Source organism: Sorex araneus, chromosome 8 (assembly GCF_027595985.1).
Source record: "Sorex araneus isolate mSorAra2 chromosome 8, mSorAra2.pri, whole genome shotgun sequence".
In the NCBI taxonomy this organism is placed as follows: domain Eukaryota; kingdom Metazoa; phylum Chordata; class Mammalia; order Eulipotyphla; family Soricidae; genus Sorex; species Sorex araneus.
In genome coordinates this window covers 53847338-53984842 of record NC_073309.1, presented here as the reverse complement: position 1 = coordinate 53984842, position 137505 = coordinate 53847338, and the positions used below count along the sequence as shown (strand labels likewise).

The following is a 137505-nucleotide window of genomic DNA, read 5'->3' as shown; positions in this document are numbered from 1 at the left end:
GTAGGGCATTTGCCTTGCATGCGGCCAACCCGGGTTCCATTCCCAGAATCCCATATGGTCCCCCAAGCACTGCCAGGAGTAATTCCTGAGTGCATGAGTATCACCAGGTGTGACCCAAAAAGCAAAAAAAGAAAAAAGAAAGCAAGCTGGTAGGTCTCGTGCGAGGCAGACGCCCTCTCGCTGCACTACAGCTCTGGCCCTTCCTTTCTCTTCCTATAAAAACGTATGTCCATGGAATCAATCTTCCTTCCACCGTTAGCCCTCACTAAAGGAACCAGATCCCAGAAAGACGATGTTATAGAGAAGTCGGGCCCAGAGGGAGACTCGGATTCCAGGCCCGGTTTCTCATGTTCCCTCGCGCACCTCAGAAACAGCCCCTGAGCACTGCTGGGTGTGGGCCCCAAAGGAATAGTCCAATAAACTCTTCTGACGTCCAAAGCAGCCTACGAATGAGCAACCTTGAGCAGCAGTCTGGCTCTCGGAGGAAGCACTTACTCTGCCAAGCCGGCTCGTTCTTCTGGGGTGACGCCTTCAACCCCAAGGAGCCTGCCAGGATGCGGCTTGGCACGACAGGACAGGCCTTGCCTGTGGCCCCGCACGTGAAGCCAGAGCCAAACCACACTCGCCCTGCCCCGACTGGCCTGTCCCTGGCCGCTGCTCCAGGACCAGGCTCTCCGCCTGCTGTGGATAGCCCCGTGTGGGACAGACTGTGGACACACTCGAGGACCCACACATTCTCCCCTGCCCCCCAAGTCATTCCTCCATTGTCGCCAAAGATGTCACTTTTCCACCGGCAAAGCGCTGACCAGGGGACTGGAGAGAGAGTACAGTGGGTAGAGCATTTGTCTTACACGCAGCCAGCCCAAGTTTGATCCCATAGGGTTCCCCGAGCACTGCCAGCAGTGATTCCTGGGTGCAGAGCCAGGAGTAAACCCCGAGCATTGACAGTGGGACCCCAAAACAAACAAAAAATGATGATGTGGGGCTGGAGCAATAGCACAGCGGGTAGGGCGTTTGCCTTGCACTCGGCCGGCCCGGGTTCGAATCCCAGCATCCCATATGGTCCCCCCAGCACCACTAGGAGTAATTCCTGAGTGCAGAGCCAGGAGTAACCCCTGTGCATCGCCGGGTGTGACCCAAAAAAACAAAAAAAAATGATGATGTGAGAGGGAAAAGACATAAATTATAGTGTTGAAATACTGCATCCCAGTAGTTTAATCCCGAAGAAGATACATTGAATTGACATTTTACTCTCTATGATTCAACAAAAGTCGTTACAAGGCACTTTGGCTGCGGAAATGTGCTGCGGTGAAGTCAAGGACGTGCCCTGTGAGAGTGGAGCCTCAATTTGAAACCTCCAAGATGAAGGGAGTACCAGGAATGGGGCTTAATCTCCAATCAAAGTAGAATAAAAGTACATGCAAGTAGGAAAAAGAATGGGGGGGGGGGGCAGGAGCAATGGTACAGCGGGAGGGCATGCCCTAACTCGGTACGATCCCCAGCACCCCTTGTGGTCCCCTGAGTAATTCCAGGAGTGAGCCCTGAGCACAGAGCCAGGAGTGATCCCTGAGCACAGAACCAGGAGTGAGCCCTGAGCACAGAGCCAGGAGTGAGGCCTGAGCACAGAGCTGGGAGTGATCCCTGAGCACTGCTGAGTGTTCCTGACCCACTAAACTAATCAAGAAAAAAAGGCAAATTGAGGCATCAGGGAAGTGCAGCTGTATCCTACACAACAGAGGTGCTCTGTGAGATTCTTCACAGGGTGGGGGACCCATATGATGGACCCCCTCTACAGGAAGCAACTCATCATTTCTGAGAGACAGACCTCCCCTTCCTCCCCCCGACACACACAGTTCTTTCCCACGGAAGTGTCTCAGCAGCCCTGGACATGCAACTGCTGGGCACAGTGGATCCTCCTCAGCTGAAGCAGCAGAGTGCTCCCCACCTTGCCTCCCCCAGACCCAGGAGTGCAGGCCCAGATTCCTCCCTCAGACCCAGAAGTCTAGACTTCCTCTTCCCTCAGACCCAGGGGTCCAGGCCCCATCCTCCTCCCTCAGACCCAGGGTTCCAGGGCCCAGCCTCTTCCCTGAGACCCAGAGGTTCAGGTCCCAGCCTCCTCCCTCAGACCCAGAGATCCAGCCCCAGCCTCCTCCCTGAGACCCAGGGGTCCAGACCCCAGACTCCTCCCTCAGACCCAGGATTCCAGGGCCCAGCCTCTTCCCTCAGACCCAGAGGTTTAGGTCCCAGCCTCCTCCTTCAGACCCAGGGGTCCAGCCCCAGCCTCTTTCCTCATACCCAGAGGTTCAGGTCCCAGCCTCCTCCCTCAGACCCAGGAGTCTGGGCCCTCGACCTCCTCCCTCAGACCCAGGGGTCCAGCCCCAGCCTCCTCCCTCAGACCCAGGGGTTCAGGTCTCAGCCTCCTCCCTCAGACCCAGGGGTCCAAGCCCTAGCCTTTTCCCTCAGACCCAGGGGTTCAGGTCCCTGCCTCCTCCCTCAGGCCCAGGATCCAGAACCCCAGTCAGGAATCCAGAGCTGCAGCCTCCTCCCTCAGACCCAATTTGGGAACCCCACCCTGGTCTCATGGTCCCAGAGTCCCATGGTGGCCTCCTCTGGTTCCCCTTGGACCCTCCAGCCACAGAAGTCCCTGCTGTATCCTGGCAAGGGCCAGAGATACGAATCAGGGAAAGTCACTGGCCCCCAGCCCCGAGGGGGCCGGGTCAGCGGCTGTGCTGCCTACGGCTTAAGGCAGGAGGCCCAGGCCCCCTCCCTGCTGAGCAGCGGGGGAGCCCCGGATGCTTCCCAGACAGGCGGGCAGAGCAGGCCCCTCCCTCTCCCGCCCAGTTCCCGAAAGCCCCGGGACTTTCACCGAGCCCGGCCCTCCTGGGGGTGCTCCTCCCGCTCCCCCCCACCCCCGCTCCAGGCCCCATCCCCAGCTCTCTGCAGAGCTTTTATTCCCTGGACATACGAAAGCACATTTTGTTGCTTTTTTTTTCTGTTAACAAGACTGTGAATCAAAAAGACAAAATTTTTTTTTATTATCGTGCTGTAGGATTGAGCTGCCAGCCACAGTAATTGGACTAAGTCACTTTTCCCGGAAAAGGGGAATCCTCACCCCTGTAAAGTCGCCATGAATGCCTGCCCGCCTCAGACACTCCCACGTCCCCGTCCCTGCCCTCGTCACGGGGCCTCTCCTCACCATCAACCAAAGCGCTCACAATACACGGCCTACGTGTACGGGGCTTTACAAAGCTGAATAAAAAAGGAACTTGTGCAAAAAAAAAAATTTAAATCTAAAAACAATGTCAAGATGTGGGGCTGGAGCGATAGCACAGCAGATAGGGCATTTGCCTTGCACGCGGCAGACCCGGGTTTGATTCCCAGCATCCCATATGGTCCCCTCAAGCACCACCAGGAGTAATTCCTGAGTGCAGAGCCAGGAGGAACCCCTATGCATTGCCAGATGTGACCCAAAAAGAAAAAAAAATGTCAAGATGTTATATAAGAGATTAGTGTAATCGCAAAATGTTCTATATATTATCAAACATAAGGCTTTCTATATTGAATGAACATTATACAGATTATTCATATATGTACACTAAAATTTTTTTAATAAAGGGAATCAATTGCTTTGTTCATGAAAAAAAAAGTATCACCCCTTATGCCCAGCTCTTTGCTGATGTCTCTTTGGGGAGGGGGGTCATGCTGCTGGCAGGGCTGGGCAGATCCTATGCACTGCCAAGGATCAAACTGGCATCAGCTGCATGCAAAACAAGCACCCCACCCCCTGTACCATCTCTCTGGCCCTATCATCTCTTGCTTCAGATGTCCTTGATCTGCCTCACAGTCCCCAGCCCCACCACCCTCATCACCCTGGAAACTCCTCATCAGTCAGGATATCACCTCCTCCAAGAAGCCTTCCCTGACTGTCTCTGGGTCCTCTGTTTACACAGCTGTGTCTCCTGCACCAGACTGGCATCTTCTGTAGGGCTGGGCCCAGGTCTGAGTCACCTCTGTGTGCTAGGCTTTGCCCTGCCAAGTGTGCTCAGTCCGTGTGCCCCTGCTGTTCCCCGCCCCCATCCTTTCTCCACAGCCCCCTTAGAATCAGGGCTTGTGACCAGGAACCAAGCCTCAGGCAGGTCACTGTGGGCTCTTTTCAGGGGCAGAAACAGGCACCAATGGCGGGGGGCGGAGGTGTGGGGGGCCAGGGGGTGGGGCAAGGATGTCGGCAAGGGGCCCTGTGGGGGGGGTGTCGAGAATGTTGGCAAGGGGCCCTGAGGGGTCCTGCCCAAGATCTGCCTCCTCTGAGATGATGCACATCTCTCCTGTCTTTCCTGCCTGGGCCCCCCAAGCTCCCTGCAGGGGATCCTGGGCCTCCGGGCATAAGGGAGGAGGCTGAGAGCCCAGAGTCCTGGGTCTGAGGGAGGAGGTTGAGGGCTCAGACTCCTGGGTCTAAGGGAGGAGGCCGAGGGCCCGGACTCCTGGGTCCGAGGGAGGAGGCCGAGGGCCCGGACTCCTGGGTCCAAGGGAGGAGGCCGAGGGCCCGGACTCCTGGGTCCGAGGGAGGAGGCCGAGGGGCCGAACCCCTGGGTCTGAGGGAGGAGGCCGAGGGCCCAGACTCCTGGGTCTGAGGGAGGAGGCTGAGGGACTGGACCCCTGGATCTGAGGGAGGAGGCCGAGGGCCCAGGAGGCTGAGGGGCTGGACCCCTGGGTCTGAGGGAGGAGGGGACGAGGGCTGGAGTGGCAAGCTTGTAGCCCTGCTCCTTCTCCCTCAACCACATTCCTCTTTTAGAAACATCTGACTTTATACAGCTGCTCCACCCGGGGAGGGCGGGGCGGGCAGCCAAGTGCCCGGCTGCTGGGCTTCTGAGCGGAGCCTGGGCAGCAGCCGGCCCTGCCCTCGCAGGCACAGCAGCCTGATACAGCCTGACACCAGGCCAGGCCCAGGCTCCCACTGCGTCAGAGCTACGCACCCCACTGGGGCCGGCCAGCTCGCCCAGCCCCCTAACATGGCCCCTTCCACCCCATCCCGCCTGCTTCAGGGAGCCTGGGAGGGGACTTGGCCTGAGTATGTCTGGGGGAGCTTAGGAGAGCTGGCGGGAGGCGCTGCTGAGAGAAGCAAACTTAGAGACCAAAACACAAAGCAATAACCAGAAGGAGGTGCCGGGAAGGCCCCGCAGGAGCCTGGGGAGAGGCAGGAGGCTGAGTCCTGGGGGCTCGCACTGGACCCTGCTCCGGGCCTGAGAACGGCCACACCCACTTTAGACACTGGGTTTGGGGCCTGGGAACTCCCGGGCGGACACGAAGTTTACGCCAGGTCTGGGAGATGGCAGGAATGGGGTCCCAGGAGCTGGGGACAGGCACTTGGCCGTGACACAGCAAAGACACGCACATGTGGGCCCCCGGCCCAGAGACAGGGGATGGGTTTTGGGGGGAGGAACAGAGCCTTGGGGAGAGGACAGCTGGGGAGACAGGCCGGGAGGGAGGAATAAAGATGGGGAGGGGGAAAGGAATGGAGGGAGGGGGTGGACAAAGGGGTGAGAGAGAGAGGAAGAGAAATGGGGGACAGAAGGGCTCAATGGGGGAACCCGTGGGGACAGAGACAAAGGGGCGGGGGGTGGCGGGAAGTGGGTGGAGCTGCAGGCTCCCGGCTGTGACCTCATAGCCCCTGGCCCAGCTCAGCCTGACGTCACCCGCCCCCTCCTGCCCGGCCCTACAAAGGTCCTCAGCGGTCAGCCACAGAGAGACCCTGAGGCTGGTGACCGGGACAGGACAGACGAGCAGCCATGCAACAGGTGCGTGCGCAGGGTCCAGCTCTGGGGGTGTGGGGGAGCCGTGGGGATGCTGCCGGCAAGCTGCCACGAAAGGACACGAAAGGACAGGAGGAGACTCAGGGACAGAGTGGGCTCAGAGAGAGACAGGGACAGAGACAGAGACAGGGCCAGGGCCAGAAACAGAGAGAGAGGGATGGGGCCAGAGACAGAGACTGGGCCAGAGAAAGAGAGAGAAAGCAGGATGGAGCCAGAGACAGAGACAGAGCCAGAGAGAGAGATGGGGACAGAGACAGTGAGAGGGAGACGGGGCCAGAGACATAGAGACAGAGAGGGAGACAGAGAAATAAGGGGATAGGGACAGAGAGAAGAGAGAAAGAGAGAGGAGAGAGAGAGAGAGAGAGAGAGAGAGAGAGAGAGAGAGAGAGAGAGAGAGAGAGAGATGGGACCAGAGACAGAGACAGAAACGGAGCCAGAGACAGAGAGAGAGGCAGAGAAGGGGACAGGGATAGGGCCAGGCAAGGCACAGATCCGTATTTCTATGACTCAGTCTGGAACTACTTTGCCTCAGAAGTATCTGAGGCTGAATAGACCAAGACCTGAATGTGCCTGCGGGCGGGAGGGCCTGGAGTGAGTCCTGCGGCCACACGGACCCCAGAGTATCGCTGGAGGACCCTGAACAGAGAGCAGCACTCCCAACTCTGCTGGTGTGCCCCCATGCGTGTCTGTGTCTCTATGTGACTGTATGTATGCATGTGTGTGTGTGTATGAATGCGTGTGTGTGTTATATGTGTGTGCTTATGTGTTTCTGTATGTGTGTGTTTCTGAGTATGTCTGGATGGGTGGATGAATGTGTGTGTCTAAGTGTACGTACATATATATATGTTTGTGTCTGTGTGTGTTATATATATGTTTGTGCTGTGTATCTGTATGTCTCTGTGATTTTGTCTGTGTGTGTCTATGTCTGTGTGTGTCTGTGTCTGTATGTGTCTTTGTGTGTCTCCGTGTATCTGTGTGTCTCTGTGTATCTCTGTGTGTCTCTGTATGTGTGTCTGTGTGTGACTTTGTATGTGTGTCTCTGTGTCTCTGTGTGTGTGTTTCTGTGTGTGTCTGTGTGTGTATGTGTGTGTGACGCTGAACCAAATGCAGAGTCTGCTCACTCCTGGCTTGATAAACCGAGCCAGAGAGACAGGTTGCGGGAGCACTGGCCCTGGACACAGCCGACCTGGGTTCTATCCTCAGCACTACAAATGGTCCCCTGAGCTCCACGGGGAGTGACCCCCCCAAAAAATACCTTGGAGGGCAGCTAAGTGCCGAGGTGCCTGCTGGCCACGAGCATCTCTCACTAGTTCTGTGCCAGGTGTGTGTCTCGCAGGTGTGATGAAATCCGGGTCAGCCACGTGAAGGGCCAGCGCCTTCGCCGGGGGCCATCTCCAGGGTCCCAACAAAAGGAGTTTTATACAGCCTGGGGCGTGGGGAGGGGGGCCGGGCGGGGGGGGGGCTCAGGGAGAGACCTCGGGGCTGCCTTTCCCGGATGGACTCTCAGGATCGTCTCTCTCCCTGTTGCCCTTGCAGGACTCACGCAAGCCCCGCCCCGGCCCCCGGAGGTGCTCAGGCCTGGCCCGGCGATTGCTGACCGTGGCCTTCGCGTTGCTCATCCTGGGGCTCATCAGCTGGGCCTACGCAGCCGGCGTGCCGCTGGCCTCGGACCGCCACGGCCTGCTGGCCTTCGGCCTGTACGGCGCCTTCCTGGCGCTGCACCTGGTGGCGCAGAGCACCTTCGCCTACCTGGAGCACCGGCGCGTGGCGCGGCGGGCGGCGGCGCGGGCTCCGCTGGACGCGGGCTCGGCGCGCAGCGTGGCGCTGACCATCTCGGCCTTCCAGGAGGACCCGCACTATCTGCGCCAGTGCCTGACGGCCGCGCGGGCGCTGCAGTACCCGCGCGCGCGCCTGCGGGTGCTCATGGTGGTGGACGGCAACAGCGCCGACGACCTCTACATGCTGGACATGTTCCGTGAGGTCTTCGCCGACGAGGACCCGGCCACCTACGTGTGGGACGGCAACTACCACCAGCCCTGGGAGCCCGCGGCGGCCGGCGCCGGCGCCTACCGCGAGGTGGAGGCGCAGGACCCGGGGCGCCTGGCCGTCGAGGCGCTGGTGCGCTCGCACCGCTGCGTGTGTGTGGCGCAACGCTGGGGCGGCAAGCGCGAGGTCATGTACACGGCCTTCCGCGCGCTGGGCGACGCCGTGGACTACGTGCAGGTGGGTGCCGGACAGTCTGCCTGCCTTGTCTCCTTCTTCCTTTCTTCCTGCCTGCCTTCTTTCCTTCCTTCCCTCCCTTCACTCCTCCTCTCCCTCCCTTCCTCCTTCTCTCCTTTCCTCCTTCCTTCCTTTCCTTCCCTCACTTCCCTCCCTCCCTCTTCCTTCCTTTTCTCACTTCCCTCCCTTTTTCCTTTCTTCCTTCATTTCTTCCTTCCTTCCTTCTTCTTCCCTTTCTCCCACCCTTATTTCCTCCCTCCCTCCTCCTTCCTTCCTTCCCTTTCCCCTTTCCCTTCCCCTCTCTTCCCTCCTTCCACCTTACCCGCAGCTCCGAGTTCAGGGGTGGCTCCCAGGGGATTGAACTCACCTCCTGCATGCCAACCCCAATCCCAGCCATGCCCTCAGCCTTTGAGCTCCCTCCCACCCCTGTTAAGAAACACATTCTTCCTCCAGATAGTTATCATCCAGCCGCTGGAGTCCATCACCCTCTCTGTCCATTCATCTGTCTGTGTATCTGTTCATCTGGCAGGAAATGGCTCCCCCATCGGCCCATTCCTGGAAATCTATCCAGTAGATTTCCTTCCCCTTCTTCATTCATTCATCCATTGGACATTCTCTCCTTCCCTCCTCCGCTCATTTGATCATCTGTCCACCCACTCACTATGGTATGAAGATTCAGTGTCCCCTCTCCTGCCCTTTTACTGTAGCTTTTCCTCATTCATTCATCTACTCACCCACATTCAGCTCATTTATTCCCATTTATTCATTTCTCTGGTGTGGAGACACCTTCCTTTTGTCCACTGTAGAAATTCTTCTTTTCACACGTGTGTGTCCATCTACCCAACATGAACATCTTTCATGGGTCCATTCATGTCTCCACTTGATGTACAAATTTGTTTATTTTCTCCTTCCATCAAGAGTTGAGAGTCTTGCTCACGTACTCATTCATTCCTTTGTTCCTTCTAGAGAGATTCATTTTTTCACTTCAATATCCAGAGCCCTTGTTTGGTGCATTAACCTGCACTATAAATTGCATTATAAATTATATGCACAATTGCATAACGAATGATCACAAATTGGTTTATCACAAGTTTATTTAGAATAGGCTATGAACTGCATAAGAAACAATCACAAATTGGGCAACTTGAAGCAAAACACATCTATTAGCTCATGGTTTCCACTGGGCGGGGAGCCTGGGCAAAGTTCCTCTCTGCTTTGAATGCTCGCAAAGCATCTCTGGGCTGCAATCTGAGTCAGATGGAGTCGGATGTTATCTAAGCCTCATGGATCTCTTTCGAAACGATGTGTTTAGTGACAGAATGCATTTGCTTGCAATTATAAAAATTACGGTAACTTGCCTTTTTAAGACCAGCTCAAGCAGCTCTCAGTAGAGCTGGCCCACCCACCCTTACAGGAGTATGCCTCATGAGGTCACTCCACCCCAACTGGAAAGCTCAACAGATTAGGGACTTAGGTCCAGAGCAAAAACATCTTTGCCATTTCCTAAGGTACTGTAAGAATGACAAGAGTTCATGTGAGTTTTTATGCCATACTCTCTAGGTGAGCAGTCACTTCTTGGTCTTCCCCACAAACTGGAGGAAAGTACTACCCAAGATCCAGTGTCATGGGAGGGGAGACTCTTAGACTGTGGCTAAACTGGGAGCAGAACTAGAGCAGAGCAGGGAGGGTGTTTGTCTTGCACAAGCGTTTGCAGTCGGGGGTTCAACCCCCGGCATCCCATAAGGTTCCCTGTAGTACAGAGTCAGGAGTAATCCCTGAGCTCAGCTAGGCATGAGCCCCAAACAAAAACAAAAAAAACGCAAAACTAGTTGTCGGAAATGACTAAAGATGTTCAAATTCTTGTTTAAGAATTCAAAGTTATGTCCAGATGGTCTGTGACCTGCCCCAGCCCTTGGGGCTGACTCACCTGTGCCTTCTCCCCGACAGGTGTGTGACTCAGACACGAGGCTGGACCCCATGGCACTGCTGGAGCTGGTGCGGGTGCTGGATGAGGAGCCCTGGGTTGGGGCTGTTGGGGGGGACGTGCGGATCCTGAACCCCTTGGACTCCTGGGTCAGCTTCCTTAGCAGCTTGCGCTACTGGGTGGCCTTCAATGTCGAGCGTGCCTGTCAGAGCTACTTCAACTGTGTGTCCTGCATCAGCGGTCCTCTGGGTGAGCAGGGGTGGGAGTGGTGAGGGTGAAGGGGTGTCGGAGGGGGGCTGAGAGTAAGATTGAGGCAGGGGGGATGTGAGTCAGAGGTATGGTCTTCTGGGGTTTCTAGGATGGGTAGGGGTTTCACACCCAGCAGTGCTCAGGACTTACTCCTGGCTCCAAGCACAAGGATCATTTCTGGCAATGCTCAAGGAACCCTGTGGGATGCTGGGACTGAACCCGGGTCAGCCATGTGCAAGGCAAGTTGTGCTATCACTTCGGCCAGAGAGGCAGAGCCATTACTTTGCATGTGTTAGATCCCAGCACAACAAAACAAACAAAAGAAAAGGTGGGGACTGGGGACAGGAACTGGGGGGGGGGGGTTCAAGGTATGATCAAAAGTTGGAGGTAGAATGAGGGGAGACCTTGGGGCATGAAGTCGGAGAAAGGGATGAAGTTGGGGCTTGAGATGGGGCTGGCGCTAAAGACATGGATGGGGCCAGATTTGGGGTGTGGAAATGGATTTTCAGGGTGGAGATGGGCAGGCAGGGCCCAGTGTGGGAAGTGGCTGTGGAGTGAGGAGAATGTAGCGGAGGTTGGGGCAGGCAAGGCACGGTCACTGGCATGGAGGGAGAGGTGAGAGCAGATGAGTTGGACTGGGGTGCAGTTGGCGGCGGTCAAGGCTTATGCTCCCCAATTCTCCCCAGGCCTGTACAGAAACAACCTCCTTCAGCAGTTCCTGGAGGCCTGGTACAACCAGAAGTTCCTGGGCACACACTGCACCTTTGGGGACGATCGGCACCTCACCAACCGGATGCTCAGCATGGGCTATGCCACCAAGTAAGCTGGGGGTCCCGGCGAGGTGGGAATGGCAGCCAGTGGGGCCCCAATCCAGACTTACCCATAGGATAATGGGTTCTGATAAATGAGGGATGCGATGGTACAGCAGGGAGGGCATTTGCCTTGCACATGGCTGACACAATTTCAATCCCTGGCATCCCAGAGCATCCCCTGAGCACAGCCAGGTGTAATTCCTGCATGCAGAGTTGGGAGTAACTCCCGAGCATTGCTGTGTAACCCAACAAAGACGAAAAAAGAAACCACCAAGTGAGTCATTAGGGGAGTGGAGAACCCCCACATTTGCACTAATTCCCCATCAATGGGTTCTACCCAGTGGGGCCTGGTTAGGGTGGGAATTTTTCACCTACGGGGCATGTGGCTGCTGGGAGAGATGGCAGATGGCTGGGCCCAGGACAGCAGGATTGGCAGGGAGATGCCGAGAGAATGAGCTCAAGTTAGAGCCTCACTAGTGATGGATGGGGGTATCGGTGAGAAGTGGGGGGGCACCCAGATTCTAGGGCATGCTTCAGGAAGATGAGATGTAACTGATGAGACTCGAGCATGGTGTGGATCGGGGAAGATCGGGGTAGAGCGAGTTTGACAAAGTGAGACCCACAGAGCCCAGGGCGCCCACACACTCACTCAGCACCTGCAGCTCTGGGAGGGCAGCAGTAAATGCAAGACAGCAGAGCACAGAGAGGAGAACAGTGGATCAGACAGCGTGTGAGATAATGGGAGGGAAATAAAGCCAGAAGGCAGGGGGGAAAGCTCCAGGGTAGAGAATGGAACAGGAAACAGGTAGTGGGGGCTGCCAGGGCAGAAGCCATGCAGCAGAGCACTCATGCGAAGGGTGGATGAGTGGAGGTCAGAGACCACAGGTCCACTTAGCAAAGGCTTGCAGGCAGGGGAAGAACACAGTGTCCAGGGCTGGAGTGATAGCACAGCAGGAAAGGTGCTTGCCTTGCTTGCTATCAACTTGGGTTCGATTCCCTGCATCCCATGTGGTCTCCTGTGCACCACCAGGAGTAATCCTAAGTGCAAAGCCAGGAGTAAGTCCTGACCATCGCTGGGTATGCCCCCCCAAAAAAAATACTACAGCAGGTAAGGCATCTTGGATGCAGATGACCTGGGTTGGGTCCCCAATACTCCACAGGATCGCCTGAGTCTGCCAGGAGTGATCCCTGAGCACAGTCAGTGTGGCTCAAAATACAAAAACAAAACAAATGTTGAGATGCAGGGAGCCTGGGACAGTTCAGAGAAGAGGGGCAGCATGTGGGAGGGGGCTGGCACTGGGGTCCAGAAGCAGGGGCCAGGGAAGCAAGAAGACCACAGAGGGTGTCACCAGCACAGAACAGGGGGCTCAACACAGTTGAGATCATGGTCATCTGTCATGGGGACAGAATCATCTGACCCCATGAAGGTATGTGTGGCCACTGGGCTGGTGACATCACTGTGACTGGCTGGATGACTGCCAGAGACAGGAGCCAGGCTTGGTGTCTGCTGATGACAAAGAGAAAGTGCTAGAGTATTTGTCAAGAATGAGTGATTGTCTGAGCAACCAATGATGCAGCAAGGCAGTATTAGTCAAGGCATTTGTGACGTGATTCTGAGTAAGACAATAGGAATACTATAGTAGCAGTGAGTGTTAGGACGGTAGCAGTAATAGCATAGTAACAGTGAGTGAAAGCATAGTAACAGTGAGAAGTAATATAGTGGCAGCAGGTGGTAGTATAGTAACAGCGAGTATAATAGTATGATTTTATAATCGTATAATTGTATAATAGTGTAGTAGCTGCAACTAGTAATATAATGTCAGCGTGTAGTAGTATAGTAGCTGTGAATAGTATTGTAGCAGTAACAGTGAGTATAGTAACAGCAAGTATTAATATAGTAGCAGTGGGTAGTAGTATAATAGCAGCATTTATTGAACACATTTATTGTGTGTAATGACCTGGAGCATTGACATTTAATCCTCATTGGAATCTCCCCGTTAGGCTCAGTAGGAATGATCTTTGTTGTTGTTACTATTAATATTGTGATTTGCAGTGCTCAGGGCTTCCTCCTGATGGGGCTAGGGGGGTTTTATATGTTGTGCCAGGGATCATAAACGGGGTTGACCGTGTCAGGCAAGCGCCCTTCCTGCTGTCATGCCTATTATTATTATTATTATATATTACATTATTATTATCATCACTTACTATTTTTACACCACATCAGTCGGTGCTGGAGGCCGCTCAGGAGTGTCCCCAGTAGATTTTGTGGGACCACTGGTGCCGTGACCAAGCCTGAGCACCCCCCACCCCATGCACTCCAGCCCGTCCTACCATCTCCCTGGTCCCCAGGAACCATCACTGACTCCAACTTCTTTATTGAAGATTGTTGTGACCCACCTCTCCCATGGTGTCATGATGGCACATGTTTGCTGTGAGATCTTATGCGTGTGCTCCTGGTACCTCTCTGCCAGTTGATGGGGATGGATCCAGCCTCATACCTCCCATCCTGTTTATTTGGAGGTGGGGTGCACACACCCAGCTGTGCTCTGGGAACAGACCCTAGGTGGGCAGTGTACAAGGCAAGTGCCTTCCCTGCTGTCTCCCCTCCCCCATCCAGGATGCTGGGGTTAAGGCACTGGCCTTGCACTTGCCCCAGTGCAAGTTCCCGGCACCTCACAGGGTGCCCCGAGCCCCACTGCCTGAACACTGCGGGGTGTGGCCCCGAAGCCAAGAGCAAAGACAAACCCAGCTCCCATGGCCCTCTTGGTGCCCGCAGGTACACCCCGCGCTCCCGCTGCTACTCCGAGACGCCCTCGGCCTTCCTGCGCTGGCTGAGCCAGCAGACGCGCTGGTCCAAGTCCTACTTCCGCGAGTGGCTGTACAACGCGCTCTGGTGGCACCGCCACCACGCGTGGATGACCTACGAGGCGGTGGTGTCGGGGCTCTTCCCCTTCTTCGTGGCTGCCACGGTGCTGCGCCTCTTCTACGCCGGCCGGCCGTGGGCTCTGCTGTGGGTGCTGCTGTGCGTGCAGGGCGTGGCGCTGGCCAAGGCCACCTTCGCCGCGTGGCTGCGGGGCAACGCCCGCATGGTGCTGCTGTCGCTCTACGCGCCACTCTACATGGGCGGCCTGCTGCCCGCCAAGTTCCTGGCGCTCGCCACCATGAACCAGAGCGGCTGGGGCACGTCGGGCCGCCGCCGCCTGGCCGCCAACTACGTGCCGCTGCTGCCGCTCGTGCTCTGGGCGCTGCTGCTGCTCGGGGGCCTGGCGCGCAGCGTGGCGCGCGCGGCGGCGGCCGACTGGAGCGGTCCCGAGCGGGCGGCCGAGGCCGTGCACCTGGCGGCGGGCGCGGGCGCCTACGCGGGCTACTGGCTGCTCATGCTCGCGATCTACTGGGGCCACGTGCGCAGGCTCTGCCGGAGGCGCGCGGGGGGCTACCGCGTGCACGTGTGAGTCTGGGCGCGCGTGGGGGCCCCCGCGTGCACGTGAGTCTGGGCACGCATGCGTGTGTGAGCTCGGGCGCACGGAGGCTCCCTGGTGCACGCGTAAGTTGAGGTGCGCGTGGGGGTTACCGCGTGCATGAATCCGGGTACGCGCAGGCTGTCAGCGGCGTGCAGGCTGTCAGCGGCGCGCACGCGCGCGGGACCACTGCGTGCACGTAAGCTCAGGTACGCGCAGCCGACCTGCAGGGCGCGGGCTGCGGACTTGCAAGCCGTATTTACGGACTTGCGAGCGGACTGCAAGGCACCCACTGCTGAAGCGAGTGGGGGTGGGGAGCGCCACCCCGAGTCTGCAGCCTGGACTTCTGGGTGCCTTAAGGGGAGGGGGTATTTATTGATCAGGTGTGTGGGGTTTTAGGGGGCAGGGAGGAGGGGGACTTACCCCCATCACTCGCCGCTCTCTCTGTCCATTTTCACTGTGTGATAAGGATGTAATAAAGAATTTTATTTATTTTCTTTGCAGCCCTCCCTGCCTCTTTTATGGTGGTAGTTAAAAATCTAAGGGGGGGACGGCGTGGGTTGGGAATTGGGGAGTCGAAGCTCAAAGTGTTGAGCTGGCAGCTCCTTCTTTGAAGTCTCCCCATTCCTCCTCAGAAAATGGGGGTAAACAGGGACCCCGCAGATCAGAGAGCAGGGAAGGCCCGAACCTTGCACATGACTGACCCAGATTCAATCCAAGGCCAGCCAGAAGTAATCCCTGAGCACTACCAAGGCGAGGCCCAAAAACCGGGAAAAAAAAAAAAGTCATATCTCTGGCCTCTGATTTGCTGGGTTTTTTGTTTTTTATGTTTTTGGAGCTTTTTTGTTTTGTTTTTGTTTTTTGCTTTTTGGGTCACACCCGGCGATGCACAGGGGTTACTCCTGGCTCTGCACTCAGGAATTATTCCTGGTGGTGCTCAGGTCAGCCACCGTGTGCAAGGCCAACGCCCTATGGCTGTTCCAGTTTGTTCCAGTCCCTTGCTTTGTTTTTATGGAGGTTGTCTGAGGGGCGAGGGGAGAGGTGTCAGGAGAACTCTGAAGGGGAGAGAACTGGAAGCACCCCAGCAAGCAAAAGGATATCAAGTTGAGGTGTGGGCGATCCCTAGCCCCGCCCACAGCCCCTGGGCTGCAGCCTGCTCCTATAGGTTTGCTCCCGCAGCTCACATCAGTAGAACCAAATGAGACCTGCCCTGTCACCAACTTCTCCCAGCATGTTTGCGGGGTTCATCCTGTGGCTGCAGGTGTCACGGTCCTTCCTAGCTCAAACCCACTGCAGGAAATATCTATGTTTCTGGTACCAGGACTACAGACCATTTCTGATGAAAGGACCTCTGGTGTGCTCCCACTTTGGAGTGCTCATGAAAAGTACTGTGAGCACTCTGGCATGAATATTTGTGTGGACCCCGGGGTGTAGTGGAACTCCGTAGAGGCTGCCAGACCCTGTTCCCCCACACGTGCCTGTGTCCACTCTGCATGTCTCCCGCACTCCAAAAGGCAACCCAGAGAGAGCAGCCCTCAGGCGCCAGCTCAGAGTCATACATCTGACGGTCTGGCTGGCTTAACCTGAGGCTTGCTGGAGAATGACTTGCTTAACCAGTGATGGAGAACGGAAGGGCAAAGGCCCAGATAGGGAACAGAGTTCTGCCCCTTCAAGGGGCCAAGAAAAGTGCGAGTGGGGAGCCAGAGAGGGTCAGGATGGAAAGGAGTGGAGGAGAGGTAGTGGACAAGTTAGGACTAAGCTGCATGGGGGTAGGGGGGAGAACTGGAAGCTGGGGGGGGGGGGAACTGTGGGGATGAAATGGACTCATCTGTGCTTCAAGTGTTCAGAGGAAGCCATGATCGAGCAGACCAGAGGGAAGAAAATATGACTAGAAGGAGGAAGTGGCATGTACTGAGGCGTCACCCTGAATGCAAAAGAGACAGACCATAGGGTGAGAAGACGTAGGAGGATGGGGTGGGGGAAGGGTTAGACACTGCGAGTGTGGTCAGTAAGGACCACAGGAAGCTGGAGGCCCCTGGGAGACCCAGACAAGAGAATGAACTTCAGTTCCAGAGGCTGTGGCCGCAGAGAAACCTTGTATGGTATCACTGGAACTATTATTCCAGGGCCAGAGAGCAGAAAAGTGAAGCGTTTGCTTAGCTGCTTCTGAATCTGGATGTGGCTCCCGGGGCCTGAACAGGCATGGACCTGGGGAGCCAGGGAAGCTAGAGGGGAGGCTGCCTGGTGCTGGAGGCGAGCAGCAGGAGGAAAGAGGTGGGCAGGAACTCCGAGGCAGGACTTGGAGACAGACAGGCACACGCAGAGGAGGGGAAGAAGGAACATGGGTGGCCCAGAGCAATAGCACAGCGGGGGAAGCTTATGCCTTGCTAGCTGCCCACCTGGGCTTGATCCCTGTCCCCCCATATGGTCCCCAATCCCCGCCCTGGGACTGGTCCCTGAGCAACTCCAGCTGTGACCCCAGAAGTGACTCAGGTTTCTGATGGAACAGCTGGATGGGTGACCTGCATGATCACAGGGAGAGGAGCAGGCTTTCGGGGCCCATCAGACCTCCAGGGGCTCTGGGGGGCATCTGAGCATGTGCCTGAAGTGGTGCCCGGGACCACTATGGCCCTCACTGTGATCATTCAAGGGGTGGGGGAGGCCCTTTGGGCTGAAAGTTGACAGATCACCTGCTCAAGGACAAAAGCATCTGTGAAGCTGAAACAGATTCTTTATTTTTAGGGACGGAAATAACATAAGGAAGATCATTATACCTGTGTTAGTCACCGCTTCGGTACCACTGACAGGACATCCTGGGGAAACAAGGGGAGTGTGCGGGCCCACGTGTACATGCCCAGACCTGTGTGTGCATGCCTGTGTGCAGCAGAGGGCAGGGCCTGAACTCTTGAACCTGAAGAGCTGGGGGCTCAGATATCTAAGTCTAGGGGAGAAAGTGGGGGACCAGATTCCTGGGTGCTGGGAGCGGAGAGGCAGGACTCCTGGGATCAGAAAGTTAGATGGACTCCTCGGTCAGAGGGTGGAGGAACAGAGCCGGGACTCCTAAGTCTGGGGGAGAAGGGGCTGGACAATAGGTCTTGGGCCCTGGAGAGCGGGAAGCTGCGCCCTAGGAACTCACCATACCAGTACGGTCACAGTCGCTGCAGCTAAGGCGGCCACGGCACCCAGCAGGCGCTGGTTGCCAGGCGTCAGTGCCCCGGGCATGGCCAGCAGCTCGCCCAGGCTTGGCCTCCAGGCTTCCAGCATCTCTGCATCCCGCGATGCCCAGAGCTGTATTTCTCGAAAAACAGCCTGGAGCTCGGTCTCCCCCCGCGGGGGCGGGCCCGTCACTGCGGGGCGCGCACGTCAGCCGAAGAGCACCGCCCCTCCTCACCCTGGCCCCGCCCACGACACCCTGGCCACGCCCATCACTCAGGGACTGGATTCCCCCGCCCCCGGCCCGCCCGCACCGTTAAGAAAAAAGTAGAGTCGTGCCAGGAGGTTCTGGTCGTGCGCGATCACGCAAGAGAAAGTCCCGCGGTGCTCGGGCTGCACCGGCCGGATCCGAGCGACGAATCCCCGGCCTCCGGGAATGTCATGGAAGTACGTCATGTCCTGAGTCCGAAGCTGCGGGGCGCCGCGCGCTGAAGCGGCGGGGCCGCGCCCCAAGGGAGGCCACGCCCCCTCCAGGGCCCACTCCTGTGCCGATTGGCCGGCGCGGTCTCCCTGGCCTGCCCCCAAGCCTGACCCCGCCCCCTGATGCCAGCTCCTGCTTCCCCGGCTCTCACCCACTGCACCGCCAGCCCCTCCATCAGCCAGTCCATGGAACCGTGCCAGGACCCTCCCCGAGGCCCTCCCCCGTCCTCCGGTGCAGCAGAGCCAACCCCCCTCCCCGCCAGCACCACTGCGTTGCTCCCGCCCGATTCACACCTGTCCGGCGAACTTCCAGGAATAGGTTATCTCTTCGCCGGGCAGCGGGAAGCCCACGGCGCAGGTGAACAGAGCCTGCTGGCCCCGAGCCACCGCCTGGTCCTGAACTGCAGACGGGCCGCGTCACAGCTGCCCGCCCTGCCTGCCGCTCCCGCCGCTCCCGGGCACTTACTTGGACAGTCCAGGGGCAAGTCGCAGAGGGCGGAGTAGCAGCCGCGGCAGCGGAACCGCCGGGCCACCTCCTGCAGTCCTAGGGACGGGCCGCGCCGCGGGCATGGGCTCACCTGTCCCGCAGCCAGGAACCCCCACAAGTCCCGGCCTCACACGCCTGCCCTCAAGGCAGTCTTGGCACTCTAACTGGGTTCACCAGATCTCTTGGGTCCACTTTAGTTCTGGTTTTGGGTCGCACCCGTCTGCAGTGCTCAGGAATCTCTTCAGGCAGGGCGGGGGGTGGAGGGAGGGCTCTGTGCATGTGCGTGTGCATGTGCGTGTGTGTGGCATTTGCTTCGTTTCCCACCCCTTCCGGAAATCTCCTTAGCTTCCCGGGGATCTGAGGCACCTGTCAGCTCCCAGCCACCTCTGCCCGACCCCCCAATCCCGAGCTTACCGCAGGGAGGGATGCAGGCCTGGACTGTGGAGAGAAAGGCAGCATTACTGCCCTGGAAATCGTGTGCACCCCAATGTGGGCATCTTGGATTTACCAGGAGGGCCCCAGATCTCAGGGGGCGGCGCCAGCGAGGGGCGGGGCTCGCCCTAGGAGGCGCTTTGCCGTTTCCAGCTAAGAGAAGGGTTTGACCAGCCAGGCCGTTAACGGGGGCTGTGGCAAAGGAAACCTTTCCTAGAGAATTTAGGGCCACACTTGAGACGCAGGGAGGGGAAAGGTGGGACTCAGAAGGGTCCACTAAGGCAACAGGATGCGCAGGGAAGTGACTTAGAGACGGAGCGTGGGGATGGGGCAGCTGCGGCTGTCCCCGCGTGAAGTGTCCAGTCTGCCTGGGGAAGGGGCAAGAAGCACACGAAAGTCCTGGTACCTTCCTTCAGCTGTCCAATGACCATCAGCATTTTTTCCGCTGCATTTCTGAAGGCGATTTCCAAGGACTCTGGGGGAAGGAAGGGTGGGGGGATCGTGGTTCACCACGGACCAAGCTCCAGGCCATGCTGTGGGGGTCTGTGCCTCACCCCCAACTCTCTACCACATTCTCTATGCTCACCTCCTCCCACCTAATCTACCGGAAGCCTGGCAAGTCTCCACGTCTTCTTTCCTCTGGCCCTATCTCCAAGGGCATCCCTCCTTCCTCCACATCATATGAGCTTGTGGGGCAGGGGAGGATAAAGATCAAATCCTCCCCAAGGCCTTCTGCTGAGCCACACGGGCTGGCCTGCTTTCCTCTCCCCATTCCATTCTGGAGAACCTTCACCCCGGGGTTCTGCAGGAGTCCGGTCCCTTCCGGCAGCCTTCCCCCGCACTGGTCTCCTGCACCCTGGAGTCAGGGTCCGCGTCTTCCCCCCAACCCACCCCAACCTCTGAGTGCAACGTTCACGACTTGGACTTGTGCCCATTTACAATTAATTACACACTCGTCCATCCAGGAAGGCATGTCTATCTCTCTTGTGGGGAGAGGGGCACCCTTCTTTAGAGCTGTAACCTCAGAAGTCCAGGGACAGCATCAGTCTTAGAAAAACTTTCCATTTGTGTAGACTACAGCCCAGAATCTCACTGGGACAGAGACTGCAACTGGCAGGTGTTGGCAAACCCATTCCTTAAACGTCTTGGATTTGATCTGGAAATTTGGGGTCTTATTGTTGTTGTTGTCGTCTTGTTTTTGTAACAGACTAATTACCACCATATAAAATTTGCATGGGTCACATAAAATGACATTTCTTTGCAAAAAAGTTTCCTAGAGCTCAATGACAGTTGTATGTTCATTCAGCAACAATCATCCAAGCCACAGCTGCAGAACCAACCCCCCCCTCCACTGCCTGCCACTTTGCCCTGGTCCCAACCTCTCTATTCATGTCTCCTGTCTCTGCCCCTTCTGGGTTTGTCAAGGAAAAACTGTAAGGTTGAGTGTTTTCTCCCCATGGACCTTTGCTGAGAACGTGGATGGTGAGAGGGACTTAGGGGAGCAAATGCTGGGGAAATCAGAAAATGTGATGGGGGCTGGAGAGATAGTACAGCAAGGTGGGCATGTGCCTTGCACATGGCCGACCAGGGTTCAATTCCCTGGCATCCCATATGGTCCCCCCCGAGCATCACCAGAAGTGATCTCTGAGCACAGAGACAGGAGTAATCCTTGAGCACGCCGGGTAGGGCCCGCCACAAAGAATGTGTCTGGGTATTGTGAGCTGAATTGTGTCCCCCATCAACATCTAACCCCTGATTCATATGCTCAAATCCTAATCCCAGCATCTTGGAATGTACTTGGTGACAATTGTCATGGCTCCGGAGGCATTTCTGTCACTTGATCCACTGTAAGAGTGAATCTGGACAGACACACAGAAGCAGGGGGCATGTAAGACCCAGCAGAGGGAGGTGGTCACCTACAAGTCCAGGAGAGGCCTTAAAAGGGACTGTCCCTCTTTACAGCACATTGTGACCTTGGATTTGTAGCTACCACAACGATGAAACTAAATGCTTGTGAATTAGGAAAAAGTCTGGTCAGTCTATGCTGCTTTGTTACTGCAATGCCAGTAAAGAAATAATCAGGGGCTACTTTTTCTCCAACAAGGGTGCGCTGGATTTCAGGTGGAAAAGTTTGCCCTATGCCAGCTTTCAAAAACTACACCTCCCAACATGGGTGGAGGAGGCCGGGAGGGAAGCTGTGGAATAGCTGACCCTGGTGATGGCACAGAGTATGCCTACAGCTGAGCTGTGAGGAACTTGGCAAATCAGTGTCTTAATAAAAATAAATTTAAATTTAAAAATAAAAGCAGTGGTCCCCCCGTCCCCCCCGTCCCTCCGTCCCTCCACGAATAAGTAAACAAACCAATCCATCAATAAAACAAAAATCAAATTAAAAAAAATAATAAATTTTAAAAAATAAAAGCAGCTCTGGGTCCGAGCTGGTTCAGTATAGTAGGTTGGCTGTATGGTGGGTTGAGGTTTGCTTTGCATGCAGCTGACCGGGGTTCAATCCCCGGCATCTCATATGGTCCCCTAAGCACTGCCAGGAGTAATTCCTCAGTCAGAGCCAGGAATAACGCCTTAGCATCGGCAGGTGTGACCCAAAAAGCAAAATAAATAAATAAAGCTGGGGGCTAGAGTCATAGCACAGCGGGTAGGGTGTTTGCCTTGCACGCGGCCGGCCTGGGTTCGATTCCCAGCATCCCATATGGTCCCCTGAGCACTGCCAGGAATAATTCCCAAGTGCAGAGCCAGGAGTAACGGCTGAGCATCGCCGGATGTGACCCAAAATGCGAAAATAAAGCAACTAAAATGAAAACACACACTACATCTCCCAGGTAGCTCTGCGGCAAGCATGCGCCATTTGTTATCACGTGACCAAGTTCTGCCCATCGGTACATAACTGATTGTGTCTCATTCACAGGAAGCAGTTTTTCGGAGCCTAGCAAGGGACAGGTGTTAGGCGCCGTCCTGTGGCCTCAGCCTGGGAGGCCCCAAAGCACTGCTATGGCAGCACCAAATCCTTGGACCCAGAAATTGAACCCATGGGCCAGTCAGGTGGCTGAGTATCGCTGAGAGCAGGCTCTTGCTCCCTGGAGCACGGCTTGGGAGTCCCCCCCTCTGCGTCATCTGATTGATCCCTGCCCCTTTCCACGCTGTAGTCTAAAACTTGGATTTGATGGCTAGCGCTGCAGCTGCCCTTTAGAAATACAAGGCCCAGGGCGGAAACAGAAAGCCAGGAGGAGGAGGCAAGCTGATGGCTTCTTGGAGCCATGGCGGGAAGCCTCTGAGACTCAAAAGCAAACAAAATAGACCTCAGAATTGAGGGGGAGGGCACTGATCAAGGGCTGGTCACTGGCGGGGAATGGGGGATACAGACCACCATCTCCTTGGCCACGGAGTAGGTGTGTGGTCAGGGGGATGGCAGGGCACAGTGCTCTGGCGAGGGATGTCCCAGAATACCCTAGGGCCACAGGGAAGGCTGAGTGTGGGGTTCGTGGGGGAATGGGTGGACGGATGGACCACATGTCCTCGGAAATCAAAAGGAAGGGGTTCTTGGAGCTGGAGCGATAGCACAGCGGGTAGGGCGTTTGCCTTGCACGCGGCCGACCAGGGTTCGATTCCCAGTATCCCATATGGTCCCCTGAGCACCGCCAGGAGTAATTCCTGAGCACAGAGCCAGGGGTAACCCCTGTGCATCGCTGGGTGTGACCCAAAAAGGAAAAAGAAACAGAAAAAGGAAAGAAAGGGGCTCTAGCAAGTGGCGTCGGGGCTCACAGGGAGGCCGTGAGGTCCCAGAACGGGCCGTGCCGCCTGACAGAGCACACACCTCTTGTACATGAGGCCCTGAGCCTGGGGCCCCCAAACCGCACAGGCCCCCATGCACCACCAGGGGGCCCCGGGACCCCCACAGCACCCGGCTGTAAGGCACCACACCACAGCACCCGGCTGAGCAGCAGAGTGTTGCCAGGAGTGACCCCTGAGCCCCCAGCACCATTGGGCGAACGCTCCCCGTAGCAGGAAGCAGTGTAGGTTAAGTCTGGGTCCCTCTGGTCCACATTCCAGCTCTTCCCAAGCCGACCCAGTTCAGAGCAGCCACCAATGGCACCTCAGTCACCTCAAGAGCCTCCTGGACCCTCAGTTTCCCCTTTGGAAGTCGGGGGGTGGTGGTGCAGGGGGAGGCTAATGCCACAGAGGGCAAAAGCAATCCTGTCCCGACCACAGGCCAGGCCCCATGCACGAGGGCATCAGGTGAAGTCTGGGGGGTGGAGCCATAGTGCAGGGGGGAGGCTTTGGATGCGGCTGAGCGGATTCGATTCCCGGCACCCCATAGGGTCCCCCAAGCACGACCAGGAGTGGTCATGACAAGGGTCTAGCCAGGTGTGCCCCACCAAGAAGATAAGGTGTGCTTTAAAGATGACGTGTGGGGGCTAGAGCAATAGCACAACGGGTAGGGCCTTTGCCTTGCACGCGGCCGATCCAGGTTCGATTCCCAGCATCCCATATGGTCCCCCAGCACCATCAGGAGCAATTCCTGAGTGCAGAGCCAGGAGTAACCCCTGAGCATCGCCGGGTGTGACCCAAAAAAAAAATGATGACGTGTGGTTTGGGCACAATCCCCCAGGGACACGCCCCTCTCCCCGCAGACATCGGGATTAGAGATTCCAGGGTTCTGCTCCCTGGATATCCTGGATCTGGAAAGGGAGAAATTTTCAGAGGCCCTCCGAGGAGACACAGTCGCAGAACAGAACCAGAACAGACCCCGCGGGCACGCACTGCCTCTCTGCGGCCCGGGCGGGCTCCATCTTCCTCCTTACGCCCCAGCCAGTCCCGCTCACACCTCATCTGAGCCCTCCAGGACCTTGCGACTGATGCCTGCCACCAACCAGGCCACCATCACTGCCATCAACTCCTCCTGGGTCCTCATGCCACCTGGCCAGCCTCCATCCCTTCTCAAATTGCTAATATCCGGGAGGAAACCCACAGGCAAGACAAGGGTCTAGCCCAGGACTAAGGAAAGGGGGACTACTGACTTCCAGGCTCTACCTCAGGTCAGGAGGGGGAGGCGGGGCCCTGATTCGTTTTCAAAAGTGCCTGTCATCCACTGGGGCGTGAGGACTATGGGCCTCTAAGCCCTCTGGGCTGTGGCTAGGCCACCTGTGATTCTATCTCCAACCACTTCTCCCTCAGCTACTCTGCTCCAGCCCCACTGACCCCAGGGCCTTTGCACTGGCTCCTTTCAGCTACCTGTGCTGCTTCCACACTGACCTCTCCCATCACCTCCTCTGGGTGCTGGCTCCATTGAACTTGGTCGCTCTTCCCTCCTGTGACCATGCTATTTAAAACCTTTATTCATCAAGAGTTCGAATATGCCTGGCCAAGGATGGAAGAGACTCATAAGCGGTCCAGGTCTGTGCTTTACCCCTGGGACACATCCTTGGCCCCGCCCCACTTAAAATTAACCCCTCAGGGCAGGAGCCCTGGTACAGTTCAGGACCCAGCAAGCACCCCATAGGGTTCCCCGAGCTCCAGTGGGAGTGATCCCTGAACACAGAGCCAGGAGTCAGCCCTGAGCTCCAGCAGGCGTGGCCTCCCCCGCTCCCCCACTCCACCAAGCACTACCACCACGACTACGACTACTAACGAGGCAGCCCTGCACCGCGCTTCCCCTTCCTGCCTGGCCCTCACAGCTCGGGTCAGCAGCTGAGCCACGACTGTGACTTTCTGGACGAGGTGTAGAGCCCCCACCCCTGATGTGGGGAAAGCGTCCCTAGGGCAGCTCGGTCCTCTCGACGTCCCAACGCAGTTCCTGGAGCCCGTGGAAGCGATAGTCTTGCACCAGCTTCTCCCACAACCCGCCTCTGATACCCAGACACCCACCGCCCCTCGCCTGGCCGCCACCTGCTACCCGTCTGGCCTGCTCAGGATGACCCCTGACCCCCACCCCAGACGGAGCTGTGCGCAAAGGCCTGGGAGATGAGAACCAGACAGTGGCCAGAGCAGAATTAGGCCCCAGGGTCCCTGAGGGACGGCCAGTTCCTGCCCTCCTGCTCCCCACACACCCGGGGCCAACCCTGTCACAGCAGCCCCTCGGCCACCCCAGCCCTGGACAGCCCTGGACAGTCCCCTCTCCGCCTTCCTGTCTGACCGCCTCTCCTGTGAAAGATTAGGAATCATGTTTTTATCCTTTTGCTTTGGGGGATCCCTGAGGGTCAAGGTCAGGGCCTCGCGCACACCAAGTTTCAGCTTCACTGCTACACTCCAGCCTCCGTTTTCCCAGAGGTGGTCGGGAAGACTCCTGGCTCTGTGCTCAGAGGCCACTCCCGGCAGTGCTCCAAGAGCCCTACGCGAGGCCGGGATGAAGCCCCATCGGTGTGTTTCTCTGCCCCCACCTGGTCCAGCCCCTCCCGAGGTGCTGCACGGTAGGGCCAGATCACCGCGTGCCCCCAACTTTCTCCAGGACAAAGGACCGGGGTCCCCTCACCTCCGAGCTCTCCCCAGACCAGCCACTCTGAGGGGGTCTCCCCGCTGCGCCCCACTCACCACCGGCCGCAGCCTCCTCCTGCAGGGTGTGCGTCATCTGGGTGAAGGCATCGTGGAGGTGACTCCGCTCATCGTAGTCTGGGGGGACGGTGCTGGCTGGGGTGAGGCGCCCCCCCCCGCCCCCTAACAAGTGCTCTCTCCTCGAGTCTGAGTCTCTGACCCCTCTGTCTGCGGGGCTCAACCCTCCCTCCCCGTCTAAGCCCCCTCATCTCTCCCTTGTGAGTGCATGGTTTGGGGATGACCTCAGCTCTGCGCCAGGGGTGGGGGTTCCCCTCGGCATCCTCCATGCTCAGCCCGCTGAACTCTCTGGCCCCCCGCCACCCCTATCTCGGTACACCTCCAGCCCGGGGCCCCTGGAAGAGGGGGGTCTCCTCACTGATCTCGATGTCCAGGAGACCCTCAAAGGCAGAGAGGAATGCCTCCTCACACTTGTCCAGCTCGGGCCCCTCCGTGCCCAGGAAGAACTGGCAGACACGCCGGCGCTCAGTGTAGGCTGTGAAGCAGAGGAGGCAGGCCCAGGCCGGGGCCCCGAGGCCGGGCAGCGCCAGCAGGGGCAGGGGCACAGCCGGGCCCGAGGCTGGCAGGGCCATAGCTCAGTCCCTGGCTCGGTGACATTTGTGAGGTCACCTGGGTGGGGGAGGGGCAGGCACCCTGGGTCAGAGGTCAGGCCTGCTCCCCCCCCCAGGCTGTGGTCGGGCCGGACTCCGGGCTCCCAAGACCCTCACCTGTGAACCTGCACGTCCTCACAGGTTAAAGGGTCTCAGGGACCCAGAGGCCAGCAGTGGGGCGGGGTGGAGAGGGCAGAGGGCGCCGCAAGACTGAACCACGGGTCTGGAGTCAGATGGGCGAGAGGTGGGGTGCCAAGACCCGGAGAGGCTCAGTGACGGCAGAGCCGGGAAGCCACGGTGTGTGCACATGCACACCCATGCATGTATACACACATGCACACGCGTGCAGACACATGCACATGCCCACACGTGTGTGCACACACATAAACACACGTGTGCACACACATGCACCCGAGCGACATGCTCACCCACACATGTGCATGCACACACAGACACGCAGAGTCCTGGAGATGGGCGGTGGGCAGACGGCCACAGACAGACAGCAGAGAGGGCGCAGCGGCGGGAAGCAGGGGGTCCCCGGGGTCCCCGCGCAGGGCGCAGCCTGGGGCAAGCTAGGAGGCCGTATAGTGATCTCCGTGGGTGTCCTCCTCAACTATACAACCTCCTACCTCAGCCCGGGGGGCGCGGACGGACGGATGGACACACGGATGGACACAGGGGGCCGGGAGGCCCAGCGCGGCGGTGAGCCCCGACACGGACCCACAGACACGAGCTTGTGTGTGGCGAAGGCCCCGCAAGGTCGGTTCTACGGGTGGGTGCCAGGCCCCAGGATGCGGGCCCCCGGAGCCCGCCCGACAGTCTCTGCCCTCAGACTCCCAAGACCGCGCGCACACCCCACCCATCCACGGAGACCCCCAGGCCAGACGGGTCCCTTCGGCCCGGCAGCGCGGCACCCAGGGTCCAGAACTTCCAAGCCCCCTCCGTCCTTTGCGTGACCAGCCTGCGCCCCAGCCCAGGGCCCCAAGCGCGAGGCGGGACTGGGTGACACCCACGCCCTGGTTCAGGCCGCCTCTGTCCCTGTCTGCCCATCCAGGAGTCAGGCCCCTTCTTTCCCGCTGCCCCTGCCACAAGGGGCTCTGAGGGGTCATTCCTGGGGCCTGGCTCTCCCTGGTCTCCTCCGCCCTGACCCCTCTCTCTCCACTGCCTTCTCCCTCCCTCCTTCTCTTTGTCTCTGTCTCTCCCTCCACTCTGCCCTCCCTGGCCCAAGCCTGGCGCCCCATCCTGCCTCCTGCCCCATCTCTGACTTTCTCCCCCCTCTCTCTGCCTCCTTCCCCCTCTCACCCCCTCCTCTCCCTCTCTCCCTCTCTGTCTCTCCCTTTCTCTCCCTCCCTTTCTCTCCTCTCACCTCTCCTTCTCTCGTGTCTCCCTGTCTCTCTCCCCCTCTCCGTCTCTCTCCCTTTCTCTATCCCTCCTCTCTCTCCCCCTTCTCTCCCTCTCCTCTTTCTCTCACCACTCCCTCTCTCTCCCTCTCTCTCTCCCTGTCTCTCTCCCTCTTTCTCTCCCTCTCTCCCAGTCTCTCTCCCTGTCTCTCTCTCCCTCGGTCCCTCTCCGCCCCCTCCCTGCTCCCTCCAGGCCGGGCCCGGGGTTGGGTGGGGTGGCTGGAGCGGCTGCGGCAGCGGGCGGGGAGACCAGGGGCAGCGGGCCCGGCCCACCCCCTCCAGCGCCCCGACCCGCGGGCCCAGGTGGGGAGGAAGGCGGCGCTCCCCGCCCCCCGCGACCTGGCCCTGAGCCCGGCCCGGTTCCCGGCATGCCCCGGGCGGGAGGGGGAGGGGCGCGCAGTCTCGGGGTTCGCGGGACCCCGCGGCTCCCCGGGGGGGAAACTGAGGCGAGGGACGCGCTCAAGGTCACAGGGCGCGGGGTCGGGGCGGCGGCGGCGGGCAGGGGTGGGCGCGGGGGTCCCCGGGCGGGCGGCCCCTCCCCCTGCGGACCCTGGGGAGCCCCCGGGGGTCAGAGCGCGGACCCAAACAGTCTGGCACCATGGCAACGGCGCCCCGCCCCTTAACCCCTGCAGCGCCGGGCCGGGTGGACGCCGGGGTGCGGGGGAGGGGCGGCGGGGGCGGGGCCGGGGGCGCGGGCGCCGGCCCGGGGGCGCGGGCAGGGGGAGCGGGGCGCGGGCCGGGCCTGGGGGGGGGCGCGGGCCCGAGGAGGGGGGCGGGGGTCTGGGGGAGGGGCGCGGCCTTCGCTCCGAGCCCGGCCTCCCCCGCAGACGCCCCCTGCCCCCGCCGTTGACCCCGGCCCGTCTGGGGCCCAGACTGTCCCCGCGGCCCCCCGCCCAGCTCACCCTTGACCCCGAGCCCGCGGCCCCACCCGCCCCCCGACACTTAACCCCGGCGCTGCCGGCGGCGCCTGCGACCTCGGGCCCCCGGTCCCCCGCCCTGCGCGCCCGCGCTCGGGGGGCGCCGGCCCTCCCCCCGCCGAGCCCGGCCCGGGGCGCCCCCCGAGCGCCCGGAATCCCGCGCGGGCGCGGCCCCTCCCTCCCCGCACACTCACGGCTCCGCCGCCGCTCGGGGGTCCCGGCCCCGCCGCCGCCGCCGCCGCTCCCCGGCCCGCGCCCCGACTCCGCCGGCTGCGCCGCCCCCGGGACCCCCGCGCCGCCCCCGGCCCCGCGCTGGCCCCGGGCCAGGGCAAAAAATTCCATCCCCGGCCGGGGAGGAGGCGCGGAGCGGCCGGGCCCAGCGTGACGCAGGAGGAGGGAAGGGACAAAAGACGGGGGGCGGGGGGCGGGGGCGGGGGCGGGGGCCGGGGTGCTCCCACCGCCTCCTCCCGGCCGCCACGCGCCGCCTCCCTCCGCCCGGCCCGGCGCCTCCCGGCCCGCTCGCTCCCGCCCTCCCGCTCCCTCCTCCTCCCCTCTCCCCCTCTCCCTCCCCCTCTCCCTCTCTCCGAGTCTCTCTCCCCCTCTCCCTCTCTCTCTCCCTCTCTCCCAGTGTCTCTCCCTCTCCCCCTCTCCCTCCCCCACTCCCTCTCTCCCTGAGTCTCTCCCTCTCCCTCTCTCCCTCCCCTCTCCCTCTTTCCCTCCTATCTCCCTCTCTCCCTCTCTTTCTCCTCTCCCTCTCTCCTCTCTCCCTCTCTTCCTCTTTCCCTTTTTCTCCCCCTCTCTCCTCACACACTCCTTTCCCCCCCCTCTCATTTCCCACACCCCACATCAGGGACTGCTCCCCTCCCCCCCAAGTTTCCGGCTCTCAAGGTAGATCAAGTCCAGAGGCAGACCACCCTCGGGCAAGGGGTGGCTGAGGGACCCCTGTAGAGGCGAGAGCAAGAGAAATTGGGTTCTGTGACCTGGGGTCAAGGGCACAGCTGAGTTCCAGAGGCAGGAGAAGGGGCTCTGATTGCAAGGAAGCCCCCTCTGGGCTGGGGGGTTGCCTAGGGGGCCAGTGGGGGAGATGAGGGGAAAGGAGAGATCCCAGAGCTGTGGGGAGGGGCTCGGAGACCCAGCTTAGGGGGAGAAGCTGGCCTGGCCCAGAACCCAGGAGGGTACAAGCGAATTTGGCAACTTGGGGTGCACCCGAGAGGTGGGGGAGTCTGGGCTCTACAAAGGAGTCTTTCTCCACCCTGGTCCCAGCACTGGGGCCCTGCAGGAAAGTTTCTCCTTGCTTCCTTGCCCCGGGTCACGGGAGGTAGGAGGTGTTCCCCCCCGGGGCTTCACTAGCCTCTCTCTGTCTGCTGGGCTGAAGTGCAAGCTTGCAGGCAGGAGACCTGGATTCCAATCCCAGCATGGAACTGTACCCCCAACCCCAAGGTCTGTGGCTCTAGAATGTTCCCCCATTAATTCCACTTATTCAATCATAGGATTACTTTTATATGAGGAAGTGGATATGCAATTTGCTCCATTGCAGAAAGAATATGCAAATTCCTAGGCCTTTTATTTTTTTCTAAACTATTTTCTTCCCAGGCTCTCAAGGCCTCTAAAACCAGATCTCCGATAAATACATGTCTTTTAAAACATGTCATTAAGGTGCTGGAGAGAGAGGGCTGAACTCAGACGTACCTTGCACGCAGCCCAGCCCAGTTCAACCCCTGAGCCTCCCCAGAAGGGTCCCTGACCACAGTCAGGTGTGGCCCCCAAATAAAGTAATAAAACAAATGCCGTTAATTACTAATGCTAGGAATAATAATGATGACTCAGACCCTTTATTAACCGTCTAATTAGGGACAGGCCTGGGCTGGGCGTTATCCGTGATAATCATCCGGCGCGTGCCAGCGATTGTCTTAGCCGCTGCCATCACCAGGGAAGGATGACGGAGCAGGCTGTGAAGGGGCAGAGGCAGGACTGGAACCTGCAGCTCCCGGCCCAGGCCCCAGGCTCTAACCTGGAAAGGGGAGGTGTCTCAGCACGCAGTGACAAAGAGCACCTTCGCTACACCTGCACCCTTGAGAGCAGAGTGACTGTCCCTCCCTACGACTGTCCTGGGCTTGGGACAGTCACCACACCCCCTGCAGCCTGGTCTAGGCCCCATCAGTTTGTGTGTGACACTCAATGTCAGGGTCTGTCTCTGGGAAGCTACCGAGGGCACAGTCTACTTCCGAGTCACCTCTGTCCTCACCTGTGCCAGTGCAGGATGTGGCTCAGAGGGGCTCAGAAAGTGTCCACTAGGGGCTGGAGCAATAGCATAACGGGTAGGGCGTTTGCCTTGCATGCGGCCAACCCAGTTTCGAATCCCAGTATCCCCTATGGTCCCCCGAGCACCACCAGGAGTAATTCCTGAGTGCAGAGCCAGGAGTAACCCCTGAGCATCGGCGGGTGTGACCCAAAAAGAAAAAGAAAAAAACATCCAGGTCTTTAAACTAAGCTGAGACTCAGGAGCCACTCTTCCCATGAGTCCTTGAGTAGCTATTCCCAGGACACCCTGTGACCCAGGAGCCACTCTTCCCATCAGCCTGTGTTTTTATCCTGCCCAGACATTGGCCCGCAAGTACTGTTGTTTTTTGTTTTTAATTTTATTTTTATTAGGTTGTTCATAATTTATTATATTCAATATTCCAACAGCAATGCCACCACCATTACACCTTACCCACCACCATTATTTTGAATTTTACCAAGCATGCCCCAATAGCAGGCCCTAAATAATTTATTTTGTATTGTTTGTTATAGATAATTTTCTAGAAATGATCAAAAGAAGGTTCCCTTAGAAGAAATTGTGTGAAGATTGTTGTATCTCACCCTGGAGCCATTGAGCCCTTGTATAAGAGATTAATAATATGTTGTTACAGGTTGAGCCTTGTGTGCTAATATTATTTTAAATTGAGATTGGTTGCCTTCTACTTTACAACCTATCCAATGTGTGCTACTGCTGGTACATCAGTGGTATAGAGTATGAGATATCACTCTGTGCACGCTCCAAGAATTCTAAAATTTTAAATAAGGTGATACAGCTGGAGTTAAAACTTATACACTTATACAAGCTTATACACTTGGGAATTACTCCTGGCAGTGCTCGGGGGACCATATGGGATGCTGGGAATTGAACCCAGGTCAGCCGCGTGTAAGGCAAATGCCCTCCCCGCTATGTTATCACTCCAGCCCCAACTGCAATTTTTTTCTCTCTTCTGAGATTTATTTGTGAGTCTCTGGATCGTGGCTGGTTAATAGCTTATAGGGCACCAGAGGCAATTCTTGGGCATGACTGCCAGGCTCCCGGAAGAACAGAGGGGTGGGGGGAGGTCGCCCATCCCCGACTCAGTGAGAGCCTGGAGATTTCAGTCACAAAACTTTCAGACCTGAGTTTTTCAACAGATTCAGTCATGGATGAGGCTCATCGAAGCTTGTGGTGATCCGCGGTGAGCATTTGGCAGCCAGGGCCCTGTTAGGGCGGGTGGTGGGATTTACCCAGGTGCTCCTACCGAGGTGCCCCAGATATGAGGATCAGCCTGGTGCGGAGGTCTGGAGGCATCTCTAGTACTATTACTTTGTCATTCTTCCATAGCCACGTAATAATTTCCATATCCCTAAAATCCAAGGGATCTTTCCACCCTTGAGATTGCTAGGAACTACATCATCCTTAGTGGCCCACCCCTGCAAGTGCCAGGATGGAGAGGAGTTCGCAGGGAACGACATGACACTGGATTTTGTCCCCAGGTAGACTTGGGGCCAGAGCTCTTTGAAGGACCCTATAGACAAGAAGGTACTGGATCCTCCATGAAGAATGCCAAAGCAGCTAAGAATCAGGGCCCAGAGTGATAGTACAGTGGGGTGGTCACTTGCTTTGTGTAGATGGCTGACCCCGGTTCGATCCCTGACATCCCAGAAGTGATCCTGAGTGCAGAGCCAGAAGTGAGCCCTGAGCACTGGTAGCTGTGGGCATCATCCCACTTCCGGATTTTTTAATTTAAAAAACAGCTGAGAATCCTTCCATGAGGGATCACCCCAAGCCTGGGATCACCTGCACCACCAGAAAAACATTTCCGTGTGTGTGTGTGTGTGTGTGTGTGTGTGTGTGTGTGTGTGTGTGTGATCCCAAACCCAAGCTGATCCCCCAGCACCACTTAACTTTCCCAGTACTGTCCTTGGTCGCCTTCTGGGACTCAAGGCAGAGCTTTGACAGTACCAGATGGTCCAGAGGCAGCACAGAGACCCCTGGCACCACTCAGTAATGTGACATGGTGACTCAGAGGAGTTGGGGGCAAGAGCACCTCTCTGTGTCTGTGGTGTGATGTGTTTGGTGGCGGTGAGCGGGGCATCACCTTCGTTCTGTTCATCAGAGCCACTAGGGGCCCTCAACACTCTGCTCTCCACCTCTAGGGCCAGTGAGGAAGGGGGTTCTCAAGTTCCAAGAGCCTGGATTGGGAGTCACTCAAGTGTTGCAAGCCTGTCAGCTGCTGTCTCCTCACTTCCCCTTCCTTGAGTTCTAGAACCTCTTTCTAGAATGGTCTAGAACTTATGTCTCTTCTTCTTCTTCCAAAACCTTGGACAGGGCATGTAGAGACCAAGATAGGCCAAACAGAATAGTCAGCCTACGAATTAATCTGTAAGCTCCCACCAACACTGTCAAATCTGATGAGATTGGGAGACTTTTAACATTTCTGTTTTGTTTTGTTTTGTTTTGTTTTGTTTTGTTTTGTTTTGTTTTGGGTCCAGACCCAGAGGTGCTCAGGGCTTACTCTTGACTCTGTGCTCAGGCATAGTTTCTGGCAGGGCCGGGGATCAAACCTGGGTCAGCTGCATATGGGGCAAACGCCTTCCCCACTGTTCCATCTCTCTCGCCTCAGCTTCAGTATTCATGAAGAATGTTCTGTGTGGGGTCCCTGGCACATACCTTTCAAGGCCTACCAGGGTTCATCTTTGATCACAGAGCTTGGCATAAGGAGTAAACCCTGAGCACTGCGGGGTATTGCTCTCCAAACCAAAAATGAAGAAAACATAGCTCAGGGGTAGAGCACAGGCTTTGCATATGTGGGGCCTGGGTTTGACCACAGACCCCGCTGCTCTCCAGGGACTTTTGCATTTGACATCAACCTTGCCATCAGGCTTTTTGAAACACAAATGTTCGTTTGCCAGCCAAGACTAGGCTTCCTTGAACTTGAGAAGCGACCAAGTCTCCTCCCACTGACCCTGAACCAATCAGGGCATGCCTGTCCAATGTGCTCATCCGTGGACCTAAGGTCCCCCTGTAAAGTAAGCCCAGAGCGGTCGGAGGGAAAGTCTCCCGTGTGCACCACGATGACCCTTCTTAGCGAGGGTTAGTAAGAACCGAGGAGGCAGTGGCTAGGGTCTCAGGAAACGGACTCCAAGGAAGAGATTAGAGATCAGGAAATTAATTGCGGGAGTGTTGTCAGGTTTAAGGCTTATCAGGGTGCAAGGGGAGTGAGGTTGGGTGATGGGAGAGAGACTGAGATCTGAATGGTATGACAGAGTTCAAGCCCACGGGCCCCGACTGCCCGGAGAGAACCCTCAGACCCAAGCAGAGGCTCAGGCCTTTACACCATGCATTGACCGTCTTTTATTTTTTTAAGGCAGGCGGTATATATGTGTGTGGCAGAGGTGTGGGGGTGGTCACTGGGGAGCTGGGCCTCACCTGGCAATGCTAAGGGGCTGTTCCTGCGGGTGTTAAGAAGGTCGGAGAGCACCATGCCATCTCACGTGCCATCTCAGGCCTCCAAGACCCACAGAGGCTGCTGAGAACTTACTTCGATCCAGGAAGGAGAGTGGGCTGGGACCAAGACTGCTCTTAGAAGCTGCCACTAGGAAGGAAACTTTCTCTCTGGGAAGAGCCACATGAGCTTGTAAACATGTAACTAATAGGGGCTGGAGAGAGTGCAGCAACAAAGGCTCTTCCCTTCCGTGTGTTCCCAGCACAGAGCCAAGGACACAGCCCCTGAGTACCACAGGTGACCCCCCAAGCCAAAACCAGAACATGCAGAAAATATTGCCAGGAAAAGCTATCCAAGCACTCATATTGTTAGAGAAAAGTTAGCCTTCATGAAATTTGCTTATAAATGGATAAACATGGAGAGTATCATGCTAAGTGAAATGAGTCAGAAAGAGAGGGACAGACATAGAGGGACTGCACTCATTTGTGGAGTGTAGGGTAGCATCACATGAGGCTGACACCCAAGGACAGGAGATACAAGGGCCAGGGGAATTGCCCCATAGCTGGAAGCCTGCTTCATGAGTGGAGGGGAGAAGGCAGATGGAATAGAGAAGGTATCACTAAGAAAATGATGGCTGGAGGAAACAGTTGGGATGGGAGATGCATGCCAAAAGTAGATAATGGACCAAACATGATGACCTCTCAGTGTCTGTGTTGCCAACCATAATGCCCAAAAGTAGAGAGTATGGGGAATATTCTCTGCCATGGAGGGAGGGGGTGGGTGGGAAAGGGGGGGTATACCTGGGATATTGGTGGTAGGGAATGTGCACTGGTGGAGGGATGGGTGTTTGATCATTGTGAGATTGTAACCTAAACATGAAAGCTTGTAACTATCTCATGGTGATTCAATAAAATTTTAAATTTTTTTTAAGAGAGAAAAGTTATCTTTAAGAACTGCATTTTTAAAATTTGGAGCCTCACCCAGCAGTGCTCAGAGCTGACTCCTAGTTCTGTGTTCAGGGATCACTCCTGGTGGGGCTCAGGGGACCATATGTGGTGCCAGCTATGAACCCAGGTATGTTGAATGCAAGACAAATGCCGTACCCACTATTATCTCTCTGGCCCCACAATTTTTTTTTTTGTTTTTTGGGTCAAACCCAGCGATGCTCAGGGATTACTCCTGGTTCATGCACTCAGGAATTACTCCTGGTGGTGCTCAGGGGACCATATGGGATGCTGGGAATTGAACCCAGGTCAGCCACATGCAAGGCAAACGCCCTACCCACTGTGCTATCACTCCAGCCCCCAATTTTTTATTTTAAAAAATTTATTTCTTCTATTTAGGCCAGATAGCTTTATAGAAAAAGTATGAACATTCTTCACTTTTATGAAAGTGGACTCAAAAGACTGACAGTTTTGCTGACTGAAATGTCTTGAAGTGAAAATAAAGCCTCCAAGAATTACATAGCTGAGTTTCTACAACAAATTATCTTTGATCCAGACCAAAGAAAGAATGAAAAGAACACATAAAAATTAGGAAAGTGTTAAACATGAGATGTCCCAAACACATTTTGTTTTCACTAATCAAACTTCAGAACACCATTTCATAGGAATACTTTAAGATAAATTCATTTTGGTTTTGAGTCTATTGAAGTTGAAACCTTAAATCAAAACTGCCAAATTCACTGTAAAATACTGTCAACCTTTTCAGAAGTGGAAGATGAATGCTTTCAAAATTTGCCCAGACCATTATTCCTAAAAGTTAATATTTTAAAACATGTTTTGAAAATTATTATTCCAGATTCTATTAGACTGTACATGTCTTATTGTATACGCGATTTCTGTATATTGTACATCATAGAAGAGTTGGACAGAATCAAGAACCGCGAAGCTTTTATCTGATTTGCAATGAATTTAATTCTATTTCTCCTTGGTTGCTGAAATACTTCTGGGTCTTCTATACAGATAACAAAATAGTGATTATGCTTTAAAAAATGTCATTAGGATAGAAAATAGTTGTTGAGGATAACAGGACAAAAATGGCAAAGGGTGAGTTGGAAATGCCAAGCAGAATCATCGTGCATTCACATTCCTTTGTGTAAGAGTTGACCAGAGCGAAGTATCCATTAAAGAAGTCTCAGTCTGGGACACGAGACGTGACACAGCAGGTAATGCACTTGCCTTGCCTGTGTGAGGCCCTGGATTTCATCCCTAGCATCACGTGGTCCCACATCATGGCCAGGTATGGCTTTTGCAATAACGCCACCAAAGAAAATCATTGTATCACTGTATCACTGTTATCCCATTGATCATCAATTTGCTCGAGCAGGCACCAGTAATGTCTCCATTTGTCCTAGCCCTGAGATTTTAGCAGCCTCTCTTTACTCGTTCTTCCAGGCGGTGCCACATTAGAGGCTCTTTCAGGGTAAGGGGAATGAGACCCATCATTGTTACTGTATTTGGCATGTTGAATACACCATGGAGAGCTTGCCAGGCTCTGCTGTGCAGCAGGATACTTTCAGTATCTTGCCAGGTTCTTCGAGCAGGAGAACTAGGCTGTAAGTGCTATATAATAATTAAATGTAAATAAAACCACAGGGCCAGAGAGACAGCACAGGGGTTAAGGAACTTGCCTTATAAGCAGCTAACCAGGAATTCAATCCTCAGCACTGCAAAGGGTCCTCTTAGCCCTGCCAAGAATGATCCCTGAGCACATAAAACCAGGAGTAAGTCCTGAGCCCAATTGGTGTGGCTCTAAAACCAGTCAATCGAAAATAAATAAAACCAATAAATAATTTGTTCCATTCACGGCTAGACCCTCATTCTGAGATTCCCAAACAGAATGATACAGAACAAGCACTTAATAAAAAGTTTCATGCTTTGCCCCCTCTCGCTCTTCCTCTTTCTTTTTGCATATTGGTTTTTGGTCCACACCTAGTGGAGTTCAGGGCTAACTCCTGATTTTATGCTCAGAGATCAACCAAAGAAAATAAAATTTTAAAATAAACTTTCTTTTTTTTTTCTTTTTGGGTCACACCAGGCAATGCACAGGGGTTACTCCTGGCTCTGCACTTAGGAATTACTCCTGGCTGTGCTCAGGGGACCATATGGGATGCTGGGAATTGAACCCGGGTCAGCCACATGAAGGCAAATGCCCTACCCGCTGTGCTATCTCTCCAGCCCCAGAAATCAACTTGATAAAGGTTACTTATAAATGAACCCATATGTAACTATTTCACCATTTTCTTCATTTTAATTTCTCACCAGGCAAATGTTGGTAGATGAAACCTGAATAAACAAAGGCCTGGGTCCCACCAGGCGTGACCTCCCCTGAGCACAGAGCCAGAAATAAGCATCTCTGGGGGTGTGCATCCCCAAACTCAGGCATTTTTTAAAATTTCACTATAACAGCAATGAAAGAAGAGTTTCATGAGATTATTGAAACATTCCAACGTCATCTACTTCTAGAGGAGATGGGAGTTACAGGAAAGGCCTCTGGGAAGAAATTTTGAAATATTAGTATTTATTTCATGATCTCTATGAAATCATGAGGGTTTGCTTTGGTTTGAGGCATGGGGAGAGGACAGAGAGGGTGAGAGTACGTATTAGATACACGGGGGATCCGGGCTCAATCCCCCTGAATGTCACCAGGCCTGCCCTCAAACCAATTCCTACTATGTCAACAAAAGCACTTGTTTTAGATATCATTAGGTATACTTGCACATATAAGGATTATATATATCAAGCTATGTAACTGAAAGCGACAGTCTTCTGCCTGCTCAAAAGAGAATGAGAAAGCCCCAGACACTCAGGTTAGCATCATTGTCATGAAATTCCATCATCACTTGGACTGTGTCTTTCTGAAGAGGGAGCAGTTCTTTTCTGTGCTTCACTTCTGCTGTGAAGGAAGAACTTAACGGCTCTGAGGAAACCTCATAACTTTGGCGGGATTCTTTCCTGCAAAGTAGACGTCTATTTGGTTGTTCATCCTATGCTATGCAGTGTGGTGGACAAAGTAAAATAATAATAGGGGAAGGAGCGATAGTACAGTAGGTAGAGCATTTGCCTTGCACGCAGCCGAACCTGGTTGAATCCCTGGCATCCCATATGGTCCCCTCAGCACCGCCAAAAGTAATTCTTGAGTGCAGAGCCAGGAGTAACCCCTGAGCATCGCTGGGTATGACCCAAAAAGAAAAAAAAAGATTAAAAAATAATAATAGTAATAAAAGTTAAAGGAAGCTGAGATAGTACAGCATGAAGGGTATTTGTCTTGCAGGTGGCTGACCCTGGTTCAATCACCAGCATTACATACGGTCCCCCAAGCACCACCCGGAGTGATCCCTGAATACCACTAGGTGATGCCCAAACCCTCCCCCAAATAACAGTTGTATTGAGAAGGGGCCAGAGTATAGTACAGAGGTAGGGCGCTTATCTTGCATGTGATACTAGCCCGGGTTCAATCCTACATAGGGTTCCCCGAGCACAGAGCCAGGAGGAATCCCTGAGTCCCACTAAGGATGGCTCAAAAACCAAAACAAAAAAGTGCTGAGAAATTCTTGTTTCTACTCCTTAATTTGAAAATATTGAAATTCTATTAACTCATGGCAAATTAATTTTCATGTTGTAAAAGTTGCAAAGATAGTGCCAAGAATTCCCATATGTCCTTCTCCCAGTGTCCCCTAATGGTAACATCTTCTGTAACTGGTGCCAAAGAAATACAAGAGCCAGAAAACACAGGGTTCACAGTACAGGGAAAAATAGATTTCCACGTGCGACCAATCAAAGTGGCTCTATCTTGCACCATGCACAAAAGTCAACTTCAAATAGATTCAAGAGTAAATGTAAGGGGCTGGAGAGATAGCACAGCGGGTAGGGCGTTTGTCTTGCACTTGGCCAACCGGGGTTCGATTCACAGCATTCCATGTGGTCCCCCGAGCACCGCCAGGAGTAATTCCTGAGTGCATGAGCCAGGAGTAACCCTGTGCATCGCTGGGTGTGACCCCCCCAAAAAAAATAAGAGTAGATGTAAGCTCTGAAATTATACAAGTCCTAGAAGAAAACATGAAGATACACTTTGTGGATTGGCCTTGGCACTTTTTATGGAGACAACATCGGCACCAAAACAAATAAAAGACAAATGACATCAAACTACAGAACTTTGACCACAGAATGAGAAGACAACCTGCAGAAATGGGAGGCATGTTTGCATGGCAAACGTCAGATCAGGAGTTACTATCCAAGATATTTCAAGGAGGGGCTAGAGTGGCAGTATAGGAGAGAGGGCACTTGCTTGAATGCGGCTGACCCAGGTTTAATCCTGGCACTCCACATGGTCCCCAAGTTCTGCCAGTAGTGATCCCTGAGCACAGAGTCAGAAGTAATCCCTGAATACCACAGGGTATAACACTGAAACATACACACACACACACACACACACACACACACACACACACGAGGTTTAAAAAGAAAAAAACAGGGCTGGAGCAATAGCACAGTAGGTAGGGCATTTGCCTTGCATGCAGCCAACCCGGGTTCGAACCCCAGCATCCCACATGGTCCCCTGAGCACCGCCAGTAGTAATTCCTGAGTGAAGAGCCAGGAGTAACCCCTGTGCATCTCCGGATATGACCCAAAAAGCAAAAAAGAAAAAAGAAAAAGAATAAACAAAAATCACCTAATTACCCAATTTTAAAATGAGACTGATAGCCCAGAGAGAAGGCAGCAGGCAAGGCTCTTACCTTACCTGCAGCTGTCCTGGTTTGATCTCAGCACAGCATATTGCCCCTGAGCACTGCCAGGATGAGCCCTGAGCACAGCTGAATATGACCCCCAAACCAAAAAATGAAAAGTAAATTTTAGTAAAAATTGCTAAAATTTAGGAGCCAGAGTGAGAGCACAGTGGGTAGGACATTTGCCTTGCATGCACCAACCCAGGTTCAATCCCCTGTATCCCATATGGTCCCTCGAGCACCACTAGGAGTAATTCCTGAGCGCTGAGCCAGGAGTAATCTCTGAGCATTGCTAGGTGTGGCCCAAAGAACAAACAAAAAATATATAAAATAAAAAATTAAGTCTGTAAGCTGACAACAAACGCTATAAACCAGTGTTATTATAATACACTTTTTTTTTAAAAGGGGCTGGAAAGACAGCACAGGGATTAAGGCCATGGCCTTGCAGACCTTTTTTTTTTTTCTTTTTGGGTCACACCCGGCAATGCTTAGGGATTACTCGTGGCTCTGCACCCAAAAACACTCCTAGCGGTGCTCGGGGGACTAGATGGGATGCTGGGAATCCAACCCGGGTCAGTCGCGTGCAAGGCAATGCCTTACCTGCTGTGCTATCACTCCAGCTCCCTTGCACACCTTTGACCTCAGTTCAATCCCCAGCACCACATAGAGTTCCCTTGGCCTGCCAGGAGTTATCCCTGAACACAGAGCTGGGAGTAAGCCCTGAACACAGCTGGGGATGGCCCAACCCCACTCCCAGCACCCAGTGAAACAAAACAGAAAAACAAAGCAGTGATGAGAAATCCATACATGTAGAAATGATGAATGTAGTTCCTGAAGAAGGCTCATATTTTTTAAAATAACAATAATGTGAAGAGACATGGTCTCAAAACCATGTCTCTGGACATCAACATGCATTTTTTGGTTTCTTTGGCCTCTGGATGAATGGAGGATAACCAGGTCCACCTGCTGCTTCACTCAGCGCCTGCCGTGACCACCTTTGTTCCTGAGTTCACTAGCATCGGTGAAATGAGGTCAATTCAGTCATGTCTCAGTAGCTGGGCAGGTACTGTTTTTTTGCTTGTTTGTTGTTTATTGGGGGTTTTTGTTTGTTTGTTTTTGGGTTTTGGGTGTTTTTTGGTTTTGGTTTTGCTTTTTGGGTCACACCCAGTGATGCACAGGGGTTACTCCTGGCTCTGCACTCAGGAATTACTCCTGTTGGTGCTCAAGGGACCATATGGGATGCCTGGGACTGAGCTCAGGTAGGCTGTGTGCAAGGCAAACACCATCCCAACTGTACTATCACTCGGGCCCCTGTACTGTGTTTTGTTTTGTGTTTCTGTTCTTGCCCACGTAAGTCATGCAGCAGCAAGCTTTCTTGTCCCTTCAGCTTCTGTCCCATTGCCTTTGTGGCAATGGGGTAGATTCCCAGGAGTGGGTTGTTGAGATTGAGAGACTGTGCCAGTGTAATGCCAAGGAATGGTACCAGATTCCCACCCCCTCCCAGGAGGACTCCTTCCCTCACACCCATGCCAGCTGTGGCTCTTTGACTTCCTTGTGATTTTGCCGCTTTAGAGCCACATGGGGGACAGCCTTTGGCCTTCATTTCATCTTTCACTTGTCACTTGCCCTCCCATCGCTCATCATTCAAGTGGGCGCCAGTAACATCTCCATTCATCCCTGTCACATGCTAGTGTAGTCCAATGAACACGAAGAGCATCAAACCGTTCATTCAGGGTCTTGACGAAGAAGTCTGACGCATCTCATAGCCATGATTGTCAACTACGAACCAAATAGAAAAGCGTCAGAACTTAAACATCTTAAACTACACACAAGAGGAGGGAATACATAAATATATATCTGTAGAGATGCTGGAGTGATAGTACAGTGAGGAGGGCATTTGCCTGAACGCAGGTTCAATCCCTGACATCTGAGATCAATCCTCGCATCCAATCCGGTCCCTTGAGCATTGCCAGAAGTGATTACTGAGTGCAGAGCCAGGAGCACAGCTCGTTGTAGCAACACACACACACACACACACACACACACATATTCATAGTAAATACTGATTTTAATTTACCTGTCCTTGGCAGGGGAGACTCCATGGATACATTAGCCAAGATGCTAACTTCTTAAGGTTCTTTTTTTTTTTTTTTTTTGCTTTTTGGGTCACACCCAGCGATACACAGGGATTACTCCCATGCACTCAGGAATTACTCCTGGCGGTGCTCAGGGACCATATGGGGTGCTGGAAATCAAACCCGGGTCAGCCATGTGCAAGGCAAACACCCTACCCACTGTGCTATTGCTCCAGCCCTGATTCTTAAGTTTTTAAAGTGAAATTAAGTCAAATGAAAGGGTTACTCCTTTCATTTACTCAGTCACAACCAACCAAATGTCACTCATGGTGCATGTGGACTGCACTAACCAGCACAGGCAGGGAATATTTTCATTACTAAGGAACACACAGTTACTGACCAGATGGAGGTGAAAACTTATATGACTCCTGGCTGAAAATCAAACACCACCACAGCACAAAAACTAAAATAAAATAAGAAGAAAGAAAAGCATTCTCCAATGTAGAGACCCAAGAGAAAAATCTAAAACGTATCTCAGAATATCTAGAAAATAACCATATCATATAATACAACCCAGCAGAATGTAGTCATCTTAGTGGCTAAAGAAATTTGAAAGTCAGGGGGCTGGAGTGATAGCACAGCGGGTAGGGTGTTTGCCTTGCACTCAGCCAACCCGAGTTCAAATCCCAGCATCCCATATGGTCCCCTAAGTACCCCCAGGGATAATTCCTGAGCGCAGAGCCCTCTGTATTGCTGTAAACCCTGTGCATCGCTGGGTGTGACCCAAAAACCAAAAAAAAAGAAAGAAATTTGAAAGCCATTAAAATAATGGTAGACTCTAAAGTCTTCCTATGTGTGAGAAAAACAGGGGCTAGGAGGACTGGTCAATGGTTGGAACTAACCAGAAGTGTGTGTGGGGGGGAAAGGGGGCGAAGGGTAGGTAAGAGAAGAGACCAGTATGACAGCAATAGCTGGGAACGATCACACTGGACAATATCTGAGGGTTTTAAGTAGGTAGAGGGATATTCTTTTTTTCTTTTTTTTTTCTTTCTGGGTCACACCTGGCGATGCATAGGGGTTACTCCTGGCTCTGCACTCAGGAATTAACCCTGGCGGTACTCAGGGGACCATATTGGGTGCTGAAAATCGAACCTGGGTTAGCCACATGCAAGGCAAACACCCTACCCACTGTGCTATTGCTCCAGCCCCGATAGAGGGATACTCTTGATAACCTTTCAGTATCAGTATTGCAAACCACAATGACCAAATGGCGGGGGGGGGGGGGGGGAGAGAGAGAGAAAGAGAGAGAGAGAGAGAGAGAGAGAGAGAGAGAGAGAGAGAGAGAGAGAAGTAAAGCGCCTGTCATAGAGGCAGGCAGGGGCAGAGGGTCGAGGTCGGGGTGCTGGGAGGGAACTTGGGGACACTGGTGCTAGGAAATGTACACTGGTGGAGGGATGAGTGTTGGAATACTGTATGACTGAAATCCAATCATGAATAGCTTTGAAAGGGTCTATCTCACAGTGATTCAATGAAAAAGTTTCAAAAAAATAAATATTCTTTCTATGTGTGCTGAGTGAACAATAAACACAATTATGGTTTCTCTTGACTTGCTAGGGAAGGTACTAGAAAGGAAATTGGAATGGGTGAAATATACATGAGAAATGAGAAGGCAAATAAACGACATGACTTCTCTAGAAACCCCAAGAGAATCTACAGGAGAATATTTGAGCATAACAACAGGTTCTTTGACTTGGTAAGATAAGACACATGAAAAAAAAAAAAGATAAGACACATTTACATTAAGATCTTACAAAGAGGGGCCCAGAGCGCTAGGACAGTGGAAAGGACCATCACCTTGCACGAAGATGATGGGATTGGACCCCTGGCATCCCGCAGGGTTCCCCACCTCCCAGCACCAGCTGTGAATAATCCCTGAGCACAGAGCCAGAAATCAGTCCTGAGCATCACCAAGTGTGGTCCCCAAACAAAACAAACACACCAGAAAGATTTTAACAAAAGGGCCAGGGAGGTTGTAAGTGGGGAAGACTCACCCCGGGGAGAAAACCCCTAAGACCTTCACACATGCCCCCCTCAACCTCCCCTGCAGTCACTGTCACCTCCCACGGGTGGCTTCTGTCCCTGAGAAACATCTCAACTGTGACTCTGGGAGTTTGGGGTTCTGAGCTCTGTTCTCTGGTGAGTCCGAGAGTACCACTGATTCCCCACCTCTTTACAAGAGAGATTGTTTTTCTTTTTCAGTTTGTTTGGGGACCACACCCGACGATGCTCGGGGCTGTCTCGTGGCGCTGCACCAGGGAATCACACTCGGTGGTGCACAAGTGCCGGGGGTGCTGGGGTTCAAATTGAGGCTTGCCTCGAGCAAGGCCAGTGCCCTCCCTGCTGTGCTATGGCTCTGGCCCCAAAGAGAGATTATTTTAAGGTCTTTGCAGATTGACACTGAATCCAGGTGTTTCTGTTTTGCATTTTGGAGTAGGGTGAGGGGGCACTCACTGTGTGGGGGGCATTTGGGGGAAGGACTTACAGGAGTTGTGCCCGTGACTTCATACATGCAAAATGCCCCATCTACACTGGACTACATTCACAGCTGGTCCCTTGGTCATTTGGGATGCGTTTTTTATTATTTTTTTAATTAATCACCATGAGATGCAGTTACAGACTGCAAACTTCCGTGATTACGTTTCAAACAATGTTCAAGTACCCATCCCTCCACCAGTGCCCATTCTCCACCACCAATGTTCCCAGTATCCCTCCTGCCACTCCCACCCCTTCCCACCCTCTACCTCGGTGGCAGACACATTCCCTCTTACTCTCTCTCTCCTCCTGAGTATTATGGTTTGCAGGATAGGTACTAAGCAGCCATAATGTTTGACCCATAGTCTACTTTCAGCACACACCTACCATCCCGAGCAACCCCTCCAACCATCATTTACCTAGTGGTTCCTTCTCCATCCCACCTGCCTTTTCCCCCAGCACATGAGATCAATTTCTAAGCCATGGAGGGATCCTCCTGGCCCTTACCTCTACTAACCTTAGGTGTTAGTCTCGTATTATGTTACTTTATATTACACAAATAAGTGCAGTCCTTCTATGTCTGTCCCTCTCTTTCTAACTCATTTCACTTAGCATGATACTCTCCATGTTGATCCACTTATATGCAAATTTTATAGCTTCATCTTTTCTAACAGTTGCATAGTATTCCATCGTGTAGATATACCAAAAATTCTTTAACCAGTTATCTGTTCTCAGGCACTTGGGTTTTTTTCCAGATTCTGGCTACTGTAAATATTGCTGCAATAAACATACAAGTGCAGATGTCATTTCTACTGTACTTTTTTGCATCTCTGGAATATGTTCCCAGAAGTGGTATTGCTGGATCAAATGGGAGCTCAACTTTTAGTTTTTTGAGAAATGTCCATATTGTTTTCCAAGAAGGCTGGACCAGTCAGCATTCCCACCAGCAGTGAAGGAGAGTCCCTGTCTCCCCAGATCCAGGAAGCGTCTTTGTTGAAGGCGGAGACGTGTGTGTTTACCCAACAGTCAAGGCTGACTGCAGAACTCCTCTGGTCCGGCAGGGGGAACCCGAGACCTCTCATCTGCTGGTCCAGCTGCATGCTAGAGGAGGCGCACCCTGGCAGAGGCCCCGGGCAACCTGAAGGACAGGGGAGTGTGGCAGCAGGTGTCGCTGGCCCTTTGCTTTGGCTTCAGGGGCGGGAACAGCAGAGTGCAAGTTCTCAGCCTTTCTCCGCTGGGGCGCAGCCGCCAGGGAGACCCACCGGTCCCCAATCCCCGAGGAAATCCACTTTCCTGTATCCCTATTAGCTGTGACATCTCAACGCAAGGTTGAAGGTTGCTGGTCCAGGTCGGCCAGACCATGGTGGGAGATGTGCAGAGTGCGCACCTGCTTGTGTGAGGCCCGAGTGCCGTCCCCAGCCGCACAAGCGGCACACGCACACACACACACACACACACACACACACACACACTCACTCATAGACCTACACTAATACTCACGCAAATTCATACACACATTCATACACTCATGCAAATTCACATTTATACACACAAACACATACATACACACACTCATACAGACTCACTCATACAAACATATACACTCTTACAAACACACTCATACACACACATATTACTGTCATAGCACTGTCATCCCGTTGTTCATCGATTTGCTCGAGCGGCACCAGTAACGTCTCCATTGTGAGACTTGTTACTGTTTTTGGCATATCAAATACATTACGGGGAGCTTGCCAGGCTCTGCCATGCGGGCGGAATACTCTCGGTAGCTTGCTGAGCTGAGAGGGACAGAGGAATCAAACCCGGGTCGGCCATAGGCAAGGCAAGCGCCCTCTCCACTGTGTTACACACACACATATTCATAAAAAATCGCACCCATACACATACTCATACAAACTCACTTTCATGCACTCATATACTCATATACACTCATAAGACATTCATATACACTCATAAAAACTCATACAACCACATACTCATACACACGCACAAATTCACACAAATAGAAACTTACATATACACATACTCATACAAACACACTCTACACACATTTATACAAACACACACAACTCATACACATATACAAACACGCTCATACACACACTCCTACACATTCACATTCATAGTCATACAAACTCACACAAACTCTCATATAAACACACACTCATGTAAACACACACTCACACTCATACAAACACACACTCATACAAACTCACACATTCATACAAACTCACCCACTCAAGTCTCATAAACATTCTTACACTTACACATGAACATACACACATTCACACAGTCACATGCATTCACACACACACTCAGATACTCAAACACTCACAGACTCATACACACACATGCACATATACAACCACTCATATAAGTTCACACACTCACATAACACATTCACATGCATTCACAAAGACACACACATGTACACATCCAAGTACACACTCATACACTCACACATGCACACATACAAACACACACATAACACCTTCACACATACACTTACACACACATACTCACACACAATTCATAGGCACACATCCAACCACACACCTGCATACAAACACACACTCCAACCCATGCCAGCCAAGTCAAGTCCAATATGAGCTGGACCTGGTCCCCGCTGGGGCAGACAGAGGCGAGAGGCAGATGCTCCGGCTTCACACATGATCTGCCTGATTCCGTCCTTTCCTCGGCTATGGTGGCGGGGTAGCAACAATATGATCTCTAAGAAACCCCTGCCTGGGTCTACGGATATTCTAAGACTCTTTCTCCTCTCTGTGCTATGTGGCCTCCATAGTTCCTGGATCCCGGCCCCATCCTAAACCTTGGAATTTTCTAAGTGGTGAAATGATCTGGATGTTTCTCGGAGTACCATGAAAGTGACTTTAAGTGGCTGAAGTGATAATACAGCGAATTCAATCCCTAGCACAATATATGGTTCCTTGAGCACTGCCAGGAGTGATCCTTGAGCACTGATTGAGGAGTAGGTCTTGAGCACCACCAGGTGTGGCTCTTTCAAAAAAGGAAAAAGATTTAGATTCACTTTTCCAGAGCTGGGGGGAGGACAGGGAGTGTCAGCCTTTCCCAGCCTGTGCTGGCCAAGTTCCTCTTCCAGGAATGGCCACAGCGCTCTTGCCCCACTTCCCCTTGGTGTCCGCTGGGCCCCAGCCCACCATTCTGGCTACATCCCCCCCTGACAGAAGGACCCGCCCACAGGGATCTGCCCCAGCAGGTGCAGTCATGGGGTGCCCCTGGCTGCTGCTGCTGCAGCCTCTGTGGTGTGGGGGTGAGTGGGGGAGCCCAGCTGAGCCTGTGTCCCCACCCAGGGCTTGGGCAGGGGGACCAGCTGTGCCTGCAGGAGGAAGAGGGGGGAGCAGGGCTGGCTCTGTGTCCCCACCCGGGGCAGGAGGACCCAAGGTACTAGATGTACCTGCAGGAGCAGGTGGTGGTGCAGGAGGGGCTGTGTGCCCACGTGTCCTGCTCCTTCACCTTCCCCAGACCTTCTTGGGTCTTTCCACGCACTGTCTACGGTTCCGGGAGGGGGATACACACACAGACACTCCTGTGGCCACGAACAACGAACAGAGACACGTGAAGCCAGGGGCCTGGGGCCGATTCCACCTGATTGGAAACCCAGAGACCTGGACGGCTCCCTGGGCATCAGCTGTGCTAGACGCTCGGACCAGGGCACCTACTTCTTCCGAGTGGAGCAAGGGAATGTGAGATACAGCTACAGGGCCAAGATGCTGCATGAGCGAGTGACAGGTAGGGGGACCAGGATCTCACACACAATCGACACGTGCTCCACACCTGAGCTTCACAAACAAGTTTTTTATAGGGACAACACCCAGCAGCGCCTGGGGCCCCTCAGGTCACATTCATGATAGTCCAGGGGACCGACCGACCTCAATGCTTTGTACATGGCCAGTCACGAGCTCTGACCCTGAGCTCTTCATCTGGTCACTGAGCACAGAACCAGGAGGAAGCCCAGAGTGCCGCTGGGCGTGGCCCAGAAGAAAACAAATGAACCAACCCCCAAGCTACATTCCTACAATCCTGGAGACCAGAAGACGAGGATGCTGGAGGATGCAGGTGCTTGCTGAGCCGCCCCCAGAGCAAGGGCAAGAGTGGGCACAGGGTGGGGCACATCTGAATGTGTCCTGCACTTATTTGGATGTTGGGTGGAGGGTGGGCCACACTCGGCAGGGCTCAGGGCTGACTCCTGACTCTGCTCAGAATTCACTCCTGGCTCATGGAACCTACCGGGTGCGGGGGATGGAACCTGGGTCAGCCTCACAATGGCAAGCATTTTAGCACCTGCCTATCTCTCCACCCCTCCAATGTGCTCTGAGGTGAGGAATAGTGTGTCCTCAGTTCACAACAGCCCAAATATTCCAAACCAAATCAGTAGAAGAGGGGCTGGAGCGATGGTCCAGAGGGGAGGGGCTGACTTGCATGCAGCTGACCCAGGTTTGTTCCCCAACATCCTTCCCGGTCCCCTGAGCACTGCCGGGAGTCATTCCCCATCCCTCCCTCATTCCCCCAACACTCCCCCATGTCCCCCAGCCCACCCGCATGTCCCCACCCTCCCTCATATCCCCCAGCACTCCCTCACATCCTCCTACCCAATGTCCCCTCAATCCTCATGCCCCCCATGTCCCATGGCCACCCAGAAAAGGTGCTTTACACTCAGCTCTCCTGGGGTCCCACTCTTCACCCCTTGGACCTGGATATATCTCTGCTTCTCGCTGTGGCTGTTCAAAACAGGTGGGAGGGGGCTCGACCACATCTTGGCCCTCCCCAGCCTGTGCTGCCCAAGTTCCTCTTCCAGGAATGGCCACAGTGCTCTTGCCCCACTTCCCGTGGTGTCCACTGGGCCCAGCCCACCATTCTGGCTACTTCCGCCCCCACTGACAGAAGGACCTGCCCACACCAGCTCTGCCTCAGCAGGTGCAGACATGGGGTCCCCGTGGCTGCTGCTGCTGCTGCTGCCTCTGCTGTGTGGGGGTGAGTGGGGGAGCCCAGCTGAGCCTGTGTCCCCATCCGAGGCCTGGGCAGGGGGACCCAGGGTATCAACTGTGCCTGTGAGTGTGGGCTGACTCTGTGCCCCCACCCAGGACCTGACAGGGGGACCAGCTGTGCCTGCAGGAGGAAGAGGGGGAGCAGGGCTGACTCTGTGTCCCCACCCAGGGCTCAGACAGGGAACCAGCTGTGCCTGCAGGAGGAAGAGGGTGGAGGGGGAGGTAGAGGGCGGAGGGGAGCATGGCTGACTCTGTGTCCCCATCCAGGGCAGGAGGAGTACCAGCTGAACCTGCAGGAGCAGGTGGTGGTGCAGGAGGGGCTGTGTGCCCACGTGTCCTGCTCCTTCACCTTCCCCAGAACTCCTTTTTGGTCTCCACTCATCGTCTACTGGTTCCGGGAGGAGGATAAAGTTACGGACGCTCCTGTGGCCACGAATGACGAACAGAGATACGTGAAGCCAGGGACCCGGGGCCGATTCCATCTGCTTGGGAACCCCACAGACGGGAACTGCTCCCTGGGCATCAGCAGCGCTACACCCTCGGACCAGGGCACCTACTTCGTCCGAGTGGAGCAAGGGAATGTGAAATACAGCTACAGGGACAAGATGCTGCATGTGCAGGTGACAGGTAGGGGGACTGGGACGAGAGCAGGGCTCCTGCTCCGGGGCCGAGCGGGGTCCTCTCTGGCCATGCTGCTGGCCGCCCTAAGGGTGCCCCGTATCCTCAGCGCTCACAGAGAAACCTGCCATCCACGTGGCAGAGCCGCTGGTGTCGGGTCGCCCTGGGCGCCTCACCTGCAGCCTGCCAGGAGCCTGTGCAGCAACGGTCCTCCAGTTCTCCTGGGCAGGCGAGATGCTCGGCCCCTCCCCACCAGCCTCCCCAGAGCTCAGCCTCACCCCGAGACCCCAGGACCACGGCAAGAGCCTCAGCTGTCGAGTGACACTCCTGAAGACTCAGGAAACCACGGAGACGACCATCCGTCTCAACGTGTCCTGTGAGTGGGCCCCTGGCAGTGTTGGTCAGGGGGGTCCCAGTAATGTGGGTCCCAGGCAGTCACGGTCCCAAAGCTTGGGGGCCCACAGCACCACTTCTTCCAGGGAGGGGGCTCCTGGGTTCAGGGCTAGCACCCCTGCCCATGACCCCAGCCCCTCATCCCTCCCTAGACACACCAGAGTCAACGACGATTGATATTTTCCAGCACAACCCGACAGGTATGAATGAAATGGGCTTTCGTTGACAAGGCTCAGAGTGCCCCCTCTCTGGCTGGCCTGTGCCTTCTGCCTCACCCCACCAGCTCCCCTCAATAGTTACTCTGAGCTAATCCCTGATCTGCTGCATTAATTATGGTGAGGGCCGAGGCCACACCCTGCAGTGCTCAGGGCTGACTCCTGGCTCTGCACTCAGGGGTCACTCATGGCAGCTCAGGGGACCATAGGAGGTGCTGGGGGAATCAAACCTTGGTTGACTGTGTGCAAGGCAGACACTCTTGACACTGCCCTCTCTCTGCCCACCCCCCGTTCTCTTAAACATCTCTCTCTCCGCTCCTGTGCTCTGCACGGCATTCTGTGCTTATCTTTGCCAGGAGTTTCCAAGTTCCCATCCTCTAACTGCACCATTGGGGGAGTCAAATCCAAAGTGCATGTCTGGAGTTGTGAGACAGAACAGAGGCCCAGGGGCTTGTGAGCAGCCAGCGCAGCCCTGTTTCGAAGCCCGACTCTGCGAATGGTCCCCTGAGCACAGCCGAGCATGGCCCCCCAAACCAGAAGGAAAATAAATACATGTTTAAATAAATAAATACTTGTGGACCCGAGGGCGGGTGGGCAGGCCAGTCCAGGCTCTGCAGAACCCCAGCCCTGGGGATGTGGACTGCCCCCATTTACCGCACCTCTAGAAGCTGCCCAAGGCCATGTCACTGAGACCAAGGGTGTAGCTGAGGCCATCTGGTCTGTGAGGTCAAGGCACCAGTCTGTGTCAGTGGACCCTGGGTCATGGTCAGAGCACTGCTGGAGGGACCCCTCTTCACAGAGCCAGAAGTAGATTCCAAAGACTATGGGAGGTGGCCCAACCCTTCAGCCATCCCCAAAGAACATAAGGGATCCTGGGAGGCAGGCAACGGGCTGAACACAGCGCTGCAGGTAGGGCCCTGTGATCCCTCACACAAGAGGTGCCATGAGCACCCTAGAGAGCGACTCCTGAGCACAGAGCTGGCTTGGGGCTGAGTATACACAGGGGTGACCCCAAATCCCCCAAACCTCACGGGATCCACATGGTGTGGCCACAGTTAAGCTAGACCCTAGACACTTCCATGCTGCCCCCCCCCGCACTGTCCCCGCTCAACTTTACCCATCCTTTCCTGTCCCTTGGCCCCAGCTCCTGCCTCGGCCCCTCTGGTGGCATCTGCTCTCCTCCCCAAGCCTGTCTGTCCCACCCGGTCCGCAGGATCTCTCTGCTGGGGGCTGGGAGTGCAGGATCTGCGCTGGGGATATGCGGGGTCTTCTCCACAGGGGGTGCAGGATGTCTCTTTTGGGGCTTGGGGCATGCAGAATTTTCTCTGCTCTGCTGGGAGGTGCAGGGTCTCCTCCACTGGGCACTGACCCCCCTTTCTTGCACTGACAGTTTCCAGCCACCGTGGGGTCGTGCCCACGCCCTGGCGGCCAGCTTCCCCACACCTCAGCAACCCTCAGCCCCACCTGGCCATGTGCCACACAAGTGGGGAACCCTCCTCCACCAGGCTCAACTCCTGAAGGCTCCCCCACCCTCTCCTTCCAGCCTCCGCAGCGCCCCCAAAGCCCTTCGCCTCCTCTGGCCATCCAACCCCCAGGACATGGAGTGGGGGGTCTCTTTGGGGGTCCCAAATTCGCCCCCTGCTGTGCTTCTCCCACAGCCCTGGAGACCACCAAAAAGGGTTCCCTGTCAGTAGATTCTTGGAGGGCCAGTACCTGCCCAGCGACTCCCACCACCACCCTGCCTAGCGAGCTGAGCTGCACCCTTAGGGGAGAGCCCTGAGACCCTCTGGGCCCAGAGCCCCGAGATCCTGGAGCTGCCATGGAGGGCTGCTCGCCTCCCATGCTGCCAGCGCTCTTGCTCCCCCATCCGCGGGGTTTCTGTCCTCCTGTCCAGCGTGGGGGGGAGGGGAGGGTTGGAGGTGGGTGGGCTCCAAACGGCCAGGGGTTCGGGGCAAGAATGGGGTGCGGGGTAGGTGTGGGGTGGGTACAGGGCAAGTGTGGGGTGCAGGGTGGGTGCGGGGTGGGTGCAGGGCTGCGGGGCGGGGATGAGGGCCTGTGAGGACTGCATGGCGGGTACAGGCAAGTATGGGGGTGTGGGGCAAATGTGGGGTGCGGGACAGGTGAGGGGTGGGTGCGGGGATGCGGGCAAGGGAAAGGTGAGGGGCAAGTGTGGGCGGTGGTGTGTGTGGTACAGGGGGTGGGTGCAGTGTTGTAGGAGAATGCAGAGATGCAGGGAAACTGCCGGCCTGGGGTGCTGGCAAGTGTGGGGTGCAGGGCGGGTGCGGGGTGCGGCCTGCTGGGGCTTCTGGGTGGAGACAACTCCGCCCCCTCCCCTTCTCCACAGAGCCCCCCTCCTGCAGCTGTGAGCTCCCAGAGCAGCGGGGCTCCTGGCCGCTGGTGCTCACGCTGATCCGGGGCGCCCTCATGGGGGCCGGCTACCTCCTCACCTATGGCCTCACCTGGGCCTACTACACCAGGTGAGAGGCGCGACCCGGGCCCCAGCAGAGGGGATCTGAGGCGGAACCCTGAGATCCGTGTTCCACAGATGCGCAGGCACACTGGACCGCACAAGCCCCCAACCCCCACCCCCGCCGGCTCAGGACTCCAGAAGGATGTGTATCCCTAGGGGTGCAGGTGCTGGAGGACCCCAGCACTTGGCCGCTCCTGCCCTTACTTGTACTTGAGAGATTTCCAGTGCAGCTGCTTTAGCCCGATTCCAAAAGCCTTTTGTATCCACTTCCCTGCGAAGGCGGGTGTGTCCTGCCATGCAGGGTCAGAGGGGCCCAGCCTTTCCTGGGCTTCTTCTTCAGAATGATTGGTTGGGGGCCCAGAGCCATAGTCCAGTGGGGAGGACGCTGGCCTTGCGCGCAGGAGACCTGGGTTCGATCCTGAGCTGCCCATATCGCCCCCCCAGAACCACCAGGAGGGGTCCCTGAGCACAGAGTCAGGCGGCAGTCCTGGAGCACCAGCCATGGCCCCAAACCCCCACCAAGAAGGAAAAAAAAAATGGAACATCGCATTTGATCACATAAGCTGACGTTTGACTAAACAGTGCGACTCAGGGTTTCGGCCGCTTTTCCAGGACAGGATGCCCAGGAAGCTCGTTGCTGTTGTTGAATGTGTTTCAACAAAGGCTCTTTTGCAGCTTTTTTTTTTAATGGCTAATGTCAAATGAAATAAAATGTAGGAATCCCCGAGTGTCATGACTCATGAACATTGATGTGGGTAACCAAGCCTGTCACTGCCCTCCCAGCTCCACACACAGGTTCTGTCTGGGCCACCAGAAAGCCTGCTGGGCCTCTTGCAGATTTAAAAATGATCATCAGGTACCAGGTGACAGACAGCGGGTAGGCACTTGCCTTGCACATGGTTGACCCCAGCTCAGTCCCCAACTCCACATGCTGTCCCCCAAAGCCTGCCACCAGTGATCCCAGAGAACCAGGAGTAAGTCCTGAGCCCCACCAGGATAGCCCCAAAATAAAACAGATAAATACTAAATGCCATGAAGGCCAGCACCCACCCAAAAATAATCAAAGTGGCGCCTGAGTGATAGTACAGTGTGAGGGGTTTGCCTTCCACGTGGCCTACCTGGTTCATCCCAACACCTCATATGTTCCCCCAAGCACTGTCACAAGTGGTCCTTGAGCACAGAACCAGGAGTAAGCAAGCCCTGAGCACTGCTGGGTGTGGCCCAACAAACAAACAAAACAAACTAAAAAATCAAAGTGAACAAATGGCCTGTTTTTCTATTATGTACAATTTAGCAGAAAAAATCTTAGAAAATGTTGAGAGGCCAGAGTGCAAGGGCAGCAGGTAAGGAAGTCACGTGCTCTACACTCAACAACACGTTCAAACCCAGGTACCCCATCTGGTCCCTCGAGTGCACCAGGAGTGATTCCCGGCATCACCTGAGCTCGGGGTCGGGTCTGAGCCCTGCCTAGTGTGCCCCAAATGCAAACAAAACCTCAATAAGGTGGAGGAGCAGGTTCCCATTTGCAGCCCAGGATCTCACACACAATCGACATGTGCTCCACACCTGAGCTTCACACACAAGTTTTTTATAGGGACAACACCCAGCAGTGCCTACGGCCACTCGGGTCACTCTCCTGAGAGCCCAGGGACAGAGCTGAGGGACCGACCTCAATGCTTGGTACATGCCAGGCACAAGCTCTGACCCTCAAGCTCTTTATCTGGTCTCTAAACAAAGAACCAGGAAGAAGCCCAGAGCACTGCTGGGCGAGGCTCAAAAGAAACAAATGAACCAACCCCCAAGCTACATTCCTACAATCCTGGAGACCAGAAGACGAGGATGCTGGAGGATGCAGGTGCTTGCTGAGCCCCCAGAGCAAGGGCGAGAGTGGGCACAGGGTGGGGCACATCTGAATATGTCCTGCACTTATTTGGAAGTTGGGGTGGGGGGTGGGCCACACTCGGCAGGGTTCAGGGCTGACTCCTGACTCTGCTCAGAATTCACTCCTGGCCAGGACTCATGGAACCTATAGGGTGCCGGGGATGGAACCTGGGTCTGCCTCTCAATGGCAAGCGTTTTAGCACCTGCCTATCTCTCCACCCCTCCAATGTGCTCTGAGGTGAGGAATAGTGTGTCCTCAGTTCACAACAGCCCAAATATTCCAAACCGAAGAGTGGCTGGAGCGATGGTCCAGAGGGGAGGAGCTGACTTGCATGCAGCTGACCCGGGTTTGTTCCCCAGCATCCCTCCCGGTCCCCTGAGCACTGCCGGGAGTCATTCCCCATCCCTCCCTCATTCCCCCAACACTCCCCCATGTCCCCCAGCCCACCTGCATGTCCCCAACCTCCCTCATGTCCCCCAGCACTCCCTCACATCCACCTACCCAATGTCCCCTCAATCCTCATGCCCCCCATGTCCCATGGCCACCCAGAAAAGGTGCTTTACACTCAGCTCTCCTGGGGTCCCACTCTTCACCCCTTGGACTTGGACATATCTCTGCTTCTCGCTGTGGCTGTTCAAAATAGGTGGGAGGGGGCTGGGCCACGTCTTGGCCCTCCCCAGCCTGTGCTGCCCAAGTTCCTCTTCCGGGAATGGCCACAGTGCTCTTGCCCCACTTCCCGTTAATGTGGGTTGGGGGAAAGAGGGGGCCCGGCCCACCAAACTGGCTACTTCCACCACTGACAGAAGGACCTGCCCACACCAGCTCTGCCTCAGCAGGTGCAGACATGGGGACCCCGTGGCTGCTGCTGCTGCTGCCTCTGCTGTGTGGGGGTGAGTGGGGGAGCCCAGCTGAGCCTGTGTCCCCATCCAAGGCCTGGGCAGGGGGACCCAGGGTATCAACTGTGCCTGTGAGTGTGGGCTGACTCTGTGCCCCCACCCAGGACCTGACAGGGGGACCAGCTGTGCCTGCGGGAGGAAGAGGGGGAGCAGGGCTGACTCTGTGTCCCCACCCAGGGCTCAGACAGGGGAACCAGCTGTGCCTGCAGGAGGAAGAGGGTGGAGGGGGAGGGGGAGGGCAGAGGGGAGCACGGCTGACTCTGTGTCCCCACCCAGGACAGAAGGACTCAAGGTACCAGCTGAAACTGCAGGAGGAGCAGGTGGTGGTGCAGGAGGGGCTGTGTGCCCACGTGTCCTGCTCCTTCACCTTCCCCAGAACTTCTTTTTGGCCTCCACTCATCGTCTACTGGTTCCGGGACGGGGATAAACTTATGGACACTCCTGTGGCCACGAATGACGAACAGAGATACGTAAAGCCAGGGACCCGGGGCCATTTCCACCTGCTTGGGAACCCCAGAGACGGGAACTGCTCCCTGGGCATCAGCAGCGCTAGACGCTTGGACCAGGGCACCTACTTCTTCCGAGTGGAGCAAGGGAATGTGAAATACAGCTACAGGGACAAGATGCTGCATGTGCAGGTGACAGGTAGGGGGACAGGGGCGAGAGCAGGGCACCTGCTCCGGGGCCGAGCGGGGTCCTCTCTGGCCATGCTGCTGGCCGCCCTAAGGGTGCCCCGTATCCTCAGCACTCACAGAGAAACCTGCCATCCACGTGGCAGAGCCGCTGGTGTCGGGTCGCCCTGGGCGCCTCACCTGCAGCCTGCCGGGAGCCTGTGCAGCAACGGTCCTCCAGTTCTCCTGGGCAGGCGAGATGCTCGGCCCCTCCCCACCAGCCTCCTCAGAGATCAGCCTCACCCCGGGACCCCAGGACCACGGCAAGAGCCTCAGCTGTCGAGTGACACTCCTGAAGACTCAGGAAACCACGGAGACGACCATCCACCTCAATGTGTCCTGTGAGTGGGCCCCTGGCAGTGTTGGTCAGGGGGGTCCCAGTAATGTGGGTCCCAGGCAGTCACGGTCCCAGAGGTGGGGGGCCGACAGCACCACCTCTTCCATTTAGGGGTTCCACCTGTGGGTTCCCGGGACTGGGGTGCTGTGCAGAAGGAGAGTGAGTGGGGATGCGGCCCCCTGGGCCCTGTGCTTGGATCTGATCTCGGAGGGACATGATGGCCCTCCTCGGGTGTGTGAGGCCACCCTGACCTCTCTTCTGAAGCTGCTCTCTGTGTCCAGATGCCCCACAGAACCTCACCATCCACGTCTCCTTCGAAGCTGCCTCAGGTAGAAGGGACACTGAGGGTGGGAGTGGGGGCGACCCTGGTGACCCAGCACCTCCTCCACCCTGGGGTGCCTCTCAGGGCTCTCCCTCAACCCCCATTTCACCATCATCACTCTGTAGACACCCAGGACTCTATTTCCGAAAGCCTGAGAGGCAGATATGTGTATGTAGAATAGTACATATATGTTTATATGCATGTATATAAGCTGTGCTGCATGTGTCCATGTATGTGTCCATCTGTGTGCATGTATTTTATATTTTTATGTGCACATACTGTGTATGTGTGCATTAGTGTATGTATTATGCATGCATGTACAGTCACTGTCACTGTCGTCCAATTGCTCATTGATTTGTTTGAGCAGGCACCAGTAACGTCTCCATTGTGAGACTCGTTACTGTTTTTGGCATATAGAAAACACCACAGGTAGCTTGCCAGGCTCTGCTGTACAGGCGAGATACTCTCAGTAACTTGCTGAGCTCTCCGAGAGGGGCGGAGGAATCGAAACCAGGTCGGCCACGTGCAAGGCAAACACCCTACCGCTGTGCTATCGTACAGTATGTGTGCATATACTGTATATGTGTGTGCATGTACTATGTGTGTATGTGTGTATACCGTTTGTTATGTGTACATGGGCAGTGTATGTGTGCATTACTGTGTGTGCACATATTTTATGCATGCACGTGTGTGCATATCTTTGTATGCCTGTGTGTGTACATGGTATGTCTTGGTACTCCATCAAACAGCCTGGACATGTCCTACTGAAACACTGAACATCCTTTAAGGCAGGAGCCCCCACTTTGGGCCGTACCCAACCTTTGTGGGAGCAAAGGCTCAGCTGAAGCGGAGGGGAGGAGAGCAGGAGGAGCCCCTACCCGTACTCTCCCTCCTCACTTCTCTCCTCTCCCCAAAGTCCTGAAGATCCAGAAGACCACCTCAGCCCTTTCAGTTTTGGAGGGCCAGACAGTGTGGCTGCTCTGTGGAGCTGACAGCAACCCCCCTGCAGAGCTTAGCTGGTTTCCAAGGTCCCCAGGCCTGAATGCCACCATCCCCTCCCCCAACACGGCCAAGCTGGAGCTGAGGCTGCCAGAGGCCACAGAAGATGTGGCGTTCCACTGCCATGCTCAGAACTCTCTGGGCTCCCAGAACATCTCTCTCAGGCTGTCTGTGCTCTGTGAGTGGGCTGGGGGTGAGGGATGGGGTGGGAGGGAGACCTGGGTCCTGGGAAGGGGCCGCGCACCTGACGCTCTCCCTCCCTCCGACAGCCCCCCCGAAGCTTCTGGGCCCCTCCTGCTCCTGGGAGGCCCAGGACCTGCACTGTAGCTGCTCCTCCCGCGCCCGGCCCGCCCCTGCTCTGAGCTGGTGGTTGGACCAGGGGCTGCTGCAGGAGAACCGCAGCAACGCCTCCTTCCAGGTCACCACCTCCAGACCCCAGGAATCCTGGGCCAACAGCTCTCTGAGTCTCCGGGAGCGGTTCGGCACCGGCCTCACGGTCCGCTGCGAGGCCCGAAATGTCCACGGGATGCAGAGTTCCTCGGTTCTGCTGCAACCAGGTCGGGGCTGGGCGGACCGGGCGTGTATGTCTAGAGAAGAAGGTGGAGGCGGGGCAGAGGGGCGGAGCCTAACGGTGGGCGGGGCGTCACCGTCCGTCCGGAAAAAGGTGGAGCCGGGGGGAGGGGCGGAGCCAAGGGATGTGTGTGGCCTAGGGGCGAGGCAGGGCGGGGCATGATCGTCTGTCTGGAAGAAGGTGCAGCCGGGCCCGAGGGTCCGAGCCTAGGGGCTGTGGCCGACGGGGCCGGGCGCATCAGTTCGGGAGAAGGTAGTGCCACGGCCGGGGGGCGAGGCCTGGAGGCTGAAGCCTTCAGACACTCAGGCGCCCTGGCGGAGGTGGGCTAGGTGGCGGGACCGCGCGGGGCTGGGGCGCTGGCGAGGCTCTGCGCGTCTCTCTGCAGGGAAGCCCGGGGCTCTGTCGGCAGTGGTTACCCCGATTCTCGGAGCTGCCAGTGTCCTGGCCCTGCTGTCCCTCTGCTTGTGCCTCGTGGCTGTCGCCTGCGTGTAAGCACATCCAGGGTGGCGCACGGAGCGGAGCGGTGGGGAGAGCGGGGCGGCCCCAGTCTCGGCGGGCAGCGCCCAGCGGGCCCGGCCTAAGCAGGGGGGTCTCCAAGCGCTAGCTCGATCCGCTTCTCCTGCGTCAAGCCTCCACACGATTGTGTCCACCCCCCAGCTCTCTCTGCTGAGCCCCAGATCTGAAGGAAGTGTCCCGCCCCTTCTGGGCCACCTTGCCCCATCCCGAGCACCACGTGTCCCCCTGGACGGAATGCTCCATCCGTGCGTGGTGACGCACTTCTTTTTCAGTAGCGTGGCGGGGTTTTCTTTGCTCACCCTCTTTTCGGTTTGGGGACCACATCTGACGATGCTTACTCCTTACACAGTGTGGCTCAGATGCTTACACAGAGTGGCTCTGTGCTCAGGGCCACTCCTGGGGGTGCGCAGTGTTGCCAGGGATCAAACGGTACAAGGTCAACACCCTCCCCACTGTCTTCTCTCTCCAGCCTCATCTGGTATTTTCATTTCTGCCTGTGGCATGTCAGACTTCTTTAACATTTCCGAATTGCGTGTTCCCTTGGAGCACATGTCACCTGTCCGTTTCACCCATGCTTGGGATCTTCCTACAATTTATATTGAGGTGGGGGGGAGGCACACCCAGCAGTGTCCAGGGCCTATTCCTGGCTCAGTGCTCAGGGATCCTCCTGGGTAAGCCACATGCAAAGCGAGTAAGTGCCTCGTCTCTGTCCTTTCTCTCCTGTGTGACTGCCATGACTGGCAGGGCGGTTGTCCAGGCCTGTCACAAGTGTTCTGGTGACAAGCTGCAGCCCTAGACAGCTCTGTGCCCCTAGAGGACAGTGCTGACTCCAGCTTGCGCGGGCCTGGGCCAACAGAACCATTTTCTCCCTAGGGTGAGAGCTCGCAGGAATGTGGTCAGCGCAGGACCAGGGGCTGTGGCCAGTGAGGCTGTGGCCAGTGAGGACCCCGTCATGGACTCTGTGGCCTGGGTGAGTGCGGACATCGTTCCCACACAAAGGGCAGCCACATGTGCCCAGGCGTGGGGCCCGCACTGAGCATTTCTTCCCCCACACCTCCCTGCTTCCCCCACTTTAACTTCCCTCTGCGTCCACTTCCTCTCCCAGCATCAGGGGTCAGCCTCCCCCCTCCTCCCTGCTGGGCCCTGAGCCCACCTTCACGTCTCTCCAAATCTGCCGCTGTCCTGCCCTGTCTGGGCTTCACCTTGCCACAGCTCCCAGGCATTTTTCTTGGACCGACCAGGCCGTGAGCATCTGTGCATTGCTCCTCCCTGTCCCCACCTCCTCCCAGCAGCCACATGTCTTAACCTTTTGGCTCCAGTCATTTCCCACTCCTCCAGGCCCCCTTATCATCTCCCTCCTTGCTCATCCCTCCCCACTAGAATGTCCTTGTCGCTCGTGTCCATCCCTGTCCCAAAGCTGACACTTTCCCTGGTCTGGTCCTCTCGCCTGCCTTACTTGTGAAGTCCCTTGAGAGCAGGGGCCATGACTGTCACTCACTCCGTCACTCTACCATCACGCTGGCCAGCATCTTGCTCTTCCATCTCTGTGCAAGTGAGTCGTAGGGAAAAGGATGCTCCAAACTGCTGGGTCTGCTAAGCAATTGCTCCCGCCATGTTCACACTTATGCTCATTTTACTCATCAGCGTTGGCCCCACCACCCTAAGTTCTAACTTAAGACCCCAAACACTGGTGATGGTCATCCCCACCCTTATTGACCCCTGGCCCAGTGAGGACCACCTGCTCCGGATCTTCTGTCATGAGTCACAAACATGCTTGCCTGAAATAGACCGCTGATTTCCATCACAGCTTCTCTGACAGAGGGCTCCTTCTGAGCCTACCCATGTCTTTTTCCTGGACTGTCTTAGTAGACTTGGCTTGTACTGAGGGACGTTTAAGGCATTCGCAGAGATTGCTGTTTTGAACCCTCTGACCCTGTCCTGTGGTATTCATGCAATTGCTTGTCCTTTAGCATTTCTTCAGAACCTACTTACCTAATGGCCAGACCATGGGCAGTGTGACTGTCCATATGACAACATCATGACAGTGGCTTTCCAAATCCCTTTCGTTCGGGGCTGGAGCGATAGCGCGGCAGGTAGGGCGTTCGCCTTGCACACGGCCGACCTAGGTTTGATTCCTAGCATCCCATATGGCTCCCCAAGCACTGCCAGGAGTGATTCCTGAGTGTAGAGTCAGGAGTCAGCCCTGAGCATCGCCGGGTGTGACAAAAAAAAAAAAAAAAAACAACACCAAATCCCTTGCATTCATTTACTCATATTCCTATCTATACCTATCAGATTTTGATAATCAATTATCTTCCTGGGGTTTTTGGTGTGGTTGATTTTGGAGCCAGCGTGGCAGTGCTCAGGGCTCGCTCCTGGCTGTGTTCAGGGATCACTCCTGGTGGGGATCAGGGACCATAGGTGGTGCCGGGAATCAGACTTGGGGAAAGCGCCCACCCCACTGTCCTGTCTCTCCAGCTCTTCGATCATCTGGCACATGTGTTTCTCTATTTCCCCAGCAGTGTTGTGGGTTGGTTTTAACAGGGATGCAGATCCTGAAATCATCATTTGCCTCTGACTGTCTCTTCCATAAAACATCTGGTCACATCCAGCTCCTATTTCCTGTTCAGGTGTTTAGCTTTCCTAATGAATTTCTTGGCAAGTTTTACACATGCTAGGACTAGTTTTTCTGGGTAAGTGCTTTGTACACATTTTCTCCCCATGGCTATCTTGTATCCACTTTATTTTTTAAAGGGAGCTTCTGGTGAAAATAAGTTCTATTCTATGACAACCATTTTTACCACTTTTCTTTCTTTATCCATGCCTTAGGGGTCTTATTCAAGAAAGTTGTTCTTGTTCTAATGGATAAGGTTTTTTAAGTTTAATGTCTCATCTCTGTGGCCTCTGTTCTATTCCAGAGGTCAATTTTTTTGTCTTCATTCCTGCTCCAGGACCTAAAGGAGACACAGCGTCCGTAGGATTAAAAAATAAGTTCTGGTAGCTGCACTGCCAGGAGTGATTCCTGAGTGTAGAGTCAGGAGTCAGCCCTGAGCATCGCCGGGTGTGACAAAAAAAAAAAAAAAAACCACCAAATCCCTTGCATTCATTTACTCATATTCCTATCTATCAAGCAAGACCTCACCCTTAATCTCTTTCAGAATCTTCCATCTTGGCCCTTCACTGTTCTCTGTAGAGTTAGAATAAGATTTTCCAGTTCCCAAAACTGTTCCTGTCACTGTCTTTTAAACATTTTAATTAACCTTTTTTTGGGGGGAGGGGTTGGGTCACACCCAGCAGTGCTCAGGAACTTATTCCTGGCTCTGCACTCAAGAATCAGTGCTGGCAGTCTCAGGAACTATAAGGGATGCCAGGGATCAAACTGGGTCACTGCATGCAAGGAAAATATTCTACTTTCTGTACTAGCTCAGGTTCCCATCCTGTTGCTACTTTTGTGGGGTTTTTTTTTTCAATTTTATTTTCATAAAGTTTTTCACAATAATTGATTACATTCAGTATTTCAACATCAATCCCACCACCATTACACCTTCCCACCACCACATTTCCCCACCACACTTCAAGTCTGCCCCAACAGGCAGATGCTAAATAATTTATTTTGTATTGCTTGTTATGAATAGTATGAGATGTCACTAGGCCACTTTCATAGCCAAATGCTCCGGAATTCTAAAATTTTAAATAATTGGGGTCCGGAGGCATCTCTGCAGCATGCTGCTCTCTTCACAGGTTCACTTGTGTGTCTCTGGATCAAGGCAGTTAATGCGCTTAAACGGTGCCCAGAGGCAGTTCTTGGGTGTGACTGTCAGGACCGGAAGGGCGGGGAGATGGGAGAAGGTGGCCCATTCCCAACTCAGTGAAGCCTGGAGTTTTCAGTCACAGCTCCCACAAGCCTGTTTTTTTTTTTCTTCAGTGGATTCATTCTCATGTGGGGGTCGGGGGGGCTCAGGACAAGCCTGTGAAGACTGGCCATGAGCGAGGCAGCAATTGGCTTTTGGAGGTTTGTGGCTGCAGGGTTAATTTGGAGCAGGTGGACGGATATGACTGCTTCCCTCTGAGGTGCCCTGGTGAAGCCAGCAGGGTGAGGAGACATCTCTGCAGCGTGCTGTTCTCTTTAGAGATTCATCTGCCTGTCTCCTGTCCCTGTTTTCAATTGACCATTAAACCCATACATCAGCTCAGGGGTTGTGAATTCAAGCCCTCTTGTCCACAAAAGCAGGCATCTTGCTATTCATTTACATCTTTTTTCCATGTACAGTTTTGGGGTGTTTTGGGAGGGCACACTCTGCAGATGGACCATGGGCCGGGAAACAGAAGCATCCCTGTCTGTGCCATCAGGCCCAGAGCCAGACCACAGGGTCTCACTGGCCAGATGCTCCCAGCCCCGGCAGCCACCTCTCCCTGGAAATGCCCACGTCTCCACACTGTCAGCTTCTCCTGCTGCCACTGTCTTTGTTCCTCTTTAGGTGCAGAATGAGTGAAACACAGTTACATTCTGACTGAGCTGATATTCTCCCATCTGGCTAATAACTTGCCTGTAGACCTCAAAGCATCCTCACCCCTTTGCTGCCTGTGTGGCTGAGAGAGCTGCCTGCCTTGTGCGTAGCTGACTCAGGTTCAACCCCTTGCAATTTGATGAGCCTGATTCCCAATGCCCAGCACCCCATATGGTCCCCTGAGCACCACCACTGGCGATTAGTGGGTGTGGCTTTGTTTGAGGGCTTACAAAGATCCTGCCGGTTGAGCCTTCTGTATTTTGGTTTTGTTTATTGAGCTAGTTGACTTCTCTGTCACTCTCCCATCTAGCTTGGCAGTGCTCCTATGGGATGTAAGTGCTGTGGAGTTGAGGGTGTTGCCGGTTCCTGAACTCTAGGACCTGTAGAACTGGGCGGGACAGATGAGTTTACATGGTGGCGACTGTGGGGTGTGGCTGTGGCCACCAGGGCATCTGAGAGTATTGGGGGGCACAGCTGGCACACACACTGCTACCTGGGTGTTTTTAATCTGAGCTGTATCTTCTCTTCTGTCCACCAACATACTCCCTTTTTCCATACATGGCAAGTAAATGGATACATGTTCTAATTTCCTCTTTTTGGAAAGGAAAACACACCTATTTATTTACTGTCATTTCATCTTGTTCAAGTCTAATAGGGGGCATCTCTAGATCTCTCTCCTTTCTCTTTCGGATGTTGTAAGAAAATATATTTTGTTTGCCTTACACGCAGCCGACCTGGGTTCGATTCCTCCGTCCCTCTCAGAGAGCCTGGCAAGCTACCGAGAGTATCTTGCCAGCACAGCAGAGCCTGGCAAGCTACCGTGGCATATTCAATATGCCAAAAACAGTACTAACAATGTCTCTCACAATGGAGACATTACTGGTGCCCGCTCGAGCAAATCAATGAGGAATGGGATGACAGTGACAGGGACAGTTTTTGTTTGGGGGCTATGCCTGGTGATACTCAGGGGTTACATCTTACCATCTTACTCTACACCAAGAACTTGCTCCTGACAGCACTCTGGGGACCATAAGGGATGCTGGGGATCAAACCTGAGTTGGCTTCATGCAAGGCAAATGCCCTACATGCTGTGCTATCACTCTGGCCCCTGTAAGACCACTTTTGACCATCCTGGAACTCTTTTCTTCTTTGGGAGACAGTGGGGGTAGCACCCAGAAGTTCTCAGGGATGACTCCTGGCTCTGTGTTCAAGGATCCCCTCTGGTTCTTAGGGAACCATATGGGGTACTAGGGGTTGAACCCGGGTCAACCACCTGCAAAGCCAGAGACTTCCCAGCTGTGCTACCTTTCCAGCTCCTTTTCTTTGAAAGCTACTATGTGGAGGATAATGTTGCTTCTGACATATTTCACCCCAGAGTGTGATGGGGTGAGTGTGGCAGGTGGGAAGAAGGCAGGAACCACTCTGCACAGTGGCTGGATGGTGTCTGTGAGGGCCCCTGGCTCCTGCTTTGTCTCTATCTTCTGGGTCCTGGATCCAGGATGTAAACTGCCATCTCTGGTCTGCTTTCTGCACCAAATTAGTTCATAAATGCACCAAAGTGTGCTGGCTCCCTTCTTCATCCTGTCCTCTGAGTGTCAGCTGCTGACCAGTGCCCATGGCCACGTTCCCACTGTTAACTGTTCTCTCACCCAATTCCTGCCATGCAGGGTCGGGGTGACAACGGGTGAGTTTCTTTATCCCTGTTTCCCCTGTCTGTACAGTGGGGATCATGTGAGTGTCCATCTTACTGGGCTGTAGCTTTCAGGAGGATAAAGTGCCATTTATTCACCCCAGATGTGGTCCAATCAGCAGCCCTGGTCAGGAGAGAGAAGTTACTTTGGGGGGGAACATGTGCAGAACAGGGAGATGAGTGATTATTTATTTATTTATTTATTGCTTTTTGGGTTTTGTTTTTGTTTTGTTGTTGTTATTGTTTTTGGGTCACACCCGGCAATGCACAGGGGTTTTTCCTGGCTCATGCATTCAGGAATTACTCCTGGCGGTGCTTGGGGGACCATATGGGATGCTGGGAATCGAACCCGGGTCGGCCGCGTGCAAGGCAAACACCCTACCCGCTGTGCTATCGCTCCAGCCCCAGGAAGATGAGTGATTAACTGTCCCAAGAGACCTACTTCATTGAGGGGCCCAGGAGCCTTTACTTCTCTCTTATCCCCTTGTCACCCTGACGCAGGGCTCCAGGGCAAAGCACTGGCCAGATAGCCCCCCAGACCAGATGAGCCCCACCCCAGGGGAGGCGCAGGAACTCCACTACGCCAATCTCAGTTTCCATAAGATGCCGGTGAGGGAGCCCCAGGACCGCAAGAGCCACGTGCCCACCGACTACTCCGAGATCAAGACCAGCAAGTGATGGTCAGGACTCCGTGCTGACCCTGCCTGGCCTGAGGGCTGCTCCCGCCAGGCTCCCTGGAGTTTCCCCCAGTGGGCCTAAACACAGCACTGGCCTCAGACCTGGGTCTGCAGGCCCCAGCCCTGCCCAGCAGCGACTGCTCTGTACCTCGGCTTCCCCTCCCGAGACCCAGCAATGACACAGCGGCCTTGAAGGCTGTTGGCGTCATGGAAGAATCACGTGGAGACAGCACTGGCAGCCGGCGCAGCCTGTGCCATGGTCTCCCTCCTCCAACAGAAAGACCTTGCCGGCAAGTCCTCCAAGACTGGGGTGACCCGGGATCGGAGCACATGTGTACATCGTTCCCTTTCCCGGATTCTGCGAGGAACAAGGCTGGCCCCTCTGCGGACTTCTGGTTCCCTGGCTGAAGTTCTGCTCGCTAGGCCTCCTGACCCCCTCTGCTGTCCACTGAGTATGTCCCTTCACCAGATCACCTCTGGCCCCTTCCTTTTGTCACCCGTGCACCCCGATAGTTGATGTGGACCCTCCTGAGGGCCCTGGCACATTGTCCAGGACCGTGCAGAGCTAGCAGGCCCCGGCTTGCGTTCCTGTGACCTTGCTGCTGTTGACACTCCTCTGCGAGCAGCCCCTCCCTTCATTAAACCTTTGCTGCACTGACTTGGAGATTGGCGATGCCTCCCCCAGAGACTTGCAGCAGGGTCCCACCTTGTTTCCCTTTGGGGGGCAGGAGGTGGGAATTTGGGGCCATACCTGGTGATGCCCAGGGGTCACTTCTGGTGGGGCTCTGCAGTGCCAGGATGGAGCCAGTGGTGGTCACTTGTAAGCCAGACGTCTAACCCTCACACTCTCTCTGCAACCCTGGTTCACACCATCTCACCCTTCAAAACTGAGTTCCTGGACAAATTGGTTTAAGGGCCAGATTGATAGCACAGTAGAGAGGGCACTTGCTTGCACATAGCTGACTGGGATTGAATCTTGGCATCCCAGGTGGTCCCCAGAGCCCGCCAGGAGTGATCCCTGAGCGCAGAGCCAGTGTGGTCCAATAACAAACTCAAAAGTAAACAAACAAAAATTTGGATTGAGGGTAGACTGAAGAAATGACTTCCTTAAGTTGAAGTCATTTGAGGTTTGTTTTTTTTAAAGGAAATCACTATGAGGCTGGAGAGATAGTACGGTGGGGAGTGAGCTAGTCTTGCACATAGATGACCTGGGTTCAACCCCCAGCATCCCATAGGGTCCCCTATGCCCCCAATGGGAGTGATCCCTGAGCTCAGAACTAGGAGTAAGCCCTGAGCACCACCAGGTGTGACCAAACAACAACAAATATGTGTGAGTATCACTAAATTCAAGGTAGCACAGTTGTGTCAGACATGCCGTGTTAGCTCACTTGGGCGAATGTTTCTGAGACTTCATTTAGAGATACACATTGGCAGCTTCAGAGCTAAATCCAGGACCCAGGACCCCCAACCCTCAAGCTTTAGCCTCCAGAAAACCCCAAGTGACCTGGAAAAAAGACCCTGCTTTTCCCTTCCTGTGCCCTGATTCCTGCTCTTATGTTTTTTCTTTTTGGGGTGCTACACCTGGCTGTGCTCAGGAATGACTCCTGGCTCTGCGGGGTCCTCCTGGCAGAGATTAGGTTCTGGTCATCCAACTGGCATCAGTTGCCTGCAAGGCAAGCACCTCACCTACTGTCCTATCTCTCAGCACTCTTACATTTTTAAATCACCAGTAAAGAACTGACCCACAAAAACCTACCCTCCTTGAACCCAGTGTAGACCCAGCATGATGGCTGCTGGGTCAGAGGAAGTGTCTATGGAACCCAGGTGAGTCCCCAAGGCATTCTAGCCAACAGCATCATAGCGGTAGGATGGGACCCACACAGAACCAGCCCCGAGACCCAAACACACCAAGAGGGCTCTGCAAGTAGCTGGGAGATGGTGTTGGGGGCTGGAGATGGTGTTGGGGGCTCGACCTGGGAGGCTCTGGGTCCCATTAGAGTCCCCCTTATTTGGAAGGTTACTCTCTCCTCCTGCTTTCTGCTGCCATCATCTTTCTGGACTGTTTTTAGACAAAACCCAGGCATAGCACATCAACTGCTCTTCTGGTTTCCTTTGGAAGCTGGCGTAGCTCTGAGCATTCTTCATGGTGGTGGTGGTGGTGGCTGGGGTGTGTGTGACAGCCCCAGCCCCGGAATCAACAGTGCGTCAGCGATGCAGGACCCCGTTCAGGTGCCCGTGGCCTCCCTGAATATCAGTCTTCCACTGTCAAAAGAGAGTCACTAACAACCCTTTTCAGGTAGGCTGGGAGGATTAAATGGACAGATACAGAGGAAGACACAGCCGGGTATCTGGCAGGCCTTCACAGAGCTTTGTCCCTTCCTAATGCTTATCCAAAGGGGCGAGTCCAGCGCAGTCTCCCACGAAAGTGTGGTGTGGACCAGCAGCAGCATAGTCTGGGCATTCAGAACATAACCTTGGTCTTCACAATCTTCACTGCAACTGTGAATTCCCAAGAACTCTGGGCAACCAAAAGGATGAGGGAAAGCAGAGATCAGTCCAACCCAGTCTTACCCACTGCTCCTCTCCTTCCCACGGGTACCCCAACCTGTTAGGAGTTTTCTGTCCTTTTTTAATTTTATTTTTATTTTACTTTTTTATTTTTTGGCAAGCTATCCGTGGCATATTCGATATGCCAAAAATAGTAACGATAGGTCTCATTCCCCCGACCCTGAAAGAGCCTCCAATCGTTAGGAAAGATGAGTAAGGAGAGGCTGCTAAAATCTCACAGCTGGGAGGAATAGAGATGTTACTGGTGCCCGCTGGAGTAAATCGACGAACAATGGGATGACAGTGATACAGTGATACAGTTTTTGGGTCACACCCAGCAAAGCTCAGAGGTTACTCCTGGCTCTACACTCAGAAATCACTCCCGGGAATGACCATCTGAGATGTCAAGCGAGATAAGCGCCCTCCCCGCTGTACTATTGCTCCAGTCCGGGAGTCCAAGTCTTCTGAAAAGACTGGGACTGGGACAGAAGCCCCTTGACCACCACTTCGTGCTGTTCTACTTTGTGCCCGGGTCACTCGCCAGCACCACGGACAGCGCCCAGGAATTTGCGCCCCCTGGAGGCAGCAGGGGTACCTGCAGGAGGGCCGGGGACAGTGCAGGTGACACAAAAGGTAGTGAGTGCATAGGTGGGGAGTGTATGGGTCCGGCATGAGCATGGGGTCCGCGGTAGGCGTCGGGCGTGGACACGCACTGGTCGGAGAAGTAGCGCAGGCGAGGCAGGTGCGCCTACAGCACCTCCTTCATCTGTGACTGACCACAGCTGTAGATGGGCTGCCGTGCAGGACATTCATGTCTCGGCTGCGTTGTGGGCGTCGTGACTGGGCAAGGTGCAGAGTAGGTGAGGGGACGCTGGAGTGGGGCGGGGACCCCTACTGGAGCGCCAGGGGCAGCCCCTGGCACTGCAGAGCAGCAGAGTGGAAGATGAAGGTGGGGCAGAAGAAACAGGGGGGCATACCCGGCCTCCCCTGGGGTCACCTGGGGCTTATTTGGCTCCAGTGAGCAAACCCACCCGGTGCTGTGGCCCCTTCACGCAGGGAGTGAGCACTTTGTGCACCCAAAACTACCTCGGATTCTGTTCAAAGTGCTCACAGACGGCGCAAATGGCCAAGTGGCCCTGCGGGAGGGTCTCCGGGGTGCAGAGGGGTGTTTAGGAAGGGGGGGAGGACGTGTACATGGATGCACTCTAGCGCTCCTCGCTCTGCACCCCACTGTGACCTAGCAGATCCCGGGTCATGGGGCTTCTCCACCTGCCACGCCTCCCAACCCAGGGACTCTGTGTGAGTTGCTCCGGAAGCAGCAGCAAAGAAATAGAGTCCCTGTATACACCAGGAGTGAGTCGTGAGCGGGAGTCAGCCCTAAGCAGCCAGGTGTGGTCCCAAAATAAAAACCTACCAGAACCTTCCAGTTCAGATCAGCCAGATCAGCCCAGCGCTGACCCCTACAGTTCCTCTGAGCAGGGGATCATTCCCCGACATCGCCCTCTCTGTCCTCAAGAGGGCGGGCTTCACCGTCCAACATTCCAGCGAGTGGAACTTAATACAAAAGTACCAAAAATACTAACACAGACACAGAAAACTATCACCAGGGGCCCGTTGCAACCAGAAAAACGCCGTCTCCCGTGGTCCCCGACCCCACGCACCAACCCACACGACCCCTTCAGCGTCCCCCTTCTCTCTCTCGGGGGCATCACTCACTGCACACATGCCCCATCCCTTGGCCCCCCAACCATACTCATCACTCACCCCCAAGCTGATTTCATCTCTCTGACCCCCGAAACTCTATCACTGACGTTCTAAATCGTTTGAGAGTCCAGCAAGCCGGGACAGAAGCAGCTGATAACTGAAGTGCTTTGCCTCCCCTCAATTCTTTCGAAACGATTGGGGTTTCGTGAAATATACAGGCGTTTCTGAGACCGCCACTGAGGTATACGCATGCGCACTAGGACCTTTGCAGTCACGGTTTGCCAGTAGTTATCATGGCGACCTAGTACTGCATCAGCGGTTGTCATTGCCCCTCCTAGAATGATAACAATGGAGGCCGCCATCTTCACATAACCCGTTCCGTACGGCGAAGGAAAGTATTTGCAAAGGCAGAGTCAAGTTTCGGGGTTGACCTAGAACTGCAAGAGACTTATTCCATATTTGTCTTTGGGCAGATGCATCACAAGGATGTAAGACTTTACCCAAAGGAGCAAGAGTCTGAGAGTGAACAAGTGTTGAGTTAAAAGAAACTATATTGGGTTGAATGGTTAGCTGCCCACTTTTGACTTTTGTAACCTCACTTTGTTCTGCTTCTGTAACCATGCTTACGCCCTTGAGCTATACATAACAATGCACTGTACCTAAGTCCTGTCACATACATCCTGCCATCTGTATGCCGGTCGGCTGATGATCACGTAAGAGCCTAAAAGATAAGGGAACATCTGACCCGCTCACAGAAGGAGTTACTGAGAACGCAAAGCCCAGATAGTGACTCTGGTCCCACGGCTCCACAGATAGTGACTCCTGACGCAGAGCCTAGATAGTGACTCCGGTCCCACGGCTCCACAGATAGTGACTTCTGACGCAGAGCCTAGATAGTGACTCCGGTCCCACGGCTCCACAGATAGTGACTCCGGACACAGTTACGTGACTGGCCCTGAGCGCAGATAGTGGTTCCGGACATGCGGACCCGGAGATAGTGACTCCGGACGAGACTACGGACGAGACTGGCCCTGAGGACTCAGACCCTATAAAAAAGCTGCCCTAACTAGCGCAGACTGCTGCATCCACCTGAGGTGCAGCCCCAGCATGTTGGTCTGAATAAATTTTTTCTCTTGCAAGAGTCTTCTCGACTATCCCATCTCTCTCTCTTGCGGCTCCGGTCCCAACACAAGAAAGAGAGGGAAAAGTGGGGTTAGAGAGATAGTACAGCTGGTAGAACACTTGCCTTGCACACAGCTGACCCAGGCTTAATTAATTCCCGGCATCTTGTATGGTCCCTTGAACACCGCCAGGAGTAATTCCTGAGCACAGAGTTAGGAGTAACCCCAGAGCATCACCAGGTGTGATCCAAAAACAAGTGAGAGAGAGAGAGAGAGAGAGAGGAGACAAGTAGCCAGAGCCATAACCCTGTCCTCTTTGTTGACTCCTTCCTTGACTAAATGAAGGATGCTTGACCCTCTTGACCCCAAACAAGGCCAAATGTTTCTGAGTTTATGGCCCTCTGTAGAGCCTGGAGTGATCTGAGCTCAGTTACAGCACCACAGATAGCACCAGCTCCAAGACTGGTTCCTAGAGAGTGGAGAGTGGATGGAGCACTTAGGCGGGTACACAGCCTGTAGCACAAAGCTGAAGGGATCCAAGGAGCAGGACCTGACTTGGAGTCACCATGATCACGTCTTTCCTCCCCTCTCGTAGTGAGGGGTGTACAGGCAATAATTCTTTTTGAGTGGGTGCAGACCACACCCGGCAGTGCTCAGGGCTCACTCTGGGCCTTGCATTCAGGGATCACTCCTGGCTGTGCTCAGGGAACCTTATGCAGTTCTGGGGATTGAACCCAATTAGCCATGTGCAAGGCAAGTGCTCTACCTACTGTACTATCACGAGCACTGCCGGGAGTGATCCCTGAGTGCAGAGCCAGAGTAAGTCCTGAGCATCTCTGGGTGTGCCCAGAAACTAAAGTTTAGGTGTGGGGACCAGCAAAGGAGCCATTAAAGAAGAGGAGGAGGGGCCTGAGAGTTAAGAGAGGGATAAAGGGGTTTGACTGTCTCCCTAGGATCTTGGTACAAATCTCCCGAACTGCAATGGGTTCCCTGAGCACTGCCAGGGGTCACTCCTGAGCACTGTGGCTAGGAATAGATCTTGAGCATTGTTTCCCTCCCCCCCACACACACACACAAAAGAAAGAAAGGCAAGAGAGAAAGGAAATAAAGAAACATGAGGGGAGGGAGGAAGAAAGACACAGAGGAAAAAGGAAAATGTTTCTCAAGACCACAGCAAGATGGTTTGGGGGGACATGAGTCCACTGTAGGCCACTTGCCTTGCATGTGGCCACCCTGGGTTTGATCCCTGGCAGTACATATGGTCCCCAGAACCGCTACGAGTGATCCTTGACTGCAAAGCCAGAGTAAGCCCTGAGCTCAGCAGGGTGTGGTCCAAAGACCAAACACATAAATAAAGCTCCTTTTTGGCTCATCAACCATTGCTGTGGTTGATCATGGATATCTGGACCTTGTGGGGGAAGATTCCACCCAGTTCCGTGGTTCACACTGGGAGGGAGTATCCTCGCCTCAGGGATGATCCAACAATGCCCAGGGGCTGCCTGAGGAGCACCTCGGGCTTTTCTGTTTGGCCCCTACATGGTGGGTCCTGGGCACAAACATCACCTCAGAAACCTGCGTCAGCAGCTAGCACCCCTCCCCATGGGTCCAGGGCTGGAGGCTGGGGATGGGAGGGACGAAGCATCTCAGGAGGAAGTTCTGACTGAGAGGCCCCAGTGCCCTGTCCTCAGCAGCTTAGGGCAGTTCTCCGTGCCAGGTGCTGGCATGTCAGGAGAGGAAGGGGGTGTAGAGACGCAGTACAGCGAATACGGTGCATCCTGGCACTTGGTTGATGCAGGTTCAATCCTTGGCATCATCCCAAGGGCCCCCTGACCCCCACCAGAAGTGATCACTGAGCACAGAGCCAGGAGTCAGCCTTGAGAACTGCAAAGTCTGACCCCCCCCCCCACACACACACAATAGAACAAACAAAAATGCAAACAAGGAGAGCTGAAAGGGCTTGTGAGGCCTGAATTTCCTCCCCTGCACTGCACTTCATGATCCCTTCGGCACCATAAGGGGTGACCCCGGGGGACACAGGAGCACCAGCAGACCTGCCCAGAACCAGGTGGCCAGTTGCTGAAAGTCAATGGGTGCAGGCGTGGCCCAGGGCCCTTCCTGAGCATTGCTTGGGCATCTGCCCCCAGAAAGACTGGCCGGGGCCACACTCCAGTCTCCGCCTACAGCTGCCCCCACCAGGGGCCCCCATCAAAGTGTGGGCTGTGAACTTTCATTTCAGCTTTCCCCCGAATCCACGGGCAGGGGAAGCCTCAGACCCAGCCCCTGATGCCCGCCTCCCCCAGGGGACTCAGAGAGGGGTGGCAGGCACCGTGGGCGTGGCGGGAGGCAGCACTGGGGCCAGTGGCCCCGGGCTTCTCCAATCAGAAGTCCCTCCCATGACTAGGTTCCCCAGATCCTCAGTGTCCCCCACTCCCCCATCACTTCCCTCTCGACCCTGCTAGAGACGGGTTGGGTGCTGGGGAGTGAAGCTGCCTGACTCCGCCGTGGTGACCCTGCCCTGTGCTCTCCTGGGACAAAGCTGAGATGGTCCTGCTGCTGCTCCTGGCCATGCTGTGGGGTGGTGAGTGGCCGAGGCCAGGGATGGGGGCCCCTGGGGGTGGGGACTGAGCTGAACCTCTTTCTCCTCTTAGGGTCACAGGCTCAGGACGCAAGGTACGAGCTGCACATGCAGAGAGCGGTGACGCTACAAAAGGGCCTGTGTGCACTTTTGCCCTGCACCGTCAACTACCCCCAAACTGACTGGACCCAGGAGACTCGGGCTTGTGGCTTCTGGTACCGAGTGGGGCCCCCGAAGAGTCTCGTGGCTACCAACTGCTCTCCTGAAAACGTGCATCACAGCACCAAAGGGCGGTTCCAGCTTCTGGGCCAGCCCAAGGACTGGAGCTGCTCCTTGCTCATCACAGACGTCCAGGAAAGTGACCGGGGTGTCTATTACTTCCGAGTGGAGAGGGGGCCCACAGTGGTCTACAGTTACTTGAATGACCAGCTCTCCCTGGAAGTGAACGGTATGGAGGGGCAGGTCTCCCCAAGGGCCACCCCAGGTGTTCCCCAACTAGTGCTAATGGCTAGGATGCCCGCCCTTTCTCAGCTCTGACCCAGAAGCCCGACATCTACATCCTTGAGCCCCTGTGGCCTGGACACCGAGCGACCGTCATCTGTGTGTTCAACACCTTTGCGGAGTGTCCGGCCCCCACCTTCTCCTGGGAGGGGGCTGCCGTCTCTTCGAGGAGGACCCAAGCCGGCACCCACATGTCTTCGGTGCTCACGCTCGAACCCAGACCCCAGGACCACAGCACCGACCTCACCTGCCGTGTGCGCTTTGCCCCAAGCGGCTTGAGCACAGAGAAGAAGCTGAGGCTGGAAGTGGCCTGTGAGAGGCTGGCGGGCTGCGGGTGGGGGGCTGCAGGGGGCGTGGTGTAGAGCCAGGCGGGGTGTGGGAGGGCCGTGCTGTCCAAGAGTCCCCCCATCACTGCCTGCGGGGAGCCCCGTGTGCCTCCCCCTAACCGCCTTCCTGCTTACAGATGCCCCCAAAGACCTGGTCATCAGCGTTTCTCGGGCCAAAGGGGCAGGTAAGGCACCAGGCTCCCCTCGGGGGGCGGGCGTGGAGTGAGTGGGGACGGCGCTGGGGAGGCTCCCCTGCCTCTGTCTCCGCAGCCCCGCAGCTCCAGGAAAGAGACTCTCCCCTGCAGGCCCGGAAAGGCCAGTTTCTGCAGCTGCTCTGTGAGGCCGACAGCCTGCCCCACGCCACTCTGACCTGGGCCCTGGAGGGCCGAGTGGTGTCGTGCTCCCGTCCGCAGGGCCCCGAGGCCCTAGCGCTGGTGCTGCCCGCAGTGACGGAGGGAGACGCGGGGACCTACACCTGCCGGGCGGAGAACCCGCTGGGCTCACAGATCCGCAGGCTCCACCTGGTCGTGCAGTGTGAGTGGGGCGCAGAGGCGGCCGGGGCGGGGCCGGGCAGCGGGGCGGGGCTAATAGGTGGGACTGGCCAATTGGAGGGCGAGGCTCATGGGGTGGGCGGGGAATTGGGACAAGGATGGGGCTGTCGGGAAGGGGAGAGTCTGGCTGGGGCCAAAGGGGCAGCATCCCTGAGCTGTCAGGATCCCAAGCCCAGTTCCCACGTGGGTATCCCCCAACACACACACACACACACACACACACACACACACACACACGCACTTCTCTGCAACTAAATCCGGTGTGAGAATTGAGAACTCAGTTCTGTGCTCTAAGGGTCTGACCTTAGACCAGGATAGGGGCTCTGACCCCCAGGACACTCCTCACCCGGCTGCTGACCCGGAACCTGAACCCAGAGCGAGTACACTTGTACCGACTAGCGGTTCCTGTGAAGGGCCGAGATTCGGGTGGGAGAGATGAGAGGGCCGCCAGAGATGAGGTGCCGCCAGGCCCCCTCCAACGCCAGCCTGAGCTCACCAGCTCCCACACACAGGCGACTGTAACGCCCACCTATTATTGGCCATGGTTCAGTCTCAAACCAAATTCTGGTGATGAGATTAGTTCCCCTGGCACCCAGCCCCCAACTTGGTGCTTCCCCCACCTCCTTCACCAATTGGCTTCATTAGCATGCACTCCTGTGCAGCCAGAAGGAGGTTCACTAGCCAGGTCAGAGCACAGCAGGTAGTGCATTTGCCTTGCATAGGCTGACCCTGGTTTAATCTTTGAAGACTGCCAGGCTTAAGCCCTGAGCATAGAACTAGAAGTAAGCCCTGAGCACTGCCAGGTGTGTCCCCCCCCAAAAAAAAAAAATAAAGAATTGAAGTTTGTTCTGTCAGGACCCTTTAGGTTTCGAGATTTTAAGGCAGTTAGTGGTTGAGCAAACATCTTGCATTAGATCCTGGTACTGGGGGCATTTGGTCTCCATGATTTTAAAAGCTTTCATTTCTTTTTCTCCTGTGATGCGGGTTATGAAACCCCGGCTGGAGATCTGTAGCACTGAGCAGAGATTTCTTTTGTTTGTTTGCTTGTTTTGCTTTTTGGGGTCACAGCCGGCAATGCCCAGGGATTACTTCTGGTTCTGCACTCAGGAATTACTCCTGGTGGTGGGGCTTGGGGGACCATATGGGATGCTGGGAATTGAACCTGGGTCGGCCGCGTGCAAGGCAAACGCCCTACCCGCTGTGCTATCGCTCCAGCCTGGAGCAGAGATCTCCTACTGCAGCTCACAGACCCAGGAGCCCTTCCTGTCCCTTTCAGGGCTGTTATTTAGATTTCAGGGGGGAGCCCGCACCCACGGTGCTCAGGGGCATTCCTGGAGACACTAGGATTCTAGCCAGGGTCTCTGGCGCAGTGACCAGAGTTCCTTTGGATGTTCCATATGCTTGATCCCAGAATGCTGAGTGCTACAGCCAGGGCCTTGTCTGTTTAGATCCCCCTGAAAACCTGAGAGTGGTGTTCACCGTGGAAAATAGGATAGGTAAGAAAGGGGGGTCAACAGGTCAAACTTGGGGCAGCCTCTGGACCGTGAACACAGCTGCTGGAGGGTCCCCGTGCCCTCATAGTCCCTCTGTCCTGCTCTCTCCCCGGCACACCGCAGTCGAGGAAACCTCCAGCAAAACCGCAAGCTTCTGGGTGCTTCAGGGCCGGAGCCTGCAGCTGCTCTGCGTGGCCCACAGCAACCCTCCAGCCAACATCAGCTGGGCCTGGGGCCCACTGGCGCCGAACCCTGTGCAGTCCCAGGTACCGGGGCTCCTGCTCCTGCCCGGGGTTCAGCCGGACCAGGAAGGAGAATTTACCTGCAGCGCTGAGAACCTGCTCGGCTCCCAGAGCGTGTCTGTCCACATCCAAGTGCACTGTGAGAGCCGTGGGGGCCTCTGCGGCTGGGACCCCGGGACCAGGGGCAGAGGGACCCCCGCTGACGCTCCCCCTCCCCCCTCCCTCCCACAGCCTCCCCGCAGTTGCTGGGCCCCTCCTGCTCCTGGAAGGCCCAGGGCCTACACTGTAGCTGCTCCTCCCACGCCCGGCCCGCCCCTGCCCTGCTCTGGTGGCTGGATCAGGGGCTGCTGCTGGAGAACCGAAGCAACGCCTCCTTCCAGGTCACCTCCAGCTCCCAGGGGCCCTGGGCCAACAGCTCCCTGAGCCTCCGGGACGGCTTCGGCACCGGCCTCACGGTCCGCTGCGAGGCCCGAAATGTCCGCGGGAAGCAGAGCGCCTGGGTCCTGCCTCAACCAGGTCTGGGCGGGGCGGGACCGGGCCTGTACGCCTAGAGAAGAAGGTGCAGGCGGGCAGAGGGGGGGAGCCAAATAGCCAAATAGGTGTAGCTACGGGGCGGGGTGTGACCCTCTGGAAACCTTGCAACCGGCACAGGGTCAGAGCCTGGGAGCTTCTAGGTGGAGACAACCCTGCCCCCTCCCCTTCTCCGCAGAGCCCCCCTCCTGCAGCTGTGAGCTCCCAGAGCAGCAGGGCTCCTGGCCGCTGGTGCTCACCCTGATCCGGGGCGCCCTCATGGGGGCCGGCTACCTCCTCACCTATGGCCTCACCTGGGCCTACTACAGCAGGTGAGAGGCGGACCTGGGCCCAGCAGAGGGGACCCTGAGATCCATGTTCCACAAAGGCGGGGGGCGCACGGAACCGGCCCGAGCCCCCCGCGGGCTCAGGACTCCAGAAGGGTGTGGATCCCTAGGGGTGAGGTGGTGGAGGACCCCGGCACTTGGCCGCCCCTGCCTTTACTTGCACTTGAGAGATTTTCCAGTGCAGCTGCTTTAGCCCGATTCGAAAAGCAGTTTTGTATCCACTTCTTACTCCCCAGAAGGCGGGTGTGTCCTGCCATGCAGGGTCAGAGGGGCCCAGCCTTTCCTGGGCTTCTTCCTTCAGAATGATTGGTTGGGGGCCCAGAGCCATAGTCCAGCGGGGAGGGCGCTGGCCTGGCGTGCACGAAACCTCAGTTCGATCCTGAGCTGCCCATATCGTCCCCCCAGAACCACCAGGAGGGGTTCGTGAGCAAGGAGTCAGGCGGCAGTCCTGGAGCACCAGCCATGGCCCCAAACCCCCACCAAGAAGGAAAAGAAAATGGAACATTGCATTTGATCACATAAGCTGACGTTTGACTAAATAGTGCGACTCAGGGTTTCGGCCGCTTTTCCAGGACAGGATGCCCAGGAAGCTCGTTGCTGTTGTTGAATGTATTTCAACAAAGGCTCTTTTGCAGCTTTTTTTTTTTTAATGGCTAATGTCAAATGAAATAAAATGTAGGAATCCCCGAGTGTCATGACTCATGAACTCTGATGTGGGTAACCAAGCCTGTCACTGCCCTCCCAGCTCCACACACAGGTTCTGCTTGGGCACCAGAAAGCCTGTTGGGCCTCTTGCAGATTTAAAAATGATCATCAGGGCTGGAGTGATAGCACAGTGGGTAGGGCATTTGCCTTGCACGCTGCCAACCCGGGATCAATTCGAGCATCCCATATGGTCCCCCAAGCACCGCCAGGAGTAATTCCTGAGTGCAGAGCCAGGAGTAACCCCTGAGCATTGCCGGGTGTGACCCAAAAAGCAAGAAAAAATACCCAAAAAACAATAAAACTGATAATCAGGGCGCCGGAGTGATAGCACAGCGGGTAGGGCGTTTGCCTTGCACGCAGCCAACCTGCGTTTGATCCCCGGCATCCCATATGGTCCCCCAAGCACACCAGGAGTAATTCCTGAGTGCAAAGCCAGGAGTAACCCCTGAGCATCGCTGGGTGTGACCAAAAAAAAGCAAAAAAAAAAAAAAATGATCATCTGGTCCAGGAGACAGACAGCAGGTAGGGCACTTGCCTTGAACACGGTTGACCCTATCTCAGTCCCCAACTCAACATGCTGTCCCCCAAAGCCTGCCATCAGTGATCCCAGAGAACCAGGAGTAAGTCCTGAGCCCCACCAGGAATAGCCCCAAAATAAAACAGATAATACTAAATGCCATGAAGGCCAGCGCCAACCCAAAAATAATCAAAGTGGCGCCTGAGTGATAGTACAGTGTGAGGGGTTTGCCTTCCACATGACCTACCTGGTTCATCCCAACACCTCATATGTACCCCAAGCACTGCCACAAGTGGTTCTTGAGCATAGAACCAGGAGTAAGCAAGCCCTGAGCACTGCTGGGTATGGTCCAACAAACAAACAAAACAAAAAAATCAAAGTGACAAATGGTCTATTTTGGTATCATATATATTCAGCAGAATATATATTTTTGTATTTTATATATATATATATATATATTCAGCAGAATAAAAGTCAAAAAATGTTGAGAGGCCAGGGGCCGGGGCGATAGAACTGTGGGTAAGGCATTTCTTTGCACGCGACCGACCCGGGCATCCCATATGGCCTCTCCCGCACCAATAGAAGTAATTCCTGAGTGCAGAGACAGGAGTAACCCCTGTGCATCGTTGGGTGTGACCCAAAAAGCAAAAAGAAAAAAGAAAAAATGTTGAGAGGCCAGAGTGAAAGGGCAGCAGGTAAGGAAGTCATGTGCTCTATACTCAACAACACATTCAAACCCAGGTACCCATCTGGTCCTTCGAGTGCACCAGGAGTGACTCCCGGCATCACCTAGCATGGGGTCGAATCCGAGGCCTGCCCAGTGCACTTCAAAAGCAAACAAAAATGTCAATGAGGCAGAGGAGGTTCCCTGTTTGGAGCCCAGGATCTCATACACAATCGCCACGAGCTCCACACCTGAGCTTCACAAACAAGTTTTTTATAGGGACAACACCCAGCAGAGCCTGGGGTCACTCAGGTCACATTCATGATAGTCCAGGGGACCGACCGACCTCAATGCTTTGTACATAGCCAGGCACGAGCTCTGACCCACGAGCTCTTCATCTGGTCACTGAGCACAGAACCAGGAGGAAGCCCAGAGTGCCACTGGGCGTGGCCCAGAAGAAAACAAATGAACCAACCCCCAAGCTACATTCCTACAATCCTGGAGACCAGAAGACGAGGATGCTGGAGGATGCAGGTGCTTGCTGAGCCCCCAGAGCAAGGGCGAGAGTGGGCACAGGGTGGGGCACATCTGAATGTGTCCTGCACTTATTTGGAAGTTGGGGTGGGGGGTGGGCCAACTCGACAGGGCTCAGGGCTGACTCCTGACTCTGCTCAGAATTCACTCCTGGCCAGGACTCACGGACCCTATGGGGTGCCGGGGATGGAACCTGGGTCAGCCTCATGGATGGCAAGCGTTTTAGCACCTGTCTATCTCTCCACCCCTCCAATGTGCTCTGAGATGAGGAATCGTGTGTCCTCAGTTCACAACAGCCCAGATATTCACCTGTCCTCCCGTTGATCTTCGCTTTGCTCGAGCAGGCCCCAGTAACGTCTCCATTTGTCCCTGTCTTGTGCTAGTGTAGCCCAATAATATCTACTCACGCCAGGAACAGGAAGAGCCTCAAACCGTTCATTCAGGGTTTTGATGACGACGTCTGACCATCTTGTTGGTGGGTGGCCACGCGGTCTTTTGACATCCCGTGGAATCCAGTCGGTAATAGCTCTAGTCCAGTGGTGTCTCTGAATCACATCACATGTCCGGCCCATCTGATTTTTGATGCCTTGGCAAACGAGACAGCATTCCTGATTCTTGACCGTCGATGGAGGTTGGAACTCTGGATTCCTTCTCTCACTTGAGTGAAAAGTGATACTCCTAGCATGGCTCTTTCGATTCCTCTTTGGGATACCCAAAAGAATAGCGTTCTCTTCCTGTTTGCATAGGGCCCAGGTCTCTGAGACTGTATGTTAGTGCAGGAAGAATGGTGGAATCGAAACGATGTGTCCAGAGTCGGAGGTTCTTCGTTCTCTTAACCACTTCTTCGACGCTCTTGAAGGAGTTCCATGCTGCTCTCTTCCTCCTGCATAGTTCTGGTGCCAAGCCATTCCTCATGTTGCGTTCTCAACCCAGGTCCACATAGCTGTTGCATTCCGACATGTTCATTCCATCGAGAGCAAATGGAGCTTCAGGGACTAGTTTGTTTTTCATGAGCATCGTCTTGTTTAGATTCAGCTGCAGTCTGACCTTTCCACACCCGAGATCGAAGTCGGCCAGAATTTGTGCCGCTTGGCTAATGAGAACGATGTCATCATCAGCGAAGCAGATGTGCTGTAATTGCCGACCGTCTAGCTTCACTCCCATTCCTTCGCATTCCAGTCGTCGCATGACATTCTCGAGGGTGGCACTGAAGAGTTTCGGTGAAATGGTATCGCCCTGCCAAACCCCTCTCTTGACGTCAACAGTCACTTCCTTGTAGAATTGTGGGATAACATGGGGTTTGTCCTTTTAGCCTTGCCTTAGGGAACATAGTTTACCTTAAAGCAATGTCCTTTCTGTATGGACACAGGAAGACAATATTGTGCTTGTAACTTGGGAGTTGATTGACTCCAATAATATTTACTCCTGAGCATCTGCTTTCTCAACTCATTGCCCTTAGTTCCTAACGCCCCCAAAACAGGGTCCTGACGAGGGACAGGACCGATCCAGGGCAAGCGGTGAGTTATGTGCTACCCTGGCATCGCAATGGGCCAGGCCAAAGCGCCACAATACTCAACTATAAGTTGAGAGCGTGGTCACGGACAATGCTGTCATGATCCAAAAGTAACGACGAGATTAGGATCCTGCTGGGGTTTGGAAGATTAACCTGGCCTGAGGACTGTGGTCTGGAGATGTCCTCAGGAAAAACCAAGCTTTATATCTCTTACTGTGCTCTACAGAATGACATTGCTAGAAATATTAGAAGTAGACTTACTATAACTATTTAAGTAGATTACTAGCTCACACCCTGACACACCCTTGTTTGGAATCAAACCCTTGAGTGGATCTCCTTAGATGAGATTTCCTTAGATGAGATTTTGTTAATCTCCTCGAGAAATGGTTTTACTCTTCTTTGTTTATTTGTTAAGGTTAAACCCACCTTTGTGTCACCACCCTATGTAATTTGCTATATAAACTAAGACTGTGGGGCACTGAGGGGAGCTAGAGGAGAAAGAAGACAGGGGAGATAGAAGAAGAGGTAGACAGATGAAGAAGACAGAGAGATAGAAGAGACAGGCAGAAGCAGACGCAGAGAGAGACGCAGAGAGACAGACACAGAGAGAAAGACACAGAGAGACAGATAGAAGAGAGACAGACAGAAGAGAGGCAGACAGAAGAGAGGCAGACAGAAGAGAGCACAGTGGCACACACATAAGCAGAGCACAAGGTGAAAGAAGTGAGAGCGAGCAGGGCAGAAAGGGAATAGAGGAAGATCCAGAGAGAGATCAAGAACCAGGAGAGAAGCAGAGAGAGAGAACGAAATAAACTGATCGAGCAACCAGTTTGGCCTTCTTCCTTCCTTCGCCTGCCTTATCATCGCCATCAACCTCCCCCGGGTGGGGAAGCGGCTGGAGACTACCGAGAACTCGGGCAGCAGGAGAGATAGAGCCCTGCTGGGCCCTTTTCTCTTTTGTGTTTTTACACATAGAATGGTGAGATCTTGGTGGTGAATCCGTAATACAGCTCATGGAGGAGCTTGATGTATTGGGTTTGAGCACCCTGTTTGGCTAGGGCTTCGTTGACTGCTTCAGTCTGAACAGAATCGAAGGCCTTCTTTAAGTCAATGAACGTTAGAGGGAGCAGCATCTCAAACTCTCGCGAAATCTCAGTGAACTTGGTCACCGTGTGAATATGGTCCATCATCATGCTGAATCCTTTTCAGAACCCGGCTTGCTCGCATAGTTGTCCTTCATCTAGTGTTCTGCCTATTCTATTCAGGATGACACGAGTGAACAACTTGTAGACGACAGACAGCAGGCAAATTGGGCGATAGTTGCCAATGTCGTGGATGTCTCCCTTCTTGTTCAACAGAACGGTCCTACTGGTTTTCCACTGGGACAGAACCTTGCATTCAGACAGGTAGCGTGTGAAGAGCCGAGCCAGTGTATTGATGAGTACTGGCGGCAGATTCTTCAGGTGTTCGGGTCTGACCTTGTCTGCACTGGGTGCTGTACGCATCTTTACCAACAAAATGGCATGTCGGATTTTGAAAGGGAGGATGTTGGGAATGACATATCCATCCTGCGGAATTTGGTATGTGGGCAGGTGGACATGGCTGTCAAAGAGATCCGAGAAGAAGTCGTGAATAATCCTCTCCATTGCCTTTCTGGAAGATATGATAGATCCATCAGGACATCGGAGGGCAATCATCTTGGTCTTGTCGCTGGCGAAGGACAGGAGTTGGGCAAAAGCGAGGACTTTTCCTGGTTTCTGCAGTATCGGCCAACAGTGCTGCTCTTCTTTCTTTGAGGTCTTCCTTTATCACTTCTCTGCACGGCTTTGCAAGCTCGGATGTGAGCTTGTGGTTGCGTGAGGCTCGCGCCAAATCACATTGACAAATGAGCTCGAGAGTTTCCAAAGACAGGCGTCTGTTTGTGGCTATCTCACTCTCAGCATTCTTCGAGCAGTCATGGAGGTGCTGAACCAGTCGACTGTACTCCTTGTCGATGTTGTCAAGGATGGCACGTTGCCGCAGTAGTGCCAAAGAGCTCCCAGTTGGTGGTCATTCTGGAAGTGCCCTTCTTAAACTTAAACTTTGCAGACCTTTCTCCCTGCTCTGTGAAGTAGAATTTTGCACGAGGGAGACAGTGTTCCAATCCTGTTTGGGATTCCAAATAAATAGAAGAGGGGCTAGAGTGATGGTCCAGAGGGGAGGGGCTGACTTGCATGCAGCTGACCCGAGTTTGTTCCTCAGCATCCCTTATGGTCCCCTGACATCGCCGGAGTCATTCCCCATCACTCATCATTCCCCCAACACTCCGGCATGTCCCCCAGCCCACCTGCATGTCCCCAACCTCCCTCATGTCCCCCAGATATCCCTCATGCCAGAGTAAGACCTGAGCATCTCTGGTGTGCCCAGAAACTGAAGTTTACGCGTGGGGAACAGCAAAGGAACCATTAAAAGAGAGGAGGAGGGGTGCGCGTTCCCCCGGAGATCTCTCCAGCCCGCGGAGAGACAACAGTGGAAATCGCTCCTACTTGGGTGGGTTCTGTGAGCGGTTCCGACCTGAAATAAAACTAGTGAGGATAATAAATAGGGGGCCCAAGACGACACATGCCGATCAAGGGCAACTTTATTAACTGCCACGCAGGTTTTATACTTTTCTTAGCAGGGGGTTGGTACATAAGTTGTCAATCATCAGGGAAGTGTCTTCTCAGACCAAATAAGGAAAGGTTCGGGGTGTATTAGGTGGGCTTACAACATTCTTCAAGAGTAGATTGAGAAATAGTGGGGAGAGGAAGGCAAGGGTTTATCTGGCAGGAGCATCTGGCAGGAGGAAGGCACAAGGTAGAGGAAGGTATTCTACTTTAGGGCTTTATGGCGTCTCTCAGTTAACTGCCCTGGGCTACTTTTACCTCTTGAGTTTGGCTATTTCCTTTGTCACAAGGACACCTTTGCCTCAGGTCAAGCAAAGCTGGTAATGGAATTTTCTGGTTTGTCCAGGGTAAAGGTTTCGGGGGTCCTCTTTTGTTCAGGGTCCTGAGCAGTCCCCAACAGAGGGGCCTGAGAGTTGAGAGAGGGGTAAAGGGGTTAGACTGTCTCCCTAAGATCTTGGTACAACTCTCCTGAGCACAAGGGTTTTCTGAGCACTGCCAAGGGTCACTCCTGAGCATTGTGGCAAGGAATAGATCTTGAGCATTGTTTCTCTCCACCCCCCACACATACAGAGAGAGAGAGAGAGAGAGAGAGAGAGAGAGAGAGAGAGAGAGAGAGAAATAAAGAAAGAAAGGTACGAGAGAAAGGACAGAAAGACATGAGGGGAGAGAGGAAGAAAGACACAGAGGAAGAAGTAAAATATTTCTCAAAACCACAACAAGATGGTTTGAGGAGACACGAGTCCACTGTGGGCCACTTGCCTTGCATGTGGCCACCCTGGGTTTGATCCCTGGCAGTGCATATGGTCCCCTGAACCTGCTACAAGTGATCCTTGACTGCAAAGCCAGAGTAAGCCGTGAGCTCAGCAGGGTGTGGTCCAAAAAACAAACACATAAATAAAGCTCCTTTTTGGCTCATCAACCATTGCTGTGGTTGACCATGGATCTGGACCTTGTGGGGGAAGATTCCACCCAGTTCCGTGGTTCACACTGGGAGGGAGTATCCTCGCCTCAGGGATGATCCAACAATGCCCAGGGGCTGTTGGAGGAGCACCTCGGGGCTTTTCTGTTTTGCCCCTACATGGTGGGTCCTGGATACAAACATCACCTCAGAAACCTGCGTCAGCAGCTAGCACCCCCTCCCCATGGGTCCAGGGCTGGAGGCTGGGGATGAGAGGGATGCAGCATCTCAGGAGGAAGTTCTGACTGAGAGGCCCCAGTGCCCTGTCCTCAGCAGCTTTGGGCAGTTCTCCGTGCCAGGTGCTGGCAGGTCAGGAGAGGAAGGGGGTGTAGAGACGCAGTACAGCGGATACGGTGCATCCTGGCACTTGGTTGATGCAGGTTCAATCCTTGGCATCATCCCAAGGGCCCCCTGACCCCCACCAGAAGTGATCACTGAACACAGAGCCAGGAGTCAGCCTTGAGAACTGCAAAGTCTGACCCCCCACACTCACACAATAAAACAAACAAAAATGCAAACAAGGAGAGCTGAAAGGGCTTGTGAGGCCTGAATTTCCTCCCCTGTACTTCATGATCCCTTCGGCACCATAAGGGGTGACCCCGGGGACTACCGAGCACCAGCAGACCTGCCCAGAACCAGGTGGCCAGTTGCTGAAAGTCAATGGGTGCAGGCGTGGCCCAGGGCCCTTCCTGAGCATTGCTTGGGCATCTGCCCCCAGAAAGACTGTCCGGGGCCACACTCCAGTCTCCGCCTACAGCTGCCCCCACCAGGGGCCCCCATCAAAGTGTGGGCTGTGAACTTTCATTTCAGCTTTCCCCCGAATCCACGGGCAGGGGAAGCCTCAGACCCAGCCCCTGATGCCAGCCTCCCCCAGGGGACTCAGAGAGGGGTGGCAGGCACCGTGGGCGTGGCGGGGAGGCAGCGCTGGGGCCAGTGGCCCCGGGCTTCTCCAATCAGAAGTCCCTCCCATGACTAGGTTCCCCAGATCCTCAGTGTCCCCCACTCCCCCATCACTTCCCTCTCGACCCTGCTAGAGACGGGTTGGGTGCTGGGGAGTGAAGCTGCCTGACTCCGCCGTGGTGACCCTGCCCTGTGCTCTCCTGGGACAAAGCTGAGATGGTCCTGCTGCTGCTCCTGGCCATGCTGTGGGGTGGTGAGTGGCCGAGGCCAGGGATGGGGGCCCCTGGGGGTGGGGACTGAGCTGAACTTCTTTCTCCTCTTAGGGTCACAGGCTCAGGACGCAAGGTACGAGCTGCACATGCAGAGAGCGGTGACGCTACAAAAGGGCCTGTGTGCACTTTTGCCCTGCACCGTCAACTACCCCCAAACTGACTGGACCCAGGAGACTCGGGCTTGTGGCTTCTGGTACCGAGTGGGGCCCCCGAAGAGTCTCGTGGCTACCAACTGCTCTCCTGAAAAGGTGCATCACAGCACCAAAGGGCGGTTCCAGCTTCTGGGCCAGCCCAAGGACTGGAGCTGCTCCTTGCTCATCACAGACGTCCAGGAAAGTGACCGGGGTGTCTATTACTTCCGAGTGGAGAGGGGGCCCACAGTGGTCTACAGTTACTTGAATGACCAGCTCTCCCTGGAAGTGAACGGTATGGAGGGGCAGGTCTCCCCAAGGGCCACCCCAGGTGTTCCCCAACTAGTGCTAATGGCTAGGATGCCCGCCCTTTCTCAGCTCTGACCCAGAAGCCCGACATCTACATCCTTGAGCCCCTGTGGCCTGGACACCGAGCGACTGTCATCTGTGTGTTCAACACCTTTGCGGAGTGTCCGGCCCCCACCTTCTCCTGGGAGGGGGCTGCCGTCTCTTCGAGGAGGACCCAAGCCGGCACCCACATGTCTTCGGTGCTCACGCTCGAACCCAGACCCCAGGACCACAGCACCGACCTCACCTGCCGTGTGCGCTTTGCCCCAAGCGGCTTGAGCACAGAGAAGAAGCTGAGGCTGGAAGTGGCCTGTGAGAGGCTGGCGGGCTGTGGGTGGGGGGCTGCAGGGGGCGTGGTGCAGAGCCAGGCGGGGTGTGGGAGGGCCGCGCTGTCCAAGAGTCCCCCCATCACTGCCTGCGGGGAGCCCCGTGTGCCTCCCCCTAACCGCCTTCCTGCTTACAGATGCCCCCAAAGACCTGGTCATCAGCGTTTCTCGGGCCAAAGGGGCAGGTAAGGCACCAGGCTCCCCTCGGGGGGCGGGCGTGGAGTGAGTGGGGACGGCGCTGGGGAGGCTCCCCTGCCTCTGTCTCCGCAGCCCCGCAGCTCCAGGAAAGAGACTCTCCCCTGCAGGCCCGGAAAGGCCAGTTTCTGCAGCTGCTCTGTGAGGCCGACAGCCTGCCCCACGCCACTCTGACCTGGGCCCTGGAGGGCCGAGTGGTGTCGTGCTCCCGTCCGCAGGGCCCCGAGGCCCTAGCGCTGGTGCTGCCCGCAGTGACGGAGGGAGACGCGGGGACCTACACCTGCCGGGCGGAGAACCCGCTGGGCTCACAGATCCGCAGGCTCCACCTGGTCGTGCAGTGTGAGTGGGGCGCAGAGGCGGCCGGGGCGGGGCCGGGCAGCGGGGCGGGGCTAATAGGTGGGACTGGCCAATTGGAGGGCGAGGCTCATGGGGTGGGCGGGGAATTGGGACAAGGATGGGGCTGTCGGGAAGGGGAGAGTCTGGCTGGGGCCAAAGGGGCAGCATCCCTGAGCTGTCAGGATCCCAAGCCCAGTTCCCACGTGGGTATCCCCCAACACACACACACACACACACACACACACACACACACACACGCACTTCTCTGCAACTAAATCCGGTGTGAGAATTGAGAACTCAGTTCTGTGCTCTAAGGGTCTGACCTTAGACCAGGACAGGGGCTCTGACCCCCAGGACACTCCTCACCAGGCTGCTGACCCGGAACCTGAACCCAGAGCGAGTACACTTGTACCGACTAGCGGTTCCTGTGAAGGGCCGAGATTCGGGTGGGAGAGATGAGAGGGCCGCCAGAGATGAGGTGCCGCCAGGCCCCCTCCAACGCCAGCCTGAGCTCACCAGCTCCCACACACAGGCGACTGTAACACCCACCTATTATTGGCCATGGTTCAGTCTCAAACCAAATTCTGGTGATGAGATTAGTTCCCCTGGCACCCAGCCCCCAACTTGGTGCTTCCCCCACCTCCTTCACCAAGAGGCTTCATTAGCATGCACTCCTGTGCAGCCAGGAGGTTCACTAGCCAGGTCAGAGCACAGCAGGTAGTGCATTTGCCTTGCATAGGCTGACCCTGGTTTAATCTTTGAAGACTGCCAGGCTTAAGCCCTGAGCATAGAACTAGAATTAAGCCCTGAGCACTGCCAGGTGTGTCCCCCCCCAAAAAAAAAATAAAGAATTGAAGTTTGCTCTGTCAGGACCCCTTAGGTTTCGAGGTTTTAAGGCAGTTAGTGGTTGAGCAAACATCTTGCATTAGATCCTGGTACTGGGGGCATTTGGTCTCCATGATTTTAAAAGCTTTCATTTCTTTTTCTCCTGTGATGCGGGTTATGAAACCCCGGCTGGAGATCTGTAGCACTGAGCAGAGATTTCTTTTTGTTTGTTTGCTTGTTTTGCTTTTTGGGGTCACAGCCGGCAATGCCCAGGGATTACTTCTGGTTCTGCACTCAGGAATTACTCCTGGTGGTGGGGCTTGGGGGACCATATGGGATGCTGGGAATTGAACCTGGGTCAGCCGCGTGCAAGGCAAACGCCCTACCCGCTGTGCTATCACTCCAGCCTCGAGCAGAGATCTCCTACTGCAGCTCACAGACCCAGGAGCCCTTCCTGTCCCTTTCAGGGCTGTTATTTAGATTTCAGGGGGGAGCCCGCACCCACGGTGCTCAGGGGCATTCCTGGAGACACTAGGATTCTAGCCAGGGTCTCTGGCGCAGTGACCAGAGTTCCTTTGGATGTTCAATATGCTTGATCCCAGAATGCTGAGTGCTACAGCCAGGGCCTTGTCTGTTTAGATCCCCCTGAAAACCTGAGAGTGGTGTTCACCGTGGAAAACAGGATAGGTAAGAAAGGGGGGTCAACAGGTCAAACTTGGGGCAGCCTCTGGACCGTGAGCACACCCGTGCCCTCATAGTCCCTCTGTCCTGCTCTCTCCCCGGCACACCGCAGTCGAGGAAACCTCCAGCAAAACCGCAAGCTTCTGGGTGCTTCAGGGCCGGAGCCTGCAGCTGCTCTGCGTGGCCCACAGCAACCCTCCAGCCAACGTCAGCTGGGCTGGGGGCCCGCTGGCGCCGAACCCTGTGCAGTCCCAGGTACCTGGGCTCCTGCTCCTGCCCAGGGTTCAGCCGGACCAGGAAGGAGAATTTACCTGCAGCGCTGAGAACCTGCTCGGCTCCCAGAGCGTGTCTGTCCACATCCAAGTGCACTGTGAGAGCCGTGGGGGCCTCTGCGGCTGGGACCCCGGGGCCAGGGGCAGAGGGACCCCCGCTGACGCTCCCCCTCCCCCCTCCCTCCCACAGCCTCCCCGCTGTTGCTGGGCCCCTCCTGCTCCTGGAAGGCCCAGGGCCTACACTGTAGCTGCTCCTCCCACGCCCGGCCCGCCCCTGCCCTGCGCTGGTGGCTGGATCAGGGGCTGCTGCCAGAGAACCGCAGCAACGCCTCCTTCCAGGTCACCTCCAGCTCCCAGGGGCCCTGGGCCAACAGCTCCCTGAGCCTCCGGGACGGCTTCGGCACCGGCCTCACGGTCCGCTGCGAGGCCCGAAATGTCCGCGGGAAGCAGAGCGCCTGGGTCCTGCCTCAACCAGGTCTGGGCGGGGCGGGACCGGGCCTGTACGCCTAGAGAAGAAGGTGCAGGCGGGCAGAGGGGGGGAGCCAAATAGCCAAATAGGTGTAGCTACGGGGCGGGGTGTGACCCTCTGGAAACCTTGCAACCAGCACAGGGTCAGAGCCTGGGAGCTTCTAGGTGGAGACAACCCTGCCCCCTCCCCTTCTCCGCAGAGCCCCCCTCCTGCAGCTGTGAGCTCCCAGAGCAGCGGGGCTCCTGGCCGCTGGTGCTCACCCTGATCCGGGGCGCCCTCATGGGGGCCGGCTACCTCCTCACCTATGGCCTCACCTGGGCCTACTACAGCAGGTGAGAGGCGAACCTGGGCCCAGCAGAGGGGACCCTGAGATCCGTGTTCCACAAAGGCGGGGGCGCATGGAACCGGCCCGAGCCCCCCGCGGGCTCAGGACTCCAGAAGGGTGTGGATCCCTAGGGGTGAGGTGGTGGAGGACCCCAGCACTTGGCCGCCCCTGCCCTTACTTGCACTTGAGAGATTTTCCAGTGCAGCTGCTTTAGCCCGATTCGAAAAGCAGTTTTGTATCCACTTCTTACTCCCCAGAAGGCGGGTGTGTCCTGCCATGCAGGGTCAGAGGGGCCCAGCCTTTCCTGGGCTTCTTCCTTCAGAATGATTGGTTGGGGGCCCAGAGCCATAGTCCAGCGGGGAGGGCGCTGGCCTGGCGTGCACGAAACCTCGGTTCGATCCTGAGCTGCCCATATCGTCCCCCCAGAAGCACTAGGAGGGGTCCGTGAGCAAGGAGTCAGGCGGCAGTCCTGGAGCACCGGCCATGGCCCCAAACCCCCACCAAGAAGGAAAAAGAAGTGGAACATCGCATTTGATCACATAAGCTGACGTTTGACTAAACAGTGTGACTCAGGGTTTCGGCCGCTTTTCCAGGACAGGATGCCAAAGAAGCTCGTTGCTGTTGTTGAATGTGTTTCAACAAAGGCTCTTTTGCAGCTTTTTTTTTTTTTAATGGCTAATGTCAAATGAAATAAAATGTAGGAATCCCCGAGTGTCATGACTCATGAACTCTGATGTGGGTAACCGAGCCTGTCACTGCCCTCCCAGCTCCACACACAGGTTCTGTCTGGGCCACCAGAAAGCCTGCTGGGCCTCTTGCAGATTTAAAAATGATCATCAGGGCTGGAGTGATAGCACAGTGGGTAGGGCGTTTGCCTTGCACGCTGCCAACCCAGATTCAATTCCGAGCATCCCATATGGTCCCCCAAGCACCGGCAGGAGTAATTCCTGAGTGCAGAGCCAGGAGTAACCCCTGAGCATTGCCGGGTGTGACCCAAAAAGCAAGAAAAAAAACCCAAAAAACAATAAAACTGATAATCAGGGGGCCGGAGCGATAGCACAGCGGGTAGGGCGTTTGCCTTGCACGCAGCCAACCCGGGTTTGATCCCCGGCATCCCATATGGTCCCCCAAGCACTCGAGGAGTAATTCCTGAGTGCAAAGCCAGGAGTAACCCCTGAGCATCGCTGGGTGTGACCAAAAAAAAGCAAAAAAAAAAAAATGATCATCTGGTCCAGGTGACAGACAGCAGGTAGGGCACTTGCCTTGAACACGGTTGACCCTATCTCAGTCCCCAACTCAACATGCTGTCCCCCAAAGCCTGCCATCAGTGATCCCAGAGAACCAGGAGTAAGTCCTGAGCCCCACCAGGAATAGCCCCAAAATAAAACAGATAATACTAAATGCCATGAAGGCCAGCGCCCACCCAAAAATAATCAAAGTGGCGCCTGAGTGATAGTACAGTGTGAGGGGTTTGCCTTCCACATGACCTACCTGGTTCATCCCAACACCTCATATGTACCCCAAGCACTGCCACAAGTGGTTCTTGAGCATAGAACCAGGAGTAAGCAAGCCCTGAGCACTGCTGGGTATGGTCCAACAAACAAACAAAACAAAAAAATCAAAGTGACAAATGGTCTATTTTGGTATCATATATATTCAGCAGAATATATATTTTTGTATTATATATATATATATATATTCAGCAGAATAAAAGTCAAAAAATGTTGAGAGGCCAGGGGCCGGGGCGATAGAACTGTGGGTAAGGCATTTCTTTGCACGCGACCGACCCGGGCATCCCATATGGCCTCTCCCGCACCAATAGAAGTAATTCCTGAGTGCAGAGACAGGAGTAACCCCTGTGCATCGTTGGGTGTGACCCAAAAAGAAAAAAGAAAAAAGAGAAAATGTTGAGAGGCCAGAGTGAAAGGGCAGCAGGTAAGGAAGTCATGTGCTCTATACTCAACAACACATTCAAACCCAGGTACCCATCTGGTCCTTCGAGTGCACCAGGAGTGACTCCCGGCATCACCTAGCATGGGGTCGAATCCGAGGCCTGCCCAGTGCACTTCAAAAGCAAACAAAAATGTCAATGAGGCAGAGGAGGTTCCCTATTTGGAGCCCAGGATCTCACACACAATCGCCACGAGCTCCACACCTGAGCTTCACAAACAAGTTTTTTATAAGGGACAACACCCAGCAGAGCCTGGGGTCACTCAGGTCACATTCATGATAGTCCAGGGGACCGACCGACCTCAATGCTTTGTACATGGCCAGGCACGAGCTCTGACCCACGAGCTCTTCATCTGGTCACTGAGCACAGAACCAGGAGGAAGCCCAGAGTGCCACTGGGCGTGGCCCAGGAGAAAACAAATGAACCAACCCCCAAGCTACATTCCTACAATCCTGGAGACCAGAAGACGAGGATGCTGGAGGATGCAAGTGCTTGCTGAGCGGCTCCCAGAGCAAGGGCGAGAGTGGGCACAGGGTGGGGCACATCTGAATGTGTCCTGCACTTATTTGGAAGTTGGGGTGGGGGGTGGGCCAACTCGGCAGGGCTCAGTGCTGACCTGTGACTCTGCTCAGAATTCACTCCTGGCCAGGACTCGCGGACCCTATGGGATGCCGGGGATGGAACCTGGGTCAGCCTCATGGATGGCAAGCGTTTTAGCACCTGTCTATCTCTCCACCCCTCCAATGTGCTCTGAGATGAGGAATCGTGTGTCCTCAGTTCACAACAGCCCAGATATTCACCTGTCCTCCCGTTGATCTTCGCTTTGCTCGAGCAGGCCCCAGTAACGTCTCCATTTGTCCCTGTCTTGTGCTAGTGTAGCCCAATAATATCTACTCACGCCAGGAACAGGAAGAGCCTCAAACCGTTCATTCAGGGTTTTGATGACGACGTCTGACCATCTTGTTGGTGGGTGCCACGCGGTCTTTTGACATCCCGTGGAATCCAGTCGGTAATAGCTCTAGTCCAGTGGTGTCTCTGAATCACATCACATGTCCGGCCCATCTGATTTTTGATGCCTTGGCAAACGAGACAGCATTCCTGATTCTTGACCGTCGATGGAGGTTGGAACTCTGGATTCCTTCTCTCACTTGAGTGAAAAGTGATACTCCTAGCATGGCTCTTTCGATTCCTCTTTGGGATACCCAAAAGAATAGCGTTCTCTTCCTGTTTGCATAGGGCCCAGGTCTCTGAGACTGTATGTTAGTGCAGGAAGAATGGTGGAATCGAAACGATGTGTCCAGAGTCGGAGGTTCTTCGTTCTCTTAACCACTTCTTCGACGCTCTTGAAGGAGTTCCATGCTGCTCTCTTCCTCCTGCATAGTTCTGGTGCCAAGCCATTCCTCATGTTGCGTTCTCAACCCAGGTCCACATAGCTGTTGCATTCGGACATGTTCATTCCATCGAGAGCAAATGGAGCTTCAGGGACTAGTTTGTTTTTCATGAGCATCGTCTTGTTTAGATTCAGCTGCAGTCCGATCTTTCCACACTCGAGATCGAAGTCGGCCAGAATTTGTGCCGCTTGGCTAATAAGAGCGATGTCATCATCAGCGAAGCAGATGTGCTGTAGTTGCCGACCGTCTATCTTCACTCCCATTCCTTCGCATTCCAGTCGTCGCATGACATTCTCGAGGGTGGCACTGAAGAGTTTCGGTGAAATGGTATCGCCCTGCCAAACCCCACTCTTGACGTCAACAGTCACTTCCTTGTAGAATTGTGGGATAACATGGGGTTTGTCCTTTTAGCCTTGCCTTAGGGAACATAGTTTACCTTAAAGCAATGTTCTTTCTGTATGGACACAGGAAGACAATATTGTGCTTGTAACTTGGGAGTTGATTGACTCCAATAATATTTACTCCTGAGCATCTGCTTTCTCAACTCATTGCCCTTAGTTCCTAACGCCCCCAAAACAGGGTCCTGACGAGGGACAGGACCGATCCAGGGCAAGCGGTGAGTTATGTGCTACCCTGGCATCGCAATGGGCCAGGCCAAAGCGCCACAATACTCAACTATAAGTTGAGAGCATGGTCACGGACAATGCTGTCATGATCCAAAAGTAATGATGAGATTAGGATCCTGCTGGGGTTTGGAAGATTAACCTGGCCTGAGGACTGTGGTCTGGAGATGTCCTCAGGAAAAACCAAGCTTTATATCTCTTACTGTGCTCTACAGAATGACATTGCTAGAAATATTAGAAGTAGACTTACTATAACTATTTAAGTAGATTACTAGCTCACACCCTGACACACCCTTGTTTGGAATCAAACCCTTGAGTGGATCTCCTTAGATGAGATTTCCTTAGATGAGATTTTGTTAATCTCCTCGAGAAATGGTTTTACTCTTCTTTGTTTATTTGTTAAGGTTAAACCCACCTTTGTGTCACCACCCTATGTAATTTGCTATATAAACTAAGACTGTGGGGCACTGAGGGGAGCTAGAGGAGAAAGAAGACAGGGGAGATAGAAGAAGAGGTAGACAGATGAAGAAGACAGAGAGATAGAAGAGACAGGCAGAAGCAGACGCAGAGAGAGACGCAGAGAGACAGACACAGAGAGAAAGAAACAGAGAGAAAGACACAGAGAGACAGATAGAAGAGAGACAGACAGAAGAGAGGCAGACAGAAGAGAGGCAGACAGAAGAGAGGCAGACAGAAGAGAGCACAGTGGCACACACATAAGCAGAGCACAAGGTGAAAGAAGTGAGAGCGAGCAGGGCAGAAAGGGAATAGAGGAAGATCCAGAGAGAGATCAAGAACCAGGAGAGAAGCAGAGAGAGAGAACGAAATAAACTGATCGAGCAACCAGTTTGGCCTTCTTCCTTCCTTCGCCTGCCTCATCATCGCCATCAACCTCCCCCGGGGTGGGGAAGCGGCTGGAGACTACCGAGAACTCGGGCAGCAGGAGAGATAGAGCCCTGCTGGGCCCTTTTCTCTTTTGTGTTTTTACACATAGAATGGTGAGATCTTGGTGGTGAATCCGTAATACAGCTCATGGAGGAGCTTGATGTATTGGGTTTGAGCACCCTGTTTGGCTAGGGCTTCGTTGACTGCTTCAGTCTGAACAGAATCGAAGGCCTTCTTTAAGTCAATGAACGTTAGAGGGAGCAGCATCTCAAACTCTCGCGAAATCTCAGTGAACTTGGTCACCGTGTGAATATGGTCCATCATCATGCTGAATCCTTTTCAGAACCCGGCTTGCTCGCATAGTTGTCCTTCATCTAGTGTTCTGCCTATTCTATTCAGGATGACACGAGTGAACAACTTGTAGACGACAGACAGCAGGCAAATTGGGCGATAGTTGCCAATGTCGTGGATGTCTCCCTTCTTGTTCAACAGAACGGTCCTACTGGTTTTCCACTGGGACAGAACCTTGCATTCAGACAGGTAGCGTGTGAAGAGCCGAGCCAGTGTATTGATGAGTACTGGCGGCAGATTCTTCAGGTGTTCGGGTCTGACCTTGTCTGCACCGGGTGCTGTACGCATCTTTACCAACAAAATGGCATGTCGGATTTCGAAAGGGAGGACGTTGGGAATGACATATCCATCCTGCGGAATTTGGTATGTGGGCAGGTGGACATGGCTGTCAAAGAGATCCGAGAAGAAGTCGTGAATAATCCTCTCCATTGCCTTTCTGGAAGATATGATAGATCCATCAGGACATCGGAGGGCAATCATCTTGGTCTTGTCGTTGGTGAAGGACAGGAGTTGGGCAAAAGCGAGGACTTTTCCTGGCTTCTGCAGCATCGGCCAACACTGCTGCTCTTCTTTCTTTGAGGTCTTCCTTTATCGCTTCTCTGCACGGCTTTGCAAGCTCGGATGTGAGCTTGTGGTTGCGTGAGGCTCGCGCCAAATCACATTGACAAATGAGCTCGAGAGTTTCCAAAGACAGGCGTCTGTTTGTGGCTATCTCACTCTCAGCATTCTTCGAGCAGTCATGGAGGTGCTGAACCAGTCGACTGTACTCCTTGTCGATGTTGTCAAGGATGGCACGTTGCCGCAGTAGTGCCAAAGAGCTCCCAGTTGGTGGTCATTCTGGAAGTGCCCTTCTTAAACTTAAACTTTGCAGACCTTTCTCCCTGCTCTGTGAAGTAGAATTTTGCACGAGGGAGACAGTGTTCCAATCCTGTTTGGGATTCCAAATAAATAGAAGAGGGGCTAGAGTGATGGTCCAGAGGGGAGGGGCTGACTTGCATGCAGCTGACCCGAGTTTGTTCCTCAGCATCCCTTATGGTCCCCTGACATCGCCGGAGTCATTCCCCATCACTCATCATTCCCCCAACACTCCGGCATGTCCCCCAGCCCACCTGCATGTCCCCAACCTCCCTCATGTCCCCCAGATATCCCTCATGCCAGAGTAAGACCTGAGCATCTCTGGTGTGCCCAGAAACTGAAGTTTACGCGTGGGGAACAGCAAAGGAACCATTAAAAGAGAGGAGGAGGGGCCTGAGAGTTAAGAGAGGGGTAAAGGGGTTAGACTGTCTCCCTAAGATCTTGGTACAACTCTCCTGAACACAATGGGTTTTCTGAGCACTGCCAAGGGTCATTCCTGAGCATTGTGGCAAGGAATCGATCTTGAGCATTGTTTCTCTCCACCCCCCACACATACACAGAGAGAGAGAGAGAGAGAGAGAGAGAGAGACAAAGAAAGGTACAAGAGAAAGGACAGAAAGACATGAGGGGAGAGAGGAAGAAAGACACAGAGGAAGAAGGAAAATATTTCTCAAGACCACAACAGGATGGTTTGAGGAGACACGAGTCCACTGTAGGCCACTTGCCTTGCATGTGGCCACCCTGGGTTTGATCCCTGGCAGTGCATATGGTCCCCTGAACCTGCTACAAGTGATCCTTGACTGCAAAGCCAGAGTAAGCCCTGAGCTCAGCAGGGTGTGGTCCAAAAAACTAACACATAAAGAAAGCTCCTTTTTGGCTCATCAACCATAGCTGTGGTTGACCATGGATCTGGACCTTGTGGGGGAAGATTCCACCCAGCTCCATGGTTCACACTGGGAGTGAGTATCCTCGCCTCAGGGATGATCCAACAATGCCCAGGGGCTGTTGGAGGAGCACCTCGGGGCTTTTCTGTTTTGCCCCTACATGGTGGGTCCTGGGCACAAACATTACCTCAGAAACCTGCGTCAGCAGCTAGCACCCCCTCCCCATGGGTCCAGGGCTGGAGGCTGGGGATGGGAGGGATGCAGCATCTCAGGAGGAAGTTCTGACTGAGAGGCCCCAGTGCCCTGTCCTCAGCAGCTTTGGGCAGTTCTCCGTGCCAGGTGCTGGCATGTCAGGAGAGGAAGGGGGTGTAGAGACGCAGTACAGCGGATACGGTGCATCCTGGCACTTGGTTGATGCAGGTTCAATCCTTGGCATCATCCCAAGGGCCCCCTGACCCCCACCAGAAGTGATCACTGAGCACAGAGCCAGGAGTCAGCCTTGAGAACTGCAAAGTCTGACCCCCCACACTCACACACACTCACAATAAAACAAACAAGCAAACAAGGAGAGCTGAAAGGGCTTGTGAGGCCTGAATTTCCTCCACTGCACTTCATGATCCCTCCGGCACCATAAGGGGTGACCCCGGGGACTACCGAGCACCAGCAGACCTGCCCAGAACCAAGTGGGCAATTGCTGAAAGTCAGCGGGTGCAGGCGTGGCCCAGGGCCATCCTGAGCAATGCTTGGGCATCTGCCCCCAGAAAGACTGGCCGGGGCCACACTCCAGTCTCCGCCTACAGCTGCCCCCACCAGGGGCCCCCATCAAAGTGTGGGTTGTGAACTTTCATTTCTGCTTTCCCCCGAATCCACGTGCAGGGGAAGCCTCAGACCCAGCCCCTGATGCCCGCCTCCCCCAGGGGACTCAGAGAGGGGTGGCAGGCACTGTGGGCGTGGCAGGGAGGCAGCGCTGGGGCCAGTGGCCCCGGGCTTCTCCAATCAGAAGTCCCTCCCATGACTAGGTTCCCCAGATCCTCAGCGTCCCCCACTCCCCCGTCACTTCCCTCTCGACCCTGCTAGAGACGGGTTGGGTGCTGGGGAGTGAAGCTGCCTGACTCCGCCGTGGTGACCCTGCCCTGTGCTCTCCTGGGACAAAGCTGAGATGGTCCTGCTGCTGCTCTTGACCATGCTGTGGGGTGGTGAGTGGCCGAGGCCAGGGATGGGGGCCCCTGGGGGTGGGGACTGAGCTGAACCTTTTTCTCCTCTTAGGGTCACAGGCTCAGGACGCAAGGTACAAGCTGCACATGCAGAGAGTGGTGACGCTACAAAAGGGCCTGTGTGCACTTTTGCCCTGCACCGTCAAATACCCCCAAATTGGCTGGACCCAGGAGACTCGGGCTTGTGGCTTCTGGTACCGAGTGGGGTCCCCGAAGAGTCCCGTGGCTACCAACTGCTCTCCTGAAAACGTGCATCACAGCACCAATGGGCGGTTCCAGCTTCTGGGCCAGCCCAAGGACTGGAGCTGCTCCTTGCTCATCACAGACGTCCAGGAAAGTGACCGGGGTGTCTATTACTTCCGAGTGGAGAGGGGGCGCACAGTGCTCTACAATTACATGCAGTACCAGCTCTCCCTGGAAGTGACAGGTATGGAGGGGCAGGTCTCCCCAAGGGCCACCCCAGGTGTTCCCCAACTAGTGCTAATGGCTAGGATGCCCGCCCTTTCTCAGATCTGACCCAGAAGCCCGACATCTACATCCTTGAGCCCCTGAGGCCTGGACACCGGGCGACCGTCATCTGTGTGTTCAACACCTCTGCGGAGTGTCCGGCCCCCACCTTCTCCTGGGAGGGGGCTGCCGTCTCTTGGAGGAGGACCCAAGCCGGCACCCACATGTCTTCGGTGCTCACGCTCGAACCCAGACCCCAGGACCACAGCACCGACCTCACCTGCCGTGTGCGCTTTGCCCCAAGCGGCTTGAGCACAGAGAAGAAGCTGAGGCTGGAAGTGGCCTGTGAGAGGCTGGCGGGCGGGTGGGGGGCTGCAGGGGGCGTGGTGCAGAACCAGGCGGGGTGTGGGAGGGCCGCGCTGTCCAAGAGTCCCCCCATCACTGGCTGCGGGGAGCCCCGTGTGCCATCCCCTAGCCGCCTTCCTGCTTACAGATGCCCCCAAAGACATGGTCATCAGGGTTTCTCGGGCCAAAGGGGCAGGTAAGGCACCAGGCTCCCCTCGGGGGGCGGGCGTGGAGTGAGTGGGGACGGCGCTGGGGAGGCTCCCCTGCCTCTGTCTCCGCAGCCCCGCAGCTCCAGGAAAGAGACTCTCCCCTGCAGGCCCGGAAAGGCCAGTTTCTGCAGCTGCTCTGTGAGGCCGACAGCCTGCCCCACGCCACTCTGACCTGGGCCCTGGAGGGCCGAGTGGTGTCGTGCTCCCGTCCGCAGGGCCCCGAGGCCCTAGCGCTGGTGCTGCCCGCAGTGACGGAGGGAGACGCGGGGACCTACACCTGCCGGGCGGAGAACCCGCTGGGCTCACAGAACCGCAGTCTCCACCTGGTCGTGCAGTGTGAGTGGGGCGCAGAGGCGGCCGGGGCGGGGCCGGGCAGCGGGGCGGGGCTAATGGACTGGCTAATTGGAGGGCGAGGCTCAGGGGGTGGGCGGGGAATTGGGACAAGGATGGGGCTGTTGGGAAGGGGAGAGTCTGGCTGGGGCCAAAGGGGCAGCATCCCTGAGCTGTCAGGATCCCAAGCCCAGTTCCCACGTGGGTATCCCCCAACACACACACACACCACACACACACACACACGCACGCACGCACGCACGCACGCACGCACGCACGCACGCACGCACGCACACGCACTTCTCTGCAACTAAATCCGGTGTGAGAATTGAGAACTCAGTTCTGTGCTCTAAGGGTCTGCCCTTAGACCAGGACAGGGGCTCTGACCCCCAGGACACTCCTCACCCGGCTGCTGACCCGGAACCTGAACCCAGAGCGAGTACACTTGTACCGACTAGCGGTTCCTGTGAAGGGCCGAGATTCGGGTGGGAGAGATGAGAGGGCCGCCAGAGATGAGGTGCCGCCAGGCCCCCTCCAGCGCCAGCCTGAGCTCACCAGCTCCCACACACAGGCCACTGTAACACCCACCTATTATTGGCCATGGTTCAGTCTCAAACCAAATTCTGGTGATGAGATTAGTTCCCCTGGCACCCAGCCCCCAACTTGGTGCTTCCCCCACCTCCTTCACCAAGAGGCTTCATTAGCATGCACTCCTGTGCAGCCAGGAGGTTCACTAGCCAGGTCAGAGCACAGCAGGTAGTGCATTTGCCTTGCATAGGCTGACCCTGGTTTAATCTTTGAAGACTGCCAGGCGTGCTCCCTGAGCATAGAACTAGAATTAAGCCCTGAGCACTGCCAAGTGTGTCCCCCCCAAAAAAAAAAAAATAAAGAATTGAAGTTTGCTCTGTCAGGACCCCTTAGGTTTCGAGGTTTTAAGGCAGTTAGTGGTTGAGCAAACATCTTGCATTAGATCCTGGTACTGGGGGCATTTGGTCTCCATGATTTTAAAAGCTTTCATTTCTTTTTCTCCTGTGATGCGGGTTATGAAACCCCGGCTGGAGATCTGTAGCACTGAGCAGAGATTTCTTTTTGTTTGTTTGCTTGTTTTGCTTTTTGGGGTCACAGCCGGCAATGCCCAGGGATTACTTCTGGTTCTGCACTCAGGAATTACTCCTGGTGGTGGGGCTTGGGGGACCATATGGGATGCTGGGAATTGAACCTGGGTCAGCCGCGTGCAAGGCAAACGCCCTACCCGCTGTGCTATCGCTCCAGCCTCGAGCAGAGATCTCCTACTGCAGCTCACAGACCCAGGAGCCCTTCCTGTCCCTTTCAGGGCTGTTATTTAGATTTCAGGGGGGAGCCCGCACCCACGGTGCTCAGGGGCATTCCTGGAGACACTAGGATTCTAGCCAGGGTCTCTGGCGCAGTGACCAGAGTTCCTTTGGATGTTCCATATGCTTGATCCCAGAATGCTGAGTGCTACAGCCAGGGCCTTGTCTGTTTAGATCCCCCTGAAAACCTGAGAGTGGTGTTCACCATGGAAAATAGGACAGGTAAGAAAGGGGGGTCAACAGGTCAAACTTGGGGCAGCCTCTGGACCGTGAGCACAGCTGCTGGAGGGTCCCCGTGCCCTCATAGTCCCTCTGTCCTGCTCTCTCCCCGGCACACCGCAGTCCTGGAAACCTCCAGCAAAACCACAAGCTTCTGGGTGCTTCAGGGCCGGAGCCTGCAGCTGCTCTGCGTGGCCCACAGCAACCCTCCAGCCAACGTCAGCTGGGCTGGGGGCCCGCTGGCGCCGAACCCTGTGCAGTCACGGGATCCGGGGCTCCTGCTCCTGCCCAGGGTTCAGCCGGACCAGGAAGGAGAATTTACCTGCAGCGCTGAGAACCTGCTCGGCTCCCAGAGCGTGTCTGTCCACATCCAAGTGCACTGTGAGAGCCGTGGGGGCCTCTGCGGCTGGGACCCCGGGGCCAGGGGCAGAGGGACCCCCGCTGATGCTCCCCCTCCCCCCTCCCTCCCACAGCCTCCCCGCTGTTGCTGGGCCCCTCCTGCTCCTGGGAGGCCCAGGGCCTACACTGTAGCTGCTTCTCCCACGCCCGGCCCGCCCCTGCCCTGCACTGGTGGCTGGATCAGGGGCTGCTGCTGGAGAACCGCAGCAACGCCTCCTTCCAGGTCACCTCCAGCTCCCAGGGGCCCTGGGCCAACAGCTCCCTGAGCCTCCGGGACGGCTTCGGCGCCGGCCTCACGGTCCGCTGCGAGGCCCGGAATGTCCATGGGTCCCAGAGTGCCTGGGTCCTGCTGCTGCCAGGTCGGGGCGGGGAGGAGGAAGGATGGAGTGGGGCAGCGGGTAGCCCCTACCCCCGACTTGGTGCCTGGGGAGATCGGGAGAAGCTCCAAATGGAGAGGTCTGGGCAGGAGAGGGGTCAGGCGCTACCTCACTCGTGGCCAATCCCTGCGGACTCCCCAGCACTGCATGTCTCCCCAGCGCCGCCAGGAGTCACTCCTGAGCACAGAGCCAGGAATAGGTTTGAGCACTGTCAGGTGTGCCCCACTATATATATATATATTTACATATATATAACATATATTTATATGTTAAGAGACAGAGAGAGAGAGAGAGAGAGAGAGAGAGAGAGAGAGAGAGAGAGAGAGAGAGAGAGAGAGAGAGAGAGAGGCTTGACGCTAGGCCTGGGGGACAGAGGTGGAAAGGGAGCTGCAGAGAGGAATAGCATCTCAGCAGGGGTGCAGGGGTGCACCCCTGGTCCCCGCCTTGACATCCCCTCTGTCCTCGGGGTCCTGGCACAGATGAGGAGGGATTCCTATCCAAGCATTTCTCCAGTGGAGCCCTCGTGGGCGCTGGCGTGTCGGCGCTCCTGTCCCTCTGTGTCATCCTGATTCTGTGAGTTGGAGTGCTGATTGGGATTAGGGGGGACACCCGCCAGAGGAGCAGGTGTGACAGGGGCCATTCGAGCATCTGCTCCGTAGAGTGAAGACACTAAAGAAGAGGAAGGTGAATGGGGAGCAGGCAGAGAGGCTGTCCCGGAGGAGCACTATCCTGGACTACATCAACGTGTTTCCTCGCGCTAGGCCTCCGGTGAGTGCCCCCAGGCTGCCCTCCTTCCCAGCGCCCAGCCCAGCTCTCTCCACTGCACCCCTCTCTGGGATGGCTCCCAAGGCCGGAGACGCATCACGGTGCTTTGAGTCCCTAAGGAAGTTAATAGCCCCCAATCCAGCTTTCTTGCAGAGTGGGTTTGGGGTTAGTACCAGGCACTGCATCTATCTAGACCTGCTACTCTGCTGTTTTCATGCCTCTGACATGAGTCATGATCATGTAGGGAGATAGCACAGCGGGGAAAGTGTTTGCTGTGTGTGCAACTGATCTGGGTTCTGGCCATGGCACTGTGCATCACTGGGTGTGCCCTCCCTCCCAAAAAAGGAAGAGAAGGAGGAGGTTGGGGAGGAGGAGGAGGAGGAGGAGGAGGAGGAAGAGATAAGCCTGGAGAGATAGCACAGTGGCTGAGGTATACGCCTTGCAAGTAACTGACAGGGGTTGGAATTCAGCCCAACGTAGGGTCCACTTACCTCCCTTAGGGATCACTCCTGAGCAGAGAGTCAGGACTAGTACCTGAGCATAACTGGGTGAGGCCCCAAAGTCCACCCTACCTCCAATTTTTTCTTTTTTGGCCTTTTGGACCACACCTGGCATGCTCAGGGCTGACGCCTGACTGCACTCAGGGATCACTCCTGATGAGCTCCGGGGACCATATGGGGTGCTGGGGATTGAAGCCGGGTGGGCTGTGTGCAAGGCAAGCGCCCTACCTGCTGTACTGCCACTCCAGCCCCCAACCCCAACTTTTCTAATCAAACCAAGTAGCTGGCACGGAGGATGTAATTCCATGGTAGAGCACATGCCTCAAACACGTGAGGCCCTAGGCACAATTCCTGACACTGGGAAAGAAAAGGCAGACAAAGGAACAAAGGAAGCAGGTCACGTCTGCCTGGAGAACCAAGCCATGACAGAAAATGTGCAGCAGGGCAGCTAGATCTCTGAGTCAAGAACAAAAAAGAAAGAAAGAAAGAAAGAAAGAAAGAAAGAAAGAAAGAAAGAAAGAAAGAAAGAAAGAAAGAAAGAAAGAAAGAAAGAAAGAAAGAAAAGAACGAAAGAAAGAAAGAAAGAACGAAAGAAAGAAAGAAAGAAAATAAAAGAGACAGGAATCTGGAAGGGTCATACCTGGCTTTCAGGTGTTGGGAGAACAGGAGTCAGAGGTTGGGGTTAGAGAAGGAAGTTGTCATGAGGGGCAGGAGGGGGCTGGCAGGAGGGTAGTGGGGGATGGGCACGGGTGCGCGTGGAGGCAGCCGGATCCATTTGCCTGGGCGGCCACAGATATGAGCCACAGGCTGGGGTGGTGGGGGGGGTGGTAGAAGTAAACACAGGGTTCTTGTTTGCTCCTGCCCACACAAGCTCTCAAAGTGGGGTGCTTGGTTTTGCTCCCCGATGTTGCTCTAGGGCCTCCCTCAGTATCCTGTGTATGCTCAGGGCTCAGCTGAATATTGCATGCACGAGCCAGTGAACGAGTGACTGCATGCACAAGCCAGTGAATGAACGAGTGTGTCCCTGATGCCAGTGAATGATTGATCATATGATCATGACCAATGTTCCCTTCCCCCTTAGGCTCAGAATCGAGAGACCAAACCAAGTGATCCTCAGCCTCCTGCCCCGGCTCCCTCCCCACAAGCCTGGACCAACCAGAAGCAGCAGCAGCAGTGTCCCGTGGGTCCCAGGGGCCACCCAGGACCCACAGCGTCCGCGCAGGCCCTGCAGAGCAACCAGGACGAGGTCCATTACTCAAGCCTCCGCTTCCATGAGCGCCGGGCCCGGGATCCGCAGGAGCCCAGAGAGAGCCAAGAAGAGTACGCGGAAATCAGGTTCCGCTGAGCCCACGGGGACAGAGGGCTGTGTCCCCCAGTGCGAGGGCTGGGGGCCAGGGAGGAGAGAAAGCATTGAAGAGAAGGAACCCAGAGGGAAGGTCTCCTCAAAAACTAATCCTGGGATCAGAGAAATAGTGCAGCAGGGACGGTGCTTGCTTTGCACATGGTTGACCCTGTTCAAGTTCCGGCACCAACTAGGGTTCCCCGAGCACTGCCAGGATGAGCACAGAGCCAGGAGTAAGGCCTGAGCACCACCAAGTGTGGCCCCCCCAAAATCCTCCAAGGATGATCTGATCTGCTGGACAAGTCTCTCCTCCAGAACCAAGAAGCTTCTGGAAAAACCCCAGCAGGGCATCATGTTGCGCGGACCTCAGAAATGGTCAGTCCCTAAGAGACCACGAGGCAGTTCTCTGCCTGCTGGGCCAGTGCTCTCCTGGGGGCCTGGTCATCACTCCGCTGAGCTTTGGTTTGGTTACTTTATATGTTAAAAATCCCAGGTGCACACATTAAAAGAGGAAGACTGGTCTTTGGTTTTTTGTTGTTTGTTTTTCCCCAAGGTTACATTTTTTTAAACTGAAATTTTTTTTTTTTAATTGAATCATCCTGGGCTGAAGCAATAGCACAGCAGTTAGCGTTCTCCTTTCATGTGGCCAACCCGGGTTCGATTCCTCTGCCCCTCTCAGAGAGCCTGGCAAGCTACCGAGAGTATGGAGCCTGCACGGCAGAGCCTGGCAAGCTACCCGTGCATATTGGATATGCCAAAAACAGTAACAATAAGTCTCTCAATAAGAGATGTTACTGGTATCCGCTCAAACAAATCAATGAGCAACGGGATGACAGTGACAGTGACAATTGAATCACAGTAATTGATACACAACTACAAAGTTGTTCACGATTGGGTTTCAGTTACATAATGTTCCAAGACCCATCTCTTCACCAGTGCACATTTCCTACCACCAATGGCCCCAGTTTCTTCTTTCTCCTTCATCTCGTTCTCCTTCTCCTCCTCCTCCTCCTCTCTCTCTCTCTCTCTCTCTCTCTCTCTCTCTCTCTCTCTCTCTCTCTCTCTGTCTTTCTCTGTCTCTCTCTCCCCCCCTCCTTTTGGGCATTATGGTTTGCAATGAAGATATATTTCTTTGCCTATTTCCAACACTTAGTTCCTGTCCAAAGTAATAATTTCCAACTATTATTATCCTACTGGTCCCTTCTCTGTCCTAACTGCGCTCCACCCCCACCCCACACACACTTGCTGTTGTTGCTGTTGTTTGTTTCCTGGTGATGCCTGGAGAAATTTAAATTTCAGTGTATGCAAAAGAAAAAAAGAAGGAAGGAAGGAAGGAAGGAAGGAAGGAAGGAAGGAAGGAAGGAAGGAAGGAAGGAAGGAAGGAAGGAAGGAAGGAAGGAAGGAAGGAAGGAAGAGAGAAAAAAGAAAGGAAGGAAGAAGGAGAGTGAGAGAGAAGAGAAGAAAGAAAGAAAGAGAGAGAGAGAAAGAAAGAAAGAAAGAAAGAAAGAAAGAAAGAAAGAAAGAAAGAAAGAAAGAAAGAAAGAAAGAAAGAAAGAAAGAAAGAAAGAAAGAAAGAAAGAAAGAAAGAAAGAAAGGAAGAAAGAAAAAGTTAGTTTTTGAGGTAGAGTACAGTCAGGGCTAGCCGGGGCTGCCGTTTAAGACTCATGCATTTATAGGAGAGGAAACAAAAGGAGGCTCCAGGGGCAACCAAGGGGGACAGTCTGGTGTCTGGCTCGTTGAGCTGAGGGGGAAACCTCCTTCCTCTTTGCAACGCCCCCAGCGCCTACTTCTCTAGGCTGCACGGAAAATCTCTCAGGCAGAAAAAAAGGGTACCGGAAGAGGACCTGACCTTTGTATTTGAAAAGAGAAAAGGTTACAAAACTGGACCGCGGAAGGACTGGGGAGAAGCCAGCCCCAAACTCCAGGGTCACCACACTGGGGGAGACGGGCACAAGAAGTTGGTGTGCATGCTTCACAGGGGATACCCAGACAGGGCCCCCCCTCAGCACGGTCCCCCCAGGGAACCCCGTCAGGGGTGAAGCATTTGCCAGGTGCACTCCCCCAAATAAAGACAACTAAACCTCCACGAGGCAGGGGGCTGGAGGGAGCAGCAGGGCGGGCTCTCAGAGCAAAGCTCCATCCTGCCCTGCTGTCTCTTGGCCAAGGCTCATTCTTTTTATTCCTCTTCTTGGCTATAGAACAGTACTCTTCCTGAGAGTGAGGCCAGCACTAGACAAAAAAAGGGGTGGAAAGAGGAAAAAGGCGAGGGGAAGGCAGCGGCCAGGGCCAGCAAGGAAAGAAAGAAAGAAAGAAAGAAAAGAAAGAAAGAAAGAAAGAAAGAAAGAAAGAAAGAAAGAAAGAAAGAAAGAAAGAAAGAAAGAAAGAAAGAAAGAAAGAAAGAAAGAAAGAAAGAGAGAAAGAAAGAGAGAAAGAAAGAGAGAAAGAAAGAGAGAAAGAAAGAGAGAAAGAAAGAGAGAAAGAAAGAGAGAAAGAAAGAGAGAAAGAAAGAAAGAAAGAAAGAAAGAAAGAAAGAAAGAAAGAAAGAAAGAAAGAAAGAAAGAAAGAAAGAAAGAAAGAAAGAAGGGATTTTGAGTTGCAACTTCTAGGGGTACCTTTCAACATATCTCACAGACAGCAGAAGGAGTTACCAAAGGGTTATAGACCTAGGAAAGTGTCGCAATTAGGAAATTGCAGCACACCCCTCCCCCACCCGTCATCTGACTCAGCCCTAACTTAGCCAGGAGCTCCAGATGACCTGCCCCAGGGCCCTGATCAGTGGCCCTGAGTTTCTAAGATCTTGTTTGGGGGCCACACCTGGCAGTGCTTACTCCTAGCAAGGTGGGAGGGTGCGGGGGACCCTATGCGTTTTTTTGGGAGATGAGCTTGGATTGGTTCATGTAAGGTCACCACCTTCCCCAAGCTTTGTCTCTGGCCCTCAAGATGCAAATCTCTGGGCATGAGGCATAAGCAGAAAAAATTCCCCGGTGATAAGTGAGACACATCCGCCAGGCTGGCAGGGCCCTCTAGAACCCGACCAGGCGGGACATGGGGAGCCGCACCCCTCTCGACTCAGTCCCTTTTTCACTGCTGTCCAGTGACTGGGGCCACACTGAACACCAGGCATCACTCCCTTCGTGGTGGCCCCCAGCCCTCTTGCTTGGCAATGGAGGGGGCGGGGCGCTGTGGGAATCCAGCCAGCAGCCTCTCACTTACAGGAAAGGAAGTAGCTCTCTGAGCCCCATCTTGGGGCTCCCACCAGCTCATTTTATTATTTGGGGGGACTCCCCAACAGTTCTCAGGGAACCCATAGCCCCTTCTGGAGCTTCTCAGCTACAGATGGTGGCTCAGAGGAGGGTGTGAGGATGCGGAGCTGCTGGGGGTTGCCTGGGGTCCCCTGGGGCTGCCCCAGCAGTGGTCAGGGGTCTCTAGAACTTCACTTAGTGTGGTACTGGGGGTTGAACCAGGGACAGCTGCATGCAAGGTGTGTTGCTTCAAGCTCTGTGCATCTCCCCAGCCCCCAACCACTGTGCTTGTACACGGGCCTCGGATGGGGCTCAGCAGGGATCTGGAGTCCCCGTGCAAAGCTGCTGAGCTACAGCCCTGCCACACAGGTCTGCAAACGGATGAACCAGGCAGTCAAACATTCTTTTACGCGCTCTCTTCCCAGACGAAAGCCGGAGCGGCCGCACACGAAGGGCTCCTCTGCTCCTAAAAGACCATGATCCCGGAGGCCTAACTACTTTCGGCACCCAGCGGTTTCTTACAGAAATGCCTCCAGACTGTGAACTGAGCTGTGACCCCATGGCACCCCAGGAGAGGGAAAGGTTTTTTTCCCTCGGCCTTTCCTATCCGTGGTGGTGGCAGCGGCGGTGGTGGCCGCGTGGTGACTGCCATATTATAGAGCCCACTGACTGGAGGTACGAACTTGCAGTGATGCAACTTCTGGCAGCAATTTCTCTGGACTTAATTACTAAAACACCAGAAATCCAAAACCACACAGTCGCTGATGCCTCATATCCTCTTCATTCTCAGCAATGGAAAACAAATTATCAAATGATGCCTTTTCAGCAGTTTCAGTTGTTGGGGGAAAATTCCAAATAATAATAGTGAGTTTTCTGTTGAAATATTGAATGTAATCAAAGTATAGAGAGAGTAAAGTGAAGATCATTAGTCACAAAAGTGGGTGGGGGAGTGGTGGGAGGTTTACTGGGGTTCTTGGTGGTGGAACATGTGCACTGTGAAGGGTTTGATCATTGTATGTCTGAGACTTAAACCTGAAAGCTTTGTAACTTTTTTCATGGCGATTCAATAAAAACAGAAAGGAAAGAAAGAAAAGAAAAGAAATTACAATTCCTAGAAGTCAATAAGAGTGAAAAAAAATTTAAAATGGACTATAAGGTTTTTTTTTTTTTTTTTAGCGGCTAATCCGGAGCGTTTTATTTGCACAGGGCAAACCCGGGTCGGGGCTGGGGCGGAGCCGAGGGTCGGGGCGCGGGGCGGGGAGGGGGGGGCGCCCCTACTCCTCCTCCCCCAAGGACTCTCTCTCCATCGTGTAGGCCATGAAGCACGCGTCGGGTCTCTTGGGGACCAGGGGGCGGCCCGGTCTCACGATCTCGAAGCCCAAGAAGCTGAAGGTCCGGAGCAGGGCGGCTCGGTCGTCGCGGCTCTTGGGGAAGCAGATGAAGACGTGCTGCACGCGCAGCTGCTCCTCCGCGAACTCCAGCAGCACCGCGAGGCTGTCCTTGCTCCCCTCGGGCAGCGGGCCCCCCGGGATCTCGATGTAGAGGCCGCTGCCGCTGCGCACGGCCCGCCAGTGGACGGCCCTGGCCTCGGTGAGCCGGGACTGCACGAGCAGGATCCGCGTCGGGCTGCTCGTCCCTTCCTCGGTCACGTCCAGCCGGTGGTCCGAGTACAATAAGTTAGCTGGCGGACTACGATCCCTCTGGCTATTCCCTCGCCCACCTGGGATCTTCGGGGGTGGGTGAGGGGCATCAGGAACGCCACCGAGGCCCCGGACCCGGGTGACTGCAGCAGTTGGGGGACACCCTGGAACTCTCGCTGCTGCGACCGCCGCGGCTGTGCAGGCTGAGGAGCGGCCTGGTGCGGCTGGCGTGGACGGCGGCGCTGGGTCTATCCCCTTCCTTCTCTCTGGCGAAGCAGTGGCTGTTGAGGATGCGCTGCAGGGAGGATTTCACCATCCGGCCGCTGGGGTCCGAAACCAGCAAAACCTCCGCTGCGCCTCTCCGCGCCGCCGCCGCTGCTCGCCGTCCGCCTGGACTAGAAGGTTTTATGATGAGAATGGAAAGTGAGTAGGGAGAGCATGCTATGTAAAAAAAAATAATAATAATTAAAAAATAAAGTCTTGGGGGCTGGAGGGATAGCACAGCAGATAGGGCGTTTGCCTTGCACTCGGCTGACCTGGGTTCAAATCCCAGCATCCCACATGGTCCCCTGAGCACCACCAGGAGTAATTCCTGAGTGCAGAGCAAGGAGTAACCCTGTGCATGGCCAGGTATGACCCAAAAAGCAAAAATAAATAAATAAATTAAATTAAATAAATAAGGGGCCGGAGCGATAGCACAGCGGGTAGGGCATTTGCCTTGCACGCTGCCGACCCAGGTTCGATCCCCGGCATCCCATATGGTCCTCTGAGCACTGTCAGGAGTAATTCCTGAGTGCAAAGCCAGGAGTAACCCCTGTGCATCGCCGGGTGTGACCCAAAAAGCAAAAATAAATAAATAAATAAATACATTATTCTAAAAAATAAAATAAATAAATAAATAAAGTCTTGCTTTCAAGATAAAAAATTCTTTTCATTTTTAAAAAATTTTAATATATTGTGCTTAGGGCCACACTGGTCTGCACTAAGGGCTTGCGCTCAGGGGTCACTCCTGACAGCACTAGACATCCAACCCAGGTCAGCCGAGCACCAGCCAAGCGCCTTCCCCGCTGTACTTTCTCTCCACCCCTCTGCATTCCTTTTAATGCAGAAAAAGCGTGTTGGACATTGGCAGGGCAGTGAGAAAACAAGGGCGTGCTACAAGTGACTCCAGCGGGGAGAGATCTGATGCAGTCTGTCCTCTACCTCCAAAACCTGCGGCATAGGCAGTCCAAGATTTATGGGCCTCAAAAATTACAACATCCCATTGCCAGGGAAACTGGCTGGACCAAGGGTCAGTGCATGTGAAATACATTTGTCAAGGTCCCACTTGACTTCTGCAATGGAGACTTGGGACTTGGGGTGGGGGTTGAATCAGAAGTCTGGGGGAAAGGCCAGGCTGAGTGGAGGCCAGAGGCTCTGCAGGCCCCTGACTGCTCATCGGCCACAGAGAGCAGGAAGTACCAAGATCCGCTCCGGCCCCTGCAAGGGCTCCCCGACATCTGTGACGGGAAACCGAGGGCCATGAGAATAGGAAAAACAGGGAGTGAACCTTTTCTTTACGTCTTGGCCTCACCCAGCAGTGCTCAGGACTGACTCCTTGCTCTGTGCTCAGGAATCACTCCTGGCGGGGCTCAAACTCAAGTTAGCGGTGTGCAAGGCCACGAAAAATTTCTGGAATTTTTTTAATGGATATTTTCAGGTCTGGCTGGGGCGACAGCACAGCGGGTAAGGCGTTTGCCTTGCACGACCCTTTAGGCACCCCCTGCCTCCTTGAGTCCTCAGGGTTCAAGGTAAAGGGGGTCTCATCTCTGTCCCAGGAAGTTTGTTCCTCCTTCTCATAGACTCACTCAGCCCAGTGCCAAGAGGGCGCAGGATTCAGGTTTGAAACTTTCAATGGAGGTTGCCCTTCTGGCTCTGGCATATGACTGGGCCTGTCTTTCTGTTCCGTTTTCAGTCCCCTGAAAAACAGAGCTGGGGGTGAAGGGGGCTTCCCCACACTGGACAGCCCACACACAGCGCCTGCCGGGACACACCAGGACCCCTTCCAAAAGCAGAAGTGCCCTGCAGAGGGCGAGCCAGCCCTTCCCCGGCCTCCTTGGCCTCTAGGGGGCGTAGCCGCCTGCAGACTTTCTCCTCCCTCTCACCCCCTCTGTGCTTTCTGACTCTGCCAGCCTCTGCCATCTGCATTGAGAAGTTCACCCAGGTGGAACCAGAATGATAGGACAGGGGAGGCACTAGCCTTGGACGTGGATGGCTGGAGTTCAATCCCTCCACACCACCTGTGGCCCCCTCCACCTGATTGGTTGGAGGGACATGGTAGGGGAAGAAAATGTGGTACCACAGGAAATGTGGTAATCCTGACAACCACTTCTTGGGAGTCTGGATATGCCCCTATCCTCCAAAAGGACAGTGAGGAGGAAAGGAGAACTTTCCTTCTCAAAATTTAAACAGGAGGAGACAAAGGCGGAACTGGAATGGGTCACGGGTTGCGGAACGGTTCCGCCCAGCCGAAGAGAGCAGTGAACATACACTGAGTCGACTAGTCGACATGACATGCTGGCCTGGATCAAGGAGTCTCTGCAGCTGAATCTGATGAAGATTGAACAGTTGTGTTCCGGGGTCGCATATTGTCAGTTTGTGGACATGCTGTTTCCTGGCTCCATTGCCTTGAAGAAAGTGAAATTTCGAGCTAACCCAGAACATGAATATATCCAGAACTTCAAAATACTGCAAGCAGGTTTTAAGAGGATGAGTGTTGACAAAATAATTCCTGTGGACAAATTAGTAAAAAGGAAGTTTCAGGACAATTTTGAATTTGTTCAGTTGTTCAAGAAATTCTTTGGGGTGTTGGAGTGCTAGCACAGCGGGTTGGGCGTTTGCCTTGCATGCGTCCAACCCGGGTTTAATTCCCAGCATCCTATATGGTCCCCTGAGCACTGCCAGGAGTGACTCCTGAGTGCAGACACAGAAGTAACCCCTGTGCATTGCCAGGTGTGACCAAAAAAAAAAAAAAATTCTTTGACACAAACTATGATGGGAAAGACTATGATCCTGTTGAAGCCAAACGAGGCAAGGAGACTGCAGTGGCACCTCATTTGTCGCTCCTGCTGAGAACAAACCCAAGAAACCTCTCAGCTCTAGCAGCACAGCTCCACAAAGGCCCATTGTCACGCACAGAACTACTGCAACACCTAAGGCTGGACCAGGAATGGTGTGGAAGAGCCCAGGTGTGGGCAATGAGGATGATGAAGCTGCCAAATTAATGCAGCAGATCAATGTATTGAAACTCACCACTGAAGATTTGGAGAGAGAGGTTCCTACTTCTGGAAACTCGGGAACATTGAGTTGATTAGCCAGGAGAATGAGGGGGAGAACAATCCTGTATTGCAGAGGATTGTGGACATTCTGTATGCCACAGATGAAGGCTTTGTGACACCCGATTAAGGGGTCCCTCAGGAGGATCAAGAAGAGAATTAACAGCCTGGACCAGCAGAACAACATCGAGATTCTTCATTCCAAATCATGTGCTTTTTTGGGGAGGGTTCACACCTGGCGATACTCAGGGGTCACTCCTGGCTCATGCACTCAGGAATTACTCCTGGCGGTGCTCAGAGGACCATATGGGATGCTGGGGATTGAACCCGGGTCAGCTGCGTGCAAGGCAAATGCCCTACCTGCTGTGCTATTGCTCCAGCCCCAAGACTAAACATTTTTGTTGTTGCTTGTGGCAGGGCACATAACTGTGCTTAACTGTAAAGTACTCCCTTTTATTCTTAGAGGACTCACTGGTTTCTTTTTATAAGCAAAATGTACCTCTTCTTAAAGTGCACTTTGCAAAAGTTTCACTCCTTTTCCAATAAGTTTGAGTTGGGAGCTTTTCCCTTGTAGCAGAGTAGTATTAACATCTAGTTGGTTCACCCAGAGAAGCTGGCCATGGACTCACCACGTGGACGCTGATTAACACTGAGTGCTGGAGAAGGTGTTTCTGTGTAATACGCTGAGGTGGTGACCTCGGGACAAAAATGTAAAGGCTGAATTGAAGTTATAAACTAATGTGAAATTTTGGCAGATAACATTTTAATAAATAAATGCCTTAAGAGTAAAAAAAATGTTTTTAAACAGGGACCCCTGGGGCGCAGTGGGGGCTTCTGCAAGTGAGGAGGTCTATGGCAGGGACAAGTTGACAGGGAGAGTCTGTAGGAAGACGTATGTCATAAGAGTTTCCAAGTTGGAGGGATTGAATGAGTGGGTAGTGCTCAGAGAGAGAAGGGCCGGTGGAGGAGCGCGGGGCTATCAGTGGGCTCTGGGTTTTGGGGAAACGCTAAGAGGTAGAGTCTTCAGGTTTGGGGTCGCATCCTTGGGGTAGTGAAAGGAAGGCGTTGATTCTAAGGCGGTGATGGGGCTCTGGGTCCCCTGGCGGGGAGGGTCGCTAAGAGAGGTTCCTCCACTCCACCCTGGAACCCCTTTTCCCCTCCAAGCTTTGCTCGACAGGCCCATGAGTGGGACAAGTCTCCCGGGACAAGGCGGCAGTCATCTTACCAGAGCGCGGACAATCTACACCGCCGGCAGAGCCCAGCAAGAAAGTCAATTACAGAGCGAACAAAGCACGAAAGGGAGACAGCCAATCAGAGGGCGAGACCCCGAGCTCTCTGACCAATCGGAGACGAGAATGGCCTAGCCCACACAACGCAGTAATAGGCGGGTTCAAATCAACCACTGGCAGGCTTGGCCGGGAGTCGAGAGACTAACTCAGAAGTTGATTGGCCGGTTTTTGAAAGTTTCCTGTCAGTTTTGGATCCAGCAAAGGATCTTTCCTTAGAGACGCAGATCCCGCCTCCGAGCCCGGCGTGACCCTTAAAGGGCCAGGCACAAGGTACAAGAAGAAGTTAAACCGGACTGGAACAGAATAAAATCAGAAACAATCTCATTACTCCAAAATTGATCAATCTTGTTAAAAGACAGGCAACTCAGAAAGCTTAAGCAGCTCTCCACGCTTCTGTAAGTAAGGAGATGGGATTAAAATCCTTCATTCATGTTGGATTATAGTTCTAAGCACATTAGGTTTACCTTTGGTTTGTCCTTGTTCCTCCCCACTAACAAACCTAAGCAGCGAGCATAGGTTTATTGAGTTACTCCCACCACAGTGCTCTCGAGGCACACCCGGTTCCATCAGGGACTCCCAATCCTCTGTTTATTTATTTATTTATTTACTTATGTATTTATTGCTTTTTGGGTCACACTCAGCGATGTTTAGGGGTTACTCCTGGCTCTGCACTCAGTAATTACACCTAGCAGTGCTCAGGGGACCATATGAGATGCCGGGAATTGAACCCCAGTCGGCTGCGTGCAAGGCAAACGCCCTACCCGCTGTGCTAATTGCTCTGGCCCCTGCATTTATCTTAAACCTATCCTTTGTGCTCTTCTTCCCCTATATGTTAATCACAAATATCCCCAAATTAGACCCTGCTACTTATAAAGTCAAATTCTTCTGAGGGCTCTGGATTTTGTATATGTAAGTAAAATATTGCTTTTCTCTTTTTGTTATGTCCTTTGCATAGTTTATTTTAGAGCTATGTCTTTTTTGCATAGACACGAGAAGACAGTTGATGGTATGCTTTTGTGACATGGGAGCTAACTGATTTCGAATGATATTTACTCCTGGGCATCCTTCATCTTTACCTGATTTAAGCCTCAGTTGTCTTTACTTCCTAACACACTAAAAGGAGTGGACTGGGGAACTTGAATAGACCCAGGACAAGCTGTAAGCTAACCTGGCATAGAAAAGGGACAGGCTAAGTGCCATAGTAAGTTAAGAGCGGGGTCATGGAACAAACTCTGACATGACACAAAAAGAAGTGAGTGAATAAGGACCCTGTGGGATTAGGAAAGATTATATAGTCTGGGATATATAGCTAAATGCCCCCAGGAAGAGCCACCATTTAAGTTTAATATATCTCTTACTGTTTCCATACAAAATAACTAAAAATATTATTAAAAAGTAAACTTAAGATAACTGTGTAAATAGATTTATAGCTAAGGAAAGGAGAAAGCAGTACACTCTTAGATGGAATTCCGCCCTTGGACAGACCTCCTGGTAGAGATCTAGAATGCTGAACCCTTAGATGAGATTTTGTCCTTGAATAAATCTAGAACTTCCCCTAAAGGAGAGGCTTTACATCTGTTCATTGTTTATGATAATGTTCAACCCCACCTATGTGCAAGTGGTTTTTTTTGGTTTTTTTGTTTTTCTTTTTTTTTAATTTATTTTATTGAATCACCATGTGGAAAGTTACAAAGTTCTCAGGTTTATGTCTCAGTTATACAATGCTCAAACACCCATCCCTTCACCAATGCCCATATTCCACCACCAATAAAAAAAAATACCCAAAAAAACCCCAAAAAAACAGTATACATCCCACCCCTCACCGCCCAAACACCCCCCCCCCCGTGTAACTGATAAATTTCACTTCCTTTTCTCTTTACCTAGATTACATTCCATATTTCAACACAAAACTTACTATTGTTGTTGGAGTTTCAACACAGACTCACTATTTTTGTTGGAATTTATCCCCCAAGAATACAGCCCTATTTACAAGGAAATATTTGATAATTAGTTTTCCACTGATGCGAATGAAGAGATAAAAAGTCGCGCGGCCACGGTAGCGGCAGCGCGGTTTACAATTTCTGTATTTTAGTAATTAAGTCCAGGGAGATTTAAGTTGGAAATTGAATCATTTCCCTTCCTGGAGCAGCATGGAGCAAAAGCTTAGTTCACAGTCTGGATACATGGTTGCAAGCACTCGCTGGAACCCCAAGTCATATAGCTGGCTCTGGCTCCTGCTCGTTCCGCAGCCACTCGGCTGTGCAAAGGCATGGACACCCAGGTCGAATCTCAGCCGGAGCTCGAGCTCCGGCCCCGGCCTGAGACTCCCCACCTGTGTGTAATTGTTACCTCCAACTCTTCATGATTTCTCGATAACTAATGGTATGAGACTTGAATAAATGACAACTGATTATCAATCAACCTGTTCCTTTATCAGTCGCCATCAGCCATCAGGGGTGGGAATGGGGGGGATGGTGATCAGCCCAAACGCAACTCACCAGGAGACCCTCGTTCACTGCCCTCAGTTCACCACAGGCAGCCTGGTCCCCCCTAGGAACAGCAACACATTCACATCTGGAAAATGACAGGGCTGGGTGATTGAGACCCCAATCTTAGTCATAAACCCAGGAAAGAAAAGTCAATCTTCTTGATTAAACAAACAAACAAAATTTAAAACTTTTAATTTTAATTCAGCCACCTATTAAGTCCAGTCTTGCTCAATTTTGTTTTCTCATTTTTTGGGGGGCCACACCAAGCGATTCTCAGGGGTTACTCCTGGCTCTGCACTCAGGAATCACTCCTGGCGGTGCTCAGGGGACCATCTGGGATGCCGGGTATTGAACTCGGGTCGGCCACGTGCTAGGCAAACGCCCTACCCGCTGTGCTATCACTCCAGCCCCTCAAGTTGTGTTTTCTACATCAAATACAGGTATGACCCTAGATCTTTCTCAAATACCCCTCTTAGCAAAAAAAAAAAAAAGTCCTTGACCTCTTTTCCCGAACCCCTTTACCTGCCCACTTGGGATGTCACTGTTCAGTAGCCGCTGCTTTGTTTCTAGGCTCTGTCTCCCTTCAATGAGACTGTCCCTTGCACCCCCCGCCCCTGTCCCCGTGACTCGGAGTCCTTCCTGGCAGGTACTGGTTCTGCACCAGTGGATTTCACCAGTGTCATCCAGTGCAGAGTCTGGAATCTAGAGAACCCAGAAAACTGGTGCCTACATTTCTCATCCTTAAAGTGAGACCTTGCAAATCTCTTGTAAAACAAAAACACCCACCATCAAAGGCTTTGATCAGACTGGAAATGGCACAGCCAGGATTCTCCATGATCCTCCAGTCCCCAGCACACTCAAAGCAAGTCCTGAGACTCTTCCTACAAGGTACATTCTAGGGGCAGGAGAGAGTCCAGGAGGTAAGGCCTTATGTGTGGGGGACCTGGATTTGACCCCCAAATGCCCATACCTCACTCTTTGCCCTACTTATATCACAGACACCAGTAATATGATAGTTTGTTTGGGGTCCACACTGGCAGTGCTCAGGGTTTATTCCTGGCTCTGTGCTCAGAGATTACTCCTGGCAGGGCTCGGGGAACTGCATCAGGTGTGAGGAGATCGAACTTGGGTTAGCTACGTGCAAGGCAAGCACCCTACACCAGCTCCAGGGATGGAGTTTCACACATACAATGTTCTGACACCACACCCACTGCTGTGGATCAATCAGAAACAGCACACATTCACCTCAGCAAATCAGGCAGCTGGGACTTAAGCGACTGCTTGTTGGCTGAACAAACATTCATTAAGCAAGGACAAAAGTGGTTTCATGCCAAGGGGCAGGAGCTGTGTGCAGAAACAGAAAAACAGGAAACTGAAAAAACGATTCCTAAGGTTAATGTGTAAGCCAATATTAGGGTCCATTCTCGTGGAGACTCAGGAGTATTCGGCTTGGGGGTGACATTGCAAATCCACAATGAACCCCATGCTTGTCCCTATTCCCCATGTCCTAGGGAGACTGTTGTGTTCTTCCAAGAAGTCTGTGATTGCTTTGACCATGCCATGCCTCCAACACCTGCCACCAGTGTCAACTTTTCACCATCAGCTTGCCCAGGGGGTCCCCGGGTCTACTCAAACCACCCCCTCAGTACACCCTGTCCCTGAAACTCTCAGGTTCCACTGCAGTTGGCTGCTTGGGATTCTGTAGGATAACATTGGTTTGTTCTTTCTCCCTGACCACAGGGAGCTTGGGTTTGTTGGATTGCACCCATTCACAGTGCTCCCAAGGCACTCCCACTCCTCTAAGTTTATCTTTAACTTCTCTGTGCTCTCTTCCCCAACTGGTTAATCACCTATTTCCCCTGTGACCTGTAAAGTCAAATTCCTCAGAAATCTCTGGATTTGTATTTGTAAATGAAATATTGCTTTTCTCCTTCCCTTATGTCCTTTTGCATAGTTTACTTTAGAGCAATGTTCTTGTATAGACACAGGAAGACAGTAACTTGAGAGTTAATTGACTCCAGATAATATTCATTCTTGGGCATCTGTTTTCTCAACTTAAGCCTCACTTGCCCTTAGTTCCTAGCACCCCAAAAGCAGGGTCCCGACCAGGGACTGAATGGACCCAGGGCAAGCTGAGCTACTCTGGCATCAAAATGGGCCAGGCCAAGTGCCATAATACTTAACTCTAAGCTAAGAGAACAGTCGTGGACAAATTCTGTCATGATCCAAAGAGTAACAAGTGGATTAGGACCCTGCTAGAGTTAGGAAAGACTAAACTGGCCTGAGCACTGTAGTCTGGGATCTATCACGAGGTGTCCCAAGAGAGCCACACTACGAGCTTACTGTATCTCTTATTGTGTCCATACAAAATGACTAGTAAGTAAATCTAAGATGGTGGTAGGACTAAGGAAAGGAGAAACACTCCCCTAGATGGTATTTCAGCCTTTAGCGGACTTCCTGGCTACAGGAGATCTATGTCTTAGCAGAGCTTCCCAGGAAGGGAGGGCTTTCATATGTTGATTGTGCCCCCTGACCTAGGTTGCTACCTAGAATGCTTGGAGATTGGGTGCATACCAAAGCTCTGAGCCAGAGCACAAAGAGACTAGCCTAGGAGACAGGAGGAGATAGGAATGGGGTGCTTAATGAGACAGAAGAAGGCACGTGGGGAGATTGCGATAAATGGCAGCTGATCCTCAATCAGCTGGCAGCCCTGTTCCCTCCTTCATGTGTCTGTTGGCAGGGCAGCAGGCCAGGGCGGGGAAGCAGCTCATGGTCACCAAACACACGTGTTGGCCGAGACCACACCACCACCGCACTCACTCATTTATTTAGTGATCACACAGGATCCATTTGCTATTTCTTTATGGCCACCTATGAAAGAAACTGTTCTGTGTCTGCCCCTCTCCTTCAGATTGATTTCACTCAGCAGGACCCCCTCTAGTTCCATTCCCATAGAGGCAAGACGTATGATCTCATCTTTGTGTTTTTTTTTCTTTTTCGGTCACACCCAGCGATGCTTAGGGATTACTCCTGGCTCTGCACTCAGGAATTACTCCTGGAGGTGCTCTGGGGACCATATGGGTTGCTGGGGATCAAACCTGGGTCGGCCGCGTGCAAGGCAAAGGCCCTTCCCACTGTACCATCACTCCAGGCCGTCATCTTTTTTTAACAGCTGGATGGTATTCCATTGTGGACATATGCCACTTTTTACTTTTTTTTTTGGAGGAAGGGTCCAAAAAAGAGAGTCTCTTGCCCGTGCACCTGGCTGTCTTCCTCGGGGCCCCACGGAGGGGATAGGCTCCAGCTTCCCTCCCTGCTTCCGGTGACCGAAGACCTCCGGAGCCTAGCCACAGCCATGCTCAAGGCCCCTCTCCACACGTTCAGATGAGCCTCACGCATGAAGGTACTGGTAGAGGGGTAGAGGAACCCAGGTGTGTGGGACCCAGGGCTGAGACCTCCATGCCTGCTCATATGGGACTGGGCCTCTTCTGCCCAGATTTCCCATTTTCTAATAGCTAGGTGGTCACACCGAGGGACTGTCTCCGGTGCTGTGTAATCCCATCAACGGCCGGCATCCAGAGACTTAAAAGCAAGCTCCTGGAAGCATGCGGCGCGGCCGCTTTGTGGCTGCGCGATATCTTATAGCCTACTTCTACCTCTGGGATAAACTGGCAAGCTACCAAGAGTTTCCTGCCCACATGGGAGAGCCTTGAAAACTCCCATGGTGTATTCATGTGCCAAAACCAATAACAAGGTGGGTCTCATTCCCCTGACCCTGAAAGAGCCTCCAATGCGGCTTCATTCAGAAGGACAAGTAAAGAGAAGCTTCTAAAATCTCAGGGCTAGGACGAATGGAGACATTACTGAGACCGCTCAAGAAATTCAAGGATCAACGGGATGATGATGATGATGATGATGATGATGATGATGATGATGATGATGATGATGATTGGAGGAAGGATTGGGCCATACCCAGCAGTGCTCAGTGGCTGTTCCTGGCTCTGTTCAGGGGTGCCCCCTGGTGGTGCCCAGGGGACCATATGTGGTACCGGGGACTGAACCAGGGTGGACCACAGGGAAGGCAAGTGCTTTAACCCCTGTTCTATTTCCCTGACCCCTGAAGTCTACCTTCTTTAAACTAACAGAGTACCCCTCAACTGTACCAGTGGCTACTACCACTCCCCGGAGTTCTCCAGCCACCCCTGTAGCACCACAGGCTATTATGTCTCCCTAGAAGGTTCCAGAACCCCACCCCTTGTCAAGGGGCTATTGTCCACTTTGAGAAGCACTTATTCTTCTTCCTGTGCCTTTGTACCCCAGCCCTGCTTTCACCCCTCACGTTGTGCTCACTCTTCTAGGAAATGTCCTATTTGTGTCTTACGTGAGAAAAGCATGTAAGCATTCTGCATCCATCTTGGGGTGCCAGGGGATGAACCTGGGATGAATTCTACCACAGAGCCACACCCCCACCCCTCAGATATACTGCTTCTTAAGTGTATTTGAGGGTGACTGCTGCTTCTCAGGAAAATATAGTCATGACTACAAGCAAAACACAGGTCAGCCCCATTTGCCGAGACTGATCATAGTTGAGGCTTTTGACTGCTTCACTCACGTGCCTGGTGGCCTTTGAGCCTTTCAGGAGCCTGGAATGTGAGAGCAGCCCCACTTCTCCGAGGGGCAAACTGAGGCAGAGACCAGGATATAAGCTCATGTTTCGGGGTCATTCCTGTCAGGGCCAGAGATGGAACCAAATCAAGTCGATTTGAAGCCAATCTTCACCTACACCTCAACCAATAGTAGTAGTAGTAGTAGTAGTAGTAGTAGTAGTAGTAGTAGTAGTAGTAGTAGTAGTAGTAGTAATACTCGCCTTTGCCATGGGGAGTGACAGATGCCCACACTTCCCTGTCAATAGTCAATTGAATTTTTATTTTAATTTTCCCATTATAGTTCATTTTTGGTTGTGGGGAAAAACGCCAGAGGTGCTCAGGGCTGACTCCTGGCTCTGCACTCAGGGATCACTTCTGACCAGGTTCGGGGACCCTATGTGGTTGTGGGGGGCTCGGGGCTGGGCAGGGTCAAACCCGGATGAGCAGCGCCCTATCCGCTGTGCTATGGCTCTAGCCCTCAAAGCACCTTCACTACTTTAGGATTTCTGAGAGCCCTGGGGTTTAGGTATTACCTGTGGAGACACCAGGAATGCAAGTGGAAACAAAGAGGAAAGATGAGGGCGCAGGGAGTTCTGAACCCTGGGTCTGAGGGAGGAGGTGGGAGTGAATAACTGGAATCTGGACCAGGGAAGCCCCGCCCTGTAGTGTGCGAAGCCCCTCCCACCACACCCCCACCATTGCTCCGCCCACTGCGGTGGCCCCGCCTTCACCGTGCCCCCCACAGCATAGCCCCGCCCATCACCAGTGCCCCCTTACTGCTTCTGTTGCCCCACCCACCGCCCGCGCCCTGCCTCCCGGAGCCCTAGAAAATTCCAGGTGAAGGTGCTGGAAGAAACTTGTGAAACCCAGTAAAGATGGAACAGCAAAAGGAAGGGACCACACAGGAGGGGTAAGAGACCCATGAGCCACGTGGGGAGGCCCGGGAGAGGAGGGGAGGGGGCCAGTGAGAAGATGGGGCCCCCAGCACGATCCGCGCGGGGGTGGAAAGGCCTAGAAAGAGCTGGGGATAGGGGCTGGAGCAATAGCACAGCTGTAGGGCGTTTGCCTTGCACGCGGCCGACCCGGGTTCGATCTCCGGTATCCCATATGGTCCCCCAAGCACCTCCAGGAGTAATTCCTGAGTGCAGAGCCAGGAGTAACAAAAAAAAAGAGAGCCAGAACAGGGAGGATGCTCGGGACAGCTGTGGGGTTGCGGACATACCACTCTGCTTGTTTGCTGGGTGGGAGCTGGGGACTATCCCCACGGTGCTCAGGGGCTGCTCCTGACACAGTGCTCAGGGGCTGTTTCTGGCGCACTGCTCATGACCCCCGAGGAGCTGAGAGGAGTTAGGAGGACCGTGTCCGGGCACAGGGGTGGGGGCTGCAGCTTCCTGCACGCCAGATGCCCCGAGGCCTGCAGGATTTCTCAGTCCCAGCCATTTAATACGCACCTTCATTATGATTACTATCCATTTTATTTTGTTTTTAAATTATTGTACTCGATATGCCAAAACCGGTAACAAATCTCACTATGGAGACGTTACTGATGCCCGCTCAAGCAAATCGATGAACAACGGGACAACAGTGTGACAATTATTATTTTTGGTCTTGTTTGGTTTGTGGGGCTACACTGGCAGTGCTCAGGGTTTGCTTTTGGCAGGACTAGGGGGGCCCTTTGTGAGGCAGGGGATCAAGCCTGAGTCAACTGTCCTGTCCCCTTGGGATTGGAATCTTGGCCAGGCCGTCTGCTGGGAGAGACAGGAAGGAATAGAGGGAGTGGAGGGGTGCAGTGGTTGGGGAGGTGGGGGCAGAGAAAGGAGGAGGGGGACGCAGGCACTCTGGAGACCCCGGAGCCACAGGGTTGCCGGGAGGAAAGGGGGCAGACAGGGACACTGTCAACCATTGCCCCGTCCTTTCTAGAAACAGCCCGTCCCTGCCGCCGCCTGGCACGGAGCCATGGCCCACCTCGTCCTTCCCAGGCCTGCCACCTGCTCTCCTGGGCACCCCAAGTCCTGCCCACCTGGGGCTCCCGGAAAACCTGGCCTCAGTCACCATCCCCATCCGGCTGGACGCCCTGTCCTCTCTGCTGCACAGTGCGTTGCTGGGGGCCTACGCCCTGCCCAACTGCGCCTGTGTGCCCCCTTGCCAGCCCCCGCAGCCCGGCCCTGCTGGCAGCGCACCCCAAACCCGGGGCAGGTGGGATAGGCGGCCGAGGCCAGGCCGGGGTCCCAGGCAGCAGCCCTGGGGCTCCGGGCGGGCTGAGCAGCCAGAGAGGGCACACAGAGGGTACCCTGCGTCTGGCCCCAGGACCCCACCAACACCATCACCACGGACCTCACCCACGCAGGAGGGCAAGAAGGAACCCAGACGGCTGGAAGCAGCCCCGGACGGAGCCCCCGCGGAGGAGGACTGGGAGACTGAGTATTAGGCTCCTGAGACCCCTGCTCCGCACCAGGAGGCCTGTTCCTGTCAGACGTACCCCAAACTCCCTCCCTTCTCCCCAAACTTCAGGGACTGGACCCTAAAAGCACCTCCTAAGCCCCGTACCCACACCGCAAGCCATGCCTTGCACCGTGCCCCCAATCACTCCTGACAATAGTGACACTCCAGCCCCTTCCCCGTTTCCCACCAAGCGCTGAGCCTTGAGCCTTCCTCCTCCCCGCCACGCCGCTTCCTCATCCCCCCACCCCCAGTCAGGCCAGTCCAACCCTCAGCCCTAATTCCACCCCAATCATGCCCAGACACCCCACTCCACCGTTCACTTCGTCCCATCCAGGCCAGCTGGGACAAGCCCTGTCACCCCCCCATCACTCCTTTTGGTCCGAAGCATGCAGACCCCCCACCCCATTTCCCAGCCCCCTGGCGGGGAGGGAATTCTGCTGGGGCAATAAAAGGTGCATCCCACTGCCTGTGTGTGAGTCTGCGTGCGCTTGGGCGGCCGGGTAGTGTGTGTGCGTGCCCTGCCGTCATGCCGCAGGGGCTGGGGTGGAGGCTCGGCGAGTGACCGGCGGGTGGGCGGGCGCCGGGACCCCTGCTTCAGCGGTTTCCATTCGGGGCCTCTGCAGACACTGCACTTCTGCTCGCTGGAAGTTGCTGGTCCGCGGGGCCATTGTGTGGCAGGCTTAAGGGATTTGGGGGGCCCAGGGCAGAGAGGCCAGCAGTCTGTTCAGTCAGTCTGCAGAGAGCGGCTGAGCAGACGGGGGCTCCGGGCAGGCTCTGCCACACAGGTAAGGGCCAGGCGGGCACCTGAGGGCTCCTCCTCCTGCCAGCCCCCCAGCCCCTTCCTCACAGGGTCCTGCTGCACCAGCCCAGCCCTGCCGCCCCCAGAGGTGGGTATCCTCGTGTCCAGCCCATCTTGGCTTAGAACTGTGACTCCCCACTTCTCCCTGAGACCCAGGGGTCCAGAGCCCCCAGCACCTCCTCCCTCAGACCTAGGGCTCAGACCCCCACAGCCTCCTCCCTCAGATTCAGAGTCCAGACTTCTCAGCTTCCTCCCTTAGGCCTGGAGTCCAAACCCCAGCCTCCTCCCTCAGATCCAGTGGAGGTCCCTTACCGCCTCTCCTCTCCCCCACAGGCCACCATGCACAGCTTCATGGGTGGCGGCCTCTTCTGTGCCTGGGTCGGGACCATCCTCCTGGTGGTGGCCACGGCGACTGACCACTGGATGCAGTACAGGCTGTCGGGGGCCTTCGCCCACCAGGGCCTGTGGCGTTACTGCCTGGGCAACAAGTGCTTCCTGCAGACGGAGGGCATCGGTGAGATCCCACAGCCCTCCTGCTGGACGGGGACAGTGGCCGGCATGCACACATGGACGGGCTTTCCCTGGGACAGGGCCAGCATGTAGGGGTGAGGGCTGAGTGGGGAGCGCCAGCTCCAGTCACTCGGAGAAGCGAGGGTGACCGATGACCGAGATGGCACTTCACTACTTTTGTTTTCATTTTTATTTAATTTAACTTTTGATGTTGTTTTGGGGAGTCACACCTCATGATGCTCAGGGCTGACTCCTGACTCCGCTCAGGGATCTCTCTTGGCAGGCTCAGGGGACCATGTGGGGTGCCAGGAATTGAACCCAGAGTGGCTGCATGCCAGGCAAGCATCTAGCCCTTCTATTCTATTTTATTGGGACAGGGAGAACAGGGCTCCACCCAGCAGTGTTCGGAGCTGACTCCTGGCTCTGTGCTTGGGGATCACTCCTGGCAGGGCTGGGTCGGCTATGTGCAAGGCAAGTGCCCTCCCTGCTGTGTTATTACTCAGCTGATTCCTAATTTTGTGCTCCTAGCAGTGCTGACGACCCCCATGTGATGTCGGGGGTTGAACCGGGCTTGCCCGGATGCATGGAAACTGCCCTACGCATTGGGAATGGCTGGCACTGGGAGAGCCAGGGGAAAAATCATACATGTTAGCACTGGGTGGAGAATTATTAGTATTTTTTATTTTGGGTGGTGCAAAGAATCAAATCCAGGGCTTCACATATGCAAGATAAGGCTGTGAGGCCAAAGAGATAGCACAGCGGGCAGGGTGCTTGCCTTGCATGTAGCCAACCTGGGTTTGATCCCCATATCCTATATGGTCCCCCAAGTCCACAGGCGTGACTCTTCAGCACAGAGCCAGGAGTCAGCCCTGACCACCACTGGGTGTGGCCTCCAAACAAAATAAATCAAATATGTGTATATAACACTCCTTTTCAGATAGGAACAGAGAGTATAAAGGAAGGGAAATAGGTTAGACGGCGATTGGCAGGACGATACGTGGAGACTGCCAACTTCCACTTGTTCCTTCACTCACTCACCAACGCCTCTTCAGCTCCTATGCAAACCAGAGGGATGCTGGGCTTGTGATTTCGAGGCCGAATCCACTGGGCCCTGTTCTCAGGGAGCACGGCTTGCAGGGGGAGCCAGAGAGTCAAGGAGTCAGAGTGGGAGGGGCTGGGAGGGATGAATGTGGAGGGTGAAGGGAAGCTTCCCGGGGGCAGGACTTGGGAGCTGGGTGTGGAAGGGTGATGAGGAGTTGGGCAGGGGAAGTGGAAGGGGGGGGGGAGGAGTAGGGTCGTGGTACAGAGAGGGTGAGGCTCTCCTGCTCTGGGAGGGGACGGTACTCGTCACTAGGCGTGACATGGTGCTCCCGCAGCGTACTGGAATGCCACTCGGGCCTTCATGATCCTGGCCTCGGTGTGTGCCACCTTGGGCGTCATCCTGGGCTCCCTGGCCTTCGCCCAGCACCCCACCTTCACCCGCCTCTCCAGGCCCTTCACGGCTGGCATCTTGCTGTTTGCTTCCAGTGAGTTCCTCCCCCTCTCCCCACACCTCATTGAACCCCCTGGTCAACCCCAGTAACCCCCCAGCCTCCCTACAAACACACACACACACACACACACACACACACACACACACACACACACACACACACACTGCGAACACCACCCAAGGGCCAGAGAAACAGTACAGGGGTGAGACACCGGCCTGGCATGGTGCTCCATTCTTGGCACTGAGCACCAACCAGGTGTGGCCCCCAAACAAAAACAAATCAAAACACCCCTAGCCCCAGCCAGTCTGACCCGGACCAGTGGATCAACATGCTGCAATAAAACAATTTTGATTTCATTTCTTCTGGCACCCATCACCCAGTCGGCCTCAGACCCCAGGGCTGCCCAGCAGAATGACCCTCGTTTTGTTTGCAAATGGGGTGCGCAGGTCATCAGGGTGCTTTTAACCACTGGTGGCAGATTTGGGGGTTTCCAGGAGCAGATCATCTTGAAAGCCGGCCAGGACGTCCCAGGACTCAAGAGCGGTTTGTACAAAGGACGCGGTTCAGGAGACCAGAGGTGAAGCGTGAGGGTCCGAGCACATAGCTGCAGTGCCTGGGAGAGTCAGGGCGTGCCCCTGGCACGCAGGCACCTGGAGTTTCTGCCTTCTACCCAAGTTTCATTGCAAACTCTGAAATCCTGGGCGGCGACCTAGAGATCAGGCTAATGTCAGCAGCTCAAAGCCCTTGTCCTCAATCCCAAAGGTGTCTATTTGGAGACCAGCTCCCCATCCTGAGTCACCCGAACACGCAGGCCTGAGCCAAGAACCTCTAGAATAACAAAGACACTCCTATTGCTCAGAAAATATCAAGGATGTAAAGATCTCCCTCCCCGGAACGGAGACAAAAGCCTCACGCATTCCTCCGGACACTGAAAGTCTGCCCCTGCCCCTCCCCTGCCCCTCCCCTGCCCCTCCCCTTGCCCCTCCCACCCTCAGCTCAACCCCTGACCTCACCCAGTCCCCCCCCCCCCCCCCCACCAGCCCATTCACATCTACCTGCAAGCCCAGCCCAGAGCCCCTGTGTGCCTGTTCAGACTGACACCATCTCTCCGCAGCCCTTTTTGTTCTGCTGGCCTTGGCCGTCTATACTGGGGTCACCGTCAGCTTCCTGGGCCGCCGCTTCGGGGACTGGCGCTTTTCCTGGTCCTACATACTGGGCTGGGTAGCCTTGCTCATGACCTTCTTTGCAGGTACTTGGCCAGTGAAGGAGATTGGGTGGGGGGGGGTTGGGCCCAAGGGGCGGGGCTAGTGGTGGGGCAGGACTTGGGAAAGGGCAAATCCAGAACAGGTGCGGGGGCTGGGGGGCTGGCATTGAAGCCAGAAGCTATTTATGGGGGGAGCAGGGGCCTAAAGGTCTTGGGGGGCGGACAGAGGCGGGAGGGAGGAAGGAGGGGTCAGTTGGGGTCTGCTTCTGAGCAGGGATTTTCTACATGTGCGCCTACCGGGTGCATGAATGTCGACGCATGTCCACTCCCCGCTGAGCCCCAGCATGCCCCGCAACCTGAACTGCAAGTTGGAGATGGAAGTAGAGGATGGACCCGGTTCTGGAGGCCTGAAATTCTGGCTCCCAGAGGCCTGAGGGGGGCGTGATCCTGGACTCTGGGTGGTAGCCCCTGACTCCTGGGTCCCCAGGGGTCAGGGCCTGGTGACCCAGGGGACCTGGTGACCCAGGAGCCTCCCCCATGGGGGGCGGGTGTTAGAGAAATGGGGTTTCCTTTAGTGCCATGTGATGGAGTCTAATAAAGCCGATGTGAACCTATAAAGTGAGTCCGGAGGGTCCGTGTGGAGGCTGCTGGTGTGGGGTGTGGGGCCTGGACCATGCCTGGTGGTACTGGGGGAGCTACTCCTAGCTCTGTGACGGGGTCACAGTGCTCAGGGGACCATGTGGTGACTGAGGTCCACAACCTGCAGGCCCAGCCCTGTCCCATCTCTGCGACCTCCTGTCTAAGACACCCACAGCCCTGGCACTGGTTAAGTGGGTCACCCAGAGTCCCACACCCAGATGTGTACAGCTGCTTCTGACACCAACGCCGCTGTGATGGCCTTACCCACTCCAGCAAACAATGAACCCAATTCTGACACTACTTAGCTGCAGGTAGGGTCAGACCCTCCGGAAAGGGCTCTCAATCCCTTTTCAAAGTCTGACCCCCTCACCTCCCCACTTCCGAGATGTCCGTCACATCAGTGTGGAGCTGCCCATCCCATCAGCATGCAGGTGCCCATTACATTAGCATGGGGAAACAGTACAGGGCTTGAGGTGCGCTTGCAGCCTACTGGGGTGAGATCCCCAGCACCACCAGGAGTGATCCTTGAGCACAGAGCCACGAGTCAGGCCTGAGCACTTCCAGGTGTGGCCCAAAACCAAATGAGTGGAGGTTGTCATCTGTGGTTTTTGACGAAAAGGCAGCAGATGTGAGGTCCCACAAACACTCTTGGCTAAGATTCATTTGCTCGGGGGCTGGAGAGAGAGAGAGCAGATAGGGTGCACACTGTCAACCTGGGCTCAATTCCCCGAGCATCGCCAGGAGTGATTCCTGAGTTGGAGAGCCAGGAATAAGCCCTGAGCATCACAAAACAACACACACACACACACACACACACACACACGCACACACGCATGCAATTCATTCGCCTAGAGAAGATCCCAGGACTCAGGGTATTATTTTAGCAGTATATATGTTTTTTAAAAACGATATCTCTAAAGTTTGTGCTATTAATGTATCGTTGCTTCAGCAACAAGCCCACACTATTTTAGTTCCCTAGCATACTGGTTTAGCATGAGAGGATCTAACAGGGTAGACGGAAGACGGGTGTGTATGGAGGGCACCCTCTGCAGCCCAGACCTTCATATTTCACCAGCAGGAAGTTCTTTGAACCCCAAACTCTTGGGTGTTTCTGGAGGCTTCAGTACAGAGACAGGATCAATCGGTGACATCCTCAGCTACCAGCAAACTCTGTGTCCATCTGCTTCCCCAATCCAGCACGTTGGACAGGGTCTATCCCCTGATGTGGAGACCCCCTTCCACTTCTGGGGCATTTTCTCCTCAGGTGACCTTGTCCGAATAACAAAAAGGCATGTGGATTGTCTTGAAACTTAAATACCTGGGGTCTTAGAAGCTAAATGCCAGGATTGGGACTGAGAATCTATCTCTGTGCGTGTGCGTGTGTGTGTGTGTGTGTGTGTGTGTGTGTGTATTACTGTATCACATCAGAGTAAATGGAAAGATAGGTGGAATAAAAATCTCCCTTCCCATGTAGCTCTCCCAACCTCCCTCTACTCTCCCTGGGTGGAGGGGTATCCTTCCATGAGCAGCCCCCCAAACTCCAATCTACACCTAGTCACCTCATCATGATCTCTGCCCCCTTCTCTTCCTTCACTCATTCACAACTAGCTCATTTAATCAATTGATACTGAATACTCTGAGATCACCTATGCGTTTCATAAAATAATGAGACTGGGTCCAGGGAGATAGTACAGTGCATAGTATGCTTGGTTTGCATGTACCCAACCCAGGTTTGATCCCTGGCATTCCATACAGTCCTCTCATCACTGCCAGAAGTGATCCCTGAACACAGAGTCAGAAGTTAGCCATGAGCACTGTCAGGTGTGGTCCAAGACCCATAAATAAATAGTTAAATGAGAAAATAAAACTGTTTGGCAAGGGTACTCAAACAATAATATTTACTACAGGCTGAAGTAATGATCATCATACATGGGTGACTCCCTGGAAATAATATTGATGAGCAAATCCTTAAATAGTAACAATGCCATTTATCTAGAAGCCGTGTCTAATCACCCCGACCGTGGAGGCCTTCTCTCCAATAACATATTGAGTCATTTCAATAACATATTAAAGTAAAATCATGTCATTGAGGGAGAAACAGGTCGTGCCCTGCAGTCTAGCAGTCATACTCACTCAGGCTCACACTGGCACCCAGAAGTGATGTCAGAGCGCCCTGACTCATGTCAGCCATTTCCACAGAGTTTCCGCACAGCAGCCTTCAAATGTCACTCGTCTGCAGCTGAGATCTTGACAGCTGCTCCTCCCACAGTCTCCCCAACTTGTTAAACAGATAATTGCGTCTGTCCGGGACACCTTGGTGTGGTCCTCACCCTTTGATTTCCGGGAGATTTCACCTCTGACTCATCAGATGCCGCACTGGTTTTGGGGACCAGAGAGATACATACCTCAGCCAGCTGAGCACCGCTCCACACCAGCACAGAGTGAGGAGAAGCTCTCAAACTCAGCCTGGCGGGGACCCAACCCAGACCCACACCAAACCAGGCATCCAGAATTTGATTTCTTCTTGCTCAACTACACGTGTGTCCTCGTCTCTGCTGATCCAAGACACCATCACTCTTCACCTGGCTTCACGCCACCGAGTCCTGGTTGGTTCTCAGTCTCTGCCTTCATCCTTTGCCCTCTAGCCCCAAATGTCCTCCAGAGCCTTGCAGTCTTGTTCTACAGAGAGCATATCAGGCGTGTTTGGTGAAATGAGAGTCAAGGCCCTAGCCGTTGGCTATAACCCCTCCAGAGATGCCCGTCTCAGAAGAAAAGCTGAAAGTCTAGGCGGGCCGAGGAGACGGCGCAGTGGGAAGGGCACTTGCCTTATATACAACCAACCTGGGCTCCATCCCCAGCCTCACCATCTGGTCACCCAAACCCCGACAGGAGTGATCCCTGAGCGCAGAGCCACGACTAAGTCCTGAGCACAGCTGGGTGTGGCCCCAAATTAAAAACAAGAGTGAAACAATCCAAGTCGTTAATCATATGTTCTTTCATTCTCCTGGTGTGGGAGCCTCAGCCCTGCGAGACTCGGGAAGGAGGCGACAACTGAAGTTCCTATTTAGTCTGTGTTTTACAGGGTGAGGGAGCAGCGTGCCATGGGAAAACATGTATATTATTGTTTTGGTTTGGGATTGGGGCCTGTACCTGGGACACTCAGAGCTGACTCCTGGTTCTATGCTCAGGGATCACTCCTGGTGGGTTCAGGGCACCCCCTGTGATGCTGGGGACGGAACCTGAATCACACGCATGCAAAGCAAGAGCCCTCCCCCGTCCTGTCTCTCTGATCCCTTGATACTGATTTTCCAATTTATTTATTTATTTTAAAAATGTATTATTTGGGGGCTGGAGCGATAGCACAGCGGGTAGGGCGTTTGCCTTGCACAAAGCTGACCTGGGTTCGAATCCCAGCATTTCATACAGTCCCCTGAGCATTGCCAGGGGTAATTCCTGAGTGTAGGAGTAGCCCCTGTACATCGCCGGGTGTGACCCAAAAAGCAAAAAAAAAAAAAAAAAAAGAAGTATTATTTGGAGGGGGCCATACCTAGCTGTGCTCAGGGCTTACTCCTGGCTCTTCTCTGAGGGGTCACTCCTGGCTGGGCTCAGGGGACTCTATGGGATGCCGGGGATCAAACCCAGGTCAGCCACATGCAAGGAAAGCACCTCCCCACTGTACTATCGCTCCAGCACCGGGTTCTATTTTGAGAGCCACACCTGGGGGTGCTCAGGGCTTATTCCTGGCTCTGCACTCAGGAATCACGCCTGGAGGAACTCAGGGGACCATCTGGGATGCTGGGAAGCGAACCCAGATCAGCTGAATGCGAGGCAAGTGCCCTCCCTGCGGTACTATGGCTTTAGCCCTGAACAATGAACCTTATCTTAGCACCCAAGAAAACAGGGTGAGTGAAACTTTAGGGTTTAGGGCGCTTTATCAGGGGTGAATATTCCAGGCAGTGCCCAGGGGCTCCCTAAGGCCATTCCTGGCAACACTTAGCCTTGGCGCTGCTCTGGCCAGCACTGTTAGGAGCCACCCGGTGAGGCATGGGGAACCACAGAGTCCTGAGAGACTTGAGAGAAACTCGGGAGCCCAGGGCTGGGAGGTGACAAATGAAGGTCCTGCCTTTGCTTCCAAATGACTTCTCATGGTAAACGCTGGAGGTCATGGCTGGCGGGGCTCTGGGATGACTTCCAGCTCAGGACTCACTCCAGGTGGTGCTCAGAGGGTCTCCGGTGCTGGGGAGCAACCCAGCCCTGCTTTAGAGACATGCGCTCAGTCTTTCAAGCTGTCTCTGGTCTCTATACCACTTTTCTTTTTTTTTGGAGGGGATTGGATTTGAGGGCCACACCTGGCAGTGCTCAGAGCTGACTCCTAAAACTGTGCTCAAAGATCACTTCTGGCCATGCGTGGGGAACTGTCTGCAGGGCTGGGTGGGCTGTGTGCAAAGCCGGAGCCTCCCCCCTCTCATGCTCTGGGGCCCCCTTTCACCTTTGGTTGGGACCCCACGGTGGCCCCCCCATTATGGTTCTCTCTAGAGGAAATTGCTGAACCCACAGGAAAGCGTGACGCATCCCCCCCAACTGTCCTCTCTGGCCACATCCCCCTTCTCACCCAACTCCCACCTAGGCTTCCTTTGTCACCCCCCAGTCCTGAGCCCCCAATCTCTCACCTCCTCCGGGAAGCCCCTCCCTGACACCCAAGGGTTCGGGGGAGGAGGCAAATAGGCAAATTTGGAACCAACCGCCACCAGCAAGGGTCTAGGCTCTGACAGCCACAGTCCCTCCCCCCAGCTGCAGACACAGCAAAGGGGAAATCGCAGGGCGCAGACGGGAGGACGTCTTTTGCCAGCCAGGAAGGGAGGCGCGTGGAGCTCCCGAGCAGGAACTGAGGAGCGCAAACCCCACTGGGGTTGCCGAGGCAGACCCGCGCGCGGCCCCTCGCCGCACCATGGAGCCCTGCCGCGCTCTGGCGCTGTGCGCAGGCTCCCTGGGCCTGGCCGCGCTCCTGGTGGCCCTGAGCACGGACTTCTGGTTTGAGGCCGTCGGTCCGCACTCCACGGCGCACTCGGGGCTCTGGAGCAAGGATCTGGAGGACTCAGTGAGAGGTCAGGGGGTACAGGGGCTCTGGGCTGCGGGCCAGGGTGAGGGGCGGAGGGGCAAGACGCTCAGCCGACGACGTGTCCCACCTCCCCCATCCTGTGCAGGCTACATCCGCGTGACGCAGGGCTTCAGCCTTGTGGCCGCGCTCTGGAGCTTGGTGGCTGTGGTCTTCCTGGCCATGTCCTATATCCCTGCACTGTCTGCCCCCGGCCGGGGCCCCATTGTCTCGTGCATCACGGCCTTTGCTGCGGGTAAGGACAGGGGCCGGATGAGGCCTTGGGGGACAGGTGGGCCCAGGCATCCCCTGAGATGCTGACACTGTCTGTCCCCAGCCCTGTCTGCTGTGGTGGCCATGACAGTCTACACCTGTGAGCGGTGGAACCAGCCTCCCCGACCTCAGGTCCAGACCTTCTTCTCCTGGTCCTTCTACCTGGGCTGGGTGTCGGTTCTCCTCTTCCTCTGTACAGGTGAGTGGTGTGGGGTGCAGAGTGGAGGGAGGGGAACCGGGCAGGGGCGCCCCTGACCTCTGCCTGGCCCCCTAGGAGGCCTGAGTCTGGGGGCTCACTGCCGCGCCCCCCAGCCTGGCTACGAGAGCATGTGAGCAAGATGAAGCACGGAGGCTGCGAGGAAGCCGGAACCCCGCCCGCCTTCTCTGTTTCTTCATTCAACTGCTCACAAAATACTTGGCTAAGATCTGCCTTCTGGTCCTTGTTGTTTTTGCTTTGGGGGCTATACCTGGTGCTGCTCGGGGCCTGACTCCTGGCTCTGTGCTCAGGGATCACTCCTGGCAGGACTATGCTGTGCTGGGGATCGAACAGCATCAACCGCACCCAGGTCAAGCGCCCTGTGTTGTTCTGGTCCGATCTGAACTCAGCCTGTATGGGAGCTGCACTGCATGTGGGCTCCGGCAGGGGAGCCCCGGGCAAGGGGCAGGGTGGGTGGCCACGGCGGAGGTAGAGGTGGGACCAGGGGTTACGGGGGAGGAGAAAACTGACAGTCCTGGGGAGAGCACTTAGGGTCTTGGCGGGTCCAGGGAGCAGGAGAGGTGATCCAGGCAGCGGGCGGAGAAGGCCGGATGTCAGAGGGTGGATACAGTCCTTTGTGGGTAGAACAGAGAAAGTGGGGGTGGTGGGAAGAGAGGGTGGGGGCAGAGGTGGGGGGCAGCCAGGGTTCGAACTCCACCCATTGTCTCAGGAGGTGATGGGGAGATATGGGGTGAGCGGGGAGGGGCAGCAGCAGTGCCAGCCTCCAGAAAGTTCCCTGGGCCGAGCGTGCAGGATGACAGGTGAGAGGCAGCAGACGGTTCCCAGGTGGGGCCAGCTGGCTCGAGGCAGGAGGCTGCTGGAATCAGGCTGAGGAGGAGACCAGGAGCCAGAGGATGCAGAAGAAGGAGGCTCTGGGGCACCCAAGGGCTTAGTTTTTGTTTTTGTGACTTTGGGGCCTATACTCAGATGTGCTCAGGCTGACTCCTGGCCCTGTGTTCAGGGATCACTCCCACTGGAATTCAGGGGTCCCTATGCAATGTCAGGGATGGACCCCAGGTCGATGGTGTGCAAGAGTCTACCCCGGTGCAATCGTCCTGGCTCAGCCAAGGGTTCTGCAGAAGAAGTGGCATTAAGGGGACGCGTGGCATGACGTGCCTGGTCACCACCCAGCCCAGCCACATGGGGCAGTGGATTCTGTGAGGTCCATGGGGAGTGGTGGAAGATGGCCAGGAGGGGAGAGGGCTTGGACAGTGCCTTGGGGGAGCCTCATTTGGGGGTGCTGTTGGGGAGGCAGCTGCCTGGTGTGAGGGTGAGGCTGGGGCAATGGCATGAGGGGGAGGAGCCCGCACAAACCACAGGCCTTCTGGGGTCAAGCTGGAGACGGTTACAGGACAGGGCCTCTAGTGGCTGTGCAAACTCTGATCAGAGCTCTTCCAGGGGAGCTGCAGAAACACAGGCATCTACAAGGGGGAAGGTGCTGGAACCCGGACACCTCACAGGCAGGGAGAACCCCCTCTGAGGGTTCTGGCTCTCAGCAATCCTAGGAATGGGTGTACCCCCGGGGGAGGGGCGAGAAGGGAGACACTGGACAGGTCAAAGCGACATTCCTCGGGGCCGGAGCGATAGCACAGCGGGTAGGGCGTTTGCCTTGCACGCGGCCGACCCGGGTTCGATCCCCAGCATCCCATATGGTCCCTCAAGCACCGCCAGGAGTAATTCCTGAGTGCAAAGCCAGGAGTAACCCCTGAGCATCACTCGGTGTGACCCAAAAAGCCAAAGAAAAAAAAAAAGCGACATTCCTCAGGCAGATGACAATCTCTGGGAGATGGTGAGAGGCCTGAGTGTGGCCCAGGACACAGGCCTGGGCCCAGCAGAGGAGGTTTGGGTTGGGCAGGTGGCAGCCCGGCGGGCCAGGGTGCCGTCGCAGTCCCACAGGGAGCCATGGGCCGGGTATCAGAGTGGAGGCTGGGCTGTGTGTGTGACTCGGGGGTGAAGCGGAGCCTTCGGTACGTGGGAGCATGCTGGGCCTCTTGACCACTGTCGCTACCACCACCCACTCCTAGATCTCACAGCCGGCAGCCACAGAGGTCTGTGGCAGAAGTGTGAGAGGGCTGGGGCAGTAGGACAGAAGGTGGGGTGCCTGCTTGCCTTGCACACAGCTGACCAAGGTTTAATTCCCGTTTCCCATAGGGCCCCCAGAGCTACCAGGAGCCATCCCTGAGCTCAGAGTCAGAAATAAGCCCTGAGCATCACCAGGTGTAGCCCCAAACCACAAAATAAATTAAAAGTCTGCACCGATTGTCTTGCTAGAGTGAGGCTGAGCCTGCCTGAGATCAGAATCCCCCACAGCACATGTGGGGGCCCCTCCCCTGACTCCCGCTGGCCACATCCTTAGGCGCCCTCCGTCTCTCCCCGTGTGGTCTCAGACCTGTGAAAAGAGCCAACACACACAGAACTTGCTGAGCACAGAAGGGCCGCCCATCCCCTCTCGAGACACAGCTTGCCAGTCTTAACCCAAGCCCTCCCCTGGGTTGGGGTGCTCTGGGCCCCAGACCCCAGACCCCAAGGATTGTGCAGATGATGGGTGATGGCCAGTGAGGTGGCAGCGCAGGACTGAGAGCCCACTGTCCCCAGACCGTTGGCTGTGTCCCTAGCGTGCATGGTGCTAGCTTGGATCTCCAGCGTCTTGGGTGTTCTATTTGGACTGTGGGTTCTGGGATATGAGGTGTGAAGGCTACTCTCTGCCTTTTTCCTCTGCGGTGAGGGGGAATACTGGGAGGGGGAGGCCTGGCACAGGATGAAGGTGGGGGGCTGGGGACACAGAAGTCGCGCGGGGTAGAGCTGGGACAGACAAGCACTTAGGGCCCAGGAGATCACGGGAAGAGGCGTGGCCAGAAG

At 54.8% G+C, this 137505-nt stretch overlaps 9 protein-coding genes and 1 pseudogene across 9 annotated transcripts; 8 read left to right on the top strand and 2 right to left on the bottom strand.

The window, feature by feature from the left end:
• The first annotated feature begins 5654 nt into the window (after positions 1-5654).
• Positions 5655-14886, top strand: HAS1 (hyaluronan synthase 1). Its single transcript, XM_055145963.1, has 5 exons — positions 5655-5792; positions 7344-8030; positions 9975-10200; positions 10887-11019; positions 13789-14886. The coding sequence occupies exons 1-5, from the start codon at positions 5784-5786 to the stop codon at positions 14462-14464; spliced, it is 1731 nt and encodes a 576-aa protein (XP_055001938.1). The 5' UTR covers positions 5655-5783; the 3' UTR covers positions 14465-14886.
• A 2078-nt stretch (positions 14887-16964) lies between these two features.
• Positions 16965-27390, bottom strand: SPACA6 (sperm acrosome associated 6). Its single transcript, XM_055145904.1, has 8 exons — positions 25942-27390; positions 25566-25643; positions 19429-19497; positions 19005-19028; positions 18570-18647; positions 18398-18504; positions 17938-18094; positions 16965-17817 (listed from the first exon to the last, which is right to left on the bottom strand). Exons 1-8 carry the CDS (start codon positions 26153-26155, stop codon positions 17603-17605), a joined length of 942 nt encoding a protein of 313 aa, XP_055001879.1. The 5' UTR covers positions 26156-27390; the 3' UTR covers positions 16965-17602.
• Positions 27391-48002: 20612 nt separating this feature from the next.
• SIGLEC5 (sialic acid binding Ig like lectin 5) lies at positions 48003-69282 on the top strand. The gene is made up of 15 exons (XM_055146471.1): positions 48003-48040; positions 48216-48343; positions 49867-50226; positions 50327-50593; positions 52484-52534; positions 53170-53302; positions 54133-54151; positions 56178-56718; positions 56819-57085; positions 57363-57410; positions 58320-58580; positions 58672-58959; positions 59359-59461; positions 60363-60459; positions 66189-69282. The coding sequence occupies exons 1-15, from the start codon at positions 48003-48005 to the stop codon at positions 66363-66365; spliced, it is 2778 nt and encodes a 925-aa protein (XP_055002446.1). The 3' UTR covers positions 66366-69282.
• A 4995-nt stretch (positions 69283-74277) lies between these two features.
• LOC101553466 (sialic acid-binding Ig-like lectin 10) lies at positions 74278-78270 on the top strand. Its single transcript, XM_055146470.1, has 8 exons — positions 74278-74314; positions 74385-74759; positions 74843-75124; positions 75276-75323; positions 75409-75672; positions 77306-77563; positions 77656-77940; positions 78134-78270. The coding sequence occupies exons 1-8, from the start codon at positions 74278-74280 to the stop codon at positions 78268-78270; spliced, it is 1686 nt and encodes a 561-aa protein (XP_055002445.1).
• An 8663-nt stretch (positions 78271-86933) lies between these two features.
• LOC129406856 (sialic acid-binding Ig-like lectin 10) lies at positions 86934-94281 on the top strand. Its single transcript, XM_055146469.1, has 10 exons — positions 86934-86970; positions 87041-87415; positions 87499-87780; positions 87932-87979; positions 88065-88328; positions 89790-89837; positions 89944-90201; positions 90294-90578; positions 90772-90904; positions 94272-94281. The coding sequence occupies exons 1-10, from the start codon at positions 86934-86936 to the stop codon at positions 94279-94281; spliced, it is 1740 nt and encodes a 579-aa protein (XP_055002444.1).
• A 4715-nt stretch (positions 94282-98996) lies between these two features.
• Positions 98997-105803, top strand: SIGLEC10 (sialic acid binding Ig like lectin 10). Its single transcript, XM_012935299.2, has 11 exons — positions 98997-99033; positions 99104-99478; positions 99562-99843; positions 99992-100039; positions 100125-100388; positions 101888-101935; positions 102056-102313; positions 102406-102690; positions 103188-103281; positions 103368-103476; positions 105055-105803. Exons 1-11 carry the CDS (start codon positions 98997-98999, stop codon positions 105316-105318), a joined length of 2064 nt encoding a protein of 687 aa, XP_012790753.2. The 3' UTR covers positions 105319-105803.
• Positions 105804-109768: 3965 nt separating this feature from the next.
• LOC101556752 (ornithine decarboxylase antizyme 1) lies at positions 109769-112767 on the bottom strand (annotated as a pseudogene).
• Positions 112768-122810: 10043 nt separating this feature from the next.
• On the top strand, positions 122811-124363 carry C8H19orf84 (chromosome 8 C19orf84 homolog). Its single transcript, XM_004619781.1, has 2 exons — positions 122811-122845; positions 123856-124363. Exons 1-2 carry the CDS (start codon positions 122811-122813, stop codon positions 124361-124363), a joined length of 543 nt encoding a protein of 180 aa, XP_004619838.1.
• A 1152-nt stretch (positions 124364-125515) lies between these two features.
• On the top strand, positions 125516-128719 carry LIM2 (lens intrinsic membrane protein 2). Its single transcript, XM_004619882.2, has 4 exons — positions 125516-125690; positions 127063-127212; positions 128294-128428; positions 128658-128719. Exons 1-4 carry the CDS (start codon positions 125516-125518, stop codon positions 128717-128719), a joined length of 522 nt encoding a protein of 173 aa, XP_004619939.1.
• Positions 128720-133850: 5131 nt separating this feature from the next.
• Positions 133851-134820, top strand: NKG7 (natural killer cell granule protein 7). The gene is made up of 4 exons (XM_004619881.2): positions 133851-134127; positions 134227-134373; positions 134455-134589; positions 134665-134820. Exons 1-4 carry the CDS (start codon positions 133971-133973, stop codon positions 134721-134723), a joined length of 498 nt encoding a protein of 165 aa, XP_004619938.2. The 5' UTR covers positions 133851-133970; the 3' UTR covers positions 134724-134820.
• Positions 134821-137505: the final 2685 nt, after the last annotated feature.

Coding starts and splice junctions, on each gene's coding strand:
- HAS1 (XM_055145963.1), top strand. Junction 8,031..9,974: donor ACGCCGTGGACTACGTGCAG/GTGGGTGCCGGA, acceptor TCTCCCCGACAG/GTGTGTGACTCAGACACGAG. Junction 10,201..10,886: donor CTGCATCAGCGGTCCTCTGG/GTGAGCAGGGGT, acceptor AATTCTCCCCAG/GCCTGTACAGAAACAACCTC.
- SPACA6 (XM_055145904.1), bottom strand. CDS start 26,155: ATGGCCCTGCCAGCCTCGGGCCCGGCTGTGCCCCTGCCCCTGCTGGCG. Junction 19,029..19,428: donor CATTGGACAGCTGAAGGAAG/GTACCAGGACTT, acceptor TTCTCTCCACAG/TCCAGGCCTGCATCCCTCCC. Junction 18,648..19,004: donor GGCCTGCATCCCTCCCTGCG/GTAAGCTCGGGA, acceptor GCCCGTCCCTAG/GACTGCAGGAGGTGGCCCGG.
- SIGLEC5 (XM_055146471.1), top strand. CDS start 48,003: ATGTACCTGCAGGAGCAGGTGGTGGTGCAGGAGGGGCT. Junction 48,344..49,866: donor GCTGCATGAGCGAGTGACAG/GTAGGGGGACCA, acceptor GTCCCCATCCAG/GGCAGGAGGAGTACCAGCTG. Junction 50,227..50,326: donor GCTGCATGTGCAGGTGACAG/GTAGGGGGACTG, acceptor CCGTATCCTCAG/CGCTCACAGAGAAACCTGCC.
- LOC101553466 (XM_055146470.1), top strand. CDS start 74,278: ATGGTCCTGCTGCTGCTCCTGGCCATGCTGTGGGGTG. Junction 74,760..74,842: donor GCTCTCCCTGGAAGTGAACG/GTATGGAGGGGC, acceptor GCCCTTTCTCAG/CTCTGACCCAGAAGCCCGAC. Junction 75,673..77,305: donor GCTCCACCTGGTCGTGCAGT/GTGAGTGGGGCG, acceptor GGCACACCGCAG/TCGAGGAAACCTCCAGCAAA.
- LOC129406856 (XM_055146469.1), top strand. CDS start 86,934: ATGGTCCTGCTGCTGCTCCTGGCCATGCTGTGGGGTG. Junction 88,329..89,789: donor GCTCCACCTGGTCGTGCAGT/GTGAGTGGGGCG, acceptor TTGTCTGTTTAG/ATCCCCCTGAAAACCTGAGA. Junction 90,579..90,771: donor CTGGGTCCTGCCTCAACCAG/GTCTGGGCGGGG, acceptor CCTTCTCCGCAG/AGCCCCCCTCCTGCAGCTGT.
- SIGLEC10 (XM_012935299.2), top strand. CDS start 98,997: ATGGTCCTGCTGCTGCTCTTGACCATGCTGTGGGGTG. Junction 99,479..99,561: donor GCTCTCCCTGGAAGTGACAG/GTATGGAGGGGC, acceptor GCCCTTTCTCAG/ATCTGACCCAGAAGCCCGAC. Junction 103,477..105,054: donor TTCCTCGCGCTAGGCCTCCG/GTGAGTGCCCCC, acceptor CTTCCCCCTTAG/GCTCAGAATCGAGAGACCAA.
- C8H19orf84 (XM_004619781.1), top strand. CDS start 122,811: ATGGAACAGCAAAAGGAAGGGACCACACAGGAGGG. Junction 122,846..123,855: donor GAAGGGACCACACAGGAGGG/GTAAGAGACCCA, acceptor CGTCCTTTCTAG/AAACAGCCCGTCCCTGCCGC.
- LIM2 (XM_004619882.2), top strand. CDS start 125,516: ATGCACAGCTTCATGGGTGGCGGCCTCTTCTGTGCCTGGGTCGGGACC. Junction 125,691..127,062: donor CCTGCAGACGGAGGGCATCG/GTGAGATCCCAC, acceptor GTGCTCCCGCAG/CGTACTGGAATGCCACTCGG. Junction 128,429..128,657: donor GCTCATGACCTTCTTTGCAG/GTACTTGGCCAG, acceptor GCTTCTGAGCAG/GGATTTTCTACATGTGCGCC.
- NKG7 (XM_004619881.2), top strand. CDS start 133,971: ATGGAGCCCTGCCGCGCTCTGGCGCTGTGCGCAGGCTCCCTGGGCCTG. Junction 134,374..134,454: donor CATCACGGCCTTTGCTGCGG/GTAAGGACAGGG, acceptor GTCTGTCCCCAG/CCCTGTCTGCTGTGGTGGCC. Junction 134,590..134,664: donor TCTCCTCTTCCTCTGTACAG/GTGAGTGGTGTG, acceptor CTGGCCCCCTAG/GAGGCCTGAGTCTGGGGGCT.